Genomic DNA, 144,179 nt, shown 5'->3' on the forward strand with positions numbered 1-144,179 from the left:
CAGCTCATCTTGGAAAACTGGGCAGCTGAGCTCAAACTGGCTTCAATTCCAAAATTAGTCATAGACAGGAACAGATGGCCTAAGGAAACAGCACACAGGCAAATTCCAGATAGTTAATTGTCAAATGAAACATTTTAGGTGAAAAAATATAGTAAGAAAGCTATTTTAAAAATTCATAAAGTCATATCTAAAAAGTTTTTATTGAACATTTTATTCTTAGATATTTTATTAAATGTATATTTGTATCTCCATAACTAATTCTTCAATATTTTAATACATGAATGTTCTAACAAAGCTAATAAACAGGTGATTTCCCACAAGAATACTGATTTCTATCCATTTATGCTTTATCACATCTGTAAAACTTTTTTTAACCCTTATCTTCCATCTTAGAATCAATATTGTGCATAGGTTCCAAGCAAGAAGAGCAGTAAGGATTAGGCAATAAGTGACTTTCCCAGGGTCACTAGCTAGGAAGTGTCTGAAGCTGGATTTGAATCTAGGACCTCCCATTTCTAGGCTTGGCTTTCAATCCATTGAGCTACCTACCTGCCCCCGAACAACTCTTATTCCTATCTTTCCACAAATCTTTGACAGAAGGCATACACAATATTCTAAAGGTCTTACTTCATGTTTCTTAATATTTCTTGAGTACCAGGGTAGCAAATGGTCTAATACTGTTTCAAGACAATCCATGAATCTCCACAAAGTACAAATTCAAAACATGAAATAATTATTTTTCATTGAATATTATCAGTCTACAGGAAGAAGAATAAGTGATCAAGGAAATAAATTTAATCCTGGGGGCAGCTAGGTGGTTTACTGGATTGAAATCTAGGCTTAGAAATGGGAGGTCCTGGGTTCAAATGTGACCTCAGACACTTCTTGTAATATTTTCTCCTTAGCCTGGGAGCCCTTGAACTTGGCTATAAAGTTCCTTGGACTGTCATTTGGGGAATTAATGCAGGAGGTAATCTGTGGATTCTTTCAATCTCTATTTTACCCTCTTATTCAAGAATATCAGGGCAATTTTCTAGGATAATTTCCTGAAGTATGATGTCTGGGCTTTATTTTTTTGGTCTTGACTTTCAGGTAGTCTAATAATTCTTAAATTGTCTCTCCTGGATCTATTTTTTGGTCAATTGTTTTTTTTTTAATGAGGTGTTTATATTTTCTTCTATTTTTTCATTCTTTTGATTTTGCTCTATAGTTTCTTAATGTCTTGTGAAGTCATTAGTTTCCAATTGTCCAATTCTAATTTTTAAAGACTGAATTTCTTCCATGACCTTAGATCTTCCTTTTCCTTTTGCTCTGTTCTTCTTTTCAAGTCATTCTTTTCATTCTTTAACTTTTTGGCTTCATTTTCCAATTAGTCAATTCTGGCTTTTAGAACACTATTTTCTTATTTTAATTCATGTGCCTCTGTTTCCAGATGTCCCATTTTGCTTTTTAAGCTATTGTTTTCCTTTTCCCAATTATCTTCAATCTGTCTTATTTGATTTTTTAATTCTTTTTTGAGCTCTTCCAGAGCAGAGCCTGAGTCCAATTCCCTGGATTTTTTGAGATTTTGCTTAATGTTCCTTGGATCCCATCCTCCTCTGTTGGTACTATTCTTTGATCTTTATCTCCATAGAAGCTTTCAATCATTGCTTCCTTCTTTTTCTTCTGTTGTTTAATCATTTTTTCCCTTCCTTATGGACTGTACATGCTTTCCTCTGTTTGTTTACTGGGCCTGGGTGTTTGAGCTACTCTGTCCTGAAGGGACTCTTTAGTCTTCTTTCTCTTCTACTGGTATACTGGATTGGATGGTTGTACTGACCTGCTGAGCTAATCTGCCCAGAGACCAAATCCTCACCCATTGCTGCAGTCAGCAGGTGCCCAACTAGCTGTACTGCTCCTCCCTGCCCTTCCCCCACACACACCCTTCATCCTTCCTGCCAGCTTCAGTCAGAGCCCTGAGTTTCAGGTGGTGGTATCAAGATACCCCATCATGGCTACAGCCTTCCCTCTGGAATCCCGCAGTCAGCCTGAATCTTATTACAGGTCTCAGAGCATTAGGTGGGGGAGGGGTGTCCCTTATACTGTGGGAATTGGCTCTCTCTGCCTGCCTTTCAAGTTCTGTTCAGTAGGAGAGTCCCATGATTCCATCTTGTTATTGGGTTTGGATTTCTGTCTTTTTTGAAGCACTTTTTAAAGACTGGTATGGAAGGATAGGTAGAGAGGTTTCAGCTTCTGTTGCTTCTAAGCCACCATCTTGATTCCACCCCTCCCTCAGATACTTCCTAGCCATATGGCCATGTGCAAATGATTTAAGTTACATGGTCTAGCCTTTACCACATTTCTGCCTTGGAACCAATACACAGAACTGATTCTAAGACAGAAGGAAAGGGTTTAAAACAATTTTAATACCAATCTAATTATGGAAATGCATCATCACTACCTGTTGGCACTCCAAGTCTGAATCTCTTAGCACTGTTGGATGCATAGTTAAAGGAGGGGAGAAAGGGAAGGAGAGAATTTGGAACTCAAAACTTTTTTTAAACTATTATTAAAACTTGTTTTTACATGTAATCAGAAAAAATAAAATGTTTTAAAAATTAAAAAAAAAGTATAGATATTTATATATTCTTGGTCTATACCACTTCCATTCCTTCTTTTTCTTAATTGTAGGTTACAGGTAAGCAAAGAAAATGAGTTTTCAGTAGAGACATTTTCTTTTTTTAATATTTTATTTTTCCCTTAATTACATGTAAGAACATCTTTTAATCTTCATTTTTTAAAAAATTTAAGCCAAATTTTCTCTCTTCTCCTTTCCCTAAGATGGCAAACAATCTGATATAGACTTTGCTTTTGCAATAATGTAAAATGTTTTTTCCATATTTGTCATTTTGTAGAAGAGAACTTGAACAAAACACAAAACAAAAAATAATGAAGAAAGGGAAATATAGGAAGTTTCAGCCTGTTTTCAGACTCCATAAGTTCTTCCTCTGGAGGTGGATGGCATTTTTCATCATGAGTCCTTTTTGATTGAGTGTAAATACTTTCAAACAAATATTGATATTCAGAGCAAAAATGTAATCTGAATACCTAGATTATTGAATATGCCATATTTATTCATATAATTTCCTCCATTTCCCCTTGATATTTTGAATATAAATCAAAGGGAAAGGAGGAAAATATGCACAATAAGCCAGGTGCTAGTTTACTACCACTTTCAGAAACCATCACTGTTCTTTTCAATTTGCTTTCTCACTTGCTAAAGTTTTTTTACCTTATCTACTATCACATTAGAATTAATAGTAAGGTTAAGCAGAATCTGGAGACAACATTTTAGTCAGCAGTTTCCAATTCTTGAACAAAATAATAAGTTCAACAAATATGTATTAAGTACCTATAACATATAAGGTACCAGGCTAGGTACTGGGGACAAAAAGATTTTTTCAAAAATATAGTCTCTGCCCTCAAGATGTTCATTATCCAGTAGCAGGAGGATGACAAGTATTTATAAAAACATGATAGTAGGTAGAATTTTAGAATAAAGATTTACAGAATTTCAGACTTAGACAAGAACTTCACATTATCTAGCTCATCCAAGACATGAACAAGAATTTTCTCTATAATACACTTGACAAAAGATAACCCAGATTTTGTGTCTTGGAAACAGATCACATTCTCTGTAAGAAAACTTGAGGAGGGAAAAATACTTTTATATGAAGAATTTAGGGAAAGCTTCATGAAGAAGGCTTTAGCCATGCTTTATTCAAAGTGTCCCTTGCAGCTTCAAGTGAGGCAGAAGTACTTCCATTAATCCTGAGAATCAAATAAACTACTTCATATCAGCAGCCCTGTCTCCCATTTAGCCTTAGCAGGTGTGAACACTCTGCTCCCTCTGCCTCTTTGTGTTTATTCTTTCTTAGCAAATGACTATTCTGAGATGGAAGTGTCCAGGCAAACTTAGGAGTTTGAGAAATCCAGAAGTTGCATCAGAGGTCTCATTGGAGTTGATATCAGGAAGTAGCAGTGACCATAGCATAGTAACAAATTGTTTGGGGTTTTCCAGAAAGACTAGTACCTCTGATATGAGGGCTTGCTGAACTCTTTTCAGGGCTGCTTTCCTCCTTTGGTATCCACCTGCCACTTAAGATACTTGAGTTGTGTCTTGAAGGAAAGAAGGATTCTAAGAGCTGGAGCTGAAAGAAAAGTACATTCCAGGTATAGAGGTTGCAAGTAAAAAAGCACAGAACTAGAAGATGGAATATCATGTGAGGAGCAAAAGGAAGGTCATTTTGGCTAGATCACTGAGTAAGGTAGGAAGAATAATGTATAATGAGGCAGGAAAGATAGGTTGAAGCAAGATTGTATAGGTCTTTTAAAGTTAAACAGTAGCATTTATATTTGATTCTAGGGGCAATAGAAAGTCACCATAGTAAATAAAGCAGAGGAATAATACAGTTCTTAATGAAAATCACTTGAATAAGAATGTGGAGAATTCACTAAAGGTAAGAAAGACTTGAGGCAAAGAGAACAATTAAGAGGTCATTCCAGTAATCTAGGTGAGAAGCAAAGATGTACTTCTAAATGTTTTTAAACATTTAAACATTTTAAACATTTAGATCAGTTATCTAAAAAATGAATGCATGAAATACTTTTAAATTTAATACAAACTCTTAATATTTTCTTTATCATTTTTTTAAAATTCAAGACAATTAACAGAATAAACCAAGCCCCAATTTGTAGCATTTGCCAATTTCTGAGACATAAAAGGTTATGTTGAAATTTTAACAATTAGCTCCAACATATCTCTGAAAAAAGTGTTGTGGGAAAACTAGGGATTGAGAGGAGGGAGAAGGGGTCAGATGCAAGAAATATTATAAATACATGTGAGGGAGAACGAAAAATAGGGAAAATATCAAAGTTATTCATCTGAAAGAATGAAAGAATTCACTACTAATCATGAATAGGCAAAATGAATATATTACCTGGGAAATCTTTGGCTCATTAATATGATTACAATCTAGTCCCTAGTGGATTTGTAGTGTGACATTAACCCTGGGACCTGAATCTAAGGAAAATTAGTTTTATAGATAACTGACATCTAACTCTTTAATATCAGTCATGCCTTATTTTTCAGTTTAAATTTGCTCACCCAGTTTGTGACCTGCCTTCTGATCCCCAGATGTGAATTGCCCTTCCTTTCCCAGGCATTTGCACATGTGTCAGACCTGATTCTGACAGTTTACAACAATGTCTGATATGCACCTCGGATTTCTAAATAGCAAATTTCAAATAGCTCAGAGAAAGAATTAGTAGGGGTCAATGACCTAAAATTATATAATGAAAGTTCATCAGACTGGAATATGATATTCTCAGAATGAAATCTGGATGACACAAAAATGAATTATTCTATTTGTGGAGAAAAGAAGATTTCTAATAATATTGATGTGACTATAAAAGTAAATAATCACCTAATGGTTTTAAAAAGACATGTTGGATATACAGGCAAGATCAGATAACTGGGAAAGAATGTGATACTGTAGGAAAGTCCATTAAAAGTGTCAGAAGTGGGGGCAGCTGGGTAGCTCAGTGGATTGAGAGCCAGGCCTAGAGACAGGAGGTCCTAGGTTCAAATCCGGCCTCAGACACTTCCCAGCTGTGTGACCCTGGGCAAGTCACTTGACCCCCATTACCCACCCTTACCACTCTTCCACCTAGAAGCCAATACACAGAAGTTAAGGGTTTAAAAAAAATTTAAAAAATAAAAAATAAAAAAGCGTCAGAAGCACTAAGACTGATGATGAATACAGAAAGTGTGAAGTTATCTATGTATGATATAAGGGAAAAGTCAAAGCTGTTAAAAGATTAAATATAATGGTGACAATAGATTCATTCAATATGCATTTATTGAGTGTCTACTATGGCCAAATACTGTGTTTAAGAGAAGAAAGAATTATTTGAATCTCATATTGATTCAGTTTTCTCTGCTGAGAACAATCTTTGGGTTTTGAAGGAGGGACAGGGGCAAAAGACAACTATCAAATGTTTTTAGAAGATGCCATGTGAAAATATGTCTCTCTGAAAAGACCACTAGCCTAAGTGAGCATCAAGAAATGTTTATGCTAACCTCAGCTCTTAAACTTACTCTATAAAGGAACAGAATATAAATCTAATAAAAACTACCACTGCTGGGTCCAGAGGACTTGAAAACTCTAAACCTCTTCTTCTTCACCGAAAGGTCTGCCTTGAACACTGAACTCAGTCACATACTTTGAGATTCAGTTGGGAGGAGCCTCTAAAAAGCAACTTCAGGATGTTTGCTTGGTTTTGGTTTCACTGTCTCTGGCTTGTTATGCCTCAACCTTGGAACCACAGGGAAAATTACTCAAAGTTCAGGCCCAGTAAATGGTGTGTATTGAGGAGGTGGGGGGGGAAGGGGGACATAAAAAGATTTTGGATGTAAAATATAAATCAGGTGTAGTACAACTATTTCTTTCCTCCACACTAAAGAAATGCTTAATATAAAAGATTCACAAGTACACATGAACAAAAAAAAAGCAGCAGAAATAACTTTAAGGATTTTTACATTCTCTTGGGAGGTTTAGACTTAAAATCAGAAAGCAATGTGTGGGACTGCTGAATCAGCATTTCACATTCCATCTCAGCTCTATCTAAACAATTACCTCTAGGCTCATATCTTCTGGTAAGCCATGCCAAGAAATAAGTTTATCCTTCTGCTGTGATCATCCTCTCTAATGTGTAAACTCATCCTGCTGCCAGTCAATTTCAACTAGAAGACTCAGAAGCTAGCCTCTCAGATTCATAAATCTGCCTATAAGCCTAGAATTGACCATTTCAAGATCACAGGTTGGTCATCTATACTCTGAAAAGAAAAACAGAAACAGAAAAAAGGCAGCTATGTTATCAGACTTGTAGGCATTATGTTGCTGGGTTGAAGACAAAGACACAAAATGTTTATAAGAAACATAGGGAAGATACCATGTACATAAATAAATATATAAAAAATAAATACAAAGTAAGAAGTTCTATTTTAAATCATAGAATTTCAAGGTAGCTGGATAATGCCTAAATATTCTAAACCTATAGCAACACCATCTACCATCTTCTTTCCTAGAAAGACAAAATTTGAGAACTAGAAGGGACCTTGGAGTTATTCGGTCCAAATCAAATGATTCTCTAGACTAAGTTTGAAGATCTGGAGAACCTACAAGAAGGCTATTATCCACCAACTCTTAGGGTGACTTTTGGCCATCTCTAATTATTAGAAAAGTTTGTTGTTGTTTTTTTTCCCTGACTTCATGTCTAAATTTGCTTCTTCGCAGGTCGCACACATTACTCCTGGTTCTTATTTTGGGATCAAAATGAAATAAATAAATAAATCTTTCCTCTTCTCCACAAGTCATATCTTCAAGATATTTATTGAAGACATTGAAGATATTTGCATCCCTCCTTTGTCTTCTTTCCTCCAGGCCAAACACCCCTCATTTTCTCCAAATGATTCTCATATGACTACTATTTTCCATCTATATTTATATATACTCCTGTATTTTACTTCTTACCCCTTCTAAGGAAGTAATAAAAACAGTAATAGGGAGCAGTCAAGTAATGGCACAAAAAGCTCTATTATATTGGGCTCTTCACCTTCTGGACTTATCTTTTAAAATGGGGGGATTTGATTTTGTGATTCTAAGGTACCTTTTAGCTCTAAATCTATGATCTCTCTAAGCTCCCTTCAGGTTCAAAATACTATAATCAGTTCTAAATACCAAGATCCGTATGACACACTTAGTTTTTCCCTAGACAATCAACCTGTTACATCTATTTTCTATCCCCTTGATATGCTACATACAGGAAAGCACTGTGTTTGTTTACTTGGTCTCAATTATTTCACCAGCAGAGAAATTCTCTCTTAATGCAGATGAGAAACTTAGTTACCTATAATTTTTTTTTTATGTTGTTTGGGAGCACTGAAAAGGTAAGTGTGACTGTCCATGATTACACAGCTAATATCAGTCAAAACCAGATCTTCCCAATCTGAAAACCAGTCCTCTATCTACTTAGACCATACTGCCTTTGAATGTTTATTATTTAGCTTTAATCTATACAAGATTAGATGTGATACTTTTAAAATGCCAGTCTTTTCGGTATATTTCATTTAATTATAGTCTTTCTTTCTTTCTTTCTTTCTTTCTTTCTTTCTTTCTTTCTTTCTTTCTTTCTTTCTTCCTTCCTTCCTTCCTTCCTTCCTTCCTTCCTTCCTTCCTTCCTTCCTTCCTTTCTTTCTTTCAATTTTGGCAGGGGAGGAGGTATTTTTTAATAATGTCAACTGGACACATTATTCTTTGCTTCAACTCAAATCTGGATAGGCTGGCAGAGACATTTTAATTGTGGGTGAGTAATCTTTATTTGGTCAATGTATTATGTTTCTAAATCTCGGAACTTTTCAGCAAGAAAATCAGTCAGAACTTGAATATGACATTATGATGGAGCCAACAAATGCCTTTAGACTTTTTTTCACCAAAACATATATACAGTTGTAGCTAATAAGCAGATGGCTCAGAATTCTATGTTTTAAAATTTGTCTTATAACTGTGTCAATTAACTCTTTCTTTGACCTTCTCTGGATAATGGGTCATCTCATCTGTTTTAAGGCGCACCCCACAAAGGTCTGCGAATGTCAAATTGGTGACAATAATCACCCGACAATCACGCGACAATGGCCGCCCGAAAAGCAGAGACTATCACAACTTTGTGACACTTTAAATTGGTAACTGGATGTGGACATTAGGTGAGGTTAGCTGCAGTAAAGGCAGGAACAACTCTCAGAAACACAGCGTTAGAAATGGAAGGAATGGTCCATTTCAGTGAATGTCTCTTAAGAGAGGAGGAGTTTTTCTGAATGGCTGAAAACCCAACACAGGCCCCAAGAGTGAAAGCAGAGATAGCAGTGTCAACATCCCTGAGGAGAAATTCAAAGGTTGGTCAAGCTGTGGAGGGTGGGGAGAGCGGTGGGGGTGGAGATCAGAGGATTTTACAACATATCCACATCTTTCATCAGGAAGAATCTAGTGCTCCTCGGCGCCCGTGGTGACCCAACTTCGTCACAGAGAGTGCTCCTTGAGGACGTTCTCTGTTCTACCCTGAAATTCCCTCGAGGTCCCGCTCCCCAGCCCGCAGGAGCCCCTTGAGGCCGAGCTGGCTCCTCGGATTGGCTGCTGAATCCCCACGGCCCCGCCCCTGCTCTCCTTCCCACTAACCAGCGTTCAGTGTCCTTGCTCCCCTCCTCCCCCACCTCCCACCCCGCCTCACCAAGCTCCCTCAACTCTCGTTCCCTGGTTTCCGTTGCGAAGGTAGCAGCGTCTGTTGGTTGTCAAGATGGCGGCGGCGGCGGAGTCGGCAGGGCTGCTGCTGCTGCTGCTGCTGCTGCTGCCGCTGCCAGGCGGGGTCGCCGCCGCCGCTGCTGCAGGTGCTGCCATCGCCACCGCCGCCAACACCACCAGCAGAACCGCTGCGCGGGAGCCCGGGCTGGCGCGGCCCACCCTGCTGCACTCGTAACTCGAGGCCTCTGGGATCTAGGGAGTGGGGGACAAGTGGGGAGGGAGGGAAGGGGAGGGGAGGGAGGACAGAAGGGCACCGCGCAGCTGACATGAGGGAAGCATCTGGGGGTCGGCAGAGAGTCAAGGAGGCTCTGGGCTGAGAGATGCTGACGGGCCGGCCTGGGGCCAAGAGCCCAGTCCGGGGACCAGGCACTGTCCCTGTCTCCCCGGGCCCCCAACGGAGAAGCCATTTACTACAAGGGAACAACTTCTATCAGTATCCTTCCTTTGCAAACCGCTTCTAAAAAGGGGATGGGTGTTTCTGAATGAATGATGATGACAATGCCCAGGACCTACCCCAGCCCCTACTCCACTGCTCTTGGGACTGTCATTAATACCTGAGTGTTGTTGTTGCCCTGCCTGTCCTTGCAAATAAGGGCTATGCTTGTGTCCGTTTTTATGGCAGATTCTTCCTCTGCCCGTCTATTTTATTAACTGATATTCCGAATTTTGTTTGTTTCCGCTAATTCTTGTGCATTTTTAAGTCTCTCAGTCTCAGAAGCACATTTCTTGATGATTTCTTCATTTTCCCTCTTCCCGGCACAGAAATTACTTTTTTTTAGCTGTTATTTCTTATATCTTTCAATTCTTCAGTAGGCTTTTAGGAAAAGAGAACTTGTACAGTACACTAAAACCTATAAGTAACCCCAAAACCGATTTCTGCTACCAACTTAGCTTCTCCTTCTACCTGACTTTTTTTTTAGCAAAATGTGATACTAAGGTTTCACCACTGCTCATTTTTCTCATCTCATGCCCACAGATTGTTTCAGTCACTGAAAAAAGGAAGATGAAAGTGACTTGGATAACCCATAAATTGAGTATTTTACCTTAGACAAATTGAAATTTTAGAGACATGGGGGAGGGGAGGAATGGTTGAATTAAAAAATACATACTGTTTCATAATATAGTGTTCCTTTTATGGTAGATTATGGTATGGAAGCCTTATTTAAATACCAGCCATGCTTTTTCCTTTAGGGATATTGTTTATGATAAAGCCTTTGGATTTTCTAAGTGAAAAGTGATATTATCTGTAATGTATAATTACAAGTACCAGTGTTTTTATTTATCCCAAACCTATGATTTCATCTGGTACTCCTTGTGGAAACTTCTCCTAGGATGCAAAGCAGCAACTTCTCCATTACTTATGTCTTAGAAAATTGTCTGACACATTGGGTGGTTAGGTAATTAGCTTACCTTCATACAATTACTATTTGTCAGAGGTGGGCCTCAATCCATGTCTGTCTGATCTTAAGACCTGCCTGCTATGCATTATTCCATGCTATTTCTCACATTTAGGTAGTTATTAAAACTATTCAACTTAAAATCTTAAAATAGGTTTTATTCAGAACTTTAGGCAATTTAATTGAAATTATAAGTTTAATACAAGTTAACCTATCACTAATTCACTTAAAATTCAACTGTTTAATTGACTCAATTCAAAAATTCAAAAACTTTCGCTTGTTTCCCTACATTTCAGAGCTTTTCCATTTCCTTGGACTCAGAACTGCCATGTAATCACCCTTATGCTCTATCTGTGAACTGGAATATGTGGAAAGGAGGCATGGAACAGTAGAAAAGGCATCTGATTTTTTGTGGAGGTTAAAATCTTAATCCAGCATTTGCTAACTGAATGACATTTGAAAAGTCAATTAATTTTCCTGGTCCTGGAATTCTTTATATACAGAATTTAGGGAATTGAACTAGATGGTCTCTTGAGTTCCCATCCAGCTCAAGATCTATGGTCCTATGGCAGTTATATTACCTTCTTTAAGGAAATCATTTTAATGGTGGCCATAGTTATATTTTTAAAATATTAAGGCTTATCCCTAAAGCCTGGTAGACCTCCTCAATATGATGTATATCAGAGAATCTCTTAGAATAAGAAGGCATCTCAGGGGGGATCTAGTATAATTCATACCTGAACAAGAATCTCCTTTATCCCAGAAGACCTCCTCTGAGGAATGCCTTCTGCCTGGCTGTCTGGGAAGAGCTAGTAACCCCTTCTCAGAAGAATGTTTTTAAATGCAAAAATAAAATACATAGGATCACAAAGAAAATAATTATAAAGTACTTCTTGATTCTTTTTTTAAATTCTTGTGAACTTTACATTTAAAAACCATGTGCTACACTATGCTGATACTTAGTTTCAGTACCTTATTGGCCATTTTTGTTCTGTTCTTTTCTAACCCAAAGATTATTCTGTCAGAGAAAATGGAAGCAAAATAAGAATTGAATAGTTCTGCTTTCTCTCCATTGACCATGTCTATGTCATTACCTTTATAGAAGTTTGTTAAAGGAATACTAAGTAAAAGTAGCAAGTTGGTAAAGTGTATTTTTCCTCTTTAATTAGTCATAGAGTTTTTCTAATACTGTTAGATGGCCCAGTGGATAGAGTATCAGAACTGAAGTCAGAAAGACTCATCTCCCCAAGTTCAAATATGGCCTCAGACACTTACTAGCTGCATGACCCTGGGCAAGCCACTCAACCCTATTTGTCTCAATTCTTCATCTGTAAAACAAGTTAGAGAAGGAAATGGCAAACCACCGTTGAAATATAACACCACTTAGGTATCTTTTTCTTTTTTTTAAACCCTTAATCTTCTGTCTTGGAACCAATACTATGTATTGGTTCCAAGGCAGAAGAGCAGTAAGGGCTAGGCAATGGGGATGAAGTGACTTGCCCAGAGTCACACAGCTGGGAAGTGTCCAAGGCAAGATTTGAACCTAGGACCTGGCTCTCAAACCACTGTGCTATTGGGTATCTTTTTCAAGGAAACCCCAGAAGGGGTTACAGTGAGAGTTGGACATGAATGAAAAACGACTGAATGGCATGAACAGAGTTTTTCTGCTGGTGTCTTTTCACAGAAATAATTATGAGATTCTCTCAAGGGGCTTTGACTTGGCAATGTAGTTTGTTGTACAAGTCAGTAGTAAATTTGCCATCATTTCTTTTCAATTGTAAGCTCTTTGAGGGCAAACACCAGCTACAAAGTTTGCCAATATTTCTATCCTTTAAGAAAAATGTTTCAATACTAATGGGGCCCATGTAAGACTCAAACAGCCCCTATGTGCCAGTTATTTATAATTATCTCATTTGATACTTCTATACTTACTATATTTCTATATTATATTTTTAAAATAAATGAAAAGGAAACGTATTGATTAATGGTGGCACAAACTTTTCTCACATATGTGTAACTATATATGCCTAAGCATAATGTCTGCAAGTATTTGACAGACAGGTTCCTGTGTTTTTTTAGATGGGAAGAAGAAAAATGGGTTACAATAACTAAGAGAAGGAGTTTTTGCAAGCAGAGAGCAGCCACATGCTAGGAACCAAAGAATTCTAGATTCTGAAACAGAGAAGGGATAAAGAGTAAACACCAACAGTCACTGGAGGCTCTTGGACTTCCTGTCTTTTGAGCTGTCTAGGCCTTGAACTTCCTCTCTCTGGTGAACTGAAGAGGTTTGGCTTCCTATCCCCTGAAGTGGAAGATACCAAATCTCTGTTATTCCTGACTTGAGAAACCCTTCCTTGCTTTAAAATCATAAGGTTTCCTGCATGCTGAAAGTGTTCCCGACTGCTCAATCTGCGATCTGCTAACCTGTGTTGGTGAAGGCCAGAAGCCAACTCCGGCCTGGCCCAACTAGGGCTGAATTCAGCCATAAAGGGTTCACCCTAAAGATACTAACAGATCTGTTTATCCTACAAAAACAATCTGGGAGGATTAAATAGAGTCAGGTTAGCTAGTCAGGCTTTGGGGATCTAGATAGACAGGTCAGGGTCTCAGGGAGTGTCAAGTCACAGAAGGCACCCCGTGAGGGGTTTTAGAAGGTGGGCAGCTAGTGAGAACCCTTAGAATTAGGGAACCCTATTCTTTTAATCTCCCCCCCCCCATAATACCATGTTTTCAAACAAATCCCTGTCTTGTGTTTTGTTTTTTCAATCTTGTCTGGAGATTGAAAAGCACACTGGGCCAGTGAGGGAAGTTCTCAGGCTTTCTTCACTGAGGAATACTGGGGAATCCAATCAACCTCAGAATCTCAATATCATCAACATCATCCCTTTTAGAATTAGTTATTTCAGTTTCAATTAACACTTTTGTCCCTAAATATCTCTCTCCATCACCCCCATTAAAAATGAAAGAAAAAGAAAAAAATACGTACAGTTAGGCAAAACAGATTCTCTATCGGCCATTTAAAAATGTATATCTCATTCTGAATTTGAGTATCATCTCTCATCAGATAGAAGGATAGCATTAGTCATCATTAGTCTTCTGGCATCATGGTTGGTCATTGCATTGATCAGAATTCTTAAGTCTTAAAATGTTGTTTATCTTTACAATGTTGTTATTATATATATAGTTTTCCTGGTTCTGCTTACTCTGCACCAGCTTATACAAGACTATCAAAGTTTCTCTGAAATCGGTCCCTTCATCATTTCCTAAAATATAAACAACTCATCCTTTTTTAGTCCCTTATAATTGTTTGCTCATATTTACCTTTTTATGGTTAGTTGTTTGTTTGCTTGTACATTAAAATTTCTATTCAGCTCTGGTCTTTTCATCAGGAATGCTTCAAAGTTCTCTAATTAAAGATCCATTTTTCCCTTATAGTATTATATTCAGTTTTTCTGGGTCAGTTATTCTTGATTATCATCAGCCTGTATCCTTTGCCTTCTTTGTACATTGTATTTCAACATCTCCACTCATTATTGATGGCTTCTAAATGGTGTATGATCTTGATTATGGCTTCTTGGTACTTGAATTTCTGCTTTCCAATCTCTTACAACATTTTTTCATTGCCCTAAAAGCTCTGGATTTTAACTATAATGTTCTTATTAGTTTTCATTTTGAGATTTATTTCAGAAGACGACCAGTGGATTCTTTCCTTTGCCTTATGGCACTAAGAAATATAGGCAGTTTTTTTTGTTTTTTTTTTAATTTCTTGAATATGATGTTTAGGCTCTTTTTTTGGTCATGACTTTCAGGTAAGCCAATATTTTTCTCCTCAATCTCTTTTGTAGGTCAGGTTTTTGTTTTGTTTTGTTTTGCTATGAGACACTTTGCTTCTGGTTTGTCTATTTGTTTTTTTAAGTATTTTGAATTTGTCTTACTATTTCTTGTTGCCTCAGGGAGTCATTAACTTCTATTTGGCCCATTCTAATTTTCAAATACTCTTTTAGTTGGATACGGTTAAGTATCTCATTCTTCAACCTGATAATTCTCTTTCCAAATATTCCTTCCATATCTCTAATTTCTTCTCATTTTTATACCCTAGGAATCTCATTTATTTTCCAATTGTTTCCTCTAGAACTCTCATTTTATTTCTAAAAAATCATTTTTTAAAACTCTATCATTTCTAGGAATTCTAGTTGAAGTTGAATTTGTGCCCAAGCTGTACTTTATTCACTTTGTTTTTAGATGTTTTAGAGTCATTCTCTTCTAAGTTTCTTTCTTTACCCTCCACATTGCCAAAATTGCTCCTTATGCTTATATTCTTTTTTCTTTACTACTTCTCGAGCCTTATTCCTAACTTTGGATTTGTTGTTAAAATCAAGCTGTATACACTTCTAAAGGGAATGAGTAAGGCATGGTTGGTCTTGTTGAATGTCCTCTTGGATCCTTATGTTGTATTCTCAAGGTATAGTGCATTACATGATGTTAGGATCCCAGGGACATCTTTAGCTGGGAACCTGCAAGTTTTAAGAGTACTCAAAGTGGTCTAATCCAAAGCAAAGTCTAAATGTGGCATTCCTTGTCTGAGCTCTGCAAGTTCCTGACATTTGCTTGGGTCTGAGCAACACAACTGAGGAACTATTCCTCATTAGAGGATTATTAGACTACTTTTGCATTCAGTTACCTTAAACTGGCTGGAAAGCTCTGGAGATCTGTGACAGGATTGTGGGCTACCTTTTGAGCTTTACTTACTGCCCTGGTTATTTTTGTGTAGGTTTCATTCTGGCCTAGCTTCTAGTTTAGAGAAACTATTCCATTCTTGAGATTAGAACCACAAAGCTTCTGCTTGCTTTGTGTAGGTTTCATTCTGGCCTAGCTTCTAGTTTAGAGAAACTATTCCATTCTTGAGATTAGAACCACAAAGCTTCTGCTTGCTTTTGGTACTTGCTGTTCTCTCAGTTTGCAACCTAAAGCTTGTGAACTCTCCTTGCCTTGAATACTACCCTACATTTAGGTCCCATCCTCAGTCAACTCTGAATCTATGACTCAGTACTGGTTAGTGAGCAACAGGGCTGCCTTTGGGTACCTATTTCTACTACCTTCAGAAGACCAGGGACTTTCATTTGCAATGGAGCACAGCTATGTTAGAAGTCTCCACAAACGCCTGGCTAGCCCTTTCCCCAGTATCTGTTGTCCTCCTTATCTCCTCTACTGTCCTTGATGCTATCTGCTTTGGGGCTAAGAAGTTCTGCAATTGCCTCTCTATGGATGCCATTTTGGGGACTGAGGCAGAGTGGCGATCAGTCACTGGGGCACAAATTTGCAGGGAGGGAAGATTGTGCTAATGTTTAGGTCTTGCTCTGGAGGGAACAAAGTCCTCTTTCATGTTTTCTGGAGTCTTTGGTCTCTGTGCTTAGTACTCTCCAGATCTCCCCTTGCTTTGTATGTAATAGATTTTGGCAAATGTATGTTGAATTGGAGAGAGCGTGTGGGTAAAAGAGCAGTGAAAAAACAAAGATATTGTTGTCATGAGAATATAATACAGTTCATCTCAACAAAAGTAGGAGATAGATGGAAATCCAGGGAATAGATCAAAAATCTGTCTTTTCATGTATAGTAGTGATGAGAGACTTCAGTTAGCTAAACGCATAGTAGAGTACACTGTTGGTCAAAAGTTAAAAAAAAAAAAAGCAAATGAAAAATTCTTGAGTTGTTTTAATGATCATTTAATTCTCTAAAATGTAAAGGATGCAACAAGAGAAATCACTATTTGGGATCAAGGAAGAACTGATTACCTAAATGGAAATAATGGAAACTCAGAGAAAGTAGCCCATTTATTAGAATTTATAATAGAAAAAAAAAGAGAAAATAGTCTGATGTATACACTGTATTTCAGGAAAGTAAATTTCAAAGTGTTCAAAGGAATAATAAGATCACATGATCCAAAATTTTATAGAGGAAATCTACCTGAAATGAATAGCCTGCAAAGGAATGACTATATTCCCTTTTGAATTAATAACAAATTATTTTGGAAATGTAATTCATTTTTATTAGCTTATTTTCTATGGCAAAGTTACACACATATTGATTCATGAAAACTTCATGAGAATTTTTATATAAAAAAGTAAAGTAGTTTTATAATTAATACTTTATTGATTTTTTTATTATCTGAGAATACTTTCTGCAAATCTATAGGTAACAATACCAATTTCTTCCATTAACTTGGAACTAGTTCTTTATATAGTTATACCAAAACTTGGCTATAATGCTAATTATTATATCCTTTATCCTGGAATTTGGAAATTAATCTGACTTATTATTGAAAATACATTTCAATAAAGTCTGCATGTGACACAGACCTCATTGGTATTTTTATGGATTGTAAACTCTGTTCTCCATGAAAGCAGGGGGCCATGTCTCATCTAAACTTGATATCTTTCCCTGAGCCTGATTTGGTCCTCTTCAAACTATGTGTATTTAAGAAATACTTGTTGAATATGCATTTGTCATTGAGGAAAGATTTAAATAAACTACTTTCCTTAATTTAGCACAATAACTAGAAATATGAAGATCCATCTAGAAAAAAATTTAGAAGAAGAACGTCAAAAATTGCTGCAGGAACAAAGAATATGTCGAAGTCGAGCACGTAAATATTCTATAGAATCAAACAGAAGAAGAAAGTAAGTATAATTTATTCTGGGACTTTAAAAGTCTTTGCTGGCTTTCTACTAGGTGACTGAAATGTTAGCTCTTAAAAAAAAAAGGGAGGGGTGAATTTTATTGACCCAAATACTAGAGTACTAACTTAAAATTTTTTTTCAGATCTTTGCTTTGTTTTTATTTTTACCTTTCTTCACGATTCATAAGGAAGTGATGAGTTGTCTTTAGAATTATCTGAATTATGTCAATGTTATCATTTTTCCCTTCCTATTTTTACAACATTTTATAATTAAATAACTTACCATTTAATTTTTTACATGGCTTGATTCACATTACTTACTCTTTGCCTTTGTATCGTCCATATTCAACCATGTGGAAAAACAAATGCATACACACACAAATGGGTATATATGTGTGTATGGTTTATATGTAAAGTTATAAAAATTTTATGTTAAAAATAAAGTTTACATATATATATACATATATATATATATTTGTAATTTGAAATGTGAAGAGAAAGAGTACATACAGTTATTTGTAACAAATTAGGAGTCATATGTAATTGAATGAAAAATCTAAAATATATCAGAACCTACCAATAAAAAAGGAGACAAAGTGAAGTACAAGTACTCTCGGTATCTTTTGATTCCTTGACATTTTTCAGTTTTTCTAGTAGTACTTTTTAATTGTTTTTTAGGCCTAGGTTTTTTAATTCTTTTAAAAAAATTGTGGATTTGTTTGTACTTTCTCCATCTTCAATACATGACTAGTTAGATATCTCTAGAGGTTATTAATAACATCAAAATGAATCTGCTACAAATCCTTCTTGGGGATGACAAAATTATTTACCTTTTTTCTCTTTTCTATATTGTCTTTTTTACATTAACTTCCTTTGTTTATATCAGCCCACAGTCCTACAGATAATGTAATAAAATGTCTATGACCCTAAAGTATTGTTGGGACTCAATTTCATCATTTTTGCTGTCTAATAATGTAACAATAAGATGATATCTTAAGGTTGTCTTGATTTGCAATTCTCTGATTGCTAAGAAATTTGAGTATCTTTTCATATGGGGATTAACAATTTTCATTTTCTCCTTAAAACATTGTTGGTTCATGTCCTTTAAATATTTTTCTTCTGGTTAGTGTTTATTACTTTTTGAATATGTATTATTTTGTATAAACTATAGATGTTGGACTTTAATCTGTTTGCTGCAAATATTTTCCCAATTTGTTTCTTTTTTACTTTAGAGACTTTTTCTTACAAAATCTTTTTGGTTATTTTTTTATAATTGAAGCCATAAATTGTTTCCAATAATTTCCTTTTGTTTGATTAAAAATGTTCTCTCCATAACTGAGTTTAATATATTATTCTTTTTTCTAATTTTAATGACATTAACATATGATGTGAGGTATTTAATTACATTATTTGTGCCATGATTTTGTGCCATATTTTCCCCAATTTTTTTTATTGTGATTGTATTTTGCAGTTTTTTTAAACAGGGATTCTTCAATTACAAACTTCTTTTTCATTGGATTCTGTAAAGAATATTCCCTTCTGTTCCATTAATCTGTTTCTCTATGTGTTTTCCTCACCAGCATCAATCAGACTTAAAAAACAATTGGGACTATCTAATTTGGGGGGAGCTAATTGGTTCAATGGGCTGAGAGCCAAGCCTAGAGAAAGCAGCTTCTAGGTCCAATCTGGCTTCAGACTTAGAGCGGTGTGACTGACTCTGGGCAAGTCATTCAACCCCCATTGCCTAGCCCTTACCACTCTTCTGCCTTGGAACCAATATGTAATGTTGATTCTAAGATGGAAGGTAAGGGTTTATCCTCTCTAAGTTTTCACATCTTGCGTTTCTTTTTCTCCTTTTGGAGTTATCTTTTTTTGGATCATTTTTCATGTCTCCTTCCCCCCAATATGAGCATATCCCAAACCTCTGGTACTTGGTCCTCTTTTGTTATTTTTTTTTGGTGATCTCACCAGATTTTGGGGTTTAATTATCATCTTTGTGTGAATCTCTACAAGATCTTGATTCACTCCTGAGTTCTAGTCCAACATCACCAACTGCCCATTGAACATTTCCCCTTGCCTTGTAAGATTCTCAAAATCATCTTGTCCAAAACAGAGCTCCTTAACTTTCTCACTAAATACACAACTCTACTTAATTCCCTGTTTCTCTGAAGAGCTTCACTCATTCATCACATAAGCCACAAAATCTTGAGATTATTCTCAATTCCTCTCTCCTCTCACCTCAGCTAGTCAGATGTCAAGTTTTTATTGTTTTTATTTCCCCAGTATCTCAACTCTCTACTCTCTCCTATGTGCTCAGATGACTACTACTTTGATTCAGACTTTCATCTTTTATCTCCTTAATTGTTTTTCCTGCAACTGGTCTTTCCCTTATCTAATGTGTTCTCTATGCAGCTATCAGATTTTCCAAAAGCACATGTGTGGCTATGACACATGTTGGCTATTTGACACTGAGCAAGTCACTTAACCTTTAAATTCCCCATGAAACTAGTCTACATGTTCCTCACACATTAGACTCCTATACTATGCCTTTGCATTGGCTGTTTTTATACCTAGAATAATTATATCTTATCTCTTGGAATTTGATTTCCTTCAGGACTCAGCTCAACTGATACCCTAAACTTGAGCCTTCCTGATCTCCCCAGCCAAGTGTTTTTCATTCCAAAATTACCTTCCTTTCTCTTTAAATTTGTTCTGTAGAGACCTTCCTGTTAAACGTAAATATGGATGTGTTGTCACCATGATTGGAATGTATATACCCCTTGATAAGATTCTATTTCATTTTTGCCTTTATAGACCCGTATTAGCTTGATGTTGGGGTATATTAATAGGTCGTTAATAAATTCTTGTTCATTCTTTCATTGATCTGCACTGCTAGAGGGTAATTTCCTCACTGATAGTTCCTTATATAAATAAAATTATAGGTCCAGTCCAATAAATAGTTACCTAAAAGACATATAAGATTTAGATTTTCAAATTGAATTGACAAAGTGATCTCTGTATCATCAATTTTCTTATACTTCATTTAAATTTTTCCTTTGTCCATAGCACATTTTACCTTGTGTCATACTTATGACTTTTCAATCTCAACTTTTATTATATTATCAAATTCTTCTTCTCCTCATTCCCTAGCAGAATAATTTGCTCATAGTAGATACCTAATTACTATTTTTAAATAAACTTATCATTTTTTAAATTAATTCTTTTCTTCCCACTCCTCTTTCCCTTATTGAGAAGGCAAGCAATATATCATTCATTAGCTATGTAAATAAGCTGAAATTTATAAATTAGTGTGAACATGGCATTACTGGGGTAATTAATCTGAAAAATGACAATATATATTTAAGCAAATATCCTCCCATAATGACTACAACATTATAAATGGAAAGAATAGCAACAATAAAAATATTTAATTTCTCTATAATTATAACCAAGCTTATCTCCAAAGAAGTGATAAGAAAATGTGTACCTCCTTATCTTCATTGGGTCATGGGAGACTAGGTGTATGAAATGCAACATATTCTGTCAGACTCAGTTGACATGTTACCTTCCTAAATGTCTGTCTTTTTTTTTTACTTACCTTTTTTATGTTTTTGTCACAAAGATTGCAAGATCATAAATTTACTTCTGGAAGGTACTTTCAAAACCATTTAGTCCAACCTCTCATTTTACAGATGAAGAAACTGAAAGGGAGAATAAGAACCGTAAATATTCAGTCACACAGTGAATAAGTGTCTGAGGCATGATGCTAAATGCTGGTCATACAAATATAAGTAAAAGAAAGACATTGAAACTTTAGCTGAAAATTGAAGAACGAGTACAATTTTAATATGTTTTTTGATATTTGGATTGCATCCTATTATCTAATAGATTATAAATCCCTTGGTGAAGAGACTTTTTTTTTATCTAATCCTAATGTACTATGTAACACAGAAAAGCAATTAGTAAATATTTGCTGGACATATAGCCCCAAATTTTATCAATTTAAGGTTCTGAAAAATAATGAGGGATTTAGAGAACATAGGAATTCTGTGCAAAAGTGAGCATAGTACAGGCTCACTCCAGTCAGAAAAGTTGGATGCAAATAAATGCTGCTATCCTAAAGTGACTATAATTATGAACAATTTAAAATCTTACCTGGCTCATTAATGAGCTTAGGAGGTGATCATTTATTTAAATGTGTCTGTCTTGGAATATTTCTAAGACCTAGTGATTTTGTCTGCTTTCTACTTCCCAACTTACTACTGCCTAGAGAACTTATCTCATTATAGGGTTTCCTTCTCTTTTAATCCATGTTTATTTACAATTTGTACTTTTGTGATCAAGTTTGTCTCTTTAAAAGGTAAGTGGATTTTTATTGCATTGTGTTTACCATGAGTTTACTAAATTCAATGATTATGTGGCATAACTAAGTCCTCATAATACTAGAGAGAAAAGACAAATGTGAACCCATGAGAAAAATTGCCCTGAACTTCAAAGAAAAAGGTAGCAAACATACTGACATCACCTCCTTGGGGCTATGGACATATAAATGGGGAATAAAAAAGGAAGGATTCTAGGCAAGGAAAAAATATGAAGAAAATACTAAAGGTATTATAAATAATATACATATATTTAATATATAAATATACATATTTATATGCATAAATATACAAAAATAAATAAATATAAAAGAAAATACTAAAAGTATTATAAATAAATAAAAAATAAAATAAAAATAAGGAGAAACCTGAATTTAATAATAGAGTTCATGCTTGGCAGTAATGAGAAATAAGGTAGGGCTAGATGATGACATGACTCTGAATTCCAGACAAAATCACAGTTTCAGTATGAACGTCTTAAAATGTAACCAGATATGAAAGCTTGTGACAAAATTAATGAATCAGTAGAGTAAATAAGTTAATAAAGAATTGGTGGTTTGGGAGAGAAATTAGATTCTTTGTTCTTAAACAATCACTGTTAGAAAGAGTAATTAGCTATATTCATTTTAAGAGGTTATTAGAAGATTTATTGTCTAAGAAATTACTATCTATATTTCTATAGCCTAGCATTTAAAATCTTTTAAATGAAAAATGCAGTTATCCAAATATTTGGAAACATTCATATGTTTAGCATTATGTTGGAAAAACATTTATGTAACTTAAATGAAATGCTCTTTTTCATCTGCATATGATGATTTCAGGTATCCATAAGCATAAACGGCTTTTGAATCTACTCAGATTTGATGTATTCTGAAGGTAGATTTTCTTTTTTTTAATTTGAGATTTTTTATTTAATTAACTTAGGACATTTTTACATAGCTACAAGATTTATATTCTTTCCTTCTCCTCCCCTCATCCCCTCCTGTAGCCAACCCACAATTCCACTTTGTTTTACATGTGTCATTGATCAAGACCCATTTCCATATTATTGGTATTTGTACTAGGGTACTCATTTAGAGTCAATAACCCCAATCATATCCACATCAACCCATGTGATCACGCAGTTGTTTTTCCTCTGTGTTTCTGCTCCCGCAGTTCTTCCTCTCAATGTGCATAGTGTTCTTTCTCATAAGTCCCTCAGAGTTGTCCTGGATCATTGCATTGCTGCTAGTAGAGAAGTCCATTACATTGGATTATACCACAGTGTATCCATCTCTGTGTATAATGTTCTCCTGGTTCTGCTCCTTTCACTCTGCATCAATTCCTGGAGGTCATTCCACTTCACATGGAATTCCTCCAATTCGTTATTCTTTTGAGCACAATAGTATTCCATCACCAGCATACACCACAGTTTGTTCAGCCATTCCCTAATCGAAGGGTGTGCCCTCATTTTCCAATTTTTTGTCATCACAGAGAGCACAGCTATAAATATTTTTGTACAAGTCTTTTTCCTATTATCTCTTTGGGGTATAAACCCAGCAGTGGTAAGGCTGGATCAAAGAGCAGGCAGTCTTTTAGCACCCTTTGCACATAGTTCCAAATTGCTATCCAGAATGGTTGGATCAATTCACAACTTCTCCAACAATGCATCAATGTCCCAATTTTGCCACATCCCCTCCAACATTTATTACTTTCCTTTGCTGTCATCTTAGCCAATCTGCTAAGTGTGAGGTGGTACCTCAAAGTTGTTTTGATTTGCATTTCTCTCTAATCATAAGAGATTTAGAACACTTTTTCATGTGCCTATTGAGAGCTTTGATTTCTTTATCTGAAAACTGCCTATTCATGTCCCTTGTCCATTTATCAATTGGGAAATAGCTTGATTTTTTGTACAATTGATTTAGCTCCTTATAAATTTGAATAATAAGACCATTGTCAGGCATTTTTGTTATGAAGATTTTTTCAGAGTTTGTTGCTTCCCTTCTAATTTTGGTTGTATTGGTTTTGTTTGTACAAAAACATTTTTACTTAATGTAATCAAAATTATTTTATTTACATTTTGTAATTGTTTTCTAAATCTTGCTTGATCTTAAAATCTTTCCTTTCCCAAAGATCTGACAAGTATACTATCCTATGTTCACTTAATTTACTTATAGTTTCCTTCTTTATATTCAAGTCATTCACCCATTCTGAATTTATCTTGGTGTAACATATGAGATTTTGATCTAAACGTAATCTCTCCCATACTGTTTTCTAATTTTCCCAGCAGTTTTTGTAAAATAGTGGATTTTTGTCCCAAAAGTTGGGATCTTTGGGTTTATCATAGACTGTCTTGCTGGGTTCACTTACCCAAAGTCTATACCACTGGTCCTCCCTTTTGTCTCTTAGATAGTACCATATTGTTTTGATGACCACTGCTTTATAGTACAGTTTAAGATTTGGTACTGCTAGGCCACCTTCCTTCACATTTTTTTTATTATTTCCCTTGATATTCTTGATCTTTTGTTCTTCCAAATGAACTTTCTTATAATTTTTTCTAATTTGGTAAAAAAGTTTCTTGGTAATTTGATAGTCATGGCACTAAATAAGTAAACTAATTTGGGTAGGATTGACATTTTTATTATATTAGTTAATCCTACCCATGAGCAATTAATGTTTTTCCAAATGTTTGGGTCTAATTTTAATTGTGTGGAAGGTGTATTGTAGTTGTGTTAATATAATTCCTATGTTTGTCTTGGCAGATAGATTCCTAAGTATTTTATACTTTCTAGGATGATTTTAAATGGAATTTCTTTCTAACTCTTGCTGCAGAGATGTGTTGAAAATATATAGAAATGCTGATGATTTATGTGCATTTATTTTGTATCCTGTAACTTTGTTAAAGTTGTTGATTATTTCCACTAGCTTTTTAGTTGATTCTCTAGGATTCTTTAAGTAGACCATCATATCATCTGCAAAGAGTGATAATTTGGTCTCCTCATTGCCTATTTTTATACCTTCATTTGTTTTTCTTCTCTAATTGCTACTGCTAGTGTTTCTAGTACCATGTTAAATAATAAAGGTGATAACGGGCATCCTTATTTCACTCCTGATCTTATTGGGAAGGCTTCTAATTTATACCCATTGCAGATGACACTTGCTGATGGTTTTAAATATATACTATTTATTATTTTTAGGAAAGGCCCTTCTATTCCCATGCTTTCTAGTATTTTCAGTAGGAATGAGTGTTGTGTTTTGTCAAAGGCTTTTTCTACATCTATTGAGATAATCATGTGATTTTTGTTGGTTTGCTTGTTAATATAGTCAATTATGTGGATGGTTTTCCTAATATTGAACCATCCTTGCATTCCTGATATAAATCCCACCTGATAATAATGAATAACCCTCGTGATCACTTGCTGGAGTCTTTTTGCTAATGTTCTATTTAAGATTTTTGCACCTATATTCATTAAGGAGATAGATCTGTAGTTTTCTTTCTCTGTTTTTGATCTGCCTGGCTTTGGAATCAGTGCCATATTTGTGTCATAAAAGGAATTTGGTAGAACTCCTTTTTCTTATTATGCTAAATAGTTTGTATAGTGTTGGGATTAGTTGTTCTTTGAATGTTTGATAGAATTCACTTGTGAATCCATCAGGTCATGGGGATTTTTTCTTCAGGAATTCTTTGATGGCTTGTTCAACTTCTTTTTCTGATATGGGATTATTTAATTATTCTATTTCTTCTTCTGTTAATCTGGGCAATTTATATTTTTGTAAATATTCATCCACATCACCTAGATGGCCATATTTATTGCTATATAATTGGGCAAAATGCAAGAATATAGTCAGTTTTGCTGGGTAGTTGATTCTTGGTTGTAGACCCAGTTCTCTTCCTTTCCAGAATATCATATTCCATGCCTTCCAGCCCTTCGTGATGCAGCCAGATTCTGTTTTATCCTGACTGTGGTTCCATGGTATCAGAATGACTTCTTCTTAGCAGCTTGTAACATTTTTTGTTGGTCTGGTAATTCTTGAATTTGGCTATCACATTCATGGTTTTGTCAATTGAGAATTAAATGTAGGAGGTGATCTTTGGATTCTTTCAATCTCCACTTTTCCCTCTTGTTTGAGGGTAGTTTTCTTGGATACTTTCCTGTAGGATGATGTCCAAGCTTTTGCTTTGTCATGATGTTCTGGTAGACCAATGATTCTTAAATTGTCTCTCCAGGATCTGTTCTCCAGATCTGAGGTTTTTTCTATGAGGTACTTCATATTTTCCTCAATTTTTTCATTCTCTTAATTTTGTTTTATAGATTCTTGCTGGCGTGTGAAGTCATTTGCTTCTAGTTGTTGTATTCTAGTTTTTAAAGACTGAATTTCATCCCTAGATTTTTCAGCTACCTTCTCCTTTTGGTCTGATTTTCTTTGTAGGTCATCTTTTACCTTCTTTGCCTCATTTTCAAGCTGGTCAATTTTCACTTTCAAGACACTACTTTCTTGTTTTTAGTTCATGTATTTCCTTTTCCCAATTGTCTTCAGCCTCTCTTAATTGTTTTTTTAATTGTATTTTGAGTTCTTTCAAAGCCTGTGTCCAATTCACTGGAGTTTCTGTGTTTTTTCTTGGTGTTCCTTGGTCTTCCTCTTTTCCATTTGCTGTTTTTTCATTACCTGGATAGAAGCTTTCGATTTTGATTTCTTTTTTCTTTTTCTGTTGTTTACTTGTATTTTTTCCTTCTTTCCCCCCTGTAATATATAATCTTACCCCCCTGGCTATAATCTTACTCCTCTGATTATTTGTAGGATCTGTGGGTGTGTAGGTGCTGTAGCTACTTTCAGTGCACCCTGTGTGGGAGGGGTGTTGGAGCTTCCCTGACCTCTGAAGACTTCCTATCTGCCTTATTGATAAGATTAATCCAAGGTGGAGTTGATCTGCCAGAGCTGGATGTGCCCTGAGGCCCAAATCCCGAGAACGAGGGGAAGGCCAAATGGAGTGTTTTGGCTTCCACTAGGCTGCCCTCTCTGGGCTTCTTCAGCTGCCTCCCTGCTTTCTGTGGTCAACACTTTGAGGCTTGTACAGCTGTGCCAGAAAAGTACTTCCTCTGAATTAGCACCCTTCCCCTCTCAGAGATTCCAGGATCCACTGGAGACTCAGCACAATAGGTGGGGGACAGGTCCTAGGATCTTCCTTCTTCCTTTCCCTTGAACCCAACAGTTCAAAAATTCAGGATTTTTTTGGCATACTCTTTAAGTTGGGTCCAGTAGGTGTATCCCTCATTTCTGTCCTGTTGTTTGATTTGGTTTTCTGTCCCCTTGAAGCACTTTGTTTTTTATTGGTGTGGAAAGACTTTCAGAGGGCTAGAGTTTTGTTACATCTAAGCCTCCATCTTCCCAGAATTCTCTGAAGGTAGATTTTCAAACCCTAATTTGAAACAGTGGGGCATACACAATTAAGGAAAAGTTCTTTTTTCTCATAAATTTTTTTGTACTTTCTACCCTCAAGAATTACATTCTTCTTCTTGTTCTCTTTTGTTGCTCTCAATAAAATATCATATCATGTAATTTAATCTTTTTAAACTTAAGGAACAGTCCTGTAAAATAGGTAAATATTCTTTACTTCTTGCTTTTTAAATTTGTACTTTGACTTGCTTCTCCAGAAACGATTTTGTAAAGTAGGGGAAGGGAAATGAAATAAGAGACAAAGAGGAATAAAAGGTAGTTTTTGGTAAAGAGCAATAATTTATCATAGAATCATAAATTAGTTAGGAGGTGATGGGATACGCTGGAAAAAAGTGTTGGTGAACTGTAGTCAGAAAACCTAGGTTCAAGTTTTAGCTGTGCTGCTTACTATCTGAGTGACCTTAGACAGGTTACTTCACATCTCTGGGACTCAGGTTCCTGATATGTAAATAAGAGGATTGGAATAGGTAGCCTGCAGTCCCTTCAAATTCTAAAATTGTCTTTTTTTTTAAAAAAAAAACTTACTTTCAGTTCCATCAATTCTAAAACAGATGACTGGCAAGGGCTAGGTAATCAGGGTTAAGTGAATTGTCCAGGACCATATAGCTACAAAGAATCTTAGGCCAGACAAGAACCCAGGTCCTCCTGATTCCAGGCCTAGTGCTCTCTCCATTGTGCTACCCATGGTTGCCTCTTAATTTGTCTTCTTATAAGAAAATGATATGCTAGATACTGAATTAAAGAAGGTATATTCCTTTTTATCCCTATTTTTCTCTAGATTTTTTTCTCTAGATATCTATTAGCTCTAATTTTTCTAACATTTCATTTACTTCCCTTCTTTCTCATTTGTTTTTTGGTTCGATTTATCTATTTCTGATAGGGGAAGGTTGAGGTCCCCCACTAGTGTGGCTTTACTATCTATTTCCTCCTTAAGCTCCTTTAGTTTCTTTTTTAGAAATCTGAATGCTGTACCATTTGGCGCATATATGTCAAGTACTGATATTCCTTCATTATTTATACTGCCTTTCATCAAGATATAATTACCTTCCTTATCTCTTTTAATGAGATCTATTTTTGCTTTAGCTTTGTCTGGGATCATAATTACTACTCCTTCCTTCTTTGTTTGTTGCAGCCCAGTAAATTCTAATCCACCCTTTTACCTTTACCCTGTGTATGTCGTCCTGCCTCACCCTAGACAACATATGGTAGAATTTTGATTTTTAATCCATTCTGCTATCTGCTTCCTTTTAAATGTTGAGTTCATCTCATTCACATTCACAGTTAAGATAACTGTCTGTGTATTCCCCTCCATTTTGACTTTTTTCTTATTCCTCTTACCCTCCCCTACAACTTTTCCCTTTTAGTCAGTCTATCCTTTTTCCCCTCCTTGTTACTCCCCTTCCCACAAACTCCCCTCTTACTATAGTGCCTTTTAAATGACCCCCTAACCTCTCCCTCCCTTGTATTGCTCCCCTCCCCACCAGCCGATTTATTACCCTTCTACTTCTCTGTAGGGCACAATACAATTATCTGCCCCAATTGATCTGATTGTTCTTCTCTCTCTGAATGAATTTCAGTGCCTGTAAGATTTAAATATTACCTGTTTCCAACCTCTTCCACTCTTCCATTGTATTGGTCTTCTCCCCACCACCCCCATACACTTCTTTATGAAATATAAATTGACCCTATTTTTTCTCTATTCCCCTTTCTCTTAGTATTATCCTCTCTTTTGCACCTAGTCTTTTATCTTTTTTGACATATCCTATACACTTTGTCACTGAACCCTCTATGTATACTTCTTCTAGCTACCCCAATGATAATAAAAAATTTTAAGAGTTACCAATATCATCTTTTCTTATAGAAATACAAATACTTTGAACTTATTGGGTCCCTTAATTTTTTTTCCCTTTCCTAATTACCTTTTGGTGATTCTCTTGAGTTCTTTGTTTGGACATAAAATTTTCTGTTTAAGTCAGGCCTTTTCTTCAGGAATACTTGGACATCTTCTATTTTATTAAATGACCATATTTTCCCCTGCAAGAATACAGTCAATTTTGCTAGGTAGTTGATTCTTTATTGTAGACCCAGTTCCCTTGCTTTCCAGAATTTCATACCACATACTTTCTAGTCCTTCAGTGTGGATGCAGCCAGGTCCTGTGTTATCATAACTGTGGCTCCATGATATCTGGATGATTTCTTTTTAGCAGCCTATAGTATCTTTTCCTTGGTCTATAAGATCTTGAGCTTGGCTATAACATTCCTTGGCATATTCAATTGGGGATTTAATATAGGAGATGGATGATCTGTGGATTCTTTCAATCTCTAATTTACCCTCTTATTCAAGAATGTCAGAACAGTTTTCTTGAATAATTTCCTGTAGAATGTGTCCAGGCTTTTTCTTTTGTCATGATTTTCCAGTAGTCCAATAATTCTTAAATTATCTCTCCTAATCTATTTTCCACATCTTTTGTTTAGTGTTTCATATTTTCTTTAATTTTCTCATTCTTCTGATTTTGTTTCATAGACTCTTGCTGCCTCATGAAGTCATTTGCTTCTAGTTGTTAGATTCTAATTTTTAAAGAATGAATTTTATCCCTGGCTTTTTTATCATCTTTTTCCTTTTTGGTCTGTTTTTCTTTGTAGGTCATCTTTTAATTCCTTTGCCTCATTTTCAAGCTGGTCAATTCTGGCTTTAAAAAGCTATTTTCTTGTTTTAGTTCATGTGCCTCTGTTTCCAGATGATATATTTTGTTTTTTAAGTTATTTTCCCAATTTTCTTCAGCTTCTCTTAATTGCTTTTTGAAATGTGTTTTGAGTTCTTCCAAGTCTTGTGTCCAATTCAGTGAAATTCCTGAGTTTTAGTTTGGTGTTCTTGGTCCTCCTCTATTAACTGGATAGAAACTGTCAATTGTAATTTCTTTTTTCTTTTTCTTTTGTTTACTTACGTATTTTCTCCTTCTTTGGCTGTATTCTTGCTCCTCTGTTTATTTGCTGGATCTGTGGGTTTGGACTTTTCAGTTCTGAAGGGGTTTCTACTCTCCTCTGGATTAGGTTTATGGAGCTGACCTGTTGTATTAATGAGCCATGAGACCAGATCTTCCCCAGCTTCCAGCAGAAACTAAAGGTAAAGGTGAAGATGTGGAGCCTGAAGGTAGTTACCCTTGTCCTCCTCTCTTACTTTCTGCCAGCTACCTGCTCAGAGCTCTGAGCTTCCGGTGATGGTACCAAGGTACTTCTCCTGGGATCCCATTCAGCCAGATTCTTACCACAAGTCTCAGCACAGTAAGTGGGAAAGAGGTATTGGAGATTAAGCTTCTCTGCCCTCTGGAGGATGCTTATCTGCACTATTGATAGAGGGGATTAAGCCACAAAGCTGATCTGCAGAGCAGGATGTGCCCTGAGGCCAGAACCTCCAGAGGCAGAGGCTAAAGATGGAGGAATGGTGACTGAAGGCTGAAACCAGGCTGCCCTCCTCTCTTCCCCTCTCCTCCAGCTGCCTCCCTGCCAGCTGTGGTCAGAGCTCTGAGCTTCACATAGCTGTGGTAGCAAGGTACTCCCTCCAGGCAGGAGCCCTCACCCTGAGATCCCAGTGACCACCAGACTCTCAGCACAGTAGGTAGGGAAAGGGTCCTGGGACCTGCCTTCTTTCTTTTCCTTAAACCCAAGAATTCAACCTTCTACACATATCTTTTAAGTTCAATTGAGCAGAAAGGTCCCCCAATGCTATCCTGTTGTATTTGGTTTTGCTGTCCCCCTCAAAATGCTTTGTTTTTTATTGGTGTGGAAGGGTTTTCATAGAGGACTTCACTTTTGCTTTTTTTTATGCCACCATCTTGACTCCACCATCCTGCTGTTTCTTTTGAAGGATACCTGTTTTAAACAGGAAAATATATAACATGGGATATTGTGCTGGAGGCAGCATGGAATAGCCAGGTCTTAAAGAAAAGGTCACTGCAGTTTATGAACCATATTACCTCCAGAGAGTAGTAGGTATCTGACAAGATACTAATTTAATAAACCAAAATGTAATAAGAGTAGAATCTAGAAGGACTGGGACATCTACAACTTTGTTAAATAAAAAAAGTTCTTGGCAAAAATAAAGTTAATATTAACCATTAATCACTACTCTGATGCCTCACCCAATAATTAAAGTGACTCAAGTTCTTAAAAGTCATACCAGCAGGTAAACAAACTCAGGCCCTACCAAGGTAAGAATGCTTTGAATATGGTGCTGCTGGTAAATTGTCTATTGTCATTCTAAGTTCAGAAAAGCTCATCATAAAGTTGGTTTGCAAGGTGATCTTAATCACAATTGTCAACGACATCTATTGAATTTATAGAAGAAAATCCATGTTTGTGGAAGGATTATTCAAACTGAAAAAAATTACAGAACTTTTAAGTATTAAGTCTAGCATCTAGACCAGGGGTTGGCAACCTTTTTGGCCGTGAGAGCCATAAATGCCACATTTTTTAAAATGTAATTTCATGAGAGCCGTACAGTGCTCACAGTGCGTGCTCCTGTAACAGCACCTGAAAAAAAATTGACTTTATGGCTCTTTGGAGGAAAAATTTACCCATACAAATATATGCAATATAAATGTAATTTAAGGAGTAGGTACTAGCAGCTAGATGAATCAGGAAAGCCCTATTGTAAAATGTGAATTTAGCTAATCTTTAAAGCTAGCCTGGAATTCTGAGAGGTAGAGGTGAAGAAGGGAGTGCATATGAGGGATGGGAGATAACCTGAAAAAGCATGAAAAAAAGGGAAATGGAGTATCATATGCAAGGAACAGTAAGATACCTAGAATTTGCAAAGGGAAATAATGTATAATAAGCCTGGAAAGTTAGCTTGGAGCCAAGTCATGAAAGGACTGAGTTAAATGACAGATGAAACAATGAGGCCTAGTCTCTGATATTACCCCTAAGGCTAATTTATAAGATATTACCCTGGAAAGAGAAGAATCTCAGGAGAACATAATTTTCTTTAAGTCTTTAAATCTGTCATATATAAAAGAGATTAGATTAGTTCTCTTTGGCTGCAAAGGGCAGAACCAAGAACAATGAATATAAATTGTAGAGAGGTAATTTTAGACAATATCAGAAAAAATTTCCTAAGCACTAAAGCTGTTTAAAAATGAAGCAGGGAGCTTTGATAAGTAATGACATCATTTTCTTTGGAGGTCTTCAAGCAGAGGTTAGATGGTCACTTGTCAAGTGTGTTATAGTGACAATTTCTTTTGTTTATAGATTTACTAGATACGTGGCTATTGGGGTCTCTTCTAATGCTATATTAAGAGAATACAGCATACTAGACTGTCTGATTTATATTAGGAGAATATAGCAGACATAGAATATCTAATTTTAAGTAAAGCATTACATTTTAATAAAACCTACAGACACAAATTAAGGAATTACAACTAGATAATTAGAATGTATTAAATTACTAGATTCCATGAGTAGTCATCAATGGGCCAATGTCACCTAGGAGAGAGATCTTTAGTGGAATACTTGGGATCTACAGGTCTTTTGCTATTCAGTTGTTTGTTGTTCGTTGTTTTTTTTACATCGGTGGAAATAAGGTATTCATTGGGACTAGATGAAAGCACAGATGGTTTATTTATCAAGTTTGTAGACATGAAAATAAAACTTTGAACAACAGAGGTTAGGATTCAGAAAGACCTGTTGTAGTCCAGTAGCAAAAAAAAAAAAATCTATGGTGAAATTTAATAAGAACAATTTTAAAGTCTTACACTTGGATTTAGAAAATCAACCATAGAAGTATTAATAATATTGAACCAAAACATAGAATAGCATACCTGTCAGATCTGTGGGAAAAGAAGGAATTTAAAACCAAGCAAGAGATAGAGAACATTACAAACTGTAAAATGAATATTTTTGACTCTATCAAGTTTAAAAAGTTTTGGTACAAATAAAACCGATACAACCAAAATTAGAAGGAAAGCAACAAACTGGGGGAAAAATTTATAGCAAAACTCCCTGACAAAGGTTTTTTCTCAAATTTATAAGGAGCTAAGTCAATTGTACAAAAAAATCAAGCCATTCCCCAATTGATAAATTGGGATATGAATAGACAGTTTTTCAAATGAAGAAATCAAAACTATCAATAAGCACATGAAAAAGTGTTCTAAATCCTTCCTGATCAGAGAAATGCAACATTTTGGTAGATTTCCCCTCAGTTTCCAATTCTTTGCTACCACAAAGAGAGCTACTATTTTGGAACATATAGGTTCTTTTCCTTTTTCCCTGATCTTGGGAAACCAACCCAGAAATAGGATTGCTGGATCTAAGGGTAAACACAGTTTTGTAACTTTCTGGGTGCGATTCCAAATTACTTTCCAAAATGGTTGGATCAGTTTATAGTTCAACAGTGTATTGTGTCCCTTATTTTCTTTTTTGAACTCAATTTAACAAAAAACTGCCAGGAAAACTGGAAAACAGTATGGCAAAAACTAGGTATAGACCAATATCTCATACCAAGATAAGGTCAAAATGGATATATAATTTAGATAATAAAGAGTGCTAACATAACTAAATTAGAGGGACACAAAATAGTTTATCTGGCCGATCTTTGGAGAAGGGAAGAATTTGTGACAAGAGATAGAGAGTATTATAAAATGTAAAATGAATAATTTTGATCATATTAAAAAGCTTTTGCACGAAAAAACCTAATCTAACCAAGATAAGAAGGAAAACAACAAAGAAAAAATTTTATTACAAATTTATAAAGAACTAAGTCAAATTTATAAGAATACAAGTCATTCCCCAATTGACAAATGGTCAAAGGATTGAATAAGCAATTTTCAGATGAAGAAATCAAAGCCATCAATAATCATTTGAAAAAATGTTTTAAATCACTCTTTATTGGAGAAATGCAAATTAAAACAACACTGAGGTACCATCTCATAACTATCAGATTGGCCAATAGGGCCATAAAGAAAAGAGGCAAATGTTGGAGGGGATATGACAAAATTGGGACACTAATGCATTGCTGGTGAAATTGTAAACTGATCCAACCTTTCTGGAGGGCAGTTTGGAACTATACCCAAAGTGCTATAAAACTGTTCCATATCCTTTGATCTGATAATGCCACTACTAGGTCTGTATCCCAAATTGATAACAAAAAAGGGAAAAGGACCTGCTTATACAAAAATATAACTGCTCTTTTTGTGTTGGCAAAGAATTGGAAATTGAGGGTACATCCATCATTTGGGGAATGGCTGAACAAACTGTGGTACATGATGGTAATGGAATAGTGTTGTGCTATAAGAAATGATAATCAAGATAATTTCAGAAAAACCTCGAAAGATCTGCAGAAACTGATGCAGAGAGAAATATGCAGAAGTGGGAGAACATTATATACACTAGCAGCAGTATTTGATATTGATTATCTGTGAAAACTTGGCTACTCTCAGCAATGCAATGATCTGGGACAATCCTGAAAGACTTATGATGGGGAATGCTATCCACCTCCAGAGAAAGAACTGTTGTATCTTTAGTTTCATTTTCATATTTTGGTTATGTATGAGTGTACTCTTACAACAAAGACTAATATATTAGGAAGTGCGTTTTGTATGATAATTAAAAAAGGAAAAAAAATTTCCTCCATAGAAATTTTCATTTTTCTTTTCTACCTCCCCTCACTCCCTAGAGAAAGAACAACTAATTCTGTGTTATAAGTATGTATAGTAAAGCAAAATAAGTTCCTGAATATTTGAGAAATTACCATTTCCCCCAACCAAAATAAAACAAAGAAAAATAAAACCCTTTACTACATCCATGCTTAGTCAAGCAAAACAAATCCCTGCATTGTCCATAACCCAAGCTCCCAAATATTTATCTTCTCTTTTATAGGAGATATATAGCATATCTTATCTTTAGACTTCTGGTTTGAGATTAGTCATTATGCTCAAATAGAGTTCTCAAATCTTTTCAAAGTTGTTTGTCTTCAAAATGTTCTTACCATCGTATATATTTGTCTCCTGGTTCCATCTACTTCACTCTATATCCCTTCATACAAGTACTTCCCAGTTTCTCTGAAACTATGCACATCATTTCTTAAAGCAAAACGCTATTCCATCTCACTCATACACCACAATTTGTTCAACAATTCTCCAATTCTTTCTTTCTAGCTGCTTGCAGTTTTTTTTGGCCAAGAAATTATGGATTTTGGCTATGATATTCCTGGGAAGTTTCATTTTCGGATTTCTTTGATGGGGTGACCAATAAGATTCTATTTTTACTTTGTTCTCTGATACTAAGCAATCTGGGCAATTTTCTCTTATTTCTAAGTTCTTTAACCTAAATTAACCCTAAGTTTAATAACCTAAATTCTTTGTTATTGTTAAGCTTTGGGGGTAGCATAATAATACTCAAATTCTCTCTCCTTAATTTGTTTTTCAGGTCACTTTTTGCTATGATACACCTCACATTTATTTTTTCCAATCTTTTGACTTTGTTTTAAAGGAAAGTTACTAGTTTTCTTATGGAATCATTGGCTTCTATTTGACAAATTCTTATTTTCAGGAGTTTGTTGTTTTGGTAAAGTTTTATACTCCTGTGCCACTGTAGTTCCTTTTCTAATTTTCTTCCATAACTCTCATTTCATTCCTCTACAGATTTTATTCCATTTGTAAGAACATTTTTTATTTTCTAAAAATTTTCATTCATTTCTTCAGAAATTCTGTTGAATTTGTACCTATACTGTGTTTTTCTTTGAGGCTTTCCCTGTTAGTATATTTAGAGGTGTTTTTTTTTCTTCTGGGTTTATGTCTTGCATGTCTCTATCACCACGATAGATTTTTATTGTGGACTTCTTTTTTTGTTTGTTCCTTCTTCCAGTCTACATTTTGAATTTGGACTTTATGTCAGATTTGGGCTTTCTGTACTGTTGGAGGAAATTATGGGCTACTTCTCTTAATGTTTTGTTAGGGGTATTAAATCAGTCAATCAGTCAACAAGCATTTAGTAAGCGTTTATTTTGTGCTGTGCTCAATGCTGAGCACTGGGAATACAAATATAAACAATAAGAATGACAGACTGGGGAGAACTGTAAGCTTTCAAGTGTGCCCAAAGTGACATTATCCAGGGCAAAGTGTCATCACTGCCCGCCTACTTTATGTCTACAAGTTCCTGACCTAGGTTTGGGTATGTAACTACCCCATTTGCAGTTTCAGTAGACTGTGATAAGCGCAGCCACTATTAATTAACTACAAAGCTCTTCTTGTTTAGTGACAGATCTGTAGGCTTCCCTTTGGTCTGAGATTTCTATCCTGGTTTTTCCCCCTAGAGGTTTCAGATTGAGGTAGAAGCTGAAACTGAGACCTGCTTCCCTCCTTGGGCCCAAATCACTCAGCTGCTCCTCACTTCTGAGCTTGCTTGTTTTCTGAGTATGTGGGTAAATCCTCAGTCCATTCCTCAGCCTTGTATAATAATCTTAAAATCCAAGGTTTAAAATCTTTAGGAGAAATGTTAGGAAAAGAAAATTGCCAATACCCCAAATCAAGAAAGCAGATCTTTTTAAAGGATGCCTACAGAAACCGCACATTGCATCAAAAGATCCAGAGTGAACTTCAGGATATAATGAATTGACCTGAAAGGCATTGAACATATTTATTCTGAATGTAAACTCTAATGCCAAAGGGGAATGCCCCCAAATGGATTTTTGTTGATGCATCTGTTGATCTTTTTTTGTTGTTGTTGTTTCCTTTCTCTTTTATTTCCCTCTTTATCACCAAATTGTTGTAATTTCCCCTTTGTAAAGTGCAATGTGTTATGCACCTCTAGCCAGAGAATCTTTAGAGATATAAGCAGGTTATGTGAAATGATTCATTGGGGAAACAAGGCATGTTAATCTCTCAAAACCCTCAACTAGGGAGATTTTCTACATGCTCATCACAGTGGATTGTGTAAATAGAACTCCCCCAGACACCCAAGGTCATAGACTTCCTTCCCATCTGACCCAGCTTGTCCAACCCAGCTTGGCCAACCTAGTTTGATTCATATACATGCCTATGCTGCATGACTAGAAACTCACAGGAGATGCCTGCAGGCATTAAGAGAGGATAAAGGAAGGAGTGCAAAGGAGCATGGTCTCTCTATTCCCTTGGGCAGTGGCGTGGAGGGCCATGGCTGACAGAGACAGCCATGTGGAGAAACATGTGGTCAGAATTAGATTAGATTAGGCTTTAATTATATATCTGCTTTCTCTTTTTCAAGTGATTTTTAATAAACTCTATGGAAACTAAGAACCTGGAGTTTGTAATTTAATCGTAACACCCTAGAACACTATTCCTAGGCACATATCCCCTCTCTGATCAATCTGGATTTGTGACCCAGCACTGGATAGAGAGCAACAAAGCTAACAGTTTACATATAATGCTACATTAGGCACAAGTTTAGACCTCAAGACTTCTTATCCTGTTACACATCTTGCTATACTGGAATGCTTTACCCAGCCTTTTCTAACTAGATTCTGTCCCTTCTGTCTACAGTTTACTCTATTTGTCTGCCTACACAGGCTGGAAAAATGACTCACCTTGATTTTTCTTTGGATTTTCCAGTCAAGACTAGATTTCATATGGTTTCTATATCTGTTGGCCTCCACCAACTTGATTGTTCCTCTGATTGCTATCTATTTTCTATCATATAAAGAGAATAACAATTTCTACCTGTTTAAATCAGAATTTTGAAATTTTGGTGGTAGTGGTTGTTTTAAAATAGCCTTTTTTGTTGTTATTCTAAGCTCTTTAGGTGTTTGCATTTATTATCAAATGAATGCCAAGAAATTGGCTAATCTAATGTATTATTTATTTAGTATTTTGTATTTTGAGGGTCAGTCAATAAGCGAATAGTGTATACATGTCTTTTCTAGTCAGTGAATATTCAAATAAACTGTTAGGCAAGTTTTTATCAAGTTTTTTAAAGACCATTGACAGGTTATAATGTTCAAATTCTTGCCTTTTTATTTAGGGGAAGATTAAGGGATAGTGAGCCCCTATTTGAGGAAATCACCACCTTCACTCTAAAATGAGTTACTTTTATTCCTGGGTAAGATTTTTCTAATTTATTTAAATTTCACTTTCTCAATTCAGAATGGTCATTTAATATTTAAAATACCTACAGCAAAAATATCCCATCTAGAATTAAAATTGCATCCCATTGTGATCATACCAATCAGTTCTGCCTTTTTTTAAGATGTGATCTCATATAATCTTTTTTTTTGGTTTTTTTTTGTTTTTTTTAATTTTTTAAACCCTTAACTTCTGTGTATTGACTTATAGGTGGAAGATTGGTAAGGGTAGGCAATGGGGGTCAAGTGACTTGCCCAGGGTCACACAGCTGGGAAGTGTCTGAGGCCGGATTTGAACCTAGGACCTCCTGTCTCTAGGCCTGGCTCTCAATCCTCTGAGCTACCCAGCTGCCCCCTCATATAATCTTTTAAAGTTAATTTTATTAATATCTTTTGTTTTTACATCACCTAAATTTCATCTAGTATCTCTTCTTCTTCTTCCCTCCCCAAAAGCCATTGAGTATGAAAAAGAATATTTTTAAAGAGAAAAAAATTCAGCAAAATTGATCAATATATCCAAAATATCCAAGAATATGTGCATTGTTTCACATTCATTAACCCCATCCCCAGCTTGTCCCTGCAAAGCAGTAGGGGAAAAGTATGTCATATTTATTCTTAGGTCTATATTTTATAATATTTACTTGTGATTATTTTGTGGCAGTTCTTTCTATTTATCTATTATTATAGTCATTGGATATTGTTTTCTTGGCTCTTCTTACTGCCCTCTGCAGCAGTTGATATATGTTCTTCCCTGCTTCTCTGCATTTGTCCTACTCTGCTTCTTATACCACAATTCTATTGATAATATACCAAAACTTGCTTAATCATTCCCCAACTGACAAAGCTCTACTTTGTTTCTATTTCTTTGCTACTACAAAAAGCAGTACTGTAAATATTATATTGTAGATAGGGACATTTTTGTCACTTTACTTGAATAATTCAAAATTGCTTTTCAGAATAGTTTTACTGAATCACATTTCCATCAAATAGTGCCTATTATATTAAGAGAATTTGCTTGTCTTCTCTCATTGACTATGTCTCCTCTCATCCTTGCTAATTTTCATGGCGTGCAATAGAATCTCAGTTATTTTTATTTGTATTTCTCTTGTTATTAGTGGCTTGGGGTATTCTTTCCTAAGATTCTTAATAAGTTTCAGGTCTTCTTTGAGAATTGTGTGGTCATATCTGTTTACTATTTCTCTATCAGAAATGGTTTTTTTAGGGGCAGTTAGGTGTCTCGGTGGATTGAGAGCCAGGCCTAGAGACAGGAGGTCCTAGGTTCAAATCTGGCCTCAGACACTTCCCAGATGTGTGACCCTGGGCAAGTCACTTAAGTCCCATTGCTACACCCTTACCACTCTTCTACCTTGGAGCCAATACTAAGTATTGACTCCAAGAGGGAAGGTTAAAAAAAAAGGAAAAAAAAGAAATGGCTTTTGATCTTAACCTAAGCATACACATATACATATGCACATGTACACATATATACATGTATGTATACATATGTTTTAGATCTCAAACCCTTATTTGATAATTTTATTTTACAATTCAACTGTTACCATTATTATGTTAGATACATCAATTCTGTTTGTACAAAATATTTTCAATTCTTGTAATCAAATTAACTTTTTTTCTTTTGTAATTGTCTCTATCCCATGTTTGGTTAACAATGCATGTTTTACCCATATTCTAGTTTTTATGACATTGGATATGTTAATGTCACATATAAATTTTAAATTTATTTGATGTTGCTCTAAGCCTAAATTCTGCCAGACTACTTTCAAATTTTCCCAACAATTTTTATCAAATAGTGAGTTATTTCTTAAGTTTTTTGTTTTCTTGTCAAACAGTGAGTTATTGAGTTCCATTGTTTCAAGTCTAGTCTGTTTCATTGATCTACTTCTCAGTTTTTTAACAGATTCCAAATTATTTTGATGAGTGCTGCTTTGTAACTAATAAAATATACGATCTAGAAGTGCTGTTCTCCATTTAGTGCTACCTTTTTCATTCTTTTAATATCTAGATACATTTTGGTTTCTCCAAATAAATTTTGTTACTATGGAGTTCTGTGAAAGTGATAGTTTAATATGTATGTCATTAAAACTGTAAATTAACTGACAGTATTATAATTTTTATTATATTGTCATGGCCTAGCCATGAGCACTAAATTGTCCTCCAGCTATTTAGGTTGTTTTTTATTTCTTTAAGGCAGAGATGTAAACACATGGCCCACATTATGGGTCTGAGACAAAACAGACCAAAATATAATTGGGAAATATTTACAAAATAAATAGAACTATAATAATACATGGATATTACAGTTTACAATTAACTCAAAATACAGTCCACAGAAATCCTTATTTATAATTTAGTGAATCCCATTTATATTTAAGTTTGACACTACTGGAGCATTTGCAATTGAATCTTGTTTGCTTTGGTAAATTGATTCCAAGATATTTTATTATTTAACTTTTTTGGTTACTTGAAATGGGGTTTTCCTTTCTGTTTAAAGCCTCTTAGATTCTGTTATTAATATCAAAATGTTATTTTTATTATTATTTTATAGCTTATGATTTTGCTAAAGCTATTGTATTAGTATCTTTAATCATTACCTAGGATTTTCATTATCATCAGCAAACAGGTTAAGTTTATCTACTCCTTGCCAAACTTATGCCTTTAATTTCTCTCTCATTACTATTGCTATTATTTCTAGAATTATATAATAGCAGGAAATGTGGATATTAACCCTTAAATTCTTTATTTATTTGGAAAGCTTTTAATATATCCCTGTTACATATAATGTTTGCTCTTGCTTTTTGATCGCTACTTTTTATAATATTGAAAACTTTCAGTTTCAGTTATCATTTCTATAAATTTTTGGTTTCCATTTTTTTCAATTTCTCCTCAAATTTTGAATATGTCCTCTTTTGTGCCTATATTAGGTTGGTTTGTTGACTTTCTGATTTTTAAAAAATTCATATTCAATTCATTAATCTTTTTTTCTACTTTGTTCATATGTTTTGAGATATATATAATTTTTCTCTGAGGACTGTTCTAACTGACTTTCAAAAATTTTAGCATGTTACTTCATCATTATTACTTTCTTGCAAATAATTGTCAATTGCTTTTGTGGCTTTTTTAATCCATGTGTTTTTTTAAGATTTCATTGTTAAATCTCCATTTGGATTGATATTTTTTTGTGTCTATTTAATTACTATTTTTATTGTTATGATTTTTAAAGCACATTTACTATTTTGGCATTTTTACATTTACTTGCATATCTCTGTGCCTTAAGATATGTTTAATCTTTGTAAATATTCTATGTGACACATATATTTTCTAGTCATCCCATTTAGAAGATACCGTAGGTCCTAGTTTAGTTCTGGTTCCTCCAGAATTTTTTTTTTCAAATCTTTATCCTCCCTTTTGTTATCTCTTTGTTAGATTTATCCAAAATTTATATCCTCTTAATCACTCACTTTTTGTCTTTGATGACATATACCCTTGGGACTAGACCTCTTAACTGACTCAGCCTTCTCCTTCAACAGAAAATTAACTTTTCACTAGCCAAGGTGGCTGCTTCAAATGACATGTTATTGGAGGAAGTTTTGGGAAATGGAGAACAGAACTTGCCTCAGCCATATGACATTACTCTTTCCTTTAGATTTGATTGTCACACACACCCTAGCACTACCTCAGTTCCCTTTTTTTCTTTAGTTTTCTGAGTGCTACTGAAGTGTGCTATACTCCAGGCTGAGCCTACTCCTTCTTTCTTCCACCTCAGGGTAGACAATGTTGATGGTTGCTACTTGTGGCTACTGAATGCTATATTTTTCTCCATTGTCCCTAATATTCCTTTTTTTTCTTAATTTTTTCTTTCTCTTCCTCTTTAAAGGTAGTGTTTTGTCTTTCACTTATTATTATTTAATCTACTTTAAGGAAACCTTATTCTCCCAGGTTCTTTTTGCCTCAATCTCAGTCACCCCATTCTCCATTTGTCTCAGATTTGTGAATGATTTAGAAGCTGTGAAATTTAGTCCATAGTGTTCCAGGCCTATTTCTCTATAATCATTTCTCTTATTTAAATTCACTTTGTTTCTTCATGTACATTTCAAAAGAAATTTCTTACTATCTCTCTTTTATTTGAGAGTTTGTGTTGCTTTTTACTCTATAGGTATCTTTCTAGGGTTTTTTCTTTTATTTGTCTCTAGAAATGAGATATTCATTTAGATAACTGGACCTTCCTCATTTTCTGTTGTCTAGAGTATTTGCCAATCAAATAATTTGATCATAAGTAGTAGGAGTTTTTTGTTTTGTTTTGTATTGTTTTTTTAGTAAGAATGCTTTGAATGCCTCTCTTTTATTGAACATCTATCTTTTTTTTCCTGTTGATCACCACTTTTGTTTTTTTCTAGAGGTCTTTTGTTTTGGGGAATATATCATTCCATTCACTCGTATGATTTCTGGCAGCTGCAGAAAAGTCTTTTGTTATAGTTCATTTCCTTTTTCTGTATATATATAGACATATATATAGCCAATAGATGTGTGTATGTAGGTATATATGTATGTGTATGTATGTATCTATATTTAAAGATATTATTAATGATCTCTTGCAGTATTCTTTATTCATTCCTGGAATTGTTTGATTTAAATGAAATGTATATTTCTTGTAGTTTGTAGCATAGGTTTTTTCATGAAGTAATCTGTGGGCACTTTTAATTGGCACTCTTTTCTATATTCAGAAATTCTGTACAGTTTCCTTTTTTCTTTTTTGCATTATGATTTTCAGGTTTCTTAACTTTTCAGATTATCTTAATGCATCTTGTCTTGTATTTTGCTTATATGGAGACAATATATTATTTTAATCTTTAATAACAATAATAAATATATAGCAATTATATAAAGCCTATTATTTGCTAGGCATTGTGCCTAACCACTTATAAATATTATTTCATTTGATCTTCATAGCAACATTGGGAGGTAGATGCTATTATATTATTATTATTATTATTATTATTATTATATTTTATAGATGAGAAACTATACAAATAAAAGCAATATGACTTGCCTGAAGCATTGTGCTTCTCTTCTTCCAGATTGTCTTACACCCATTATATTTATATTATTATTCAGTTCTCTCTTCTAATTCATTGGAGAAACTTGTCAACATGGATTCAAATTTTTCTATTTACTCTGCAAGCTAAAATGCTCCCATTTCTTCTCTTTTAATTTCTGCTTTCAAGATTTTTATTGCTCCTCTCATTTGAACTCTATAGGAACTTTCCTCCTCTGACTCCATGCTCTCTTGTAAAGCCAAAAAACTCTACCTGATCAAGTTTGATGATTCAATTTCCTTTCTCTTGCAATATTTATTTAGAAATATTTGGCTACATTTAGATGTCTGGGTAGCCACTTTCCCTTTTAGTTTAATATATTCCTTATTGATTAATCTGCCTGGACTCTGAGCCTTACTAAATTTTCTTCCTCCTGAGATCTTTGGTAATTTCAGCCTTTTTTCCCCTTGTATTTCCTGAATGTTCACTTTCTGACTCCTTTCTCTTTGATAGATCACTAACCTTTCTCAACCTCCTCTCATACTGAAGAATTTATCCTTCACTAGCTTCATCCTTGCTTTTAGTAATTTGAGGGCTGAGGAGAAAAAAACTAGCTCCTGGTAAATGGCATTCCCCTTTCCTTCAGGCTTTGGTGCAGCCCCAGACACACACTGGCACCCTTACCCAGCTGAGTGCTAATGAAATATGCTTCTACCTCAGACTAATTTGATTGTTTTCTTATACAGTACTTCTCCATCTTCCACAAAAAGGTATGCAATGTTGAAGTCTATTGCTTATTGCCACAAGAATGGTAGTATAAGAGCAAAGGCAAGGTGTGACAATGGAGACTAGCACAATAGCAAGGAAATTGCTGTTTTCCAGAGCTCAAGCCAATGGGATTGGGTTGTTGTAGCTGGCCAGCCAGAGCATAGAAGTTGATGGGAAGGAAATGATAAATTGAGCACATTAGGGACTTTCCTCTCAGCTATTAATTAATCAATTTGTCAGTTTATTAGGCTTCTTGGCATCTTGCCCTGTGGAGACAGCTATAATTGCTGTAATCTAATATAAATAATTCCTGTTTGGTGTGGGAAGGGGTTAAAAATTCATGAGGACTGGAAAAAATGTCTATTGCTCTATATTGTAACATTCAAACACTTTTTTAATGCCACAATTGTGGTCCATTGTTTACTTTGGATTCATAGTATACTGTGGGCACTTAATTAGGTATACTTAGAATTTAAATAAGAGCATTTGTTCCTTTAATTATATAAATAGTCATCAACACGTTTTCATTTTTTATAGTTACAGGTACAAAATAGCTATTAATTTCTGGGAATCTTCTGATATAGATCAGTCATTACAGTGAAATGAATTAAAATGGCACACTTCTGAACTAAGATGCTAGATGTCATAAGATAAATTATGTATCAGACATTTTTAACCAGTTGTCTTAGTTGCCAAGGGAAAGGAATAATGCATGTTTATTTTTTGAAAAACATCATTAATCCCTTAATCCATTATTAATTAATAGAGAGGTTTTTGTTGTATAGTCACTTCAGTCATGTCCAACACTCCATGACCCCATTTGGGGTTTTCTTAGCAAAGATATGAGAGTGTTTTGCCTTTTTCTTCACCAACTTATTTTACAGATGATGAAACTGAGGCAAACACAGTTAATAACTTACCCAGGGTCACACAACTAGTAAGTGTATAAATTCAGATTTTGAACTTGGGAAGATGAGTCCTCCTGACTTCAGAGCTGGCACTGCATCCACTGTGCCATCTAACTTACCCCCCACTAATAATTATAGAGACATACTAAATATGCATTGCAATTATACATTTAATAACAAATGAAACTGTATACCCATGTATCTAATGATTAAATGAATTATGGTATATAAATATAATGGAATATTTTTGTACCTAAAGAAGTGAATAATATGAATAATACAGAAAAATACCAGGATAACTTAAGCAAGTGATGCCAAATGAATTAAACAGAACCAAAAGAATAATATACACACTGATTACAACCATATACAACTCATAATAACAGCAAGAAAAAAGTTCAAAAAGGGTTGTAGAAGCAAAGATGTTTCACTATCTTGTGATAGTTAATTAACTATCTAACTGATTAACCAATGTGAAAATTAGTTAACACTTTTAAGCCAAACTATTAAAAAAGAGGTATTTATAGCTTATCTTACTTTTTTAAGTCTTTTTTGGTATTAACTTCAGTATTTACTATTTGTTTTCATTGATGATTATTAATGTTATTATAGTAATTTTTGAAGGGTTTAGCTCGCTGGAGAGTGCCCCTCCCCAAAAATGTTATTCTGGAAATATGGTGAGCCACATGCCTGCCATGGGTTACACCAAATACCCAGAAATTCTGGAATTTCCTGTGATCTTGCTCTTTATCTTTAAAATGCTTCTAGGAATGAGGGGAAGACAGACACACCAAAGTAGCCAATCTGGAAAAAATGAACAAATTTAATTTCTGTTATATTATTTGATACCATGCCTAATACCTTTTAATTCTCCCAAAAGATATAAGTGCAAGCATTTTGAGTAATCTACAAATCATTGTCCTTTTTCATTCTCATTCCTGAGAAAGTCACCCCAGGTTTGAAGCATTTAACTGAGTCATCAACCAAACAGAATCATACTTCATGTGCCCACACAACTATAAGAACCATTGCTTTTGTGTTCTCTATTAGAATTCCTCCTAGAGTCACAATATATTAGATATGTCATACTTTATCAATTAATTTATAAGACCATTTATAATATGTACATCACACTTGAAAAATGTTGGGGGAGTTTTGAGTTGAAAGTGCCAGTTTAGATCAGTTTTTTTTAATGTCACCTAGGTCCATTATTTAAATTTAGTCTAAACTAGCTGTAACATTTTAAACTTTGAAGTGCAGCTAATGATATCTAACCCTTCTCAGGAAGATCCAAAGCCAAAATAGAAATTTTATACAATCAGATTCTCCTCAGTTTCTTAAATCAACTCATATTATGAGATTAGTGATTTAAATAATATTCTATTGTTGTGAAAGGCTTAAAAATGCATTTCCCCTAACTACCAAATGACATACTTGATCAAATTTGGAGTGACTCAAACTCATTGTAACCTTAAAAAGTTTGTGGAAGTTTGGAGTTTTTTTAATTCCTAAGAAAGTAAAATTTTGAGATATGAAATTGACTTAAATGATCTTCTGAATCTATTTTACTTTTGAATTTTAAAATATTACCACTTAGTAATTCTTATCATATATTTGCTTTTTTTAATATAGAGCTTTTGAAGAGAAACGCAAGAAAGAAGAAGAAAAGGAACACCAGATAAGGGAACAAATTCTTCAACAAAGAAAACAGAAACTTGAAGAAGTTACTGAAAAGTTCCAACGTGCTCATATCCCTCCTCAGCGCAAGAAAACAGGTTTATAAATTTCTAATACATTAACAAAACAACTGAAAGTTATCACCAGATTTTTATTTTACATGAAACTAATAATATGTTGATAAAGCATATCAATTAAAAGAGATCAGTATAGTGTATTTTTTAAAAGATATTAATCGTATAAAGTAGTTATCAGAAGGTGAGGTTAGAGAATATTTTGGTTTTCTAATAGTAATAGTAGCTACTAGCATTTATATAGCACTTACTATGTCCCAGACCTGCAACTAGGTGGCATTAGGGTATAGAGTACTGGCTCTGGAGTATAGAGGACCTACATTCAAATTCAGCCTCAGATATTTACTAGCTGTGCTACCCTGGGCAACTTACTTAAACTGTTTACCTCAGTTCCTCATCTGTAAAATGGGGACACTTTGGAGAAGAAAATAGCAAACCATTCCAGTATTTTTGCCAAGAAAACCCCCACAAATGAAGTCTATGGACTTAGTAGGGTCAGACACAGTCATACTACTGAACAGCAACAACAACATCATGTGCCAAGCATTTTACAGTTATTCTCATTTGATTTCTCAATAACCCTGGGAAGTAAGTGCTGTTATTATTTCCAATTTACAGATGAAAAAAAAGAGAGGTAGAGATGTTAAGTGACTTGCACATGGTCACATTGCTAGTAAAATATCTGAGGCTAGACTTGGAATCAGGTCTTTCTGACTCTAAACCTAGTGCTATGACTACTGTACTACCTATCTGCCCTAATAATTAATAACTTTAAGAATCCTATCCTTACATCTGCATCAAAATATTTTTAGGGTTTTTTTGTTTTGGGTCCTGACATAGGAACTTTGTGTTTTGTTTTGTTTTGTTTTAATTTTCATCTTTAAAACTTAAATGGTAAAGCAATTACCAACATATATATGATAAGGTTTTCAAGGGAAAAAAGGTAGAGAAAGCTTGAAAAGAAACCTTGGTACAATAAGCAGGTTTTCACTACACAAAGCCAGTGAAAGAGTGTATAATCTAGGCTAGATTATTAGAAAAGACGTTCAGATGCAAGAATGAGTCTGGCACATCTATAAGAAAATAAGGAAGCTAGCCTGGCTAGAGTGGAAGATTCATGTTAATAAAGGGAGGGAGAAAAGGAATAAACATTTCTTATGCTCCAGGCACTGTGCCAAGCACTTTATAAATATTATCTCTCTTGATAAGAAACAATGTGGCATACTAAACTAGAAATTAGGAGACCAGGGATCCAGTTCCATATCTGACTAAGTAGGTTTATGACCTTGAACAAATCACATAACTATCTCTAGGCCTTAGTTTCTTCATCTATAAAATAAGCATGTTAAATCAGGTAACAGCTGACATTTAACATTTTAAGGTTTGTCCAGTACTTTATCTATGTAAACTATAGCCTAGCCTCTCCCTCTTCCTACACATACAAAGCCCCTGGATTCACATAGACATTGGATCTTGATCCTTAAGAGTTAATATCTTACTTTGGTTTGTTGTCCCCTAGCTAGAGTTATTCCAAAAAAGCTCCAAAATAAAGTTCAGATGCACTTACATAGAGGTGTCCCCACATATAGATAAAAGAGTTTACCAGTTCTCATACCAGCACTCAAGATAGCAACTACTAATTGTATACAGAACAGCCTTCATTTCATCCCCATAGAAAATGCATAAAATGCCAATGAGTCACTCTATGTTGTCTCTCATTATCCATATCCAATCTACTGCCAATTTCTGTTATTTCTACCTTTGGAGCATTTTTTTATACTCTCCCTTCTTTTCCATGATAAAGAAACAGCTTTGGTATAGGCCCTCATCAATCATCTCATATCTGGACTACTGTAATAGTCCTATGCTTCAGATCTCTAACTACTGCAGTCCATCCTCCACTCATCTACTAAAGTGATTTTCTTAAAAATGTAGGTCTGACCTTGTTACCCACTACCCAATAAACTCTATTGGCTCCCTATAACCCCTAGGATCAAATATAAATCCTTGGCTTTCAATTCCCTTCATAACTTGGCCCCTGTTATAAATGAAAAATTAATCTGGAGGTTTATTACTATAAGAGGGAAATTTTAGTTATTTATAGATATATATTTAAAGTGTGGCCGCCAGGAATCAACAATTCAGGTTGATTCCGTAATTAAATCAGACCCAAGTCAGCATCAGGTTGAGGAGTTTATTTACAATCAGGAAGGTAAAGTATAGGAATAAAGAGAAAGGGAGAGGCTAGTCCAGGCCAAAGGCCTGGATGGAGAGAGAAGATTAAAAGGCTAAATAAATGAAGCTGTAAGCCACAAGGCCCAAAAGCCAGATAGGCAGAGTTTGGAAGCGGCCCAGCTAGGCCAAGGACGTCAGCCTAACTTACCCACGTGACAATACAGAGTGTAAGCGTTCTGTGGTCTCCAGAGATCCTTCAGCACTGAGTTTGAGACAGCAACTGCCCCAACAGGAAGTAACTAACATACTTAAAGAGATAGTGTCCTTCGTCACTTCCTGTGGGTCCACCTCTAATTCAAATGGACAAATGGCAGTCTCTACATTGATTTGGACTGCCCAAAGGCAGTCCCCTGTTCTTGATTTGTTACTTATTGTCACCTGTGGGTAACTAGTCTTCCCTCCCCACTAAGGAAGGTGAGGATTACATCATTTCTATGCCTGGGATGGGTAGACTTTTGACTATGAATGGGCTTGAGCTAATTCCATTTACACATTACTAGATTTATAAGTATTCATTAGTAAAGAGAAAGATAGATTAAAAAAAAAAGGTTTACAGCCTTTCTAACTTTAGGTAAAGATTGTAAGAGGGAGATTTAAGGTATTATATAGATATATATTTAAGGTGTGGCCGCCAGGAATCAATAATTCAGATTGATTCCATAATTAAAATAGACCCAAGTCAGGATCAGGTTTAAGGTAGTTTATTTAAAATAAGTAAGGGTAGAAGGCAAGGGAAATAGAGGGAGAGGCTAGCCCGGACAGAGAGAGAGAGAGAAGGTTAAAAGGCTAATTAAACTAGATTACATGCCACAAGGTCTTAGCAATCAGAGGGGCAAGAAGCCTACTTAAGGTAGAGAGTCTGGGAAACGCCAAGGTAGGGCAAGGAAGTCAGCCTAACTTACCCACCTGACCATTCCGAGTGGAAGCAGCCTGAGGACTCAGCGGAGATCCTTCAGCACCAAGTTCAAAGCCAGAACTGCCCCAACAGGAAGTAACCAACATACTTGAAGAGATAGTGTCTCTCCTCACTTCCTGTGGGTCCACTTCTAATTCAAGTGGACAAATGGCAGCCTCTACACTGATTTGGACTGCCCAAAGGGCAGTCCCTTGTTCTTGATTTGTTACTTATTGTCACATGTGGGTAACTCATCTACCCTCCCCATGAAGGGAGGTGGGGATGACATCATCTCTGATAGTAGAGTTTTGACTATGAATGGGCTAGAGCTAATTCCATTTACACAATATCCAGTTCCCCAAAACAGCCACTTCCCTGCTTGCCAGAAATTAAGAGATAAGGTAAGTACCCAGAGGAAAAAAAAAAAAAAACAACAGCCAAGAGACAGGTTCAAGAATCCCCACTCCCCTTCCTAAACTAGCTTTTCCAAGCTAAGCTCCTTTTCCCTTTCCTTGGCCATTGACTTTCAAAGGTCATGCCTCCCGCCCTGGCTTCTGAGATGACATTCCACCATGCTGCCAGGCCTCACATCAGGCAATCAGATCGGCAGACATGATGCGTGACTCTGGATGGAGAAATTTTACTTCACATACACCCACTTTCCAGGCATTATACAAAAACAATTTTACCTCTGCTATATACTTCGGTCTTATGTCACCATTCTGTAAAGTAAGAAAATGTACATGAGTCTGTTCTGCTATAAACTAGACATTCTTAAAGTCTAGCATAGAAGTAAAGACAACACAAAATGATCTCACTCACAACATGCTTCTGGAGCAGATCTACTTCTATAACAAAAAAGTTTCCTCCATGCTTCAAATAGCCTATCATCTTAGAGAAAGACCCAATCATAGGAATTGTCTGTATTTTCTAAGTAGGGTGTTGGTGGCCATAAACACTTCCCTTTAGGAGGGATACCTCCACACGAAAGTCTATAACCTATAATTTCATCAGGTCAATACAGAAACTTAAAAAATTGATCAGAGATTCCACTACCCCTTTATACATGTTATCTAATTTGAGCATTATAATAATCCTAGGAAGCACATAGTTCTTTGCTGCCATTTTACACATGAGGAAACTGAGGCACACAGAAATTAAATGATTCATCCATGATCCCATAGCTAGTATCAGAGTTAAGACTCAAATCCATGTCTCTACTGACTCCAAGTCTTAACCTTTCCATTATAATATGCTTAATAGATTTAAAATTCTGAGATTCTGAATAAAGGAAAAATATGGTTGGATAGATAATACAAGATTACATAAGTGAAAACCTTGAATGATAGATTTGGAACTTGGGATATTATTTTAAAATTGAACTTCACAATTAAATTCAGTAATTTAGCATATATTCATTAAGTTCCTACAGTGGGTAAAGAACTATGTTGAACAGTGGGGAAATAGATAAAGAGGCAAATATGTTATAAAGGAAATGGATTAATTTGGATTCAAAGGATACCTCATTTCAAATCTTGCCTCCTGGACTTAGTAGTTAAGTGACCATGAGCAAGTCACATCCCTTAATCCCTCTTCTACAAAATAGATGGTTCTTAAGTCACAATGTTGTGAGACTCAGCTAAGATAATGCTTGTAAAATGCTTTGTAAATTTTAAAGTGCTATATAAATGCCAAGTGTATTATTATTATTACTATAATATTATAGTCTTTGCTCTCAAAGAAATTACATTCCACTGAAAAGGTAAAACCCAAATATAATACAAGGTGTAGAAATTGATGAGATGCAAGGATAATTATGGCCAAAATGTCCCAGAATATTTTTAATAAGAGAAGATATTCGTGTGGTGCGATTTGTATTATGTCTCTTCATGAAATTTTATATGAGAAATTTGAGATGACCTTTCTTATTTACAAGTATTTAAATAAAAAATATTTCAGCTAATTTAAAGAAACTTGAAAAAATATTTCTTGTTAATAAATAAAAGTGTTTGTATTATTTACAAACTTCATGATGCATTAAATAGAAAATACCAGAGAGATTATTATATTATTGATTCTCTGCCATTTTGTGTTATTTGTAATCCATATAGTTACCCAAAAAACAGTACCCCGTTTAGAAGAGGCCCTTGAACAAATTCAGAGATTCAGCTTGAAACCAGAATTTAACTATTCCTCTTCCAATAGACCTACAATGAACTGGAAGTAAGTATTTTTAATATTAGAATTTGCATTATTTAATATTATTTGGTTAGGTCACTTTGTATTTATTATATTTTGTAGTCACTATATTTGTTATTCTATATTATGCTTAGTAATATTTCCTTTTTTTTTACAAATGAGATTTAAATATAGTGGGTTGTGAATTGTGCTTTTGATATAATCAAGTTAGAGTTCAAAATTTTAAAATACCTAATGTTAAAATACTTACTGAAGGAAATTATTTATTCTTAGGGCAATATTAGTTATCAAAAACCATTATTAGAAAAATTAATAGTTTCTATCCATCTCCAATAAGAACAGAAAAATAAAAATGCATTAAATTATAGTTTGAGAATTTTAGGCAGGACATAAGGAAGTTTTCTATTAAGGGTTGTCAGCCATTGTAGATTTTAACCAAGAGCTCTTGAAGAGGCCATGATATACTTCTTTACAGAATATTTAAATGAAGCCTGCCAGATAGGTAAGCTCTTCATTCAGTTATTCATTGAACTGTTATTACATACCTATTATCAGCGTTCATGGAAATATATACATTCTTTGAAAATTAAATATAAGCATTATAGTCTTAAGCTACATGAAGATCATAATTCTGTTGAAATGAGATGTATGTCTATAAGATTTTTGTTTCAGGTATTGTTTGGACAAGATCTTATAGCTAGAAGTAAATTTAGAAAAAGTTATCATTATTTGTTTCACAATTATGTGCCATTGATCATAAAAGAAATTATTATGCACAGTGCAATAATTATGCAATTATTATGCACATCAGCACTGGAGTGCTGATGGATCAGTACTAATTCACAACTAGAAAAAAGGCTAAAAGCACATTGTCTACTGATAATAGAGCTTCTTATACTAATAGTATGATAATCTTTGTCCTTGAAGAAGGAACAAACATATCTGATTTTTCATGTCTTTTACTTGGGATCAAGTAATTCTAAATAATAAAGGAATTATTATCCTTGCTGAATAAAAGGATTCAAACTACTCAATCTAATAAAGATATATTGGGGTTTTCCCCCTTCACTTTTAAGTTTCTAACAGTCTACAACTTATTATTCATGTTATCAGCCATTATCATTATGAGATTTTTATATAGTATTGTTGGAAATATATAGACCCTTCCTGCTTAACATTAGGAATTCTCTTAATGTTTTAAAAGAGGAAAAGTGCCAAAATAATTCTGACTTCCAAATAGCAAAATAATATATAATTAAAACAAATGAATGACAGAACCAGGAAAAAGCCTAGAATTCTTGGCTTTATCATATATATGTGTGTGTGTGTGTATGTACACATGTATGTATATATTTTTTGTGAAATTATTTTCACTACAATTAAATGTTAATATTTTAATATTGCCATATGACTTCATCATGTTAATCATTAAATGCATAGTTTTTTTAAGTATTAGTTCATTAATTTAATCCTGCAAATATTTACTGCCTAGTATATATTAAGTCTTTGGAAAGGTATAAACATAAATAAGACACAATCTATGCCCTTAAAAAATTCACAGTATCATAATAAGTAAAAGAAAAATAAAATATATTTTATCCTTAGACAGAAATGATATAGAATATTGAATTCAGGAGATAAATTTGCTTTCTTTACACATGTTTCCAACCTATTACATAATGTAGGTGAAAACATCTTCCAAAATGTAAAGCTTTATACAAATATAAGGTATTCAGGATCATGTAAGATGATAAATTATTGGGAAAAATAAATAATCCTGCTGATTGTAGGCATGATTTTATACTATAAACCTTAGCCACTTCTCATAGTATTAAGAAAACATATAGGGGGCATCTGGGTAGCTCAGTGGATTGAGAGCCAGGCCTAGAGACACAGGAGGTTCTAGGTTCAAATATGGCCTCAGACACTTCCCAGCTGTGTGACCCTGGAAGTGTCACTGAACTCCCATTGCCTAGCCCTTACTACTTTTCTGTCTTGGAACCAATTGGTTCCAAGACAGAAGGTAAGGGTTTAAAAAAGAGTATATAGTATTAAAATACCCATATATCTATACTAGATTCAAAATTGAGTGAAAGCTTATACAGAAAGGAAAGTATCAATGATGAAGTATATAAAACAATATAAGATGTTGATAAAGTCACAGCTGAAGGTCAGAAAAAGAAGAAAAGGCAGAAAGTAGCCAATGTTTTGTAAACACATAAGAAAAATAAAAGAAAATGTTTTTTGTGTTAGATTTGTCACATTAACCTTAAAGAAAGTAACATAGGAAACTAAGAAGAATTTTAGGCTGAGAGAAAAATTGATGAATTTAAAATATTCATATTAAAGACAAGTTTGAATTGTATTTTGTATACAATTTGTTTGAATTGTATAGCAATTCCTTTTCACTTTCTGTTTAATTCTATAATCATGTGATCTCTAAATAAAGTATACAATTCTTATCTACGCAGAAATCTTAACAAACCAAATTTTTATATGTTATGTTAAAAATTAGTCATGTGTCAATGTTAAATCCAGTAACTATGCTTTTATTTTCCCCTTTCATATAAACTTTAATTTAAATAGAGATTATGACAGTACTTCCAGCTTCACTTTCCCAAAAGAAAGTAAAAATATGTCAGATTATCTTTTTTGCAACTAAACTCCTACATTATAGGTTACTCAGCTCAAATCAATAAACAAATTTAATTGAATCCCCTTTCCTTATGATAAGGTAAAGGACATAGAAAGTTGAAATCTATCTCATTTTAAATCTGTAGATTGCAAAATGTTGTCATATACCTATCTCCAATATCAATATATTTGATTTTTTTAAAAATGTGGTCAGGCAGCCATTACAACAGCTCATGGGAGGGAGGATTGCCTACTATGAACAGAGTTTTAACAACTATTCTACTTTGGAAAATATACTCATCTCCTTTGATCCAAATTTTATTGCCTGCCACACTCCTTATCTTCATGACCAACATTCTCTGAATTGCTGAAAGCAAAAACTGAGAGGAGGGGAAATTTCTATTCCGCCCCCCCCATATATTGATTGCACCCCTTGTGAAAGGAGAGTCATTGATTAATGAAAAGTCGTAGACCCTAAGAAGAAAATATAAATCAAAGATCAGAGGACAGGTTGATGATCTAAACAAAGCAACTTAATAAGGCTATATCTCTACCTGCCTACCCAAAATGCCTTCCTACCATCCAGATCCCTTCCTGCCTGCCCAGATGTGTCCACTCCTTCCAGCCCTGATCAGCTGTCTCCTCCACTGGCCCCTATGTCTTACCATGTCTCCCAAATCTTTCCAACCTGCCCAATTCTTTCTCCCATCCATCAGCTACAAACCATGCCTACCTGTCCTTCTGTCTCCCCTGATCTTCCTGCTTCTTTTTTACGTGCCTCAACCCCTTCCTATCGAACCATCTATCTTCCTCGTCCTCCAACTGCAGTTACATCTAGCTTTTCCAGCCGTCTCCCTCATCTTCCAGCCCCAATTATTTCTGACCCACCTCGCCACCTACCCCATCCACCCCAAAGATCTACCATCTCTGATACTATCCCACATAACAGGCTATTTTATAAATCTTCCAGACCGAATCCTTGCCATCCAACTGAGTTCTCAACTCCATCAGTTCTAAAACCTGCCCTTGTACGCCGTTCCCTTCCATCTAGATTGGCTGTTTCTGCTGTTCATTCAGAACCTCTCCTGCCAATTCTGATGCCTTCCTGTTCAGCTAGTCATTTTCCTTACCCACCAACTCCCATCCCTGGTTGTCTCTCCCAAATGCCTCAGCGTCCTGTCAGCCCAAATCTTGTTCAGTCAGTACAGCCCTTTCCTCAGCAAACCAAATTGCTGTTTTACCCACCTCCCTTTCATGCCTCATTTGTCCCTCATCCACCCCCCTGTGGTTCTCCATCTACTTCCACATCATCTTCTCCTTCTACTTGTATTTCTTCTTTTCCATCTCCTCCCATACTCTCTTCTTCCTCTTCATCTGTCGTTCCTTCTCCACCTCTTATTTCTCCTTCCCCTTCTATTTCTGCTGTTCCATCCATGCTTTCCTCTGTTGCTACTCCTTTTTCTCCTCCTTTGCCTTCTTCAAGTCACTCTTCCTGCTTGCCTCCTTCATCCTTTATTCCATCCTCTTTACCAATCCCTCTTCCTTCTTCATATGTATCTTCCTCTTCCTCCATGCCTTGGCTTTCTTCTACACCTACTTCTGCTTCCATTTCTATCCATCCCTTCATTTCTTCTCACTGGGGGAAGAAAGTAGAGAAGAAAAGAGAAGAAAGTGGAGTAGAGAAGAAAGGAATAGAGAAGAAAAATTTGAGACAACAACTTTAAAGGTAAACAAATTGAGTTTATTAGCTGCCTAGTATATTTGTTATGGGGAGGGTGATATAAAGGGGAGGGAAAATGGGTAAGGATAGAAAAAGGGAAAGGATTCTGAGAGAATAGGAAAAAGTGTTCCAATTAAGCACTTTAGGAGCTGGGTTGACATTTGTTGCAAATGCTGTCCTTTGTTTCTATCCTTGTTCCTTCTGTGATCTGTAGCCATAGAAATAGTAAGGACTTGGCTATCTGTTGTCTAATGATATAGATAAAGATATTAATATGAATATTGGAGATGGGTATATACATATATGGCCCTCAAAGCATATCTATACCATCTAAGTCTTGTATGACTGTTCTTGAGCATCACATTTCAAGACTTGCTACAAAAGCCACTGTTGCCCTTATTATATCTCATTTCCCAAAATTTTGTGCTGAGGTTTGCACTTTAATCTTGAATATTTCTAAAATTCAGCACATTATGAGACTTTAAGAAATATTATAATATACTTGATGCTCTTCTTTCACCTTAAGTCACCCACACCTTACTCCCTGTGCGCTCCCATTGGACTGCTGGGAAGAGGGGCAGGGGATGTGAAAAAATGTCATCAGACCCACTGGAGGGGGTGGGGGATGAGCAGCTCTGCCCAAGTCCCTTTGCTTTTCTAGTAATGAACTATGGCAGAGGGGCAGGACTGGGGGTGGCCACATGCCCAGAGAGAGTGCTCTGCATGCCATCTTTGATACCCATACCATAGATTCACCATCACTGGTATATAGAGTTGGAGAAAAATACATAAAGATAGTGACAAACTTAGAAGAAATCATTACATACACCTTTGGAATTTATAGGTATACATAAAAGTATACGTAGCAAAACTAGTAACAAATGGCAGCAAAGTGTGAGTGACATATGGTGACTTTTTGACACTTTGTTTACATCAAAAAATAGCAACATATCCTAAATATATACTTATGGTGGCAATATTTGGGTTTCTCAAACATACACAAGAGAATAGAAATCACTGGCCATTACTTGAGAGTAATAGGGAGCTACAATGGCCATGCATTCAACATAGAACAAGAAATGTAGTTATTTCTTATCTTTTATATCAGGGGTTCTTAATCCAGAGTTCAAAAACTTATCTTTTTAAGTTTTTCATAATTTTTTCAATATAAATGGTTTCTTTTGTAGTGCTATATATTTTATGCATTTAAAATTTTTTCTGAAGGGCAGAGCCAAGATGGCAGAAAAAAGGTGGAGACCCACCTGACCTCTCCCAAATTACTATCCAAACAACTTTAATGTAACATCTCAGAATGAATTCTGGAGTAGCAAAACCCACAAAAGGACAGTGAAACAATTTTGTATCCAAATACAGTTTAGGTCAGCAGAAAAATCTGTTACATTGTGATGGGAGTGAAGCACAGACCAGCATGCTGGGGCAGGCCCAACCTCAGTAAGCCAGCACTTGACTTGGGGGAAACTGAATCAACAGCAATGGCTTCTGGAGCTATAAGCCTTCAGATAGTAAAGGGGTCAGACAACTGATTAGAAGATTACAGGAATCCCTTTGTTGGCACTGGGAGCAGAACTCTTTTACATTACCCAGATCCAGATCACAGTTTCAGGGCAGGAAGGAGCATTAGCACACCTGTACTTGTGACCATAGGAAAATAGATGCTCATCATAGATCAAGGGTGGGAAAAAGTGTGCTTATGGTTAATCACAGACCAGCACATAATCCAGGAGAATAGTAAACACACTTCTCCATAGATCATACCACCATGGAAGAACTAAAAATTTATAGATCCCCAGAACCAGCTCTAAAATCAACTACACAAAAATCTTGAAGCTTAGGATGGTACCCCATCCACCTCAGGAACAGAGCCCAATTTTAACATTTTTTGTTAAAAGTAAAAAAAAAAGTATGAGGAATTGAGCAAACAAAAGAAATTCAATATGGAATATGATTTGAATCATAGGGAAAACTACCACACAAATTTGAAAGAAGACAACAAATGCACATTCATAGAAAAAGGTGAATTGATCTCCAAGTCCCAAAAAAATTCTTGGAAAAGCTCAAAAAAAGAGTTTAAAAGTCAAATAAAAGAAGGGGGAAATTGGGAAAAGGAATGAGAGTGACATAAGAAAATTATAAAAAAAAAGTTGACACCTTGAAGGCACACAAAAAATTGAAGAAAATAATTCCTTAAATAAGAGAATTGGCCAATTGGTAGAAGCACCACAAAAATCCACTAAAGGGAACTCCTTAAAAAATACAGTTAGCCATATGGGAAAGGACGTACATAATCTCACTAAAGAAAATAATTCTTTAAAAATCAGAATTTGACAAATGGAAGCTAATGACTCCATGAGACATCAAGAAACAATAAAACAATCAAAAGAATGACAAAAGAAGAAGAAAATGTGAAATATATCATTGGAAAAAGAACTGACTTAGAAGACAGATCAAGGAGAGGCAATTTAAGAATTATTGGACTAACTAAAAGTCGTGATCCAAAAAAAGAGCCTAAGCAGGAATATTATAACCAAATTCCAGAACTCCCAGGTCTGGGAGAAAATATTGCAAGCAGCTAAAAATAATTCAAATATTGTGGGGACAGTGTCAGGTGAACACAAGATTTAGCAGCTTCTACATTAAAGGATTTATAGAGGTTGGAACATGATATTTCAGAGGGCAAAGGAACTAGAACTAAAACCAAGAATTACCTGCCTATAAAAACCAAGTATAATCCTTCAAGTGGGAAACAGATATTCAGTGAAATAGACAACTTTCAAGCATTCCTGATTTTAAAAAAAGACCAGATCTGAATAGAAAATTTGACTCAAATACAAGACTCAAGAAAAGCCTAAAAAGGTAAACAAGAAAGAGAAATTATAAGGAATTCAATAGGGTTAAATTGTTTACATTCCTACATGGGAAGATAACACTTGTAACTCCTAAGAACTTTATCATTAGAGCAATTAGAGGGAATATACATAGGAGAGGGCAAAGATGTGAGTTGAAAATTATGAGATGATAAAATTAAGGGTTGAGAAAAAATGAATGCACTGAGAGAAGAGGGAAGGGAGAGATTTACTAATCTATTATTTCACATAATTATCTCACATAACAGAAGACTGAAAGAGCTTTTACAGTGGAGAGGACAATAAGGAGTTGGGGAGAGAAGCACTTGAACTTACTCTCATAGGAACTGGATCAAAGAGAGAATAAATTATACATGCTCAATTGGGTTTAGAAATCAATCCTACCCTACAGAAAAGAAGAATAGAAGGGAGTGGGAAACAAGAGGAAGGGGTGATAGAAGGGAGAACAGTTTGGAGGAGACAGTAGTCAGGAACAAAACACTTTTGAGAGTGGACAGGGTGAAAAGAGAGAGTAGTATAAACTGGAGGGGATATAAATAGGATAGAGGGTAATACACAGTATAATAGTGAAAAAATATTTTTGAATAAGTTTCTATAATAAAAGACTCATTTCTCAAATAAATAGAGAAATAAGTCAATCTTGTAAGTATACAAAGTCATACCCCAATCAATAAATTGTTAAAGGATATAAACAGCTTTAAGATGAAATAATCAAAACTATATATAGACATGTAGAAAAATGCTCTAAATCACTATTAATTAGAGAAATGCAGATGAAAACAATCTGAGATACCACTTCACCCCCTAACAGACTATTAAAATAGCAAAGGAAAATAACAAAAGTTGGAAGAGATGTGGGTAAAATTGAGACACTGATGCATTGTTGGATGAGTAGTGAACTGATTCAGCTATTCTAAAGAGTAGTTTCAAACTGCATCCAAAGGGTTATAAAACCATGTATACATATCCTTTGACCCAATAATACCACTACTAAGGCTGTATCCCAAAGAGATTAAAAACAAAAAGGAAAAGATATATGTGTTCAAAAATATTTATAGCACCTCTTTTTGTGGTGGCAAAGAGTTGGAAAGTGAGAGGATGCCCTTCAATTGGAGAATGGTTAAACAAATTATCATATATGATTGTAATGTAATACTATAAGAAATGATGAGCAGGATGATTTCAGAAAAACCTGGAAAGACATATAGCAATTGATGTAGAGTGAAGTGAGTGGAACCAGGAGAACATTATGACCAGAAACATTCTTTTTGATGAGCAAGTGGGAATGACAGATACTCTCAGCAATATAGTGATCTAAGATAATCTCAAAAGATTCATAATAAAAAATGCTATCTGCCTCCAGAAAAAAAATGATGGAATCTGAATCAAAGCCAAACATTTCACTTATTTTCTTTAATTTTTTGTTTCAGTTTTCTTTCAGAAAAGGACTAATATAGAAATATGTTTTACTTGATTGTACTTGTAAAATCTATATCAGAGGGGCAGGTAGATGGCACAGTGGAAAGAGTATTTGGCCTGAAGTAGAGAGGACCTGGGTTCGGATATGGCCTCAGACACTTCTTAGCTGTATCACTCTCGGCAAGTCATTTAACTCCATTTTCTTCGCTCTTACCTCTCTGTCTTAGAGTTTTTCCTAAGGCAGAAAGTGAAGGTTAAAAATAATATTTCAGATTGCTTGCCATCTCAGCAAGGGTGAAGGGGAGAGAGGAAGAGAATTTAGGGCTTAATTTTTTTAAAAAAACAAATGTTTAAAAAGAATTATTCTGAGGAGTCTATAGGTCTCATCAGACTGCCAAAATCCATACAAAAGTAATTGAGTAACTCTGTTTTATAGGAATATGTCAAAGGAATATTGGAATAATGAGAATTCTCCAGATTTTAGCAAAATATGCATTGGTATAGTACCTAAGGAATGAATCTGTAGGTTTTATGATGGATTTCTATACTCTTTGGGGAGCAAATACCACTACTAGGTCTGTATCCCAAAGAGATCAAAGAAAAGGGAAAAGGATTGACTTGTAAAAAATATATATTTATAGCAACTCTTTTTCTGGTGACAAATAATTAGAAACTGAAGGGATGTTAATCAATTGGGGAATGACTGAAAAAGATGTGGTATATAATTATGATGGGATACTATGGTGCCATAAGAAATGACAAATATGGAAAGACTTCTCTGAAGTGATGCAAAATGAAGTGAGCAGAACTGGGAGAACATTGTACACATGGTAACAGCAATAGTGCATGGTGAACAACTGAATGACTTAGCTTGATATGAGCAATGCAAAGATCCAAGACAAATCCAAGAGACTCAAGATAAAAAAGGCTATCTACCACCATAGAAGGAATTGATGAATTCTGAATACAGACTGAAACATATCATTTTTCACTTTATTTTCTTCATGAGTTTTTTCTTATATAAGTAACATATATCTTCCTTCACAACATGACAAGCATGGAAAAATGTATTGCATGATAGCATATATATATAACCTACATCATATTACCTGCTGTCTTGGGGTGGAGAAGAGCCATGAGGGAGAGAACATGGATTGCAAAATGTCAGAAAACAATTATTAAAAATTGGTGAAAAATTTTAAAAAGAAAGTGAACCTTCATTGTCACTGTAAGAAAATTACATAATCATTTTAATATTAATGCTACCTTATATCAAAAAGTCACCAACATGTATATTTTTCTGATATTCTTGTATGTGAATATTTGAAATTTTGCTATATAATGTGTATAGTTTGGGATAATTTTAAAAGTAAACAAATTTAATTCATTAGATATTTCTGTATTGTTACTAATCTTACAAAAAGTCCTGTTCTCATGTCTCATCCTGGTATGAGGGTCCTGCTAAGGTATTAAGGTTATTAGTACACATCTAGCAGTTTCTACCAAGCTGAAAGGAATTCAAGTATGGGGCTGCCTGCAGACTATGTGCTATTTGAGTGCCAGATGCTAGATTTGTTAAATCTAAAGAGAACCATGAATAAAAAGTTAATTTGGTGGGTTTGGAGCAGATACAAACAGTAAAGTGAAGGGAACAGTAATAGCCTCTAAAATTAAGAGTTAACTTTTTTTTTCCTTATTTCAAGAAATATAGATTCTGCTGTGGCTTCTGTAGTGACAAGAATAGAGCCCATGTATCAGAGACATCTCTCATCCAGGGTTAACTGGTCTAACTGTGACAGAGAAATGCAGGAAAATAGCAAAATAAACTTAACTGTTGCCCAGGAAGACAACTTCCAGCATAATCTTGAAGAAACTCAACAGCTCTTAGAAGAACTGAATCTAAACAATATACGGGTATGAAATTTGAATTTCTGAATAATATCATTGTAGTAAATAATAATAATATTCTAATACTCATATATATTTTTATCCTGAGGAAGTATATAACATCAGTTCCCAAGGTGGAATCATGTAATGGAAAAGTATCTGTTTATGCATAAACCCATCACTCCTGGAGAAAATTTTTTCAAAAAATGGATTGATAGTGAGTTACAACTTATACTATCATTAAATGCAAAGGCATCTTTTGGGTTCCTTTTTCTGCCTTCTTGTTTGTTTACATCATTTTCTTATTTCTAACTTCAATTTTCTCTTTTTGTAAATTTTATTTCACTTTTTTTTTTTAACCCTTGTACTTCGGTGTATTGTCTCATAGGTGGAAGATTGGTAAGGGTGGGCAATGGGGGTCAAGTGACTTGCCCAGGGTCACACAGCTGGGAAGTGGCTGAGGCCGGGTTTTTATTTCACTTTTATTTTCTCCCTCACACCTTATCCCCACCATTAAAAAAAAAAGTTTAAGTTACAAATATAGAGAAGCAAACTAAACAAACGTTCACCTTGACCATAACTAAAACTATGCTTCATTCTGCATTTTAAGTCCATGTAATTTCTATGAGGAGCTGAATAACATGGTTCATCATCAATCCTCTGGAATCATGATTGGTCACTGAATAATCAGAATCTTACATCTTTCATGTTTTTTGGTTTCACAGTAGTATTGTTATTGTATAAATAGTCCTCATTGTTCTGATCTCTATATCACTTTATGAAAGTCTTCCTAGGTTTCTCTGAAACCGTCCTTTTATTCACTCCTCACAACTTAATAATTCTTACATTCATAAACCATAATCAGCCATTCCCCAATTGAAGGACATCCCATTCATTTCCAGTTCTTTGCTATATCAAAGAGTTTTGCTATATTTATATACTTATGACTATATTATTTTGCTATTAATACTTTTATATCTATAGGTTATTCTCTTTTTTGAATTCTTTAAGGCATTGGCTTAGTAGTAGTATTGCTGAGTTAAGGACTATACACAGTTTAGTGACTTCAGGGGCATAATTTTTTTTGTTTCTGTTGATACAACAGTTTTATTTTTGTTCTTATTATTAATGTAGTTTGTTATAGTGATAGTTTTCCTAATATTGAACTAAACCCCACATTCCTGATATAAATCCATCTTAATTCCCTTAATCTCCCTTTACTCTTTCTTTTTTTAAAAAATTGTATTTTTTTAAATCAACAAAAATCAGCCTTCTCCATTCCTAGGCCCATCTCTACGACCAATTAAAAATGAAAGAAAAAGTTCTGTATATAGCAAGAAAAGCAATTTTATATGCTGAGCAGGTCCAAAAATATGTATAGTTCTGTATTCTTGCATCATTATCACTCAGGAGTTAGGTGGCATCTTCATTAGTCCTCTAGATTCATAGTTGGTCATTACATTGATGAGAAATCATAAGACTTTCAAAGTTGTTTATTTTAATCATATTGTTGTTATTCTACAAACATTTTCTGCTTCTGTTTGCTCTACATCAGTTCCTATAAGGTTTCCTAGGTTTTTCTGAAGAAAACTTCTTGATCATTTTCTTAGAGCATATTATTATTCCTAATACTTCATCACATTTATGTCATAACTTGTTCAGCCATTTACCAATTTGTGGCTTCCCTCCTTGAATCCCTTTCCTTGATATCTTCAAAAGAGTTATATTATATTTTTGCATATTATTAGACTTTATTTTGCTTAGAAATAATCCCTCTCTTACAGTATCCTTGAATTTTCCCTTCCCCCTCCTCCCCTTTCCCTCATTTCCCCATCTAGTGAAATATATTTCCGTACCCAACTCTGTATGTATTCTTCCTTCCTTTGACTATTTCAGATGAGAGTAAAGTTCAAGGGTCAGCTGCACCATCAAATCTCCCTTTTAGTAAATATAGATGTCTATTTACTCACACTAATTATGTGAAGTAATTTTCCCCAACTACCTTCTTCATTCCCCCTTAATGTATTCCTCTTCCCTTCTATTCTTCTTTAAAGATCATCAGAACAAAAAAGAACCACTACCAACATTTATTTAATTAAATTCCTATGACTCATGATTATAAGGTTTAGAAGGGACACATGCATGATCTCCCCATTTTAGAATATAAACTATTTATCCTTGTTATTATTGCTCATTATTGTTTACTTTTTATATTTCTTGTAATCTCCGTGTTCAAACTTTGAAGTTTCTATGTATCTCTGGTATTCCTTCTCATTAGGAGATGAGTCTTTTTTTTTGTAGTATTCTTTTTCATTTAAGGAACGTTTTGTTGTTGTTTTTTCCAACTTGCCAGCAAAGACAAAGGGAACTAGAATGAAGCTCTGAGAGGGTACCTATGCATTTTAGAAATGATATAAAAAACTAGAGAATATCCAAAAGCAGTTGTAGTGAATGGTTTCAAGACCCTATGAGGATCAGTTGAAGGATTGGGGTTTTTATCAAGAAGAGAAGGCTAGGATCAGACAAACTATTTTCAAGTTTTTTAGAACTATAACTTTGAAAAAGTACATCCAATCTATCCCTTTGCCAGTGGGCAGAACCTACTTAATTTGTTGCAGTTTTCATGAGAGATTAATATAACTTTCTTGAAAGAGGATTAGATTTATTCTTTTTTAGCCCATAGAGAAGAAATAGGAGAAAGTGTTAGAAATTTCAGAGGAAATGTTAATTTTAATTTAAGTGAAAACTTCCTAACAATTGGAATTATCCAAAAGTGGAATGGATTTAATTGGGAGGTAATTTATCCCCACTTACTGATGTTCTTTAAACAAAGCATTGTGTCTCTTCTATTTGGTTCTGTGAGTAGATGGTTTTGCCAGTGAAACAGGTATAGATAAAGCAAAGAAGATTAACTATAATGCCTTAGGTGACTGGGGCAGAAAGAAGAACATGAATTCATTAATGAGGCTGAAAATAATAATAGTAACTTACATTTAAACAAGTTTATAAAGTTATTTCCTCACAAAGACCCATAAAGTAGGCAGATGAGAAATGAGGCATTAAGTATAAATGCTCTGTTTGACATTCAAAAACTCTTAACCAATAGCCACTGGCTTTTTTCTATATCAGCCCACAGTTCAGCTACACTGGTCTATTTGCTATTTTTTTTTTTTGCATGGCACTCCATCTCCCACCTTCATAACTGCACTGCCTATACCTCATGATATCATCTTTTATGTCCCTACTTCCAACTCTAATTTCTATTCCTTTATCCACATTTTGTCTTAAACCATTAAATGGCATAGGGCCTAGGAGAGGGGCCAAAGCATTCCACTGGACACCTTACAAATTGACATCAATGACTGTTCTTTAGATCTTGTGATTTAAACAGGTACAAATCCAACCTATTGTAATTTCTAGTCCATATTTCACCATCTTATCAGTAAAAGAACTATTAGAGACTCTCAAATGATTCCTGAAATCTAGATAAACTATACCTATAGCATTCCCTAATCTACCAATTTAGTTAATCTATCAAAAGAAAAAATGAAATTAGTCTTGTATAACCCTATTCTTGATAAAACCATGCCAGTTCTCTGCAGTGACTATTTCCCTGTTAAGAACTTCAATGGTCATTCCTTTAATAATATTTTAGAATTTCATTAGGAACAAAAGTCAAGCTTTTTGGTCTACTGTGCCTGGCACATAATAAGCATTTACTAAATATTTATTAACTTTCTTCCCTTTTTTGAAAATTAGGACATTTGCCTTATTCTATTCCTTCAGAACTTTTTTTTGAAAAACTATGGACAAAGGGGGATGTGGAAATGGTGCAATAAAGGCAGAGAATTGCCTGAACTCTCCCAAATTCTTCTCCAAATAGTGGCAAAATAAAATCAAAACAATTTTTAAAGTGGTAGAACAAACAAAAGGATGAGGTAAAATAATTTTCCTGATCAAGACAACTTAGAACATCAGCAGTAAAGGTCTGTCTTACTGAGGTGAGAGCAAATTGCAGGCCAGCACAAGTCGTGCCTGGTAAAGAAGCAAGGCCTTGGAGGCAACTGAATTGGTAACACTAGCTTCTGGAGCTCTCAGCTCACAGACCATATGGGGATCAGGCAACTGATCAGAAGGAGATTATAAGGGACCCTTTGCTGGCACTGAGAGCAAGACTCCATTGCATTTCCTGAACATGGTTCTTGGTTGCAGTCCCATGGTAAGGAGAAGTACTAATAGGAGATAGCAACAGTTCCAATGTGGAAAAGAGTGCTTGTGGTCATTCACAGATGATAGCACAGGCCAGGAGAGTAGTAACCACACTTCTCCTTAGAACATATTACCTTGAAAGAACTGAAAACTTGGAACCCCAGAACTATCTCTGAAAATAGTAGCACAAAAAACATAAATTTTGGGAAGGTGAGCCTTCCACTCCAGGAGCATAGCTAACTTTAAATATAAAGTTAAAAGTCAAGAAAAAAACTGATAAAATGAGCAAATATAGAAAGTTGTTTTGGTGATATAGAAGACTAAAGGACAAACTCAGAAGAAGACAACAAAGTCCAAATGTGCATCCAAAGCCTTAAAGAAAAATGTGAATTGGTCTTAGGCCCAAAACAAATTTCTGAAAGAACCCAAAAAGGATTTGATTTAAAAATCAAATAAAAGAGGTAAAGGAAAAAATGGCAAAATAAAAGAGAGATGCAAAAAAATTATGAAAAAGAGTCAATAGGTTGGTAAAAGAAGTACTGGAAAATGAAGAAAATAACATCTTAAAAACAGATCAAATGGTTAAAAAAAGTAGAAAAATCTGCTGAAAAGAACTCCTTAAAAACAGAATTAGTCAAATGGGAAAAGAGGTACAAAAACTCATTAAAGAAAATCATATACTAAATTAGAATTGGGAAGTAGAAGCTAATTCATGAGACATCAAGAAACAATAAAATCAAATCAAAATAATGACAAAAATAGAAGAATATGTGATTTTTCTCACTGAACAAACAAACAACTAACCTGGAAAATAGGTTAAGGAGAGATAAAATTTAGGAATTATTGGACTACCTGAAAGCTATGGTCAGAACAAAAGGAGCTTAGCCATCATATTTCAAGAAATAATCAAGGAAAACTGCCCTGACATCCTTAGAACCAAGAGTAAAAATGGAAAAAATCCACAAATTGCCTCCTGAAAGAGATCCCAAAATGAAAATCTTTAAGAATATTATAGATAAATTCTTGTGTTCCCAGGTCAGGAAGGAAATATTGCAAGCAGCCAAAAAGAAATCATTCAAATATTGTGGAGCTGTATTAAGGATGATATAAGATTTAGCAGCTTCTACACTAAAGGATTGGAGAGGTTGATATGTTATATTCTGGAGGACAAAGAAGGTAGGACAACCAAGAATCACCTACCCAGAAGTCCTAAGTATAATCCTTCAGGGGGAAATAGATATTTAATTAAATAATGGACTTTCAAATATTCCTGACGAAAAGACTGAATAGAAAATAGAAAAGCTAGCTTTCAAATGCAAGCCTTAAGATCCTAAAAAGGTAAATGAGAAAGGAATTCAAAAAAGTTTAGCTGTTTACATTCCTATATGAGAAGATACTTGTAATTCCTAAGACCTTTCCCATTATTAGAGCAGTTAGAAGGAATATACATAGATAAAGAGCATGGATGTGATTTAACTATAATGATCATATAAAATAAATAAATAAATAATAAATGAACAAACAAATAAATAAGTGAATGAATGAATGAATGAATAGAACTAAGGAATGAGAAAGAGGGATGCACTAGGTGGAAGGGGAAAGGGAAAGATAGAATTAGGTAATTTTCCTTTATCTCATGTAAAGAGGTGGGAAAGAACTTTTATAATGGAAGGTAGGATGCAGTGGGGGTGACAAGGCAAAGCTTGAATTGTACTCTCATTGGAATTGGCTCAAAGAGGGAATAATGTACACATTCAGTTGGGTGTGAAAATATATCTTTACCTTACAGGGAAGTAGGAGGGAAGAGGGATAGGAGAAGAGGGGGAGTCTGATAGTAAAGGGAGTGATATACTTTTGAGGATGCAAAGGGTGAAAAGAGAGAGAAGGATAAGCAGGAAAGTAGGATAGAGGGAATTACCCAACAATCATAACAATAAATGCGAAAGGAATGAACTCACCTCTAAAATAGAAGCAGATAGCAGGGTTGATTACATTATTTAAATATAAAGGATGATGTATATTAGGAGAATATGGAATATGTTAACCATCAGATCTTTGCATAAGGGAAGAATTTATGATCAAATAAGAGGTAGCATTAAATTTAAAAGGTTTAGCACAAAACCAATGCATCCCAGATAAGGAGGAAAGCAAAATATTGGGGTTGGTAGGAGATGGGAATTTACAATAGGTTTTTCTAAGAAAGGCTACATTTCTCAAGTATAATGAACTAAATCAAATTTATAAGAATACAAACCATTCCACAGTTGGTAAATGGTCAAAGGATAGGAATAGGCAAAAATCAAAGAAAATCTATAGTCATATAAAAATTTTCTCTAAACCATTATTGATTAAATAAATGAAAATTAAAACAATTCTAAAGTACCACTGCACACCTATCAAATTAACTAATATGACAAACAGAAAATGACAAATGTTGGGAGGGATGGAAGAAATCAGGAACACTAATGAATGGACTGTGGAGTTGTGAACCGATCCAACCCTTCTAGAGAGCAATTTGGAGCTATTCCCAAAGGACCGTAAAACTCTGCATACCCTTTGACCCAGCAACATCACTGTAAGCAGGTCTATATCCCAAAGAGATTTTTTTTAAAAGGGAAATAATCTATATAAACAAAAATATTTATAGCAATTCTTTTTGTGATGGCAAAGAATTTTAAATTGAGAGTTCTATCAACATTTCTAACCCAGTCTGTTAAACAATCTATTGATGCTAAAAAAAATTAACCCCTCGTTATAAATATTGCTTATTTCTATTAAATCCAAAGATTATTCTCCTAGGCAAAAAAAGTAAAATAATCGAAGCTGCTTGGTTATAATCATCCCAATATGAACATCAATCCAATCTTTTATTTGGTCCTAGTCTTATTTTCTCACTATCTAAAATCCTTTTGCTGTCCTTAACTTGCCTCATCAGGCTTAGTTCAGTCTGAACTTTCACCTTCATGAAACTATTCTCACATTTTTTTTATTCATCTACTTTTTTCTTTCTTTGATGTTTGTTAATAAATCCGTGGCCTTCCATATTGGCTTATTTGGGCAACTATTTATTTTCTTTTGAGGGAAATTTTTTAGATTCTTTAGAGTTTTTCATCCTTCCTGGATTGACTTTCTGATCTTCTAGATTGAATGTTTAATATCCAGTCTATGCTTCCTCCAAACCCCCTGAAATCTGTTCTCTAAAAATCCATATTGCATGTCACACTATCCTTAGCCTTCCTCTCTTCTCTCACAAATTATAAAATTGAATGATCACTTCTGAATTCTCTCAAATTTTAATTTCTTTCAATTAGTTTATCATTGAGGATCATACCTAGAATACATCTCCTAATAGTTGTTTCCACTACCTTTTTAAAGATAAAATTATTATTACATTATGTCTAGAAATTATTAACTCTTCTGCTTTGGAAAAGCTTTTCTAGTTTTATGGAATTCAAATAACAAACTGAATATGAAGGAACCAAAAATTGAGAATATCTACGGAAAGAATAAAAAAATATGTATATATACATATATATGAATAAAAGATTAGCACTACCAGTCCACAAATTATATTTTAAGGTAGTTATTATCAAAACAATATATTAATAGTTTTAAAAAGATAGAAAAATTAAGCAGTAGACTGCAATATGAAATAAGTAGATCATATAGTCTCTGAGATCCCAAAATGCAAAATTTTATAAAAAATTCTTTGTTCAGGAAGATTTACTAGGAAAATTTTATGTAGTTTGTTGAAAATCAGCTTATATGAGTTTCTCATACTATATATCAAAATATAGCTGTACTACAATTCATACCATTAGAAAGTTTGAGAAGTTGTCTATTTATTTGGGGTTCAGACCAATTGATACAAGATAAATTTCTAAAATCCCATTTATTTCTGAGGAAATATTTCAAGAGGCAAAAAAGATGATTATGAATATTAGAAAAATATTAAAGTTTTTGAATACACAAAATAAATGCAGTTCAGATAAGAAAAAAGATAGAGCCCGGGGAGAGAATGTGCACATTTATTTCTGATAAAAATTTGACACAGAATTTATAAGATCTAAGATCTAAGATGAAGTAGAAAAATGAAAAAAATGGCAAAATCTCATATCAGATCTTAAAATTTTATTACTTTATTATGAAGCTGAGTAGAGGAGATGGCAAAAAACAGTTTTAACAACTTAAACTATGCTAAAAAATAAGAAATAAATAAAAGTAAAGACTTCACATTTCTAAGAAATGATAATACGAAGAATTTAATCCATTTTTAAAAACTAGTCACCACATGAGCTGCTAGGTGGCGCCTGCAGTCAGAAAAGTTTATCTTTCGGAGATTCTTTCTAGCTGTATGACACTGGGCAAGTCACTTAACCCTGTTTACCCTGCCCCTCCCCCCACAAAAAAGCCTGCCATATTATGCCATTCCTCACCTTGTTTCCTCATGAGCTTTTCTTCACTGTAATGTGTCTTCTTTCACAACATGATGAACATGAAAATATATATTATATAACAACAGATATATAATCCATATCCTATTACCTCCTTTTGTGGGGAGAGAAGATGAATGGGAGGGAGAGAGATAAAATATGGATTGCAAAACATCAGAAAATTATTATTGAAAATTGTGTCAACACATAATCTGGAAAATATATATATATTTTAAATAGTTATCTCAAGAAGACTAGAAAAGCCCCGAAACCACCTTTGGCAGAAAACTCTTGATCTTGTCAAGAAGGATGATTTGGGGGGTTGGGGGGGGATAAAAGCTTTAACAAATAAATGCTTACTGGTCCTAAGAGACTTCAAAAAATAATCTGAATATTAGAATCATGTTTGAACCTATAAATTCCTAGGTAAATATTCATGGGGTGACTCCCTAAATGTGATTTATTTAAAATGTTCCCACTCTTTAATCATGGAAAATGCTGACTACAGCATGGCACAAAGAAAAGACCACTAGTTTGGGATTCAAATGTTTTAACTTTGGCCATGAAACTGACTAGTTGTCTGACTTAAGGAAAGTCATTTTTCTTACCTGTCTCAGTTTTTCTCAAACATAAATAATGAAAAGTTTGGACTAAATATCCCTTTCATTTTTAATATTCTTTCATCCTGTATTAAGTAGACTAATGCTGTCAAAATACTTATATCAATACCTACACTTTTGTAATTTAGACTTAGAACCCTAGTAAAGTTTAGACAAATATAAAAGAACAAGTTTTATTAAATTTGTCTAATTTTCTTATAGTGATACCGATTTTCTTCCTTGTCCAATATTCTGGGGGTTTTTTCCTCCTTTATTGTAAAGGATACTTTTCTTGCTTTTTTTTCAATATGACTAAGATGGAAATGGGTTTTGCATGACTTCACATGAATAGTATGTATTATATTGCTTGTCTTCTAAATGGTGGAGGAGGAGGGGCAGGTAGAAGGGAGAGAATTTGCAACTCAAAAATTTTTAAATTCATGTGAAAAATGAAGAAGCATAATTTTAAAGTAAAGAATGATTTTTGTTTTTGTTTTTGCCTAGAAAAACATTTGTTCTGTAGGTGCTATCTGAACGTAACTAAAATATTATGTTACTTTAGCATTACCTAAATCAGTAGGTAATGCTAATCACCCATCTAATTCACATTAGAAATAGTATCAGAGAGAGAATTTTACTTTCAATCTCTATAATTCCCAAATGTTTTTTGAGTGTCAAGACAGGTTACAGAGACCTGTTGAAAAGTCCTTCTTGAGTTTGTAATGCAAAATACAAACAAACGAAACAAATTTAATATTTCAGATTTTAACGAACATGGGTAGGTGGCAAATGGCTTAGGATAGCTAGCATTTTAGAATTATAGGAATTCTTAAGGATTAACAATTGTATTTTAGGAGAAATCATGATCATAATAAACATCAAAATTCTAAAATTCTAGAATTAGAATTTTTATATTTTAGTCAAAGATCTCTGACAATTTTTTTTTACAAATAAAAGCAACTAGTAGAATTTTTTGAGGGTTAAATTGTTTGATTTCTAATTATATTTTAATCAGTTCCAAACAGTGATAGTAAAATTCAGGTTGAAACTAGTACAGAATATCACAGAAAGTCAGATTTTTAAGTAAAAATACATTTGTCATTCTTATGTTGTCAGGTTCAAGCAGAGGTTAAAGATATAAGTAATTGAAAATAAAGCGGTTAATGGGTAACCTAAGATCTTCTGATTACACTTTATTAAGAAGAAACCAATATACTTTGTCTTGATTTGAAAATGTTCCCTGAAGGGATTTTGGCCTACACTCAATTCTTTCTTTTCTTATTTAGTATTATTTTAATATAAAGCAACTATAGGATCAATTGTGCTTAGCACTAGAACTTTTAGATTAGATATCTAATACATTTCATTTTAATTCAAATAAGTAAGACTTTAAAAGATTCATTTGTGTTTATATTAGAGAAAGCACATATTCCTTGTTTTGTAACTACCATTTAAACTAATATTTCAGATGTGAAATCTAAGCATGGAGATTTTTTAAATTATAGCTCAATTTTCCACTAAGAATATCTAAATAGGCCAAAAGACACCTTTCAAACCTTTGTTTCAGTCTTCTTTTTCTAATTAGGTCAAAATATCCATCAGATTGTCTTTGTAATTATAATGGACTATGACAACGAATCACAAGTGGGAGCATCCTCCTGTTGTAAAAGTATGATCTTTGTAACATTTTGTATTTCATAAATATTATCAAGGTTTTAGCTCTATTCTTCTGTCTTTATATACTTTTCAAATACTTACCTGAATTTGCCTATCGTCCCTAAACTGTTGTTATTGTTCTCCTTTCCAAAAGGAACAATATAAACTTCTGGGTAGAATGTAAGTGTAACTCAGGAACAAAGTCCCTTTAGATTGTCAAGATTTCCTGTTCCTTCTCTGCCCCTTATTCCATGCCTTTGTGTGATACACATTATGTTTTGATAGTTAAGGAAAACAAATATCTATCATGAAAATTATTATCCAACTTTATTGATTTTTATAACAATAAAATATTAGTGTTTGGGCCAATTTACTCATAAAGTGGAAAGTTCCTTTTGAGAAAAGCTGTCAGATTGCTTTTTTTTTTATTTCAAAGATTAGCACTACCTCAGTAACAAGAGATTTTCATTAAGAACCTATGTTCAGAACTCTACGCTCAGCACTAGGAGAACTAGAAAATTTGGGAAGACATTAATCCTAACATCACAGAGCTTATAGTCTAATGAGAGGAAAGACATATACAGAGAAAAATGTAAGACATGATTTTGCATATGTAACTGATATATAAGAAGTACATTAGAGCATTACAAAATAGATTGCTATATGGGGGCCAAAGAGACAGTAGTTTACAAGTGAATGATCTGGAAAGATTTTGTTAAGAATTTTGCAATTGAATTGGACTTTAAAGGATGAGTAAGAATTCAGCCAAGAATGGAACAGGGTGGATATAACAGGCTTATAGAAACATATACTCAAAGGTGTAAAGGTAGGAAAGGATTGAGGATACGGAAAATAGTATAATTTGCCTCAATATGTAATCATCAACAATTATTTATTAAGCACATATTCTACACTGTGCTTCTCAGACATTATTCAAAGATTGCATTAGTAAAACCAAAATCACATTGATCCGTCTTTTTTTCTGACTAAAACTGTTTCTTCAGTCTCTGTTGTCTTCTAATGAGTATAATGAATATTGGGAACCTGAAAATTTTATAAGGAAATAAAGTTATGGAGCCAAGATTCAATTCTTATGCTTCAGTCCATTTCCCTCCTTGATTTTTAACCCCAGGGATTCTAAGTAAGATTTATTTAGCTATTGTTCTCCACTGTATTCTCCTAAATCAAAAACTTCTTAGGATTGCAGATTTAGAGCTGGAAGAGAATTTAGAAGTCATCTAATACAAGCTCCTGATTTTAGAGTTGACAAAACTGAAATCCACAGAAATTGAGTACTAAAGTCACCTATGGATAGTAACAGAACCAAGACTTAAATACAGTTTTTCTCACTCCATATTCATTGCTCTTTTCCATTTTATCACACTGCTTCCCTACAAAGCTTCTAACCTGTTCTAGTAAACTCCTATATGTTCAGGAAGATTAGCCTCAGTGTAATTGAGATGTTACAGTACTGTTTTAATTTTGACATTAAAAATTAAGATATCTTAAAGATAAATTTGCATCATTTTTTTCAGGATCTTCATGAAGAAGTGAATCAACTAACAAATTCTGAAACTCTGTCAAGTATAGACAGTCTTGAAGCTGGAGACCATGAAGAAATCTATTCAGCACTTGGTAAAGCTACATCTTCAGCAACCCAGCAGAACTTTGTATCTCACAGTTCAGAGAGTCCACAACCAACAAATCAGGTTAATTTTGATGCAGGCGAATTGCATCTCTCTAAAACTCAACATATAAATAATTGGCTAATAAACTTAGGTGATCAAAATATACAGACAGCCTCTCCTTTTCCAGACTTTATAAATAAACATAATGAACATTTTAATAATCCAAAACTAAAATCATTTGCTTTTAACAAGGTTGCTGAAAGAAGTACAGATGCTTCTGATAACACAGTAGCCTTTATACATAGCCCATGTACTTTTGCACAAGATAAAAAGGCTGAAAAGACCTCAGAAACCTGCAGTATATGGAAAGTTGACTCTCAGTTTTCTAGAATATCCAAAAGAGAAAAACCATTAATTACTGAGAGTCCAACATTTAAATTCAACAAAAATTGGACTACTTCATCTTCTACTATAAAAGAAATAATTCAGTCTTCAGAACATGAGAAATATCCCGAATTAACTCAATCAAACAAAACCACTTCAGTACTTGCTTCAAACTTACCTATGGCAACACCTTTAATACTACCTTCTAGTCAATGGACTAACTATAAAAGTACTTTTAATAGTATACATTCACCTAGTTCTTTGCAAAAGAATAATATGCACTTAGAAGAAATTTGCCCAATACAGTGTACTGATGGGATAGACAGTTTGAAAGATATAAAAGATGAAAAGATAAAAAACTTTGGAAATAATTATCAGGCATTGCCTTTTTTATTTCCAGATGCACTTAATTCTCCCTATATGTTTAACAACTCTGATCAAATGGCAGTGAAAGATAAAAACGAGAAAGCAATTGGAACCACACTATCTACTAATTCTGAGTTAGTTGGACAACCAAAAAAATCCAAACACACTAATCATGAGAAAAATGGAGTGAAATTACTTAAAAGCATATTAAAGAAAGAATCAAAATATGAAAATGATTGTTTCAAGGCATTAATTATAAATCGAGGCTTCAACTTGGGAAATCAAACTGCAGCAGCAATCAGAGATAGTGTAGAATTGACAAAAGGAAAGGGAAAGAGCTCTGAAATGCAAAAGAGCATTAAAAAACTTAGATGGTTCGATGAAATTGGCCAAATAGAAAAAGAAGGTGGAGAAAATTCATTGAAAACTGGACTTATTTCACCACAAGCATCATCACAAGCTAATAATTATGTTCAAACCAAAGTCAGTACTACCAGCAACGTTAGTGCTCCTTGGGCTATAAATTCTTCTTGTTATGAAAACCCCAAGGATAATCCTCTTATTAAAAAAAGCACTGCTACGCAAATGCCTGAAACAGAAAATTTGTGTTTTGATGCTTTTGTACCTTCAGGTAAAAGCTTTGCAAAACAAGCCTGGATGATCTCAAAAAAAGAGGAAGGTAAATTCCCTGTTTATAATAGTGACTCTAAAACTCAAAAGACTATTCCTCGGAGTGGGATAATAAAGCTAATTCGAAGAACAAGGGCTCCCAAAGTCCAATCAGGTATTGCATCTAAAAGCAAAAAAAGCAATGACATTAGACCACAATCTACACATGAAGCCAACAAGATTATACCAACTCAGGGCAAATTAAATGCACCTCATCCTCCTTATAAAACTGTAACAAATAATAGGATTAATAAAACTGTAAAAGATTCTCAGTGTCAATCAGTGATGCCTACAAAATCCCAAAGCAGCAGTATAAATAGTAGAAACCTAGGTTCAAGGTATGTTTTACCAACAGAGAACATTTTTGTTAACCTCTCTCAAGAAAATAGCCCTTCACTTTGGAATAGTAATAGCTCTGAGTTTCTCACTCAAATGCCATCATTACCTTCCTATCGAACTTCTGATTGTCAAACATCAGCAAAGATAAATCATAATATGAAAGGTACTCAGATGATTGCCCAGCAAGATTGTTCATCAATTTTCACACGAAGTCCTCTTTATGAAGAAAATAGTCACTCTTTGAAGCCCATTGAAGAAAAAATTGGTATTCAATGGAAAGGAGAACATAGTGCCCTAGGACAAAACGAGAAGACTGCTGGTAAGACTCTACTGGCTTAAAAGAAAAAAATTAGTAGATTGCCTCTGCATTACTTAGTATTTGAAATTTCCCTTGTATCATTATAGCAGTAAGTCATTAAGCATGACTCTAAATCAATGAGGTTACTTCTCTTGGTATGTAATTTAATAGGTGCTCATTACATGCCTAGTATTTATATGCTTACTGCAATAGTCAATTTCCTCAAGGACTTTATATTATAAAAGGTGGGGTAGTAGAATAAATATATCATGTATATTGATAAACATGCAAAATGAAGTAATTTCATGTGGAGAGGGCAGTAGCAGCTGGGGGTGGGGGTCAGGAAACACTTTATGAAGAACGTGGTTCATGAGTTTTTTTTAACTCTTAACTTCTGTGTATTGGCTCATAGGTGGAAGAATGGTAAGGGTGGGCAATGGGGGTCAAGTGACTTGCCCAGGGTCACACAGCTGGGAAGTGTCTGAGGCCGGATTTGAACTTAGGACCTCCTGTCTCTAGGCCTGACTCTCAATCCACTGAACAACCCAGCTGCCCCCCTGAGTTTTTTTAAAGAAGCAAGAAAAGAGGAAGAAATGAGAAGGAAGTGAACTCTAGGCACAAAAAGTAAAGTATGCAAAGATGTGGAGATGGGAGACAGACTATCCTGTGTACAGAAGAGCATAAAGTCCATTGGCTAAAACAGAGAATATGTGAATGAGAGAAATGCATAATAAAAAAGTAAGGTTGGAGCTAGGTGGTGAAGGACATTAAAATCCAGCACAATTTATATTATATATAGACAATGGGGAGCTATTTAAATGGTCTGCGTAACAAGAGAAGGTGGCTGGGGAAAAGGCTAATATGTTCAGTCCTGCATTTTGGGTAAATCATTTTAGCAGCTATATAAAGGATAGATTGTTTTCAAGACATATTTGAGGCAAGAAAAGGACATCAGAGGCTAATTCAGTATTCTAGGAAAGAAGTGATGGATGCTTGAACCAGGGAAGTAGTTGTGTGAGTAAAGAAAAGAGGACAGATGTGAGAGATACTGGAGAGATAGAAGTGGCAAGATTTGGCATATGATTGGGATTTATGGATTGAGAAATAGCAAAAAATCATTAACATCATAAAAAAGTCACCAACATAATGAAATCAGAAGGAAAATCAGGTTTAAGAAGAAAATAATGCAGTTGATTGATTTTGGACATGTTAAATTTTATGTTGCATGAGGGGCAACCAGTAGTGATGTCAAGTAAGTGCAGCTAGAACTCAGAGTAAAGATCAGAACTAGACATGTAAAAAGTGATTTACATAGATACATTAACTGAAGCTTTGAGAGTGAATGAGATTGCCAAGGAAGAGAGCAGAGAATAAGAGGAAGGAAGCTAAGACTGAAACTTATATCTATTTAATACATCAGGAACAGGATAATGAAACAAAAAGATAATCGAGAAGAAAGAAAGCCAAGAAATATACTATCTCTGAACCTGGGGGAGGAAAAATTATGTTGGAAAGGGGGAAATCCTATCAAGAGTTGCAAAGAGATCACAGTTGGCAGAATCGAAGGAATTCAGTTTAAAATCTTATCTATTTCAACTCATATCTAAACAATAATCGCAACCACAACATATTCTAGAATTAGACCTTTATTTGAAGACTTCCAGCCAAGAGGGAACCTATTTCTTATTGAGACAACCCTCTCTACTTTTGAATAGTTCTTATTGTTAACATCCTCTAAATTTGCCTCTTTGCAATTTCCACTCAGGGACACTAAGTGATGCAATGAATACAGTGCCTGGCCTGGAGTCAGGAAGACTCATCTTCCCAGTCTGGCCTCAGATCCTGGACAGGTCAATTAACCCTATTTGCCTTAGTTTCCTCATCTGTAAAATGAGCTGGAGAAGAAAATGACAAACTACTCCAGTATCTTTGCCAAGAAAACCCTAAGTGGAGTGTAGATTTTAAAATTAATATTCAATGCCTCCAAAGTCAGGCACAACTGAAAAATGTCTGAACAATAAAAAAATATCACTCATTTGTAGTTCTACCCTCTGAGGCTAAGTAATTTACATCTGATCACTCTTCTACATAACAGCCTTTCAAATACTTGAAGAAAGCTACAGAATCTTTGTTAATATTTTTCTCTTTTAAGATAAATTTCATACACACACACACACACACACATCCCCAAAAGAAGCTCCTATGGGAGGATATCAAGAGCCTTTTCAATCCTATTTTCCTTTCTCAAGATATTTTCTAACTCATCAATGTCATTCTTAAGATGCAATAGTCAGAATGCAATACTTCTTGTGGTCTTATGACAGTATACAATGGAACTATTGCTTTCTTACTTACTTTTGGAAGTTCTCTCTTGATGGAACCTTACCTCACATTAGTTAGTCAGCTGTCATTGACTAAGTGCCTATTAATATGCCAGGTATTGTGATAAGCCCTTCAGATATAAAGAAAGGCAGAAAACAGCCCCTGTTCTCAAGGAGCCCATAGTCTAAGGAGAGAAATTATGCAAATACTTCTGTATAAATAGAACAAATTCAAGATAATCTTAGAAGGCAATAAGATTAAGGAGGGGGCAGAATCAAGAAAGGTTTCTTATAAAAGGGTAAGACTTTAGCTGAGACTTGAAGGAAGCCAGAAAATCCAAGATGCATAGATGAGAAGAAAGAAATTCTAGGCATGAGAGAAAGCCAATAAAAAGTGAGATGTGTGTGGAAAAGCAAAAAGACCAATGCATTTAAATAACCATTTGGGGGTAAGTAAGGCATAAGAAAACTTGAAATGTAGAAAGTGTCCAGGTTATGGAGAACTTCAAAAACAAATAAAGGATTTTATATTTGATTCTAGAAGTAATAGGGAATCAATCATTGGAGTTTACTCAATGCAGAGATTTGTGTTTTAAGAAAATCAAAATGAAAGTTTAGGAAAAAGATGAACTGACATAAAAAGAGACTTGAGGGAGAGAGACCACCCAGAATGCTATTATAGCTTTGCAGGGATGAAGTGATAAGACCCCTATACCAGAGCACTGATGGCGTACAGAGGGAGAAAGGGGGCATATTCAGGAGACATTACAAAGATAGAATCACAAGACATGACAATAGATTGAATATGGGGGAGGAGAGAGTGAGGAAGATAACACCTAGGTTATGACCTGGGGTGACTGGGATGATAGTGATACCCTCAACAATAACAGGGGAGTTATGAAGAGATAATTTGGGGAAGAAAGATAGTTTAGTTTTGTGGAACATTGAGTTTGAGACATCTAATAGGTAACTGGAGCTGGGAAACTGGAGGTCAGGAGAATGGTTAGGGCTGAATGAGTTTGAGAATCATATGCATAGAGATGTTAATTGAATCCATGAAAGTGGAGGAGATGACTAAGTGAAATAGTATAGAGTAAAGAAAAAAGGGCCTAAGAAAAACCACTAAGGTATACACTGGTTAATGGGAATGACCTGGATGAAGATGAAGCAAAGGAAGGAAGCTAAGGAGCAATCAGAACTGAAAGAGTAATGTTCACAAAAACTTAAATATCAAGAAGAGGGTAATCCATTGTCAAAAGCTCCAAAGAGGTTAAGACTGAAGACTGAGAAAAGCCTTTAAATTTGGTAAGTAAGGCATTAATTGTAACTTCAGAGAGAGTAGTTTCACTTGAATTCGATTGAATTGAATAAGTTGAAAACTAGATTTCAGAATTAGAGAGTGAAAGGAATGGATTTGGAGATATCAGTTGTAGATAGCCTTCTTAGAAAGCTGAACCACAAAAGGGAGAAGAAATATAAGACCAAAGCCTTCTTGGTTGATTCTAAATAAACTTAAAGAACACAAAATACCTTTACATTTTTTTCAAGTGAACTGCTAGTTAGTCATATACCAACACTTCAATATTGCATTTTTGAAGTTAATTTAAAAAAATATTTTATTAAAATATTTTGTCTTTGTATCATAGTCATTTCTGGGGTAGGAAAAAAAAGACCCTCTCCAGACTAAAGTTTCCGTTGTGATAAAGAATTAACAACCAAGTAAAAAAAAAATATCCCATGCAGAGACCACATCTGCTAATGTATATAACTTTCTGTCCTAATAATCCCTTACTTCTCTTCCATAAATAGGGAGATAGGTTTCATTATCTATTCTCTGAACTTCCCTGGTTTTTCATTTACTTTCAGCTTCTTTTTAGTGACCTTTTCAGCTACATTTCTGTAATCCGTGTGCATATTGTTCTGTTGGTCCTGGTTCTTTTATTCTGTATCAATTTATACAAACTTTTTCATTTCTATGATTTACTCACCTTTATTATTTTTTACTTCAGTCACAGTATTATTTTTCTACATTCATATGCCATAGTTGGGGGTTTCTCAATTGATGGAGGACTCTTTCCAGTTCTTTGCTATCATGAAGAGTGCTACTATGAATATTTTGTTATTTATTTTGGAACTTTGTTTCTGTGTTTGCTTTTTTTACTTCCTTGGCAGTTTACTTCCTTCCTATTTATACACAGTTGTAGGATTTGGGAGTCAAAAGTTATGAAAATTTTGACTACTCTTCTTAAATAATTCCAAATTGTTATCCAGAACAGTTGGATCAATTCACAACTACACTGAAAATATATGTTGGCTTGTATTTCCATAGTCCTTCCAATATTAACTGTCCCTAGGTTTTTTTTAATCATATTTTTCTTTTGGCATGGAGCAAGGTGAATCCTCAAAATTTTTCATTTGTGTCTTTCTACTATTAGTGATTCAAAGAATATTTTTTCATGGTCATTTGTAATCTGCAATTCTTTTTGAAAAAAGATTGTATTATATTTTTTGTCGCTTTTCCTCCTTGAATATCAGACACTTATCAGTAACATTTGATGCAAATATCTTCCATTCCACATTGAAATTTTTGTTTTCATTATTTTAAATGCGTGAAATCACTTTAATTTTATTACTTCTTTCTCTTTTATGATTTCCTATATTCCTTGTTAAGAATTTGCCTACTAATTAATTTTTAGCTAAATGAAGGATAGAGGGGGCAGCTGGGTAGCTCAGTGGATTGAGAGTCAGGCCTAGAGATGGGAGGTCCTAGGTTTAAATCTGGCCTCAGACACTTCCCAGCTGTGTGACCCTGGGCAAGTCACTTGTCCCTCATTGCCCACCCTTACCACTCTTCCACCTAGGAGCTAATACACAGAAGTTAAGGGTTTAAAAAAATAAAATAAATGAAGGATAGAGTTAATTATACAAGATAAAATAGGTAATTTTCATTACATGAAATTAGAAGGCTTTTGTACAAACAAAATCAGTGAAGCATGAATATGAAGGACAAGTGGAAACTGGGTTAAAATTCTGTCATGTTTCTCTGATAAGGTTCTTTTATTTAAGATATGTAGGAAATTACAAACATAAAACCAAGTCATTACCCCAGAGGATCTCACATCCTTTTCACAAAAATACAGTAGAGTTGGTAGTTACTGATAACTTTCTGGTAACCCTTTTTTGAGTTAAAAATATATGTGAGCTTTGACACTTTTTTTGATTTTTTTCTTCTTTGAGTTGGCTTGAAAATTGATCCCTAAGTATCTGCAAAATTAAGACTTCTCTTACCTTGATCTCCAAAGTATAAATTTGGTCAGTCTTTATTATTTTATTTTCTGAATTGTTGCCTCACCTTGTACATTGAATACTAAAGTTTCTGCTGTCAACAATGATGAAAACAGATCAATATAAAAGAACTGGGAAATTTATTTTATTTCACATCTATTTGTTCTCATATTTTCATCTGTAAATGCCCTCAGGATGATCTGACTTAGTTTGGCCTCTTGTTATGTTTTATTTATGCAGGCCAACTTTCCTTCTACTCTTCATATAATTAAAGAATCATTATGTTGGAAGTGACCTCAGAGGCCATTTAACTATTAGAAAGCAAATCTGAAAAAAAGAATGTCCTGAAAAACATGTCCAATAAGTGATTGTTTAGTCTTTGTTTAAAGACCTCTTTCTAATGGGGAGCATCCTGGTATCTCCCAAACCACCCCTCTCCAATTTTTAATAGCTCTAATATTTGAACATTTTAATTTTCTTACATAGAGTTTAAATATGCCTCTCTTTAGTTATATCCTATTGTTCATAAGTATGCCCTCTGACGCCAAGCAAAACAACTTATGTTTTTTCCATGTTACAGACCTTTAGATACTTGAAGAAAACTTTAATTAATGACCTTCTTGAATCTTCTAAACATATAAACCTTGAATCTTGAATCTTTTCTAAACATATCTTCAAATGATAAAGCCTTGGTTTTCTATTCCCCTCATCATTTTTGTTATTTTTTCTTGCATATGCTCCAGCTTGCTAATTTCTTTCTTCCCATGCAAGAAACTGAGAACTAAAAACAGCTCTATCTGTGGTCCATCAAGGAAACAAAACTATTGATTCCCAAGTCTAGTACAGCCTAAAATTGCATATGCATTTGGAAACAAGAAGTCACACTTTTTACTCACTTTTAAGGTTGTGCAACACTGGCCATACCTCTCTCTTCTTGTACTTTTAGGATTGATTTTTTGAATCTGTGTAAGATGACATATTAAATTTCATCCCAAATCAATTTGACCCAATATCCTAGCCCATCAGGATATTTTTGACTCCTATCCAGAACTTTAGTTGAATATGTCTCCTAATATTATGTTGTCCACATGTTTGATAAGTATCTATGCATTATCCAAAGCACTGGTTAAAATACAAACAGCACAGAGTGTACAATAAATCCCTGTTATACTACACTAGAGACTCATTTCAAGTTGACATGAAACCATTAATGACTAGTCTTTGGGTCTTGCTATTCAACTAGTTTTGAAGCCACCCTATTATAATCTCATCTTGTTCATATTCCTTCATTTTATATATAAGAATAACATGAAATTTTGCCAAATACTTGACTAAAATCTAGGCAAAATGATCAAAGTAAGCAACATAGCATAGTAGAAGTGTCACTGGCTCTGAAGTCAGAGGATCTATGTTCAAATCTCATTCTGATATCCACTACCTGTGTGACATTAAGCAAAACAATTAATCTCCCTGAGCTTCATTTTCATCATCTGTAAAATGAAGGGGTTAGATTAGATAAACTCTAAGGTCTCTAGATTGATAATCCTATGATCCTACTAATCTACTGATCCTATCAAAAAAGGACATAGTCTGGTATGATTAAATTATGTTGTGAGTTTGTGACCCCATCTTCCTTTTGATTAAAGGAATAATAACTATTATTAGTAGGTTGTGGAATTTTTCTGTAGTAATCAAAATAAAGCTCAGTTAATTTGTATACTTAATTCCTTGCCCTTTTTAAAAAATGAAGGTAGCAGTTGTCCATCTCTAATCCTGCAATATTTATAGCATTCACCAATTTTTGGAAGATCACTGAAGTTGTACAGGGCTCATATTTGCCAGTCTTTTTAGTACCCATAGATAAATCTGTGCCTCGAGTCTTGAACTCAATAAGATCACCTAGGTGCTCACTTATCTCTCTACTTACTTTGAGTGTCAATTTACTATTATCCACTACTTTCTACTTTCTAGGCCAAAGGTCATTTTCCTTAGCAAATAAATGAATGAATGAATGAATGAATGAATGAATGAATGAATGAAAAGTAAAACTTGAGGAATTCAACCTTTTCTCTGATATCTTATCTACATGTATACCTTGAATGCCAATCCTATCTTTACATTTCCCACCATTTATCTAAAAAAAATTTTATCCTTAGTTTTCCTTACCAGCTTTACTTCATTGTGAGACCTCTTGAAACTATTCTTGCAAGACTTTCCCACACTTTTATATTTATCCTTTGTTGCCTGCCTTTTCTTCCAGTTTTAATACATGTGGTGTTTTTTTTCTTTTATACACGTTTTTGAAATTTTAGGTTGTTTAGTAAATTGTTTAGAGAACTAGCCTTAACTCATAGAATTAATGTGCGATATTAGGGGCAGATTTGGGTTTGATTTAAAAGAATTCTTCTTCAAAGCTATCCAAAATTATAATGAGCCAATTCTGTAACTACTGAGTTTCTCATCACTGAATGTTTTCAAGCAGAATTTTAGACATTTTCTTCTAAGAAGTATTTCAGGTACAAGTTAACCTATGTGACTTCAAATTCAAAGATTCTGTTTTCTAGAAGTTGTCATATAATAAATAGTGTTTACGAATCTTTTCTCTTTCCCTCTTCAATACTTATCATATTAATATGAAAATAATAAACCTGAAAATAGTAGGTTTTTAATAAATGCATTTGTATATTGTTATTGCTAGATAAATTGAGTGTCATTAGTCTGGAGCAAAGGAAATATGATAGCCATCTTCAGCTATTTGAGGACTTAACATGTGGGAAAAAAAGCAGACTTGTTCTTGTTTTTCAAAAAGATAGAACTTGGGAGCAGTGGATGCAAGTTAGAGGGAGACATTATACTAAACATAATAAAAATTATTCTAAATTTAAAAGTGTCCAATGATGGAAAAGACTGCCTTAGGAAGTAATGAGTCTTCTGTCCCTGGAAATGTGAAGCAAAATGATTCATACTAGTCATAAATAAAGAAAAAATTGCTACAAGGGGGAGAAGTTTGACCAATGACCTCTAAGAACTTTTCCATCTTTAAGATTCTATTAATGCCACTAATGGGGTTTTCTCCTTTTATGTGTACTTAATATGACTCTAAGTTAAGAACCTTTTATAGGAATTCAGTAGTTTTATGTGAAGGGCACAGATCAATAATAATTCATCTGAAGCATAATGCAATGTAATGCTTATTAAGTTTTTTTAAACAGATGACTTCAATGCAGACACTCAGAAAACAACTAATTGTTAAATATATAAGTGCTGCTACACATTTTGGGGATAAGATAGAAGGGATTAGATTTTTTTATTCATTGATACATGGAATTCCAGATGAGGAAACTCCCTCTACCAATACCATTTAGTATCTGCTATGTTATTTATATTCTTAGAGAGTTACCTGAGACACTGAAAGAATGACTTGCCCATGGTAAAATAGCTAAAATGTGTCAAAAACAGAATTTGAACTCAGGTGCTCTTTAACTCTAAAGCCTCCATCTGCTATGCCTCATTATCTCTCTACAAATAAAACTAATTTTATTAGACACAGATCCTGGCCTGATGAAATTTTCTTTTTAAACCAAAAGTTGACTAATGAAGAGAAGCAGATAAAGAATCAAAATGGTAGTTTAAAAAAATCAAAAGGATTCAAAGCATTTTGCCCTGGAATAAAATGAGAGGTTAAAAATTTGATCAATATATCATGTTCACTTCATCTAGGAAATTTTTAGAGAAGATGAGAAATTTTTAACTTTCCCTAATGAAAGGAGGTGTTTTAGAAAGATTAGGGAATGATGTTCCAAGCATATGAAATATTATAAGATTTCAATTATTACCAAAGGTCTTCACATGGGAAACTGTATATTTAAGAGTTTCTTTCCCCCAAAAGATAGTGTCAAATCATTTTTTCCTTATGTTTAGGAAGTAACTGTTTTTGTTTGTTTTATAATTTTAAATATCAGAATGTTTTAAATTTTCCCTTTTGTGAAATAAGCTATCATCTCATCAAACCTGCTACAATATTTGAAAGTATCTTGATGTATAAAATAACAAAAAGAGATTATTCTGCTTTACATAATTGACTTATTTTTTCTGGCATTTGTCTTAAGATTCTACCAGTATAAGAAGAAAAATGAACCTCGAAAGTAATGAAAATAAACCAAAAACTCTTTTAGAGCAAAGAAGACAGCTCTCCAATTCCATAAGACAGAAGCCCTTTGAACAACCACAGGTAAATAAATTAAAATATTCATTTAATATTGAGGTTATGTTAATGAAATAAAACATTGCTTTTATGGTTCTCTCATTACATATCAGAAACTATAAAACAAAAATTAGACTTACCCTAACCAGATATCAAACCTAATATTGTTATACTACTTAATTCTCAAAACATTATACTATACTAATTGTTCTATTCTCATCTTCAGAACCAGTTTTTGTTTAACAACAGTTTGAAAACCTCTTCACAAATGGTAACATATTACACAAGAAAGGACACTGACTCTGTTCAAATACTCGTCTGCCATTTTTTACCCATGCAATCTTTAACAAGTTTCTTAACAAGCTGTAAAAGAAATTGGACTAGATGGCCTATAAACTCCCTTCCAGCTGTAGAAATCTACAAATAATAACAATCCTAAAATAACTCATATAACATATACTAATGTTTTTATAGAGGTAATATTGATAATTACTATTTAAATTTAAAAATTATCGATCCTGTTATTGGAGTAGGCAAAACAAAAAGTATTTCAATAATAGCCTCCTAAGCAATTTTGACATGCTTCATTTGTTTTGTGACCAAAATATTAATATGTACTTGAATTTTGTGATTCAATAATAATTTTTACAGCTTTTGTGCTTTTTCCAATAAGATACCACAGTTAAGAAGATGGAAAAATTTAACTGCAAAATGATCACCATTAATAGCTATACTAGGCCTGTGGGTTTTTAAAATTAGGTTTCATTCTTATTTTTAATAGAGGTAATATGACATATTAATAGAATGCCAATCTTAGAGCCATAAAGAATTAGATTCAAATCCCAATTCTAGATTGAAAAAGGTTTCTTATAGAAGATGTTATTTTAACCAAGACTTGAATAAAGCTAGGAAAGTCAGAAGACAGAGATGAGGAAAGAGAGAGAGAGAGAGAGAGAGAGAGAGAGAGAGAGAGAGAGAGAGAGAGAGACAGAGACAGAGACAGAGAGACAGAGAGACAGAGAGAGACAGAGAGAGACAGAGAGAGACAGAGAGAGAGACAGAGAGAGACAGAGAGAGAGACAGACAGACAGACAGAGACAGAGACAGAGACAGAGAGACAGAGAGAGAGAGACAAAGAGAGAGAGAGACAGAGACAGAGACAGAGAGACAGAGAAAGAGAGACAGAGAGAGAGAGAGAGATCTAGGGGTGCGTATGTGTGTGTGTATCTATCTCTTCACAGATAGCCAGTGAAAATTCCAAAGCTGGGATATGGAATGTTTTGTATGAGGAATAACAAAAAGGCTAGAGTTACTGGAACTCAGAATACATAAGTAGGAATAAATTTTCAAAAGGCTAGAAAGACTTGGGGGTAGAGGAGCAATTGGAGCAGATAGGTGGCACAACATGGGCTTGAAAGTCAGGAAGACCCAAGTCCAAATCTGACCTCAGACACTAGCCATGTGACCATGGACAAGCCACTTTGCCCTGTTTGCTTCAGTTTCCTCAGCTTTAAAATGATCTGAGATGGAAATGGCAAAAGAATCTTTCCCAAGAAAATCCCAAAAGGAGTCTTAAAGAGTCAGACATGACTGAAATAACTGAACAACAAAAGAAAGGAAGTTATAAAGGGCTTTGAAGGCCAAACAGAGAACCATATGCATACATACAAATATAAATTTGATCCTGGAAGTGATAGTCACTGGGGCTTATTGAATAGGGAAAATAACATGGTCAGACCTGCATTTTAGATGTGTTTGAAAACTGAATAGACAATAATAGAAACAAACAACAACAATAGAATAGGATCTGGGACCAATACATTCTAAGAACCTTCTTGTAAGTTGAAAAGCATCCATAATAACAAACCCTATCACTTAATAAGTATACCTAGACACTTTATGACTTTTCTTAGGCTTATCATAGCAATCAGTATCATTAGTCTTACACTTTGGGGCCATTATTAATAACTAAATAGCATTAATGAAACAATAAAAAGCAGTGCTCCAATGGGAACATGACTTGTTACAAGCAAGAATTTCAGAGAAAGGTTAATATGAGAATTCATTTTGGTGAAAAACAATGTAATGATTCACACTAATGTTCTCAGAGCAAGAATGAGTGTCATTGGGTAAATAAACTGCCGAGAGACTTTATGCTTCTTGGGAAAATAGACAGATTTAGCATGTAATTAGTTTTTCTAACTGTATGTATCTTTTCTGTCTTTTTTGATTGCCAACCACATATACCTGAATTCACATGTGTTGTTGGCATAAAATGAGGTCTTACTGTAATAATAATGTGTGTGTATATATATATATATATATATATATATATATATATATATATATATATATAGCACTTTAAGGTTTGCCAAGTACTTTTTAAAAATCTCATTTTTTCTTCATAACAACCCAGGGAGTTTGGTGCTATTATTATATCCATTTTATAAATGAGAAACTCAAGACAGGCAGAGGTTAAGTGGCTTCTCCAGGGTAGCACAACTAGTGTCTGAAGTAGTATTTGAGCTTAGGTCCTTCTGATTCCAATTCCATTGCTCTATCCAGAGTTTAGGGCAAGGAGATCAACCAGAAGGTTACTGCAATAAAATAGGCACCAGGGTGTTAGTAATATCAGAAGAAAAAAGGGGCCATATACAACAAATATAACAAAATTAGAAAAGGCAGAACATTATGATAGTTTCAATATGGGGAATGAGAGAAAGGGAGTAGTCAAGGATAACACAGATTATTAGCCTAAGTGACTCCTAATATTACCCTCCATGGTAACAGAAAAGTTACAAAGATGGAAGGATTTAGGGGAAGAGATGAATTCAGTTTCAATCATGCTCAGTTTTAAAATATCTATATATAGTTTTGAGACATCCCCTTACCAATTGAAAATATAAAATAGAAGTCAGAGCATAGATATGGACTGAACAAGAAGATAACATTAGCATAGACATTTTAGTTCAAACAACCCATGGATGTTGAGCTTTACTAAACAAAAATGGTCTTGAAAGTGAAGTAAAGAGCGATCATGTCTGAGCCTTAGGATATATCACTCTCTCTCTGTCTCTGTGTCTGTCTGTCTGTCTGTCTGTCTCTCTCTCTCTCTCTCTCTCTCACACACACACACACACTCACACACACTCACACACACACACACAACTAAACAGAAGAAAGTATTGAGGCAAGGATGATCAGTAGTGTCAGAAACCACAGAAAAGAAGGATACCTAAGAAAAAGCCAATGGGTTTTGTGATTAAGAGATCATTGACAACTTTGAAGAGAGCACTTTCATTTGAATGATGAGGTCAGAAACCAAACTAAAGAACTTAAGAAGAAAGTAAGGGGGGGAAATGTGAAGGCATCATTTGTAATTGGCCTTAAGTTTAGCCACAGAAGTGAGAGAATGGATTGAATGATACCTAGCAGGAATAGGGCAGAGCAAGTAAAAAAAAATTGAGAATGGCATCGGAGGACAAGAGCATGTTTGTAGAAAGCAAAGAAGCAGCTAGTAAACAAAGAGATTGATGATAAAGTGAGACAGTAGGGCTGGTAGAGGAGCAACTTACTGAAGAAGATGGGATAGAATAGGCTCAAGAGTATAGGTAGAGAGAGCCTTGATAAGTAGAGGACTACCTCTTTGTGTGAAAACAGGACTGAAGGAGGAGCTAGTGGCAAAAAGACAACTGAGTCATGTTCAAGGAAGAGAATAAGAAGATATCAGCAAATAATTTCAGCATTTCAGTAAAATACAAGGCACTGTTATTAGCTGAAACCACAGGGGAGATCCAAAGTGATAAGATGTTTGAGGAGGAATGAAAAGACACTAGGAAAAGTCTGATAGTGAAATGATTAGGGAGTTGTAAAAGGATTACCTTGCCACAGTAAAGGCCCAACTGAGATTATATAATATAAACTTGTAGTGAGCGAGTTAGCATAGTTTCATAATTTGTTTACAAATTCATGAATGAAACATTTGGTAAAGGGAGCTCTAACACAAGGAATTCCCTAAAATGATAAAACCACACATTTCCTCATATTTACATTTTTTTCTTGAATCTTCAAAAGCTTTCATTGCCAGAGTATGTTCATTATGACTATCAATTAAAATAAAATTCAAGTTAAAAGATTGCCAGCTGGCAGAGATTTTTGGGGAGGGATGGAGATTAAATTTATTTTTTTCAGTTGTTTCTGATATTTTGTTTTTCATCAATTATATGTAAATTTTTTTTACTTTTTTTTATTTCAAGTCTTAAATTCTCTCCCTCCTCTTCCTCCCTTACCACTTCACTGAGAATGGTGAGCAATCTGATATGAATTTTACATGTGAAATCATATAAAACATTATTCCATATTAATCCTTTTGTGGAAGAAAATCTGAACAAAAAAATGAAAAAAGGGACATAGTATGGTTTGGTCTGGATTCAGACCAAAGGTGAGTTATTTCACTGAAAGCAGCTGGCATTTTTCATCAAGACCTCTGAAATTGACTTGGATCATTATATTGTGGAGAATAGGTTATTCACAGGCTTTCATCATATAATATTACTGTTATTGTATACAATGTTCTGATTCTGCTTACTTTACTCTAGACATCAGTTTGTGTAAATCTTTCAAGGTTTTTCTGAAATCTTTCTGCCTGTCATTTCTTATAGCACAGTAGTATTCCATTTCAATCATTTGCCACGACTTACTCAGCCATATTCCCCAAAGGCTTTCTTTGCCACCACGAAAATGAGTTGCTATGAATATTTTTGTACATATAGATGCTTTTCCTTTTTTATCTTTCTTGAAATACAGACAAATGATATTGCTGGATCAGAGGTTTTATGGTATGGTTTTCTAGCCCTTTGGTGGGAATATATTAAAATTGCTGTCTAGAATGGATGAATCAGTTCACATCTCCCCAACAATGCATTAGTGCCATGATGGCAAACCTATGACACGTGTTCCAAAGATGGCACGCAGCAACCTCTCTGTTGTCACACATGCAGTCCCCAGCAAAGTTAATTACCAGAAAGGCAGAGGAAATCTGGGGAAGCTGCTTCCTTCCCCCTCTCTATCACACCTCCCCACCCCTCTGTGCTTACTGTCTCCTTTGAGTGGAGTGCTCCCTTTCTCCCTCCCCTGTCTGAGATTAGGGGCTGCAGGGAGGTAGGGGATCTCCTCTCCCTCCACTGGGCCCAGCCACACCCCCTAAAAGATTTCCACTTCCTTCCTTCCTCACCAGCCACCAGTCTGGGGAGTGACCCCCACGCCCCCAAGCCTAACTGTGTTCTTTCCACCTTCTACTCCCACCCTAAAATGAGTCTCAGTCCAATAGGCAGCCCAACTCGCAGCACAGCAGCCTAAAAGGCACTGAGGTTACATCTCTGTGACAGAGCCCAGCAGAGGCTGCTGGGGCTACATTTGAATTGTATTCAACAAGGACATGCAACTCATGTTGTAATAAGCTACCTCCCCAACTAACCTTCCCCCACCTTCCCAATGCTACTAGTCTTTTTCCACCAGCAAAGCTCAACTCCAGGTTGGCTGTGGGTCCCCATGGCAGCAGGAGCCAGCTGGGAGCCTAGTCTGTGCCCTGAAATGTGGGGAGGGGGCAACTCAGTCTCTGAGGGGGGAAGCACAGCATGCAGTCTGAGAGGGCAGGGCATGGCACACAGTCTAGGGGTGGGGCACGACATGTGGTCTCTAAAAGGTTTGCTGTCACTGCATTAGTGTCTCAATTTTCCCACATCCCCTCCAAATTTTGTCATTTTCCTTTTCTGTCATAATGACCAATCTAATAGATGTGGAATGGGACTTCAGATTTGTTTTAATTTGCATTTATCTAACTAATGGTGATTTAGAGCATTTTTTCACATGTCTATAATTAGCTTTGAGAATCGCCACTATATCCTTTCATTTATCAATTGGGTAATGATTTGTTTCTTATAAATTTGACTCATTTCTCTATGTATTTAATAAATGAGGCCTTTATTAAAGAGGCTTATAAACTTCTTTTCACTATTATGATTACTATATATGGCCCTCCATCCTATTTTCCCCCGCTTTTTCCTACTCTCTCTCTCATTTTATTTTGTCTAAAAGAGTTTTATTTCTGACTACTGCCATCTCTGCTTTGTCCTCCCTTCTATCAATCCCCCCTTTTTTCCCCCTTCTTCTCCTACTTTCTTCTAGGATAAGATAGATTTCTATACACAATTGAGTGCATATGTTCTTCTCTCCTTGACACAGTTGCTGAGAATAAGATTCAATCACTCCCTTCCCCCCTCTTCCATCTTCCCCACCATGTTACAAGATATTTTGTACCTCTATTATGTGAGATAATTTATCCCACTTTACCACTCAATTCTCCCTTTTCTCAATGCATTCATTCCTCTTTTTCACTCCTTCATTTTATTTTTAGACATCATTCCATCTTATTCAATTCATACCTTTGCCCTCCATCTATTACTGCCCTAAAAGTGATAAAGTTTTTAGGAATTCTTACCTCCCCACATGTGGATATAAAGAGTTTAAATCTTATTTTATCTCTTATAATTTCTCTTTCTGTTTACCTTTTTATGTTTCCCTTGAGTCTTGTACTTAAGAATCAAAATTTCCATTCAGCTACAGTATTTTCATCAGGATGCTTGGAAAATCCTGTGTTTCATTAAATATTCATTTTTCCCCTGAAAGAGTATACTTAGTTTTTCTGGGTGGACAATTCTTGGTTGTAGTTCTAGCTTCTTTGCTTTCTAGAGTATCATCCTTCCAAGCCCTCCAAACTAAGCTACTCAATCTTGTGTTATCCTGACTATGGCTCCATGATATTTCAATTGTTTCTTTTGGAATGCTGACAATATTTTCTTCTTGACATTCTGGGAAGATGGCGGCTTAGACAGAGCAAAACTTCAGACCTCTGCACCCTTCCATACCAAAATAAAAAGCAAAGCTCTTCGAGAGGAAAGAAAACCAAATCTAACAACAGGACAGAGCAGGGGGATCCTACTGCTAGACAGCTCAAGAGGTACGCCAAGTAAAAGGCTTGAATTCTTGAACTGTTGGGTCTGAGGGTAAAGAAGAAGGGAAAACCCAGGACCCCTCCCCCATGTGCTGTGCTAAGTCTCCAGCAGCTCCTGAAATCTCTGAGCATACAAACACACTAGCCCAGAGAGAGGGCCTTGCTGGCACCAGACTCAACGAGTTGAACACAGATGACAGGGAGGTGTGGCTAGAGGAGAAAGGCAGAGAACACAGTGAAAACATTCCATCTTGCCCCAGAACCTTTCTCTTGAGGTTTTAGCCTCAGAGCACATCAAGCTCAACAGAACAACTTCATCCTGGTTTAATCCCATCAATTGGGCAGATAAGAAGTCTTCAGAGGGCAGGGAAACTTCAACATCCCTGCCCCATAGTCTGCAGAGAAAGTAACTACAAACTACTGTTGCCAGCTGGGGGAAGATCTTTCATCAAAGCTCATTAAAACCATCTGCTTAACCTAATCAGCTAGCAGAGCAGAGAAGGCACAGAAGTAAAAGAAGGAAAAAATATGAGTAAACAACAGAAAAAGAAAAAAGAAATTGAGAGCTTCTTTCCAGGTAGTAAATAGAGAGCAAATGAAATAGAAGACCAGGGAATTCCAAGCAAAACCATATGAAACTCCAGTGAATTGGACACAGGCTTTGGAAAATCTCAAAATTCAATTAATTCAAGAACTCAAAAAACAATAAAGAGAAGCTGAAAACAACTGGAAAAAGGAAATACATGAACTAAAACAAGAAAATAATGTCTTAACAGCAAAAATTGACCAGCTTGAAAATGAAGCAAAGAAGGTGAAAGATGACCTACAAAGAAAATCAGTCCAGAAGGAGAAGTATGACCAAAAATGCCAAAAAGATGAAATTCAGTCTTTAAAAATTAGAATTCAACAACTAGAAGAAAATAATTTCACAAGGCAGCAAGAATATATAAAACAAAATAAAAAGAATGAAAAATTTGAGGAAAATATGAAACACCTCATTGGTCAAACCTCAGATCTGGAAAACAGATCTCAGTGAGACAATTTAAGAATCATTGGTCTACTCTACCTGAACATCATGACAAAAGAAAAAGCTTGGAAATCATCCTACAGGAAATTATCCAAGAAAATGGCTCTGACATTCTTCAACAAGAGGGAAAAGTGGAAATTGAAAGAATCCACAGATCACCTCCTACATTTAATCCACAACTGACAACTCCCAGGAATATTTTAGTCAAATTCAAAAGTTACCAGACAAAAGAAAAAATATTACAAGCTGCTAAGAAGAAGTCATTCAGGTACTAGGGAACCACAGTTAGGATAACACAGGATCTGGCTGCATCTACATTGAAGGACCAGAAGGCATGAAATACAATATTCCGGAAAGCAAGGGAACTGGGTCTACAACCAAGAATCAACTATCCAGCAAAACTGACTATCTTTTTGCAGGGGAAAGTATGGTCACTCAATAAAATTGAAGACTTCCAAGCATTCTTAAAGAAAAAATGGACTTAAACAGAGAATGTGCTGCCCAAACACAGAACTTAAGAGAATCACCATAAGGTAATTAAGGGGAGGGGGGGGAGGGCCTTTAAGGGACCCAATAAGTTCATTTGATTTGTATCCCTATAAGAAAAAATGATATTGGTAACTCTTAAAAATTGTTATTATTGGGGGCAGCTGGGTAGCTCAGTGGAGTGAGAGTCAGGCCTAGAGACAGGAGGTCCTAGGTTCAAACCCGGCCTCAGCCACTTCCCAGCTGTGTGACCCTGGGCAGGTCACTTGACCCCCATTGCCCACCCTTACCAATCTTCCACCTATGAGACAATACACCGAAAGTACAAGGGTTTAAAAAAATTGTTATTATTAACAGGGTAGCTAGAAGAAGTATACTTGAGAGGGAACGGGGACAAATTGTATAAGATGAAATGTCAAGATATATGTATGTACGTGTGTATAAATATATATAAAACTAGAGGTAAAAAAAGGACATAATATCAAGAGAAATGGGAAAACAGAAAAAATGGAGTAAATTTATATTTCATAAAGAAGCGCGTGTGGTGAACAGGGGAGACCAATACACTAGAAGGGTAAAGAGGTTGGAGAGAGGAAATACTTAATTCTTAAGTGCTTTGAAATTAACTTAAAGAAGGAAGAATAATCAGATCCAAAGGGGCAGAGAATTGATTCACGCCCTATGGAGAAGTAGAAAGGTAACAAATGGTCTGGGAAACAATACTGGGGGGTGGGGGTGGCTTTGAAAGAACAATAAGGGGAATAAGAAGGAAGCAGGAGGAAGGGAAGTACAATAAGGGAGGGGATTAGGGGAACTTATTAAAAACAAAACACTGATATAGAAGGAAATAGTGAAAGAAGAAAGGGCAGGACAAAGAGAGGGAATCAAAATGTTGGGGGATACACAGTTGATAATTATAATTCTGAATGTGAAGGGAATGAACTCAATTTTGTAGAAAACACTTTAAACAATGTCATACAAATTCAGTTAATTCTTACCACTGAAAAATACTGTTTTTAAAAATACCTGTTGAATACAAAAATCTCATTTCAATTAAATGCTGAAGTTTATTAATATATTACTTATATATTTTTAAAATTCAAAATAATGGTTCTAATTTTTTTTCAATTTTTACAGAGTATAATACATCCTCTACAACTAAGTACAAGTGAGCCAGTACAAAGTCTGAGTGGTATTTCTCATGCTGAAGAAGGTATACTTGTATTTTCATATTCTCTACCCTGGTCTCTTCACAGACTTTTCATTTGTTTTTCTCCCTTTTTTATTATTAACCCTCATGAACTAATCATGCTGCTATATTGACAGGTTATTTTCAAATCTGTCTTACTACCTGATTTTATTCAGGTTATTCTTTTTTTAAAAACCCTTACCTTCCATTTTAGAATCAATACTATGCATTGGTTCCAAGGCAGAAGAGCAGTAAGGGCTCTTCTATTGGGGTTAAGTGATTTGACCAGGGTCATACACATAGGAAGAACCCAACATTTCCCATCTCCAGGCCTGGCTTTCTATCCACCTAGATGTCCCTATTCAAGCTATTCTTACAAATTTAGTTTGTTTACTGACATGTCTTCCTATATGCATTCACTACTACCTCAAACTAATTGTAAAATCATTCAAAAAACAGAAAAACTTTATTTCTGATTCTTTTCTCTTGTTCTTCTTATCCATATCCTTCATGTATTAATCATTGTGAGAAAGATGATCTCATTCATCTGCTTTCTGTGCAATCTCACAATCAATGAATTAAAATAAAATTAATTTTAACCTAACTATAACTGAGCATAATTTAATTTAATATTATTCAGGAAGACCTCAAAAGCTTTCATTGCCTCAGTACCATTATTATGACTATCATTATGGTAGAATGACAGGGGTTTTAATAAAATACCACCAAATCTATATGTTTTAAATTTTCCAACTGTAAGAAAAAATCAACTTGTAAATGCTTTGCATAATTTCTCTAGTTTCAGAAAGTACTGCCCAGTTTTTGATGACTGAAAACTTAGTGAAATCATCACTTCCTGAGGATAAAATTCTAACTGCCATGAAACCCATGCCATACAAATCAACTCTTCCTTTACATAAGACACAACGATTAAACATTGGTGCACTATCTTTTGAAGAACAGAAGATTCTAGAGTCACTTAATCACCTCAATCAAAGATTGCATTGTAAGCATTTGAATAATTTTGCAATACTGAATACCATATTGAATATTTTGATAATTTCAGTAACCTTTACTAAAATACTAATTCAGTGTCATATTGTAACATATTGATGACCCTGTGCTCTCAAAGATTGTGTTATTAGAGTGTCAAATACAAACAGATTCTAGCAGCCCTAAAGGCTTCAAGGATAAACCTAAAAGTTAAAAGGATCATGCATCTGTTGCACCAGGATTAATCTAGCTAAAAGGGGGACTTTTCACCAGGAGGTTAGCCACCAGGCAGTGCATTTTTGACCAGAAAAAAATCAAGAGGTTGAGGAAGGGTTGGGATCTGCATCAGTGGAAGGAGAACCTACTACAATGAAATCACAGAGTTTTTGAAGTAGGTTGTTTTATTAGCCTATATCTGAGTTATCATGTTCTCAAATGAAATGAATGTGTTTTGTGGCTGACCACTTAATTGTCTTTAACAGACTAGTTCAAGTTTACCAGACTATTTCTTTTATTTCAAGAATATAGATATTACAATCTTAATTTCTAAATACATGAAAAAATAGATGACAAAGAGAATGTGTTTCTCTGGTTTCAATAAAAAGCTTATAATACTAAATGGTGGTGTTACTGAAAAATCCAGATGAAAAATGCAATCAGTCATCTGGATGTTTTTTTGTTTATTTATTGTCATTGACCATTTGATTTTTTGAAAATATCTGGATGACTAACTGAATTTTTCATTTTTGTCCAGATATTTTGTATTGTGTAGACACAACCTAAAAGTCAGAAGGCCTCTGTTTTTCCTGGCTCTACCATTAATATATTCCATCACCTTGGGAATATTACTTCAGCTTTCTGTGCCTCAGCAATAAAACAGGAATGACAGAATCTGCTCTTTATCTTCTTGATAGTGATTCTTCTGGGGTAAAAGGCACTTTGTAAAAATTTAATATTTGTGAATACCTTGTTATTATCAAAACTCTTAAGTAATCATATATTTCAACTAATATAATTTATATGTATTTTAATCAGATTGTTTGCATTGTCTAATGCTAATACTGATTCTGATAAAAATAATAGCTTAAACATATATGATGCTTCAAAATTAAAAATAGACTTCACATACAGTATCTTACTTTGTCCCTTAGCTAAAAATGCATAACTAATTGGCATTGCAATTACAGGAATCTACATTTGTGTTTTTCCACTAACATAAAAGCATCTTAAGTTTATAAAGAACATTCCCTACTACTTAACATTAAATATTACTGATGCAGATGAAATTTGCAAAGTATTCTTTACTGCTATTCATATATCTATTATTTTAACATACATTACCATAGTAATATTTTTATTGTGAAATTTTTTTAGATGTCCAAGAAGCCATCTACAAAAACCCATCAATCAAAAGTATTTTACAAATAGCATCACCTCTGGTAAGTATTTAGTAACTATTTTTAGTTGTTTTTCACATAGGAAGAAAACCTCTTGATTTTATCTAAGTCACTCCCATATTGATAATAACTTTTAAGTTAATTTTGAGAAATGACAACCCTACCCTTACAGAACTAAAAATTTGAAGAACATGAATTGGCCTTAGAAATCATCTAGTCCAACCCTCTAATTTCATAATTGAACAAAAAGAAGCCCAGAAAGGGTAGGTCACTTGCCTAAGGTCACAGAAGTAGTAATGAGCAAAAACAGGATGGTAATCTTTTTCCTCTTGACTCCAAATCCAGTGTTCTACCCACTACCCTACACTTGTATCCTGCTTTCAAAGTATAAGGGCCCACTACCAACAGAAAAAATAAACATCCTACCATAATAAAGCAGCTGACGTACTCCTACATTCAGACCACTTCAACAATAAAACTTTGTGGGAGGACACATATAGATCAGAATGTCAGTATTCATGGTAAGGTAAATATTAGCTGCATCAAGAATTCCATATGGAGTTTTCAGTGATAATTATCTTGGGTTCCTATCATGGTTTTTTCTAGAATTCAACATCCCAAAGCTTGGGAACTCCTCAATGAAGTACACGGTAATTATTACCAAATTCATGCTTGACTCCTGAAGAGACTTCCTCATGAATTAGAATAAGATCTAGCCTAGAGTTTATTGAAAAGATGCACATTTAAAGTTATATTGATTAGATTTCTAGCAGGAAAAGCACATGAGGTGCCAGCCATCATTTGTGCAAAGTCATTACTCAGCAGCCACCAGTTTACAAAGCCTTATAATCCTTTTGGAAAATACTAGTTCATTGAGCAACATGTGTGAAAGTTCTACTATGTACAGGGGACTCTTATAGGAACAGAAATTAATAAAATGTAGTCTCTGCCCTCAAGAAGCTTATCCAGTAAGAGAGAAATATGTGTACATAGAAGAAAAAAGAAAGATGGTGTTATAAACTAATTAACGGTAAAATGTTGGGAACTTACTGAGTAACTCCTTGGTAATATTCACTTCTTTAAAGAGGACAACTAGAAAAGGTAATTTCAAGGCAAGGGTAGAATTTCCGGTACTGCAGCCTCTGGTGAGGATGATATTTTTGTCATGGTAACTAGGTGGCATGGGGTGTAGAGTGGGGGAAGGGGCATTGGGCCTAGAGTTATGAAAACTTGAGTCCAATTCCAGTCTCATAAACCTCCTAGTTATGTGACTCTGGGCACATCACTTAACTTCTGCCTTAGTTTCCACATCCATAAAATGAAAATAATAATAGCACCTACCTCCAAAGATTCATATAAAGATCAAATGAGATAATATTTGTAAAGTGCTTAGCATAGTACCTGCCACATAGTAGATGTATAATAAATATATATATATATTCTCTCCCTTCAAGTAATACTTCATGGTATCACCTAATTACAACATAAGAAAATATACATTCTACCTACCTTTATTGCTATCTCTGCCCTGAAATTTAAAGGATAAAAGATGTATCTCATGCTCTCCAATTTTCTCTTATAAAGAATTAATGTTACTCCTACCTGCTAAAACTAATTATCAGAAATTGTCCACTTTCCTGAGAATTTTTAAGCATATTGAAATCTTGAAAAACGTACCTGGGATGGCCCCCAAAATAATTGTAGTTTTGATAATCTAAACAAACACCTGATATTTTTCATTCTTAGCTCTTTTTAAACAAGTCCTATTACTCTCTTCTTCTTTGAACCTAGCCTGTGATAATATTTAAGCTCATAAAGAATTAATATAATATAATAACTCATTTATGTAGCATGTAAAGATTTATAGTTTTTTCTCACAATAATCCTGTGATAGCATGGCATGTAAATGTTATCTCCAGTTTATAAGAAAGGAAAAAAGAGAATCAGAGATTATATTACACATCCAGAGTCATACTGTTAGTAATCATAGCATGCATTTATGTACCACTTTAAAGTTTACAAAATTCTTCATATATACTACCCTTTTGATTCTCATGAAAACCTTCTGATACAGGTAGTAGGTAGTTCAAGTATAATTTATTCCCATCTCACAGATTAGTCATGATATTAATCTCATTTCCTATTTTAACAAGACTAGTTTGAAAGATCAAAAGAATGCCAAAAACAGCACAATTAGATTTCAGCAAAGCATTTTCATTACCTTGGTAGACAAGATGAAGATAGATGTGGACTGAATGGAACAGAACTAGTCAGAGAACCAAAATGAATGGTATTCATTAGCAGAAGTCAAATTCAATGAAAGCATGTAGTAGAGGGCCTCAGGGATTTGTCCTTACTCTTTTGCTGTTTTATATATTTAACAGTGACATGGACAAAGGCAGCCTACATGGTGGATAAAGTGCTAGAGTTGGAGTCAGCAAGACCTAGTTCAAATCCAGCCTCTCATGATAATTAGATGGTCCTGGGTCTTCTCATTCCCCCCATATAATTGTTTAGGACTTAGCTAATAAGATATAGATATTCTGATTATTGATAGAGGGAAGATATAGATGTCACACTCAGGCAGATTATAAATGACATAAAGTTATGAGGGATAACTAATAGTCAATGTCAGTTAAGATATAAAAAGATATTGAACTAAATTGGTGAAATCTATTAAGATTCTTAAGATTAGGTTTAAAAAAACAAAAAATAACTAAGCCACACAAGTTGCAGAGGAGTCAAGGCTAGATAGAAGTTCCACAATTCATCTGAATAATATCTGGAGATTTTAGTGAACTTGTCAAAACGAGTATGAAATATTATATAGCAACCAAAAATTCTAATGCAACATCGGGCTATATTATAAAAGCCACAATGTCTAGGAATGAGGTGATGATAACCCTACTGATAATCCAATCGAACTTCATGGAGACTATTATATTCTTCATACCCCAATGTAAGGGTATTGATGAGCTATAGAATGTCCAGTGGAGAGTAAATCAGATGGTACAACATAAGGATCACATTAAGTAACCAAAAATATTTAAAAGGTAAGACTTGGGAGGAGCTTAATTACTTCCTTTACGAATTTGATGGGCTACAATATAAAAGAGGGTTTAGATATGTTCTTCATGGTCCTGGAGAAAAGAAGTGGTTCACAGTGGAGAGAAGGTGTAGAGATGCATATTCAGGCTTCAAATAAGGAAAAAATTCCTAACAGCTTCAGCTAACCAAAAGTATCAATTATCTGATGTTATTTTGGATTTCTCCTTTCTTTAGACATCTTTAAGAAAAAAACTGTGGAATTGCCCACTTATTTATTTATTTACAGTTGTGTGATCTAAATGGTCTCCTGATTTTCCTTCCAATTCTATGATTCTGTGAAATGAAAATACTGAAGTTTAGTAAGGTTAATTAACTAAGGCTTGTCCAAAATCATATTACTATTAAGTAGCAAGGATAAGTTGAACCTAATTAATGAAATCTCTTTGAAGCAAAATTCCCAAGCTCTATCTAGCTTAATTCATACAACTTTTGATTCAAACCTTCACTAAAGCAAAATAATTTTGATCTTAATTTTTAATATATTCATGTCATACCCAGATGGCTTATTGTAGCATGAATATAACTGAAGGTTTTCAAAAGCTATGTCAGTCTCTGACAATATTTAGTAAGCAGGAAAGACTTCAAATATAGATCCTAATGATAGACTATATTTCAGACATTTTAAGCCTAGTCTAACTTAAGAAAACATTATCAAAACTTAGCCATGAGATGGTGCTTTTTCCTTTGGCTGCAGCAATTGATGAAACCTCAAATGAAATAATGTATAGAAAGCCTTGTGTATCTTGAAGTGCAATATGTCAGTTATTATTATTAAAGTATTGGAAGATGATTTGCATTGTATCCTAAATCATGTTAGGTAGTTTAATTCAGGATGAATATTAGGAGTAATGTCCTGATTTAAGGGTAATAAAACACCAATAGCCCAGTGTACTAAGCAACTTCTAATCAGTTAAACACATATATTTTTAAGATTTATAAATCAAAATCAAAATGTCTAGTCTTAACAACATTTCACAACATCTCAGAGTGGGAAAAACCTCAGATACTATATAAATACAAACCACACCAGAACAGAAATACTAACTTTTCCTTAAAGACCTCTGGTGATGAACACATTGTCTTAGAAGGCAACTGATCCCTCTTTTGATCACCTCTTTTATTAGGAAATGTCTTTGTTTCTTTTTCTTATGGAAAGCCTAAACGTATCTTTGTATCACCTCTAATCTTTGCTCCTACGTCTGCCTTCAGGGACCACACAAAACAAATCAATTTTACACATAACAACACTTGAAGGCATTTATCCTTGCTTCCCTAAGTTTGCCCGACATCTCTAGTTTCTGCAGTAGATGTCATAAGGCAGGATCTCAAGGACTGTCACCATAATGGTCACTCATCTCCTCTAACCACTCTCATGTCAGTGTCTTTCCTAAAAAGTGGTGTCTAGAACAGAGTAATACTCAAAATATGGTATAGTAAAGTGAGACTATAAACCTAGTCTTGAACATCATGCCTTACATAATATAGCTTTGTCATATTAGCTTTTGTTCTGTCACACCTCACTGTTGATTACCAATTTTTTTCAGTTGAACAGTTATCTAGCCATCCATCACTTGTCTTTTGTGACATTAATTTTTAAGTCAATGTAAGAATTTATATTTATCGCCATTAAATTTCATCTTATCAGATTCTGCCCAGCGACCTAACCTATTGAGATCACTCTTTGAATATTGACCCTCCTTTAATGTTAGCTAGCCTTCCTGGCTTTGTTATCTACACATTTAATAAGCAATATATATTCCTTTATCTGAGTCACTGATAAAATTTCAACATCATAAGACCAAAGATAGGTCCCTGGGTCATTTCACTAAATACAATAATTAATAATAATAATACTTGGCATTCATACAATACTCTAAAGTTTATAAAAATATTTTATGTATAGATTAGCCATTGGGAGGTAATAGGTGCTATTATTATTATCATTATGTGTGATATAACTCAAGTAGACAGAGATCAAATGGCTTGAATTCAGATCTTCATGACTTCAATTCAGGGACACAACATGCTACACCTAAAGCTAAAGACATCTTTCTAAGTTGACAGTGATGATTTCAAGAATCAGAAAATTGAGAAGTTCTAGGTTAACCCTAAAAGGCTACTATTTTAACAAATTATCACCTAAACAAAAATGGAATCTTTAGGATTTGAGGAATTCCAGGGATAAAAGATCTTAAATTTTTTTTCAACTCAAGAGAAATATTATATGTATGGATATAATATCTGTATCACTCATTTAGCATTTTTCACATTCTTTCCTTCTGTATTATTTTATTTTCATGTGTATATTTCTCAGTTATTCAAATATTATTAAGTATGATATAAACATCTTGAAGGCAGAAATTGTTTTTATGGCTTTGCATCACCCACTGTACATAGCAGACTCATATACATGGTAAGCATCTTATAAATTATTAAACATTTGGAATACTATCGTTAATAAGTGATCTGTAGATTTATGATCATCAATTATTGTGTCAGCCTGCAATTTGTAAAATATTTTTAATTCCAACTTACTTTCTGTGTGCTTGTGTTTCCTATCCTATAAAAACACGGCTCTATAAAAGCCCTGATATTGGGACAGAAATGACAGCTTTTCAGAGGCTATTGGTGACACAAAATCTTGGGCAGATTTATAACAAGCTACAAAAGCCCCAAGTACAGGCCTAGAAACAGATTGTCTTCTGTTTGACAACCAGCCCAGCTAAGTTTGGGAGGGTGGGAGGGGCCTCATCACAAGAGGGTTTGGTCACCAAGTGATGATCTTTTTTTGGCAATAGTGACTCATGAAGACACAGACAACTTGAAATCTGCCCCAGTGGAGAAAATAACCTGCACCGATGAGATCACATCCAATCAGAATATCTAAAGATAACCAAAACAGGATGATATTTTCACAGCCCCTTTAAATGTTCTACAATTGAACCATAGAACTAAGTCTCTTAGTAGACAATTTAATAAAGTTGAGCTATAAGCTTAACTCCTTCCTATCTCAGTGTTCTGTTAGGGGAAAGAAAAGGGATAATAATGTGGTGTCTAGAACAGCCTCTTTTCTGGGCCCTTCTTTCCTCCCATTTGAAAACTGTATCTTTCTTGAAGTAGATTCAGATTTACAGACAATTCTGTAAGCATCCATAGGACCTCTGCCACCTCTGGGTTATGATATTGACTTTGAATACTAGGAACCAGAATTTTAATTCAAAGAATTTTCTTTTTTTAAATGATATATACTTATCACACTAAGCAAGTTACTTTAGCACGCTTTCTCATGCCTGATTATGTATTGCTGCCACATGCAAATTTAAAGTGAATTGCTCTTATAAAAAGCAAAATTAGCAAGTTGCACTTTTATACAGTCGTTCTTGGATAGAGAGGGCTTACCAGTAGCATTAATGTAATGTAAACATAATTGTGACTAGTATTACATGAGTGTCATTTCAGAATTCTCAGAATTTTGAGTTAAATCATAAATGTATAGATACTCTTTATGTTAACATATGAAAGGAGACATCTGATTAACAATATGTTAAATCCTAGATTAAGAATATTATATCACTGTGTTTTTCATAAACTAATTATGTTACAGAACAGTCAGCCATGGACAACCTCCTTATCTATAGGCCACAGTATATCCACTGAAGTTCAATCCCAAATTCAGAGAAAATATTAATGGAATTTAACAACTACTGGATGGAACTTATATTTTGAAATTCTCTTGTAAATATATAACATATTCCTGAATTCTATAACCATTTTAAACACTATACAATAAATTGTAAAATAAAGGCAAATTGATAACACAAGTAATGGATATTAACAAACTAGTTTACATTTATATCGATTCTGCTTTATTATGCACTTTATTGTTAAATGCATTTTAAATGAATGGAAATACCTCATTTTTTTAATTAGCATGCTACTGGGTGTAAATTCACTTTAAAAAAGAAAAGAAAAATATTTTACTATTCAGATTATGTGGGAACTATACTCTTAAAACTTTGTTTTTCTGAAATTCCTAATAAATTCTATTAATTTTGTAAAAGATATTGTACAGTTTTCTGATTTTTAGTTTAATTATACATAAAAGGATCATAGAAAGGGAAGACAACTAACTTTCTCTTCAATCTCTTTCTGTCACTGTGTCTCTGTCTCTGTCTCTCTCACAAGTTCAGAGTGGTTCTTATCCTTTCATTCATATTCATTCAGGGATGTTTAGACCTTGGAATACTAGTTATCAGTTACCAAACACACAAGAGACTGATTGATGATCCACATTACTAAAGTGCTTGTGCCCACAGGCTAGCCACCTATGCTTTGAAAAATGATTTAGTATCAGAAAGTTATTTGATGAATAAAGAGTCAAGGCAAAGGATTAAAAGACCTTAGAGCAGTGATAGCAAACCTTTTAGAGACCAAGTGCCCAAACTACAACCCTCATATGGTATATGAGCTACCCCTTTACCCCAGACAGAAGAGGGAGGAAGCTTTCCCATTGGGCTGCTGGGCAGAGGGGCAGGGCTTGTGAGAAATGCTTTTTAAAACAAATCAGCTTGTTTACTCTTACTTATAAGAACCTGGAATGTACCAAAACAAGGGGAAAGCTTTTAGTTTTTAGTAATCTGAGTTTTAGATAAAGGGAATTTAACTATACTTTCTTCCATATCCATCCTCACCCACTCATCCTGTCTCCAAAGCATGCCCCAAGTACATTCAGCCACTCCTCCCATCTCCAGAGCTCAGGAGCTCTGGGGGTCTCAGCAACTTAACTTAAGACTCTAAGCTAGGGACCTAGGGACCTGCACTACTATGTATGAAATATTTAAGTTGCTTTTCTAAATATATACATTGTTTAGACTAAAATCTATAAAATATTTACATTTTGTCCTACCCCTATTATTCCCCTCAAATACGTATTATTTACAATACAGTAGAGAAAATGTTAACTCCATGATCTTAAAATTATTCACAAGTTCCATTCCCTGGGACCCACTGTGCCCACAGAGAAATAGCCCCTGATGAAGCCAGAGGAAAGTCATTTGCTGCTGAGTCTTAGTAAAGCAAAGGGACAGAACTGGGGTAAACAGCAGTAAAGCCTGAGGGTAGCTCATCTATAAGGTGAGATACATCACAGAGGCAGAACTGGGAGCTACTTTGGAAGTCAACCTCTTCATTTTATATATGAGGAAATAGGTCCAGAAGGTTTCATAACTGGTCCAGAATCTTACAGATGTTAAATATCAGGGCTGAGCCCCAGGGACCCTATTCTTGGGATGCATTTCCTTCTTCATCTTTGCCTCAAAAAATACTTTGCTTCCTTTCAGGTTCCACTTGGCCATCCTTTCCTCCCTGAAGCCTTCTCTGATCCTCCAAGTTCTTCCAGTTCAATCTTACCTCAAATTGCTATCTATTTGGGGAAGGGGGAGCAGTTAGGTGGCTCAGTGGATAGAGAGCTAGGATTGGGACAGGAGGTCCTGGGTTAGATCTGTCCTCAAATACTTCCTAGTTGGGTGACCTCATTGCCAAGTACTTGCTACTCTTCTACTTTGGAACCAATATATAATACTGATTTGAAAGGAAGGTAAGGGTTCAAAAAAATTGATATCTATCTGCTTATCTGTGTATATGTTCCACTACTCAGCAGAAATGGGAAATAAAACATCCTGTTTTATAGTAAAAAGGGCAGTTAGGTGGCACAGTGGCTAGACTTCAAGGCCTGAATTCAAGAAGACCTGAATTCAATTCTGGCCTCAGACACCTAATAGCTGTATGATCCTGGGCAAATCACTTAACTCTCCCTATCTCAATCCACTGAGCCACTTAGCTGTCCCCAATCAAGCTATTCTTTATTCCTGATAAAAGAAGAAAAGAATAGCTTATGTTCTCTAGTTCTTTAAGATGTACATATCCACCTTTTAAATTTCTACTCTCCTTTAAAGTCCAAGTTATAGGATGGTAGATTCTTCATGCTAGAAGGAAAGGTAGAGGAAATGTCTAAATCCCCTCATTTTTATAGATAAGGAAACTGAGACCTAGTAAGGTTAAGTGACTTCTTTAGGCTATATAGATAATAAATGACAGAATCCCAAGGATTCAAGTTAAGGACCCCTAATGCCAAATCCCACATTCTTTATATTTCACCACACTGCATCCTAATGGCATCTCTTTCATTCAGACTCCCCTTGTCCCTCTAGACAGTCACAATCTTCTATTAATGAGATTACATTATATTGTGAGGAAAGATAAAACATAAGAGTAAGTGGTAGGAAGGGGATGGTACTTACTATCTCACATAATGAGCATGTATGAGAAAAATGTACCAACATGATGTAGACTAGGCTCCCCTAAACATCAACCTCACTTTCACTTCAACTGGAGAAAGGAGAGACAGAACACACACATGCAAAGAGGTTGGTGCAAATGTACTCAGAGTTAATTAAATATTTTTAAAAGAATGTATAAGGAAGAGATTAATGCCAGATATCAGAACCCTGATTACATAATTTTTAAATTACAAGTAGAAGAGCAGCTTTTAAAATGAATACAGTAAGGAGACTATCTCCAAAGAAATAGAGATTTTGAGAGAAATGAAGCAAAAGGAAAAAAAGGACAAAAAAAGAATAAAATCTATATAAACCAAAGCAGATGACTTTGAAGCCAGAGTATAAAGATAGTTTAAAATACTACACATACAAAAAGAAAACGAAAAATCAAATTACTTGAGGAAGAAAGCAAATAGAAAACTTCAGGAAACAATACAAAACGTTGCTCATAACTTTTGAATACAGACAACACATTGACCAATTGAATCCTTTCAGGAGAAAGGATCAGTGGAGGAGAGGCATGTTCTGAGGCATATAAATGTTTGAAATGACAACATTAATGACAAGGAATAAATTTAGTAAGGAGTCAAGGAAAAGAGCTTAGAATATGAAGGAAAGGCAACTTGAATAAAAATATTATTCTATAGTCATGAGAAATCTAAGAAGATAATATTTTCCTAAAGGTAGAAGATAAAAATAATATATTCCTTAAAATAGAAGATAATAAAGATAATGTATTCCTAAAGGTAAAAGAGCTCACGGTGCCCTGAAATAATATAGTCTGTAAAATTGAACCTTGTCACCAAGGAAAAAGATTTTTTTTCAACAAAAAGGAGGAATTTAAGACATTTCTCTTTTAAAAAGAGAGGGGTAAGCCAAGTATTCAATTTTCAAATATCTCCAAGCAACAGGAACACAAACTAAATATGTCCAATTTTTTAAAAAGACTAATGAAATTCTCTCATATTTACAAACTATTTCAAAAAAGTTTTATCTATGGGGTAAAAGAATAAGTATGGCTCATTAAGAAACAAAAAGGACCAAATATAAAAGGAGAACTTTAAAAATAAGATGAACAAGGAAGAGTTTAATTAAAACCCTTAGTAGTATAATATAATAATAATAATAATAATAATAATAATAATAATAATAATAATAATGGTAGTCAGTGATAGAGTGGGGAATTGTACAAATGGGGAGAGGAGAGGTAACAAAGCAGAAATGGTGGTGGACTCCTACCATTTCCAGAAAAACAGTTAAAAGATGATAATTGCTTTAGTAACTCAGTAGCAATAAGGACTTTGAAGAATAGAATAAAAGCAGTGGAATGTGGAGGTTCTAGGATGGGTGAAATAGAAAGATGATTGGGTTCTGAGCCATAGAGAAAGCATAGGGTAATACTAATGAATATTCCCATAGAAGAGATTTGTATCTTCATTAAAGGAGAGGGACACCATAATTGATCTTGTCTTTTTTTAATTTGACTTTTAGAAGACTACATTGTCTGAGAAATTATTGTAACAGTCCCATCTCAAGAGAAGGATTATTGAGTTCTCAAGGGCAGCTAGCACTCAAGTACTAGGGGGAAGATGGAGCTACAGACAATATAACACAGGACTACAGGCTGATCATAGTAATTGTAGAGGGTCGAGAAGTAGGCCTCCTGATTTGGGATACAAGTGACACTCACTATACAATACTACTTCCATTGAAAATTGCTTCCTTTATGAATTGATATTTGCAAAATCAAAACAGAAAATAGAGGATAGGCACAAAAGTAGAAAAATAAAAAGTATATAGGACTGCAATTTGGTACTTTAGAAACTCCAACTTCTTAAGAGAATAGAATAAGACTTGAATAAAGGATACTTGTGCACATATCCATGAATCAGAAAATAAAATTCAGAAATAACTGGAAGGAAAAAAGAAATAATGACAAGGAGAAAACAAATGAGCATCTCGTGGAAAGGGCAAAGATTATTAATAGTTTGGAGAGTAAATAGGGAAGATTTTCAACCACTTAGAGGGGAAAGAGAAAGGTCAAAAGATGGGAAAATAAAGTAATAATTTAAATCCAAGAAATTCAGATGGGTAGGTAAAAGGGAGTGGGAAATGGAAAGAATGAAGTTGGTCAAATAGGCAAATGAAATTAATGTAAGCAAAACAAGTGGCAAGGAAAAAGTACTAAATCAAATATGAAAGATAGCTGAAATCAACATAATAGAAATAAATGAAAAGAGAAAAGCCTAACAATCTCAACTTCGATGTGAATGGATTAAATAAGACAAAAAAGTGTGTCAGCAAGAAAAAAGAAATTTATATGTAAACTTAGAGCCAAAACAATGTGCTCTCAAGATGGCTTGATGATGCTAGAATTGCCTGAGGAATCCTTAAATTTTCTTCCTTTATTTCTTTTAGAGAGTTAGGAGGTGAAGGAACCTCCCATCTTTGAAATCCCAGCTGATATACCTGTCACTCTGGTCCACATCTTCTTCCAATGTAGGCCTACTCAAACCATCTGTTTCTTTCAAATTAAGACAAAAGGTGGTCCACTTCCTTCCATTCTTCAGTATTCCCTTTCAAAAGAGGCAATTGAGGGAATTACCCCAGTGATAGATTCATTAAGAGAACAAAGAATAATAATTCCATCCAAATCTGAATTTAAAAAAGCCAAAATTAGCACAGATGGAAAACCTGTATATTCATTTGAATAGGATTTAAGGATTGTAAATAATCATGTCATAAAAAGACACCCTGTGGTTCTCAACCTTGCGACAATTATCTCCTCTATTCCAGACACAGCCACATATTTTACTGTGGTAGATCTATGCTCAGCATTTTTCTCAATCCCTATTCATGAAAATTTCAGATATATATTTGTCTTCACCTGGAAAGGTTCTCATAGACCTGGTCCTGTTTGCCACAAGGGTTCATGGACAGTCCTACCACAAATTTTAAGACAGGATTTAGGAAATATTAAATTTCAGAAGAGCTGTTTGATACAATTTGTAGATAATTTGCTCTTGGCCTCACCAAATGTCACAGTATGCCAGGAAGATAGCAGACATCTTTTAGAGTTACATAAGAGAGGTCACAAGGTTTCAAAGGCAAAGGTTCAGTGGTATCTCCCCAAAGTGGAATATTTAGTTTATCTTAACTGCTGGTGCCTGCTCCATTACCCTTAAGCGCATTCAAGATATTCAGAAATTGAGCACCCCCTCCACTAAGAAACAGTTGAGGGCAATTCTAAGAGCAACAGAGTTTTGTAGGCAGTGGATCCCTTGCTATGGGGAAATCATTAAACCCATTATAGCTCTGACGAAAAATTCAGTCCCTGAACCACTTAGATTAGAGGCAGAACACATATCAGCTCTTTCAAAATTAAAACAGGCTATCCTCTCTGCCCCTGCCCTAGGCATTCCAGATTACAAAAAGCCATTCACTTTGTATGTACATGAATAAAGAGGGGAAGCTTCAAGCATTTTAACTCAAACTTTAGGACCTATTCAATGTCCAGTTGCTTATTATTCACTCCAGCTGGACCCAGTAGCTTCAGGAGCCCCACTATGTCTTAGAGGTATAGCTGCCACATTTGTTAGTAACTAAATCTACTGATTTGGTATTGGGCTTGCCCATTAACCATAATGTGCCCACATGAAGTCTAAGTGTTGTTGCTAAGACATAGAACACAGGCATTTTCTGATCAAAGACTCACAAGGTACAAGGTAACCTTGTAAGGTAATGAAAATATTACTTTAAAACACTGTATAGTTCTTAATCCAGCTACCTTGCTTCCAGATTTACCAGTTTCAGGAGAACCATTACACAAATGTGAATCTTTAGTGTCCATGGCTGAAAAACCTTAAGATAATCTCCTAGACACTCCTTTAGACAATCCAGACTAAGTTTTATTCACTGGTGGTTCTTCTTTCATGAGGGATGGCATACACCACACTGGAGCTACTGTAGTCACAGAATTTGGCACTGTGTGGTCAGCTTCACTGCCCACAAATATAAGTGCTCAAGGTGTAGAACTGATAACTCTAAAATATGCCTGTATAATTGCCAAAGATAAGAAGGCAACAATTTACATGGTCTAGATAAGCATTTGGAATACATCATGCAGTGAATTATGCAGCAAAGCTAACTGCCATAGAAGGACTGTAATTAATTTTAACTTTGACAACTAGTAAGGACTCAAATTTATTCCTTTCATAATGAAAAGGAAGTAGAAAAATGGAAACAATAATTTAAAGCTAACCAAATCAATGGAGTATGGGTATCATTTGAAGGAAAACCCCTACTCCCTAGAAGTTTTTTATCACCAAATATGTTTATCCATTCATAAAAACAGTCACTTTGGCATCCAGGACATTGTAGACTCTGTTAAAAGAGTACAGCTAGCCCCTGGTATAACTACCATAGCCTCTAAAGTATGTGCAGTCTACCACACCTGTCAAGCCTATAATCAGCATGCCTTTCATGGCAAAGCTTTTGGTGGGTGTCTTCTGGCTGACACACCCTTTTGGCATTTACAAATTGATTTTATCACTATGCCAAAGGCTGGACCTTATAAATTTTGTCTAATTATAGTGGATCAGCTGACCAGAAGGACAGAAGTATTTCCTAGAGCCAGAGCAACAGTGGCTTTTGTTGCCAAGGTGCTCTTAAAAGCAATTATTCTTCTCTTTGGTCTGCCAGCATGTATTGATTCAGACAGGGGATCTCATTTTACTGATTCAGCTTTGTCTCAAATTTATTCTTGTTTGGGGGTTACTCCCAAATTCCATGTACTGTATCATCCCCAGAGCTCAGGCCAAGTTGAAAGGATGAATAGAGATCTTAAGACTATGATTGGAAAATTGTGCACTGAGACTCACTTAAAATAACCTGAAGTTTACCCTCTAGCTCTCTTTTATTTTTGAAGCAGGTCCAGAGGAGATCTACACATCTTACCATTTGAGATGCTTTTTGGACATTCCCCCTATACAGGCTAAGCCTTTTTCTCCTGCATACACATCATTACTGGGGGGTCTGGGGTGGGGGACATTTCTATTGTTTCATATATATAGGACTTACAGATCAAATTGTGAGAACTCCATGAATCTGGAGCTGCTATACAAGCAGGACCTATAGACTTCTCACTCTATGACCTACACTTAGGAGATAAGTTGTACATAAAGAACTTCCAGCACACTGAGTGAACTCTGCCTACCTGTGAAGGTCCTAGTAACCACTCCAACAGCTATTAAAATTGGAAAAAAGAACTCTTGGATTCATTGCTCACATGTGAAACAAGCACCTTCTATAGACACTGATTGACTTGTAATGCAATTGTTTTTATATATTTTTTTACTTTTTAATATATATTTTTATATGTATTATATGTAATGATATATAATATATTAATATATTATATATATTTTTTTACTCTTTCTATAACTGGACTGGAGATATAAGTCCATGGGCAAGTTGGACACTGTTTTAGTTGACACATTGTTATGGAATGGGAGCTATGAATTTTTAATTTTTAAAAAATTTTACTATTTTTTTCTTTTTATTTGCAAAAGAATAAATTTAAAATATCCATTAGCCCTAAAATCAATGCATACCCAAAAGCTTTAGACTATAGAAGCCTACTATTAATTGTTAAGTGCTATGGAACTTTGAATAATAATTATTTCTGATTGCAGAAAAATGAATCAAAAAAGAGCCACTGTACAGTGCCAAAAAGCACAAGGTCAAGGAGACCAACCAATCCCAATGGGATTGATGAAAATCTGTGCCAAGACATGGGGCTTGTTTTGAGGTTCGAGGAAGCAGCTGTTTGACAACATCAGACGCAGGATTTCCCCGTGCCAGGTTTCCAACAAGTACCTCAGTTTGGCTGCCATTTTGGCTCCCCTATCCCTGAGAGTGAAGGTAAAATCAGATCAAAGAATTATATTTCTCTTTTGCTTTAAAATCTAGTCCCTTTTCTCTCTTTATAGTATGGCTATTTTCTGAAGTCTTGTAATATATTTCTATATATAGTATATTTCTGTAGTCCTGACTGCCAGGGGGTAAGTGCTACATTGTAACAATTGTCTTACAGGACATAAGTCACCTTAATTGGACCCTCATTTAAGTACTTGTTATAGGCTTATTCTTGCTTTCTTAGAATTGTATATTCATATACCCTGTAATTCAGGCTTGTATCCTGGAGAGATTCAGGTGCTGGTCAACACCCTCCTTGGGGGATTTTATAATTTTTGTTAAATTACTGTAAAATTCAAGATTTAAAAAAAATTTATGAGAGTAATTTCAGGAAAAAAAATTTGCTAACTCCCCAAATCAAGAAAGTGAACTGTTTGGAAAAGGTACTGTAAGGAAGCCTGCAGATACACTGCATCAAAAAAAACAGAATGAACTTTGAGATGTAGTAAATTGAACTGAAGGGGATTGAACGCATTTATTTTGAATGTAAACTATTATGCCAAAGGGGATTGCCCCCTAATTGTCTTTTTGTCAATGTGCCTACCAATCATTGGTTTTGTTCTCTTTCTCTTTTATTTTTTTCTCTTGTCTCCAATTATTACAATTTCCCCTTAGATAGTGCAATATTGTATGCACCTCTAGTAAGAGATCTTTAGAGAGATATAAGATGGTTATTTAAAAATGATTCATTGGGGAGACTAGGCATGTAAATCTGGAAGATTTCCACATGCTCTTCTCCCAATAGAATCACAGGGGGGATTGTGTAGCTAAAATACATTCCCCAGGCTTGTCTTCCCCAAGCTCGTCCTACCCCTTATCCCAATTTGCATGCATACTTTGCATGACAGAGGAGGAAAGAAAGAAAAATGTATGGTTGAGGAGGCTGAGCTTTCTCGAGGTTGGCACTTGGGTGGAACACAGACGGGAGTGGGAGCTCTGGTTCCTGCTGTGTGCTTGAGGGCTTTTGCAGGCTTTGGCAGCTTGGTGGGCTTTGGATTTCAGCTTCCTGATTCCGTGTAGGGTATTTTAGCTAGGTGATATTTTCTGTCTCCTTCCTACATTTCCCTCTTTTTACTTTATCACCATTTTGATTAAAACTTGTGTTGAGAGCTACTAACAGACTCCTGACTTGAGAGTTAATTTTATAAACAGAGACCACAATCTTTTTTTAAATTAATATTACATTTAATATTTTACTTTCATTATTACAGAGGAAAGAATTGGTAAAGAAATGAGAGTCACGGAAGAAAAATTTGTAAAAAAGTAGTTTAGTATAAAAGTTTTTCCATCACAAATTAGAATAAACAAATAGAATTTAATAATCTCATGAAATAATAAGAAATATTTTTTATTTAAAAGCCTGAAAAAATAGGAGAATGTATAAGGTATCTAATATCAAAAACAACTAACATAGAAAACAAATCTAGAAGAGCTAAATTTTTTTAAGAATCGCAATCTGAGGGCAGCTTGGTGGATCACTGGCCCTGGAATCAAGAGGACCTGAGTTCAAATTAGGCCTGAGACACTAGCTATGTGAACCCAGGCAAGGCACTTAACCCTATTTGCTTCAGTTCCTCATCTATAAAATGAATGAGCTGGAGAAGGAAATGGTGAACCACTCTGGTATCTTTGTCAAAAAAATCCCAAATGGAGTCCACAAAGTGTTGGACGTGACTAGTCAACCAAACAACAACAATAACTGATTACCTGAAAAATGTAGTATAGAGAGAGGGGGTCATATAGTTTTTTTCTAGCTTTGGCTGAGTTCTGAAAGCAGTAAGGGGTTTGGAATCTTGAGGTAAAAGGAGTTGGTTGGGTCTCCTGTGGAGGGAGGTTGTCTGACCAGCTGAGCTGCCTCCTTACCTATCTGTAGAATTGAAATTTAGCCTAGCTTTGAAATATTTAAGAAATTGTTATTTTGGATAAACCCTTTATATCTTCCTTCCCTATATTATTCCTACCTTCCCTCCCTTACCTTATATGTCTGTGGAGTTAATAAGGAGAGTAATTAGAGAGGAGTTCAAATTCGTGAAGGGTTAACTATAATTGATAATATTAGATATAAAGAAACTAGTCAGTCATCATTTATATATCAAGATACATATCTTTAGATATCTTTAGATATCAAGAGCACTTTGTAAGCTTGGGTTAAAGGCAGGTCCTTACTCAGACTCCATCTCTGCCTCCCTTCCCCCACCTGAGGTTCCTGAGACAACTGTTAGGGCTTCCTTAATCCACTTTCCTGTCAGATCATCCTTTTGAAGATAATAAACCCTTTTGTGTTTCAACAGACCTATTAGTATAATTTGTCAGTTAGTTATTAAGAGAGGGAAGAAGAGGGAAAGAACCAACATACTCTGGGCTTGAAGGGAAGCCGGGGTATCCATCTTGAAGGAAGGTGTAACTTCAAAACAAGTCCCTTCCTGTGAAATTAACCAAAGCCTGGTTGTTAATTTCAGTTTAGTCTATTTCCCTCAGCCTGTGTTTAAGTCTGAATCCTGGTCTATAAGCCCTGCTGTATTTGCCTGTTAGATTAATTCTCCCTCTCCCTGAAGATCATATTCCTTCAGTGTTAAACTCCTGACTTCAGCCCTATTATATTCTGAATCTCCTTATTCCAGCCTACCTGTACCCTAGATTTACTATCTTAATAAATCCCTGATAACCTCCTTTCAAAATTCCCTTGTACCACACACCTTTCCTCAAATTATCCCCATTACATTCTGACTCATGCTCTGATTGTTGTTCTGATTGTTTCTCTGTTTCTATGGTCTTATGTATAGATTTTGGATTTTCTGAGGACTTGCTTGATTGATCAGTCGGTGCTAATTGATCTTTGTGTTGTATAGTTTCTGGGTCTTGTGGTCGTTGTTGTTGGGACATGCCTTTAGCTGGCTTGACATGGGTGACATGGAACCACGGATCTTTCCCTTCAATTTTTTTTAAACCCTTAACTTTTGGTGTATTGTCTCATAGGTGGAAGAGTGGTAAGGTGGGCAATGGGGGTTAAGTGACTTGCCCAGGGTCACACAGCTGGGAAGTGTCTGAGGCCAGATTTGAACCTAGGACCTCCTGTCTCTTGGCCTGACTCTCAATCCACTGAGCTACCCAGCTGCCCCCTTTCCCTTCAATTTTGATTGCATTTGGAGTTGTTAAAATTATTTGGAAAGGTCCAAGCCACTTGGGTTCTAACACAGACTTCCTAGCGAAGTTTCTGGTGTAAACATAATCTCCAGGTTGGAAGTTGTGTAGATCAAAATCAAAAGGTACTCTTTGATGTATCAAGCCTAATTTGTGAAGTTGATTTAATCGTTGCTTGAGCAATTTGATATATTCATATAGCTTGCATTCCATACCTAGGTGTGATAATTTCTGAATGCTTTGAGGTACTTTGCCATGGAATGGTGGATGTCCATACAGCATTTCAAATGGTGAAATATGTGTGATGCTGTTGGGTTGGCTTCTTAGGTGGAATAGTGCTAATGGCAATGCATCAGGCCATTTCATATGAGATTCTGCACATAATTTTGCCACCACAAGATTTTTTAGAGATTTATTCACCCATTCAATCTGTCCATTGGACTGGGGTCTAAATATTGAGTGAAGATGTCTCTTAATTCCTAATGTTTCATAAACTGTAGCTAGAATCTTATTTGTGAAATAGGACCCAGAATCTGATGCAATATGTAATGGTATAGAGAATCTAGGTATTAATTCTCTTAGTAAGATTTTCACAACAAAAGCTGAGGTGTTACACTTTGCTGGAAAAGCTTCTGGCCTTTTAGTTAATCTATCCACTATTACTAAAGCATACCTATAACCTTTACTCCTTGGCATTGTGATGTAATCAATTTGTGAGCATTCAAATGGTGTGTAAGCTAAAGGTTTTCCTCCCAGACTATGAACTTTTGTGATTGTCTGGTTGTAATGCATACAAATTTTGCACCTCTGTGAAATTCTCATAGCAACTTCATATATGCCCCTTGCATTCCAATACCTATTTATAGAATCTGCCATGCCCAGAGTTCCATAATGCTCTTTCTGGTGTAGTGCATTGCAAAAGGTGTAATATAAGGATTTCGGTAACATAGGTTTTCCATTTGCTCCTAACCAAACTCCATTAACAAGGTATGCACCGTGATGTTTCTTCCAATCCTTCACTTCCTTTGGGGAGTATGCATTTTTGAGATCTTCTTCCTCCACCAAAGATAAGTTCAGAATTGTCAAAGGTCCATATTTTGCTGCATATCTGGCTGTCACATCGGCTCGTTTGTTCCCTAATTCCACTGGTCCTTGGGTTTTTGTATGAGCTTTGCAATGGATGACTGACTCTTGGGCTGGTAATTGGATTGCATCCAACAACTGATTAATTAAATTGCCATACGATGTAATGTATGGCAAATATTTATTTGCCATTTGATGTAATGAAACCTCGATTTTTCCAGATTATAGCAGAATGATGGACACTTGAAAAAGCATAACGAGAATCGGTAAAAATGTTAGCTTTGAGATTTTCTGAAATTTTTAGAGCGTATATTAGACCCACCAATTCTGCTGCTTGAGCACTCATGGTAGATGGTAATGATGAGTACCAAAGGGTTTCTGAGGTTGTCACTACGGCTGCTCCGGTATATCTCTGATTGTCTACTACATATGACGATCCATCTGTGAATAATGTAATATCGGGGTCTTTCATTGGCTTATTGTCTAAATCAGGTCTTGTTTTATGCATGATGTTAAGTGCATCTTCACAGATGTGTAGACTTTCTCCTTCCAGAGGTAAATCTGGAATCAGAGTAGCAGGATTTAAGTTTCTGCACCAGTGAAAAGCTATATTTTCACTAGCCAACAGGATCGCTTGGTATCTTGATAATCTCTGAGAAGTGAATGCTTGCAAGTTGGTATTTCTTAAAGTAGATTCCACTTGGTGTTGGGAAAATACTTTCAGTTCACTCCCTAATACCAAGGATGAAGATTTTCTAATCATGATGGCTACAGCAGCTATGGCTTTTAAACAACTAGGCATACCACAAATCACTGAATCTAACTTAGAGCTGTAGTAACCAACTGGTCTAAGTCTATTTCCAAATGTTTGTGTGAGAATACTGGAGGCTATCCCTTTGTCTTCATGCACATAAATTAGGAATGGTTTGTCATGATCAGGGATACCTAGGGCTGGAGCTGATAGAGTAAGTGATTTCAATTTCTCTAATGCATGGATATGTTCTTTATTCAGCTTTAACGGTTCTGGAACTTCCTTCTTGGTTAGCTCTATCAGAGTTCTTGCGATGTAAGCATAACCTGGAATACAGTTTCTACAGAAGCTCGTTATTCCTATGATTGCCCTGAGTTGCTTTTTGGTCTTAGGGCAAACTCAAATTTTGTATATCTTGGGTTCTCTTTTGGGAAATTCTTCTGGAGCCTTTCTCTAGGATGAATCCTAAATAATTTACTTTTTCCCTCATGAATTGAAGTTTCGATTTGGAAATTTTATGGCCCCTTTTTCCTAGCTCTTTGATTAAGTGTACGCTATCAGTGTAACAGACTTCAGCAGATGGTGACATTAGCAGGATGTCATCAACATAATGTACCATTTTGCTGTCAAGGAATGTTATTGACTCAAGGTCTCTCCGCAGAATTTGACAAAAGAGTGAAGCTGATTCTGCAAATCCCTGGGGCAAACGCATCCAAAAGACAGATTTACCCTCCCAGGAGAAAGCGAACAGCTTCTGGCTGTCTCTATGCAGGGGAACAGAGAAGTACACAGAGCTCAGGTCCAGAACAGTAAACCAAGCAGCTTCAGATGGAATGGCTGCAATGATTTGCAATGGACTTGGTACCACGGCATAGGTCTTTTGCACATGGTTGTTTATTGCTCTGAGATCTTGAACTAAACGCCATTGAGTCTTCCCATCAGGAGATAATTTTGCTTTCTTTATTGGCATGATTGGTGTATTGTATTGTGAAAATCCATATTTTAATATACTCTGCTCCAATAAACTTTCTATGATGGGTTTCACTGATTCTATCACTTCTTGACTAAGTCTGAACTGAGGAATTCTTGGAGGTAAGCCTTCTTTCACCTCTATCTTTACTGGTTCCGCTGACGATATCCTGCCCACCTCATTTGAATTTTTAGCCCACACATAATCTGGAATATCATAGATGTTATCAGTTGATTGGTATGATGGTTCCTCACTACATGTGTCTAAAAATAAAATGGGATGGTGTTTCAGAGATCTCTTGGGTATGTGTAAATAAATTTGTCCATCCGGTTGACATTGGATGGTTACAGCCAATTTGCATAGAAGATCTCTTCCCACGAGGTTTGAAGCACATGATGGCATCAATAGGAAGGTGTGTTCAAGAGTCAGAGGTCCAAATTTTAACATTTTAACTTTTAGCTTTGGGATTTGTTGTGTTGCTCCAGAAGCTCCTCTTACTCTTAAAACTGCCTTGAAATTGACATCCTTCAGGTGGTTCTCCTAGTACGGAACAAGTTGCCTCCGTGTCCAGTAATCCCTCATAGTGTACTCCCCCGATTTCTAGAGTAACTAAGGGTTCTCCACTGTCATTGGACTTCACTGGCACTAAGGGTAATAAAGAATCCTCAGTATTTTGTGTACACTTATCATTGATTCTGTGTTGCGCATGGTCTTTTGTCTCTAAACCCAAACTTCCTATAGCACCATTAGGCAAGTTCAGTTTAGAAACAGGATTATAGAAAGCAGGCTTAAAGAGCATACTCTCATTGAGAGCTTGTAAGTCATTGTCACTATTGCAGGTTCCATGTTGGCTTTCATTAAGGGCTTCAGAAATGGAAGTTTGATTTGATTTATCTTCCACTCTGCTCTTTAAAGAACTGTCAAGCCTCAAATCAGCAATCTCTCCTTCAGTAGTCTCCGGGATTGTATGATAGTTAGATTGTGTTCCCTTCAACACTTCAGGTACAACTACTGATTCAAAAGCTGACTGATGTTCCCTATTTTGCCCTACTATTTTTGTGACTGACATTAGATGATTTTTATTATCAATCACAGCAACAGTCTCATTGATGTTATGTTTAGCTACACTGATTTCAGAAGAAGACAACTGTTCCCTATCTCTTCCCCAAAGTTTAGGATGAAATTTTGTAGCTAAGGGGTTGAGAAAGGTGGATTTTGACTTTCCTACACAGTTGCTATCCTCTTTTAAATCAGTGGGTCGTTTCTTTAAAATCAAGTTCTTGCCAACATTTAGACTTTTTTGCTCTTTAACCTCTAACTGTGACATTGTGTCTAAAGCAATTGAATGGGAAAGAATTGTATCTAATTCCCCTGAGGTTACTGAAAGTGTTCCTTTCTGGAAACTTTGTAAATCCTCTCTCTATACTACAAAAATCATGACCAAAATAAGCTTAGATATGATATTTCAAAGAATTATTAAAGCACACTGCCCAGATTTCTTTGAACCAAAGGGCAAAGCACAAAATAGGAAGAATCCAGTAGTTACATCTTGAAAGAAATGCCAAATGAAAACTTCCATGAATAGCATTGCCAATATCTAGAGCATATTCATCAATGTGAAAAGAACTGAGAAACCACACGATATTTAGCAGCCACAATCATAAAGGAGCAGAGGGCATAGAATATTATAAGAGGGAAAAAAGAGAATATTACTACTAAGAATAGCACTCAGTAAAATTAATATCATCCTACAGAGGGAGGAAAAAAGACTCTTTAATGAAATAGAAGACTCCTAAGCATTATTGATGACAAGACAGTAGAAACATTGGAATATAAATACAAGTCAAAAGAAACAAAAAGGCAAGCATGAAAATATAATCATAAGGGACTAAAAGTTAAACTGTTTACATCCTTACATGAGAAGATGATAAAGAATTCTTATATTAGAGGTAATAGAGGGAATAAAAACAGAGGTCCATGGAGTGGTTTTGTTATGTTTTGGTGATAATTTTCAAAAGGGATGTATGGCAAAAGAGTTATATCTTTACAAAAATTGGCCAGGTATTAGGGCATAACACCTCATAGACAAATACAAAAAGAAAGCAGAAATATTCACATGTTTTACTGACATCAATGCAACAAAAATCACTAAAGAGTCACTGGAAAAATTAAAATTAGTTATACTAAAAAACTTAATACTAAAAAATTGGTTAACCAAATAAGAAATTCATAGAAATGATAGTAAAGCTAATACAATAATACCACAACTTGATCAGTCATTCCTCAATTGATGGACATTCCCTCAGTTTCCAAATTTTTGCCACCATAAAAAACTATTATAAAGGTTTTGTATATATCAGTCCTTTTCCTTTTTGTTTTTTATCACTTTTTGATATAGACCTTGTAGTGATATAACTGAATTAAAGGGTATGCACAATTTTATAGCCCTTTGGGCATAGATCCAAATTATTTTCCAGAATAGTTAAATCAGTTTACAACTTGACCAGCAATGCATTGGCATCCCAATTTTCCCACATTCCCTCCAACATTTGACATTTTCTTTTTCTGTTACATTAGCCCAATCTGATGGGCATAGAGTGGTACCTCTGAGTTGTTTGTTTTTTTTTTAAACCCTTAACTTCTGTGTATTGGCTCTTAGGTGGAAGAGTGGTAAGGGTGGGCAATGGGGATCAAGTGACTTGCCCAGGGTCACACAGCTGGGAAGTGGCTGAGGCCGGATTTAAACCTAGGACCTCCTGTCTCTAGGCCTGACTCTCAATCCACTGAGCTACCCAGCTGCCCCCTCTGAGTTGTTTTAATTTGTATTTCTCTCATCAATAATGATTTTTTTGTTGTCAGGGGAATTTCTATATAATTATAGATAGGCCTGGTCATTCTGAAAACCACTTGTTCATATCATTTTGACCATTTTTTGACTGGAGGATGTATTCTTAAAAATTTGACTCAGTTCTAATTTTTAAGAAATTATCTTCTTCAGTGAATTTTTGTACTATTTGGCAAAATAAGCAAAGAAGGAGTCCTACCAAATTATTTTTATACCACAAACATGATGCTGATACCTAAGCAAGGAAGACCAGAAACAAAGAAAATTACAGACCAATTTAATTAATGAACACTGATGCAAAAATCTTAAATAAAATACTAGAAAAGAGACTATATCACAGGGATTTTTCTCTATGACCAGGTGAGATTTCTACCAGGAATGCAAGGCTAGTTTAATATTATGAAAACTATCAGCATAATTGACCATATTAATACTCAAACTAACAGAATCAAAATAACAGAAATCACATGATTATCTCAATAGATAGAAAAGGCCTTTGACAAAATACAACCCCCATTCCTATTGAAAACACTAGTAAGCATAAGAATAAGAAAACATTAAGCATCATCTGCAATGGGGATTAGTTAGAAGCCTTCCCAATAAGATCTGGAGTGAAACAAAGATGCTCATTATCACCACTCTTATTTAATATTGTACTAGAAATGCTGAGTGTAGCAATAAGAGAAGAAAAAGAAATCGAAGGAATTGAAGTAGGCAATAAGGAAACTAAACCATCACTCTTTGCAGATGATATGATGGTATACTTAGAGGCTATTAGAAAATCAACTAAAAAGGTAGTTGAAATAATTTTAGCAAAATTGCAGGATACAAAATAAACCCACAAAAATCATTAGCAAGAGTTAGAAAAGGAAACTCCATTTAAAATCACTTTAGACAATATTAAATATTTGAGAATCTATTTGTCAAGACAAACACAAGAATTATATGAACACAATTACAAAATACTTTCCACACACAAAAAAAATTAAATCTAAACAACTAGAAAAACATTCATTGCTTGTGGGTAGGCCAAGCTAATATAATAAAAATTACAATCCTACTTAATTTAACTTACTTATTCTGCGCCATTTCTATCAAACTACCAAAAAACCTATTTTATGGAACTAGAAAAAATAACAAAATTCATCTGGAAAAACAAAAGGTCAAGTATATCAAGGGAACTAATAAAAAAATGTGAAGGGTTGTGACCTGACAGTACCAGATCTTAAACTGTACTATAAAGCAGTAATCATCAAAACAATCTGTTACTGGCTAAGAGAAAGAAGGGTGAATCAATGGAATAGACTAGGGGTAAGTGACCTCAGCAATCTAGTGTTTGATAAACCCAAATATCCGAGTTGTAGGGATAAGAAGTCATTATTTGACAAAAATTGCTGAGAAAATTAAATTGGAAAATAGTATGGCAAAAATTAGGTTTAGGTCAATATCTCCCACCCTATACCAAGATAAAGTCAAAAGGGGCATATGATTTAAACAAAGGATGATGTTATAAGCATATTAGGGGAACATAGAATAGTTTACCTGTCAGATCTATGGAGAAGGGAAGAATTTATGACCAAACAAAAGATAAAGAACATAAGATGTAAAATGAATAATTTTGATTTTATTAAATTTAAAAGTTTTTGTACAAACAAAACCAATGCCACCAAGTTTAGAAGGGAAACAACAAACTGGGGGAAAATTTTATAACAAAATTCTCTGATAAAGGTCTCATTTCCCAAATGGAGAAAAAACTAAGTCAAATTTATAAGAATCCAACTCATTCCCCAATTGATAAATGGTCAAAGGATATGAATATAGTTTTCAGATGAAGATATCAAAGTTATCAATAATCATAAGAAAAAATATCCTAAATCCCTCCTGCTTAGAGAAATGTGAATTAAAACAACTCTAAGGTACCACCTTATACCTAACAGATTTGCCAATATGACAATAAAGGAAAATAATAAATGTTGGAGGGAATGTGACAAAATTGGGACATTGATGCATTGCTGGTGGAGTTGTGAATTGATTTGACCATTCTGGAGGGCAATTTGGAATTATGCTCAAAAGATTATAAAAGAATACATGTCTTTTGATCCAGTAAAACCACTACTAAGTATGTATCACAGAAATTTTTAAAACTGGGAAAGGAACTGTTAGTACAAAAATATAAGCTGCATTTTTTGTTCAGGCAAAGAATTAGAAACTAAAGGGATGTCCCTCAATTGGGGAATGACTGAACAAATTGTGTATAGATGATGGTGATGGAATACTATTGTGCTATAAGGAATGATGAATAGGATTATTTCAGAACTGGAAAGACCTACATGAAGCGATGCAGAGTGAAATAAGAAGAATCAGGAGAATATTATACACAGTAACTGAAATATTGTGGAACAATCAAATGTGATAAACTTTGCTTCTAACAACAATACAATGATCCGGGATAATTCTGAGGGACTTCATCCACCTCCAGAGATAGCACTGTTGGAGTAGAAATGCAGATGAAAACATATGATTTGTCACTTGTTTTTTAGAGTATGTGATTTGGGGTTTTGGTTTTATAAGATTATTCACTTACAAAAATGAATAACAGAAATATGTTTTGCATGATAATACCCAGATTGAATTGCTTGCCAACTCTGAGAGGAAGGATAAAGGGAGGGAGACAACAGGAATCATATAATTTTAGGAAACTTATGTGTAAATTTGTTATTAAAACAAAATAAAGATAAAAATAAAAATAAAAGGCAAAAAATGGAACATTAAAGTGTTCCCTTTTTTGACAAATGTTCAAGGTGTACATTCATATGCAGTTTTCAGAGGGAAAAAAAGCTGAGCTATCATTAGCCATATTAAAAAAATGTTCTCAATCACTACTAATTAATAGAAGGTGAATTAAAGCAGCTTTGAGGAACCACCTTATATCAGATTGGCAAAATTGGTAAAAAAAAAAAAAAAAAAGGAAAATCATGATGTGGTTATTTTAAGGCATTATGCTAGACAGTATAAAAATAATTCATTGGGTTCCCATTAATGCTGGGATGAAATATAAACCCTTTTGTTTGGCATTTAACTTAGCCCTAACCTACATCTCTTATTGAATATTTGTATATTTTTTAATTACCAAAGCACAGGAGTTGTGTCTTAACTATATTTGTATTGTCCATAAAGCCTAGAATATTAATATGCACAGAGAAGGTGTTTAATAAGTCATCAATTAATAAGGTATATATTTCCTTTTATATTTTTATAAAGATATTTTATTTTACCTATTACATGTAATAACAAATTTCCACATAAGTTTTCCAGAATTATAAGATCCAAATTATTCCCCTCCCACCCACCTCCCTCTCCTTCCATCCCACCCCAGCTGAAAAGCAATTCTGTCTGGGATATATATGTATTATCCTGCAAAACATATCATATTGTTCGTTTTTGTAAGAGAATAATCATATAAAACCAAAACCCCAAAACATAAACCCAAATAAACAAGTGAAAAATTGAATGCTTTCATCTGTATTCTGACTCTAGCAGTTCCTTCTCTGGAAGTGGATAGCATTCTTTGTTATAAGTCCCTCAGAATTGACCTGGATCATTGTATTGCTAAGAGTAGCTGAGTCTGGGGGCAGCTGGGTAGCTCAGTGGATTGAGAGCCAGGCCTAGAGACAGGAGGTCCTAGGTTCAAATCCGGCCTCAGACACTTCCCAGCTGTGTGACCCTGGGCAAGTCACTTGACCCCCATTGCCTACCCTTACCAATCAATACACAGAAGTTAAGGGTTTAAAATTAAAAAAAAAAGAGTAGCTGAGTCTGTCACAGTTAATCATTCCACAATATTCCTGTTACTGTGTACAACATCCTCTTGGTTCTGCTTATTTTCCTATATATTTTCTTTTGAACTCAAGGTGATGCATATACTGCCCTCTAATGGCACAAGAGAAAATGCATTCTACATAATATACAACATATTCCTACAATATTGGGTTTGATTATTATAAATATGATAAATGGACTAATCTGAGAATCCATGAATCGTTCACTTTTTTAAATTACCATAAATTAACTTGGATGACCTATATGTACAATTTAATTTTTCCACATAATATGTAAAATATATTTTAATTTTGGTATATCTATGAACTTATCAATATGGGTACTACATCAATCCTGATAGCAATCCTTTCATACTTTCTCTTCTCCATATTTTGCAAATGATTTTGTATTGAATTTTTTTACAGAGTTGCCCTCTCTTGACTACCATGTTTTCTTGCTTGGCAAAGAAATTGTGTGTTTATTGTCTGAGACCATCTCTATGATCTTTAGGCTTTCTTATTGCGTGCTTAAACTTACCTGAGAAATGGAGAATGGGAAAATGAAGAAGAAGAAGGGAAAAGAAGAAAAAACATTTATATAGAACTTCTATGAGCCAAACACTCCGTTAAGCATGTTTTACTAATATTACCTCATTTGATCTTCACAACAACCCTGTGAGGTGGGTGGTATTATTATCTCCATTTTATAGTTGAAGAAACTGAGGCAAATAGAAGTTAAGTGACTTGCCTAGGGTCACACAGGTAGTAAGTATCTGAGGTTGGATTTAAATTTGAGCCTTCTGATTCCATGTCCAACATTTTATTAGCTCCCTCTGAAATGATGAAGGAGTCTCTATCTGGACCAAATTGATCAAGTATCCACGAAATCATTTCTTGTTGACTTTCGATACATGATGAAACCAATTCCATCAACTCCCTTACTTGACGTTTTGAGGGGAACTTATGAGATATAACTACATTTAGTTACAATTTATTTATGTCTTCTGATCTTAGATTTAGAAAGAAAGTTAGCATAGATGAGGTTTATTCTTCCAGTGATATGTCAAGCCATTGGACAAAAAGCGCACATGAAGAGTACCCACAACTATATTAATTTTAGTAAATGGCATAAGAGCTGTGTGATTCTTAGCTTCCTCCAGGCCTTTTCAGCCACTTCATCACTAACATAGCATATGTGGAAGAGGAACATTGTTTTATATTTTGATCAATTTTATGGGTCACATGGCCAAAAAAGTTCATTATTTAGCAGCCAGGCTCATGATGATGAAATTTTCTGTTTTGCCAGGCTAGTTCTTTGGACAGTCTATTGCTGGCTTATCTCTGAATCCTTTCTGGCTTGGTAGATCCTTCACAGATAAGCCCATCAATAGACTGTCCAAAGAAGAGGACCTGGACAGAACCCTAAAAGTAACCTGTGATTTGAGAGTATGATCTAGAGCAGTGGTTCCCAAACTTTTTTGGCCTACCACACCCTTTCCAGAAAAAATATGACTTAGCCCCCTGGAAATTAATTTTTTTTAATTTTAATAGCAATTAATAGGAAAGATAAATGCACCTTTGGCCATCACTGCTCCCCTGGATCACTGCAGCACCCACCAGGGGGTGGTAGCACCCACTTTGGGAATCGCTGATCTAGAGGAAGATCTAGCAAAGGAACAGTCAAAGAGGTAAGATAGGTTAAGAGGGAAACTAGGAGCAAGTGGTATCCCAAAAATCTAGAGGAAAAAGGGTATCAAGAAAATGCAAGGGAGTGCCTTTTGGATTGTTTGTTTTCTAGTGGCTTGTATTCTCCACTACCATAACCTTGATGCCAGGTCATTTTAGAAAACTACTTTTTTACTTAAACATGTTCTTAAATGCTATATGTTTGAAATCTCAGGCTCAGTAAAAATCATTAGTATTAAAGACTTCATTGTTATGATGTGAACTATTACTATGATTCCTTTAAGCTGTGTCTGTCTTTTGTCTATTAGTCCTTCATTGAGAAATAGAAAAGTTAAACATGAAAAATCCTCCACATAGAAAGGGTCTTGGATCTGGAGCTGGAGATTCTAAATTTAAATATCAGTTCTACAATCTCTTTTTTATGTTACTGGGAAAGTCACATAATGCTAAGAAGGAAAAAACCCCAATACCCACCTCCCAGCTTCTACTATAGACCAGAATCACTAATTTTATAGCCAGCATTTAACTGACCACAACATTTTCAAGTACTGCTTTTATGCAGAAATATAAGAAGTAGAAAACAAGGGGTTAGGCAAAAATTTGTACTATCCCACATTCAGGGGTATTAAACATAATATCCCACCTGGATTGATGTTTCCAATTTGGTAAAGATCACACACACACACACACACACACACACACACACACACACACAACCTGCAAGCATAAGATGTTCTCACTTCTTATCTATGATTAGATACTACTTACAGCTGAATTTTAATCAAGTACTAGGAGAGTGTTACATGATATAATGGTACTAGATATATACTAGATATATAGTATTATTAACAAAGTTATTGTAAGCAAGGGGTTATATTGTCTGAATTTGTGTTGATCAAGCTAGATGTGAACACATGCCTTCTAAGATAAATGTTGACTGGTTTTAGTATAGAAAAGGCAAGGCTGGCCAGTGATTAGGCAATTCTTAAAGACTGGAAAGGAAGAAAGCTTTCTTGTCTGTAGTACAAAAAGGCAGGGTCCAGTTTGGGAGAACCAAAATGTTATCATAACATGGTGCAAAATAGAATGTTATGATTCAATGGTTAAGTCTAACAAGAAAATTAGTTAACTGGTTGTGCTTCAGATGTGAGAGAGTTCATATAAATTAGAAAATTGAAATTAATCAATAAACATTTATTAATTGCCCACTATGTGCCAGGCACTGGTGCTAAATGCTGGGGATACAAAAAGAAGCAAAAGACAGTCCCTGACCTCAAGGAAATAACAATCCTAATAAGGAGACAACATGCAAAAAAAAAGATATATGAAGCTAGCTATATACAAGAGAAATGGGTATTATGTAGAGAAGGCCCTGGAATTAAAAGAAGTTGGGGAAGGCTTCTTTAGAAGGTGAGATTTTAACTGGAACTTAAAAGAAGCAGAAAAGTCAGTAAAGATGGGAAAGCATTCCATACATTGGAGAAACCCAGAAAGAATTCCTGTATCCTAGAAATGGAATTTCTTGTTCATGGAACAGCCAGGAGGCCAACATCACTAGATTGAAGACTTTATGTTGGAAGCAAGTTATAAGAAGACAAGGTATAAGAAGGTATAAGTGATAGGATGGAGCTAAATCACTGATCACTTTGGTGGATGGGGGTGGTAGCAGTATCAGAGGAGAAAAGGCATATTTGAGAGAAGTTGCAGAGGTGAAATCTAGGATGAGAGATAGTGAGAAAATCGGAATAATTCCTAGGTTGCAAATCTGAGGGATTGGGAGGAAGGTGTTGCCCCTACAGAAATAGGGAAGGTTTAGGGGGAAAGGTCAGTTGTGATTTGAACATATTGAGTTTAAGATATCTATTGGACATCCAGTTTGAGATGTCTGAAGTAGGAAATGTGTTGGATTTGTGAGACTAAACTAGCAGAGAGGTTGGGGCAAGACAGGTAGATTTGAGAATCATCTGCATTAAGCATCCATGGGAGCTGATGAGATCATAGAGAAAAGAGGATCTGGACAGAATTCTAAGGTAACCTATGATTTGAGAGTATGATCTAGAGGAAGATTTAGCAAAGAAACAGTCAAATAGGTAAAATAGGTATGAGGGAAACTAGGAGCAAGTGGTATCCCAAAAACCTAGAGAGAAGAGAGTATCAAGATGTAAGGAGTGCCTTTTGGGTTCTGTTTGCTTGTTTTTTAGTAGCTTGTATTCTCCTATCCAGATCAAAGCCAGCAATGATATGTTAATGTGTTTATGAGCCATAAAGCCTCCTCTTTTTTTCTTTTTTTAAAAACCCTTACTTTCCATCTTAGAATCAATACTGTATATTGGTTCTAAGGCAGAAGAATGGTAAGGGCTAGGCAATGGAGGTCAAGTGACCTGCCCAGGATCACACAGCCAGGAAATGTCTGAAGCCAGATTTGAATCCAGGACCTCTCATCTCTGGACCTGGCTCTTAATCCACTGAGCCACCCAGCTGCCCCCGTAAAGCCTCCTTCTGATTCCTCTTCTTGCCATCAGACTATGAACATTATTATTTTCCCCAGAATACCTCTCCAATTATCAAAATAATAGCTTTAGGTGATATTTTTAGTATTGGGCCTTTACCAACTGCGACAAGTGTATATTTTCTGTTGGTTCCCCTGTCACATATTTGGGTTCCATATCACATAAGTCATGAATTGAGGGTATATAGAATGATTACTTCTTACCCACAATTAGCATTGATGGTTGAAGCCAAAGTAGTTCCATTGCAGCAAAAGCTGGTGGAGGTTATTAATCTCAATATTATCCTGGGTTTTTCACTCTCCCTCATTCCACATATTCAATCAGTTGCCAGATCTTGCTATTTATATCTTTATAATATCTATTCCACCCTATTGTTCTCTCCACCTGCAGAGCTACCAGTTTAGTTAGGGCTCTCATCACATCTCACCTATATTATTTCAACAGCCTCCTAATTTGTCTCTTTGCCTCAAGTATCTCACCATTCCAGTCCATCCTACACATTGCTACTAGAGTAAATCTCCTTAAAAATAGATTTGACTCAACTATTCAACCAATTCCAATGACTTCTAGTTGCCTCTAGGAAAAATATCAACTCTTTTATTTAGTTTTAAAATACATAACCAGGCCCCCAACCTAGTTTTCCAACCTCATTAGATATTATTATTAGATATCTATTCTTCCCCATTTCTACAGACTATGATCTAGCTAAATTGATCTCACTATTCTTCACTCTTGACACTTTTTCTCCCATCTCTGCACCTTTGCTCTGTTTGTCCCCATGACTAGAAAGTACTCCTTCTGCCCCTCATATATTCCCTCTTTTCCTGTAAGACGTAATTCAAACATCATCTTTTGCATGAAGTTTTTCTTGGTTTCCCCAACTGCTATTGCACTCCCTCCCAAACTACCTTGTATTTAATTATTCTGTATGTTTATCTACTTCAAATTTATGCCTTATTGGTTTTGTACATTTTTGTTGTCTTCCTCATTAGAATTTGTTTATCTTAAACTATGCTCATTTTTAATTTTACGTTATAAAAATTATTCACTTTATTTCTATGATTTTCTCTATCTCTTGTTTGGTCATGAGCTCTTCTAATAACAGATCAGAAAGGTAGTTTTTCCTTGCTCCTCTAATTTGCTTACAAAGTCATCCTTTATATTCAAGTCAGTTAAAGCAGTAATCATCAAAATGATTTGATACTTGATAAGAAACAGGTCAACCAGTGAAATAGAATAAGTACATAACATACTGAAGCAAATGAGCATAGTACCTAGTGTTTGATGAACCCAAATACCCCAGGTACTAGTATAAAAACTCATTATTCAATAAAACTTCTAGAAAAAACTGGGAAGTAGTCTAGCAAAAACTAGGTACAACATCTCATAATAAATGGATACATGACTTAAACATATAGGATAGCTTCCTAAACAAACTAGAGGAGCAAGGGAAAAACTTTCAGATTTATAGATAGGAGAAGAACAAACACAGGGATAAAAATGATCACAGAGAATAGAGTAGATAATTTTTATAAAATAAAATGTAAAAAGTTTTGCACAAACAAAATCAAATTCAGCTAAAATCAGAAGGGAAACATTATCATTTTTTAAAGAACTTTGCAACAAATTCCTCTGACAAGGGTCTCTTTTCCAAGACCATTACCCAAATGATAAATGGCCAAAGGATATAAACATGAAGTTTTCAAAGGAATAAATCTAATTTATAAATAGGCATTTTTAAATGTTCCAAATCAATAGTAATTAGAGAAATGCAAATAAAACAACTTGAAAGTTCCATCTCATATCTATCAGACTGACAAAGTTGACCAAAAAAAATGAAAATGACAAACAGGTCCATTAGTTACATTAGAGCTATGAATTTGTCTAACCATGCTGGAAAGCAATTTGGAACTATGCCTAACAAGTTACTAAAGAGTGCATACCTTTTACCAATTACTACTAGGTCTATAGCACAAAGAGATCCAAAAAGAAAAAAGAGGAGGGAGAGAGAGAGAGAGAGAGAGAGAGAGAGAGAGAGAGAGAGAGAGAGAGAGAGAGAGAGAGAAAAGCACTATGCGGATATTATCAGCTTTGTTGTGGTGACAAAGAACTAGCATCTAAGGAGGAATTGCCTGATCATTTTATGTAATGGAATTTTGTTGTGCTTTAAGAAATGATTAAGGAAATGGTTTCAGAGAAATCTGGGAAGACTTTTATGAACTAATGCAGAGTGAAGTGAACAGAATCATCATAATTTATTCAATAATAAATTTGTTATTAATTATTGAAAATTAATAATGAAATTATAAAGACAAAACACTTTGAAAACTTAAGAACTCTGATTAATATCATAACCAACCATGATTCCAGAGAACCCATAATAAAACCTTCTACTCACCAGAGAAGTGATGAACTCAGAGCATAGACTGGCATATATGTTTCTGAACATGGTCCATGAGGGAAATAATTTTGCTTGATTGTGCATATTTGTCCTAAAGTTGGGGGGTCTTTTTTTCCAGGGGAAGGGAGGAGAGAAAAAAATTTATTAATTGAAAAATTTGACAGAAAAAATGTTCATTTCAAATAAAAATTCTTTCATTCTTTTTCTACATTTACCCCTTGTGACAACCACAGGATCTGGCACATAAAAAGTACTTAATAAATACTTGTTGGTGGATTGGTTGTTTGACTGATTAACTGAAAAGCATAGTCCTTGCCAATAGACTACTGAAATTACTATATGAATAAAGAAAAAGGGTATTGCCCTTCTGACAGTTTTAAGCAAAGTCAACTAAAACAGAGGTTGAAAGAGTCAGACTTGGCACCCTATGATCAAGGGCTCTTCAGGGAATAATGGTGGTAGGACCCCTATGTGTGTGCTACTTGTGGTCTCCAACTTGTCTCACATAATCATTGATGCTGGGAACTGCATTGCATGGGGTGAGCAAATTAGGATAAAAATGCAGATGGAAACTATATTCTAGCATTTATCACAGTGTAGGTGCTTAACAAATACTTGTTGAATTGAATGTAGTTTGCATAGAAGAGTATATTCTGGATGAATGACTATATCAGTTTGTCATAACAGAATTTCTCATCAGGCAGGAATACAACCCACTCAGAATGATGATAAGAGAGAAATACTAATGAATGATTCAGTTCAAGTGCTCTGCTCATTGGGCCTGGCTATGATGTGTTATGGAATAATAAATCCACACATCTATCAAATTCATTTAAATCCAAGGAGCATTTATTAAGCACTTAACTATGTGCAAAGCACTAGGCTCTAGGGATATAAAGACTAAAATAAAAGATCGTGGCACAGGAAGAAGCGATCTCAGTCCTAAAAGAGCTTAAAATCTACTGATGAGATGCAACTTATAAATAAGTATAAATAATATGAGTAAATAACATTTATTTAATATTTTATTTTAATTTATTTCATATTTAATTTAAACCTAAAATGTAATAAAATGATTAAATTAAATCAATAATATAAATACATAAATAAATACAAGATCTAAGGGATGTGAAAAGAACTAACTAGAAATGCAAGGAAAACAGTTTTGGATAAAATAACAGCAGCAGCTGTCCAGCTGGAAAATATCCTTCAGACACAGGCAGGCAGCCTCAGCTGTAGTAAGAGGCATAGCTTGGGGAAGGAAATGAGCTCTCTTGGTCAATTTGTCTACTACCACTCAGATAGTGTCCTAATAGAAAAATGTCCATGAAAAAAATCTAACCTTATCCACGGTCAAAGAGATGTTAGAAAGAATTGCATTATGCTTACAGTTAGTCTCACTAAGTCTTTGATCTGAGCACATACTGCATGTGACTGAACAATATTGAGGTCACGTCACATTTGTGATCCTCAGTACTCACAGAAAACCATGAGTAAGGTCTTAAATAGACCCATGAGACCCCCTGCTTAAAGGATATGGCAAAGATGTTTGCCTGGCCAGGTACTATCCAGCAAGTCTCATGAACATGTGAGCAGAATTGCAACAGACTATGTAAAACTGACAACTTCCCATGCAGGCGTTGTGCCCATTTGGAGGGTAAGCAATTGGATCTGGGAATAAGCATCTCTCCTTTTCTATGAGACAGGCTACTCCTAGGAGCCTAGGAGTCAGGAATCTGAATTTCAGGGAAAATAAGCATCAATTGATAATCCATTACTGGTTTTGTATTTGAATGATTACATTGTGATAAAATCCAAAGCTTAAAAAAAGGCAAGGAGGCCTTGTCACTAGGAGGAACTAAGGGGCTAGGAAAATTAGGAAGAAGTTAAAAAGCTGAAATTCAGGAAGTGTCAAGGAATCAATTGTTTATATGATTCAACCTATTTTTACTCTCCTCCTGATCCAACCATTTATTTTGGGCTTTAGACATAGAGGTATAATGAATACTTTTATATGCTTTAAAATACCTTTGAAATGCTATTCAACAGGATTAAAGAAAATTAGTTTGGATCAACCACCTAACCCTTCCCCTAAAGAATTAGAAAACACCCCAAAGTTATCCTGAAATACAGAGTACTTTCCCCAAAACAGGGAATCATATCCCAATTGAGTAGCAGTGTTGACTGTATCCCATTCTACAAGTGATGGATGAATCTAGAGAGGCACACATTACATTGTCTAATATAAAAGCCTTTCCTTTAAAGAACTACTTTACCTGAACTAAACAGCTTTTAGAACAGTATAGTATCTGGTTCTCTTCAAGATGTTCTAAGGTTGTGGCAACTGGATTCTGTCCATAGTAATGCTCCTCCTAAGTAATTATCAATTTTATAATCTTTTAAAAGCTTAATGCTATAAATAGAATATTCTAAGATTTAAGATAAAGGTCATATCAAGTAGAAGGTAGCATTTGTGAAAAAGCTTTTAGAATTATTTCAGATTAAACATCAAAATAGAATTTTTTTCATTTTTAATAACATACTTCAAGATTTGCTGAATGTTTAGTAGACTTTTATGATGCCTTTTTTCCAGAGATATGTATGCTTTTGAACAAAAAAAAACTGCACAAGCAAGCTATCAGAATGGCTTAAAATCAAAGCAAGGGAACAGGAAGAAATAGGAAGATAAAAAGGGGAGGAAAGAAAGCAAGAAATCCCATCTTCCAACAGAGACGTCCAAGCACTTGTTTCCCTTAGTCAAAGGTGATGTTCTTAGTGCTACTAACTTAGAGCTAAAAAAGAACTCTCTTTAGACCACTGACCAATTAGACCTTGCTCAATCTTACAGGCCTCAATTCTAGAAGAATGACCATAAGAGGAAAGGGAAAAGTCCTTTGGGAATATTATTTCTGTGCATTGTTTATTAAAAGTGTCACATACTAGTATTAATATATTACGTATATAAATATACTAAAATTATTTTAAACTATCTTAAAGACTTATAAAAAACATTGTCCCAAGATATCTTTATTTCATGAAAATGATTTTTTTAATAGGCAGAGTGGAGCTTGAAAATGTCCTTAGCTTATGGAGAGGAAATGGAAAGGATAGCTGGCATTTGCTGGGGTTTAAAAAGACAATAAAATTTCAAGCTTATGGTAGAGATATTTGTAGGAGATAAAACTGATCTCTTTGTAATGCAAAATAAAATCCATTGAATTGATTTAAATAGAATTCCAAATGTGCATACTACTTGAAATGTATAACATTTTCCAAAGGTCTATTGCCAGGTAGACTGAAAAGGAAAAAAATACTCAAAATGCAATGTTATCAGAACATTCCAGAAAAAGACTTGGAAACTGTTCAATACCTGGGAGTTAGTGAGCCCTTTAGGTAAAATAAATGATGATAAAAGTCATTACTTTAAATTAGGGAAATTTAAATGACTCTTCTCTTTATAGTTTTCCCCCGCCTCTCTAGTTTATTGCCATAAACAATAGCCTGAAAAATAGTATATTTTCTGAAAAAGTAAAGTTTTTAAAACTCGTTTTAAAGTAAGCCAATTAATCAAACTACTTAGATAAAAATAAGGGTGTTTCATTTTTAGCTGTCTTTTTCAAAGACATTTCATTACAAAGGGAAGCAAGAAGGCACTTGTCTACTGGGTGGACCTTAGAATATCTGAGATAGGACTAGAATGGATCATACTAGAGGCATCCAAGATTTGCAGATTAAGTCTGGAACTTGTCTAGCATATAAGTCACTCCAAATAGGAGCCAGTCTCTAGAAACAAATACTTAAAATTGGGTCAGAGCCAAGAATATCTTTTGTGAATTTTAAAAGTTTATGACATACCTACCAGGGTAATTTTGACATTACATACTATGAGAAATACCATATTCTCTGTTCCAGAAGAGTTCCAAAACTGTTTTTGAGTAATAGCAATGTTGTTGGAATAAATATATGGCTCTCCTAAGTGAGTATTTTGAAAAAACATTTATTTGAATATATGTTACAGCATGTTTGTCCAGCCTTCCCTGCCTCCGTTATGAATTTACACCTAGATTCAAGGTATTACTGGGTCAGCATCTATTTTGCAAGCATAGTTTACAAATTGCTACCAGTACTTCTCTTTTACCAGGCCAAGACAAAAGATAAATCAATTAAAAGCAAAAAACATTTATTTAAATAGCCCAGAAAAGTATATAACAAGAAAAAATCCTCCTCATCCCATATGCACTAACCACATTCTGTTGAAGAATCCCATTCCACCCAAACCAGAATCAAGGCTCCAAGTCCCAGTGCAAGTCTGTAACAGCCATCACTCAGTAAGCCAGCATAGGTCTTGTGTTAACTAAGAAGCAGTGACTTTCAGAGCTCACAGTCAAAAGAACATGAGACCAGACAACTGGTTAGAAGGAGATAGCTGATAACACTTTACCTGACACAAGGTGCAGCACTTTGTTGCATTGCCCAAAAAACCTGAAACAATACAGTGCCTCCTCTATCCCTGCAGCAGACTCCAACTTTAACAGTTTTAAGAGTCATAAAATAAGCTGGCAAAAAGGAGCAAAAATTTAAAAAATAACATGACCATAGAAGGCCATTATGTTGACAAGGAATAAAAACAAACTCGGGAGAGAATACCAATGTCAAAAACTGTTGGCATAGCCTTAGAGAAAAATGTGAATTTGTTCTTAAATCCATAAGGAATTTACTGGAAGATTTTAAAAGGGATTTTAAAAATCAAATGAGGTAGGTGAAAAATCAGGGAAAGAAATGAGAGTAATACAAGATAATCATGAAAAAATCAAGTTGGTAAAGGAAACACAAAAAAATAGAAAAAAGATACAAAAACTCATCAAAGAAAATTCCTTAAAAATTAGAATTGGACAAGTGGAAGCTAATGACTACATAAGACATGAAAAACACAAAACAAAAGCAAAAGAATGAAAAAATAGAACAAAATGTGAACTACCTCATTGCAAAAACAACTGTCCTGGAAAATACAAGAGAGATCTTTTAAGAATTATTGAACTAGGGGGCGGCTGAGTGGCTTCATGGATTAAGAGTCAGGCTTAGTGACGGGAGGTCCTAGGTTCAAATCTGGTCTCAGACATTTCCTAGTTGTGTCACTTAAACCCCATTGCCTAGCCCTACACAGTATTAGTTCTAAGGCAGAAGGTAAGGGTTTAAAAAAAAGAATTCTTGACTACCTGAAAGACATGATCAAAAAAAGAGCCTAGCACACTATTTCAAGTATGGAGGACCAGACAACCCTGATACCCTGAAGCCAGAGGATAAAATAAAAATTTAAAGAATCCACTAATAAAAAGATACTAAAATGAAAACTCCAAAGAATATTAGAACCAAATTCCAGAGCTCTCAGTCTATGGAGAAAATACTGCAAGTATCCAAAAAGAAACAATTTTCATATAAAAACACAGGAAAACACAGGATTTGGCAGTTTCTACATTAAAGGATCAGAGGGCTTGAAATATGATATTCTTGAAAACAAAGGAGCTAGGATTACAACCAAGAATTATCTAACAAAACTGAGTATAATCTTTTTTGGGGGAAGGAGATCTCTCTCTCTCTGTCTCTTTCTCTGTCTGTCTCTGTCTCTGTCTCTGTCTCTCTCTCTCTCTCTCTCTCTCTCTCTCTCTCTCTCTCTTCTTGTGATTGTAGCTAGTTGAAGCAGGCTTTTTTGAGAGAGGAAAGAGAGCTATTCATGTGGTATTATTTTGGTTAGATAATTATGTTTTTATACTTCCATTTCCTTTTCATTCCTTTACATCAAGTGATTATTAATAAGCTTTATAAAATACAATACTTGGAGTATTGGACATTAATTTAAATCCTATATTTTTGGCAACCTGAAGTCTGGAGTGTAGGACCCTTGCTCCCCTTGTAATAAGATATATTTACCCTTGTTATTTACTGGTTTTTGTATTTACCAATAGTTGTTAGTAAAGGACAGGTTCTTAAGTTGATGTAATCCTGGGTTGACAGTTGAGAAACGATGGTTGTTCTAAGCAGTTGAAGAAAAATCCTGCTCAGATTTGTTATATAAAATCCTATTTATTATAACTTTTAAAATGGTAAGAAAGGGAAAGGAAAAGGAAGCAGAAAGGTAATTATGGTAAAGCTATTCTCTAACATTAATAAAATCTAATTTATATTTCTCCCAAAAATCTGTCTTATAAAAGGCTTCTTCTTGATTACCAAAGGTAATCCTCCTTATTCTACTCTGTCTAAATAAATACCCCAATTAGCTATCTTTCTATCCTAACACTAAAATATAATTTTATAAATGGTAATAGGTAAAACTATTTCTTCTTCTGCTCAGATATAACTCAACCTGTCAGAATTCTTCACTGACACCTTCACTCAGCAATCACTCTGTAATGTCACCTACTAGTGTAACAGAGGAACCACACCACCACTTTCTCTCTCTTCTTGATAATGGGATTTTTCCAAGTGAGAATCAACAGATCTCCCAACTCTTGGAGCAAGCTCCTTGGACCGCCTTCCTTATTCAGGACTGTCCAAAGAGAGATCGTTGGTTCAGCTGTCTTTCCCAAGGCTCCTTGGGACAGTTCTATTCCTGTCATCCTTTTAAGATTCCACTCCACTCTGACTTAAAGAAATCCAGCTCACTAAAACTCAGTTCTCCATACACCTATACCTAACCTCTTAATAATCTTTTATTAGTTACTTAATTAACAAATATTCATTACACTCTCTAAATGAGTAGAATGAGTAGAGCAGGACAGATAAGCTTCAAGGCCACAGCCATTGGTCTAAGACTATAAAGCATTAGAAGGCCAGCTACTTCTGCCGTCCAAGCCGCTTTTCTCCCACTGCTGCCTCCCACTGCCAATTGACCATATAAGAGTCATTTGGAAGTAGAAGGATAAGATCCAAATCCCATTTTCTCCTCTTAAACTGAAAGCATCAGGATAGCCATTGCTCACTGCAGCCTGGTAATCCAGGTGTTTTGTTTGTTTGTTGTTGTTGTTGTTGTTGTTGTTGTTGTTGTTGTTGTTGTTGTTGTTGTTGTTGTTGTTGTTGTTTTGTTGTTGTTTTGTTGTTGTTTTGTTGTTGTTGTTGTTGTTTTGTTTTGTTGTTTTGTTGTTGTTGTTGTTTTAGCAACAATTAGCCTCTAACACTCTGAACTCCTTTCATCTGGGGGAAGCAACCCTGCCCCACCTCCTCCTCAAGTTACCACCTTGGAGCCCAGAATCCCAGAGTGTTGAAGGAAATTAATAATTTCAGCTCAGTTTTTTTCTTGTTATTAGAAGGTATTAATTATTGGGCTAAATTGAGAAAGTTTAGCCTTATCTTGCTCCTAGAAGTTTGCTCTCTCTTTAAGGCCTTTCCTAAACTGCCACATGTCTAAAGCACTGGGGTCTAGGGTGCCCCTCAGCTAGTATCCCAGCACTCCCACTTGGTAGCACGTGTTCTCTGGTGTTTATACCCCTGGGGGGAGGGGAAGGAAGGTTACTCTTATTTTTATTCCTATCAGTACATACTAGGCTCGTACCACCTACAGATAGGAAGTAGATTTGCAATCATTTTAATAAGTAAAATTGCAAGCATGACCAAGTTTCTGCCTATCTCAAATAACTCCCATTCTGGGAGAGCCCTACTGAGCTTGCACAGCTCAAAGTTTTGGGGTGTCTTTTCCTGCTACCTTTCCTAGGTGTACTGACTGGAGAACCTTGCAGTTGATAGCTTGAATACTCTTGAGATTAAAGGGGAGATTCATCTCACTACAGCCCCTTGCCATTTTGGTCTGCCCAGTCTCTGCAACACACCCACTATGGGGTTTGTCCACACTATGCCCAGTGTAGGTATGAGGAACCCCAGAAGTGTGACCAAAGGAATCTAGATGGGTGATGATATTTAGGAAGGGAAGGAACCTTAAAGAATCTGGAGGTGAATTTTTAAGCCTTTTCATATTCCATTGTTTTACTGATGTTGACTGTTCCAGTTTGTTCCCCTCCAAATAGTAAAGAAGTCTCTGTAAAGCAGCTATTAGAATTGGAGAAAAGGACTCTTGAATTCAGCACCTATATCCCATCACATATATTGTATTTGCTGATTGTTTACTTTAAGATTTAATTTTGGTTTTAAGTTCAAATATTATCTAATATCTTCTGTTGCACTGTGTCATTTTCAGCTACTGTGTTTTGGCTATTAGCTTTATATTCTGTCACACTGTCTTTATTTGTACCCTCCCATATGAGTGAACTGGAGAAAATACCATTGTAGAAGCCCATAGTCAACTTGGACAAACCCTTTTCCGTAGCAAAAGCAAAGGAGCAAGGGTCCTTATGGATGCTAGGTTTTTCATCAGATCCATTGAGGTCACATATTGCCTAAATGGCTTTTTATTCCTTTTTGCCTTTGTTAATTGTCATATAGATGATGACAGATGGAGTCCATCAAATTGGTTACAACTCGTATACAACCTTTGGAGAATTTAATGACCTAAAAATTTAAATTGATTTTAAGGAGTCTCCAGAAGTAACTTTTCAGGATATCTAGTAGCACCTCTACCTCTGACTAATCATTTGCCTACCTTTGAGTTGTTTGTAACAGAAAGTAAGGGTCCATTCAGTAGCTGACATGAAGTAGTTGAAATGAATAACACTATTGTATTCCCTTCACATTTATAAAAATGTAATGGATAGAGGCAGCTGGGTAGCTCAGTGGAGTGAGAGTCAGGCCTAGAGACAGGAGGTCCTAGGTTCAAACCCAGCCTCAGCCACTTCCCAGCTGTGTGACCCTGGGCAAGTCACTTGACCCACATTGCCCACCCTTACCAATCTTCCACCTATGAGACAATACACCGAAGTACAAGGGTTTAAAAAAAATGTAATGGATGAGACATATAAAGACATGCCTTTTACGGCTGTTACAGTCTCATCTAGGAGGTGGGAAGGTTTTCCTACGGGGCATGGTACCTCTAGATGGCTCCTGAGATGGAGCATTTCCCATGAAGCCTAGTGGCTTCTGGATGGTTTTTATAGTTGTAACTCTTCAGTTTACTCTACCCTTCCACCAGAATGATCTTGATGATGTTTTAGACCCAAAAGGTTTTCATCAGCAGTACAGAAGTTTGTGGTTTTTTTGGGCTCCTCTGCCAAATTTTGGAATTATAGCAGTAATAGATTTTGTTAAAAATATCTCAGCCAAGGTTGAAAGATTGGCTAGATCTGGAGAACTTGTGACACGTATTCATGAGCTTAAGTGGCTATAGAGACTCATGTGTATCCTAATGATAGCAAGTTTGTTTGCTATTGTCATTAAATGGCCTCTTGTGATTTTGGAGATTTTGGTACTTCTTTGTGCATTACCTGTTAAACTACTGTTTTATAAAGCTGTTCCTTGGTAAAAATCATTTGCACTCACACTGTGGATCATGGCCAAGTTAAAAAGGAACATGGATATCATTTTTTGGGTGAGAAACCTTTATATTCTGCCTCTCCTTGGGTAACACAGTGTGACACTGTGAACTATGTATCTATATGTATATATATATAAATTTTATCATTGTTTTTCCTTGTATGTGCAATAGAGTATTTGAATTTTCTTTCCTTTCTCATTTTTCTGTACTTGAAGCACATGTTACCAGTATTAATGGGTATTTTTTTTATTTTGCATTAAGTTTACAACATCCATTAGCCCTAATATTAATGCATACTCAAAAGCTTTAGATTATGGAAACCTGCCATTGATTGTTAAATATTATAGGACTTTGATTAATGATTGTGTCTAATTCCAGGAGAAGGGTTCACAAAAGAGCCATTATACAATTCCAAGAAGCACAAGGTCAAGAAGACCAACCAATCTCATTGAGATTAATGAGAATCTGTGCCAAGACAGAGGACTTGTTTTGAGATTCAAGTAAGCAGCTATTTGACAACATCAGATGCAGGATTTCCCTGTGCCAGGTTCAAACAAAGTTTGAAGCCTTGGTTTGGCTATAATTCTGGCTCCCCTATCCCTGAGAGTGAAGGTAAAATCAGACCAGGGAATGATATTTCCCATTTACTGCAAAAGTATAGTCCTTTTTCTGTCTTTCATACTGTGGCAATTTTCTATAGTCCTGGCTGCTGATTGGGTAAGTGCATATTGTTGCAATGGTCCTACAGGCTTATGGGACATAAATAGTTTTATTGGGCCCTAACTCTAGGACCTGCTATAGGTTTATTCTTGTTTACTCAGAATCTTTATATACTATTTAATTTTGATTTTTTTCTTCTTTTCTTCTATTTGTTTTTTTAATGGTTTTTTAACTTCCTTTTAACAATTGATTCAC

At 34.9% G+C, this 144,179-nt stretch overlaps 1 protein-coding gene across 1 annotated transcript; it reads left to right on the forward strand.

The window, feature by feature from the left end:
* Positions 1-9,651: 9,651 nt before the first annotated feature.
* CEP126 (centrosomal protein 126) lies at positions 9,652-106,041 on the forward strand. The gene is made up of 11 exons (XM_044668448.1): positions 9,652-9,828; positions 17,350-17,469; positions 46,735-46,877; positions 52,095-52,206; positions 62,544-62,754; positions 75,160-77,329; positions 87,024-87,145; positions 96,781-96,856; positions 97,632-97,838; positions 99,200-99,264; positions 105,935-106,041. The coding sequence occupies exons 1-11, from the start codon at positions 9,716-9,718 to the stop codon at positions 106,016-106,018; spliced, it is 3,423 nt and encodes a 1,140-aa protein (XP_044524383.1). The 5' UTR covers positions 9,652-9,715; the 3' UTR covers positions 106,019-106,041.
* The last annotated feature ends 38,138 nt before the right edge of the window (positions 106,042-144,179 follow it).

This window comes from Gracilinanus agilis, chromosome 3, assembly GCF_016433145.1.
Source record: "Gracilinanus agilis isolate LMUSP501 chromosome 3, AgileGrace, whole genome shotgun sequence".
In the NCBI taxonomy this organism is placed as follows: domain Eukaryota; kingdom Metazoa; phylum Chordata; class Mammalia; order Didelphimorphia; family Didelphidae; genus Gracilinanus; species Gracilinanus agilis.

Bases quoted from the DNA above. Each gene is read 5' to 3' on its own strand.
- CEP126 (XM_044668448.1), top strand. From the start codon at position 9,716: ATGCTGACGGGCCGGCCTGGGGCCAAGAGCCCAGTCCGGGGACCAGGC. The intron at 52,207-62,543 runs GTAAGTATTTTT...CCTTATTTCAAG, and splicing joins AGACCTACAATGAACTGGAA to AAATATAGATTCTGCTGTGG. The intron at 62,755-75,159 runs GTATGAAATTTG...CATTTTTTTCAG, and splicing joins TGAATCTAAACAATATACGG to GATCTTCATGAAGAAGTGAA.